Consider the following 144,179-nt stretch of genomic DNA (forward strand, 5'->3'; position numbering starts at 1 on the left):
CGTCTCCTGGACAGCGGTTGTTGATTCTTTGTTGGTTTAAGAATTAGGGTCACGGAGGTGATTGTGGCACACGTTGCCAATAGGCATGCGACTCTGCTTGTAAAAGGATTTGGGGGTAGGGCCGGAGAGCACCGGGTCCCGGGGTTTAATCCCCTTGAGTACCGCATACACACACATGTAAATCGAAGAGATGAGTGAGATCAAAAAAAAAAAGAAGTGAAAACCGTCGTTTTCTACCAAACAAAAGCCTGTGCTAGGAGGATTGGTCATTCCATTTTTTTCAATAACCTATTGATAACTTACCAATACTTTCATGAATTGTACTGACCCTTTTAGACGGTTTACAAATTAATATTTTTGCTAGGGATAATCGGTTCCCGATCTGGTCTGATTCCAGGGTGGAACCGAAAATCGGACCGGGAGGACCAGTTCCCAAGGCTAGGACCAGGAACTGATCACTTAGGATTTAGTTCACATTTTACTAATTTTTTTGAAGAAATAAAAAATTTTATAAAAAATTATATGTAATCGATCCAGTTTCCCCTTGAAATCAAGAACCGAACCACTCGGACACAGGTTCCACTTTTAAGAACCGGGAACCGGACCGGCACTCCTGGGAACCGGCCGGGCAATTCTCGATTTGGGCAGTCCATTTTGCACACCGATAATTTTTGCTGCTCGAACAATATTCATACCGTTGAAATACCCCCCGTGTTGACCAGAAACAAAACAGCTGTTGACCCTTTTTTTTTGTCTGTTTGTTTAGTGAACTTTTGTGGACGGATCGAGCGCTTTGAGTTTGAATTGACTCGCAAAGTCGCAATTGAACTTTTGAAACTCACAAATCCTGGTGACGAGTGATCGCAGAAAAGGAAAGAGAGAAAGTCAGAAGTGCCCAACATACATATCGGCGAAGCAAAAGAGTCAACGCCGACCATTAAACCCGAAAAGGCTTTCATACTGCGCAGGACAAGACCGCAGCAGCGCATGTTGTCTGTGCGCAGCACCGCATGCCGGGTCGATACACGAACTCTTCTGTTCCCACCACGTGCAACATTGCCAACAAGTTTTAGGAATCCCTTCTGGTCTGGACCTTGTCGTTCCGGTTCCTTTTAGGCTGAATATTAGACATGCTCCTGTATGTTGTGATTATTTAAAAGGCCGTTTGTTTAGGGGAAATCATCAACTCTGTCCTGAATCCATTGTACGGATGCCAGTCCAGTCCAAAATTTTTCGATCTTGTCAATTTAGTCCTAAACTTTTGCGCGAAATTCAACATGGTTTTGATTGGAATGACTGCATCGGAGTTTCACGCAAAAGTTTGGGATTAAATTGGCACAATCGAAAAGTGCATGGCTAAATCGGCATCCGTATAATGGGTTTAGAATTGATTGGATAATCGTCCCCGATCGTTTCTGTCGTGCGTAATTGGCACGTTCGTTCGAACGAGACTTTCGAACTCGAATTGGGATTCCACAATTTCTGCAAGTGTGTCCCTTTTCTGAGGTATAATAGTAAGACCATGTGTTTTGGAAAAAGCTTCGATGTGGTCGGCTTGCGACTTCGTTCCTCGGTACTTAGCTACCTTTGGTTGAACGAGAGACTAGACTTAGAATTGGTATTCCAGACCGTAGCTATATGCCCATCTTTGAGAAAGTCTAGCAATCGTTTTCTCTTGATATCACGACACATGACTTCTGCATTGCTGAAAGAGAAACAGGAGCTTCGCAACACGTGAAAACGAGCAACAGCGGCATCGCAGCACACGAATGCTCTTTCCCTGTTCGCCGTCGCCCGGGTCAAGATGTAAACTTCCGAAAGCGGTATCATTCAAACTGTAACCGGTGAAGTCAAATGCCGGTCTGGTTGTCCCATTACTGTGCCAGTCAAGAATTCAAAAACCCCCCAGGCCCCGTTCAACGATTGCGATCGAGAGAAGAAGAATCGAAGCAATTGCCGGCAGTTCGACAATGGCTCAGTATAAGTACGAGACATCCTCAGACGCATTCTCTTCATCGTACCCACAAAGAGGCTCACAGCTTGCAACAACCAGGGCAGGATAAGCTAGAGATATTCTTGGAAATCGGCCGAGGATGGAGAAGATCGCGACTTCAAAAGTAGCAGTCGTTACGATGATTTTGCTGTTTTTGATGGGAGCATCGATGCGACCGAGCGAGGCATGCCGGGTTCTAATTACCGGCCACCGAGGAGGGCGGGCTAATAGTGAGGAGCCTAGTCTGATCGTTCTCCAGACCCTAGCAAAGGGTTCGACTCCGTGTACTGGGAACTGTAGTGGCTACACTCCCGGAAGCAGCACCACCACCGCCAGCACCACCAGCACCAAAGCCTTCACGGGCCGATCAGCCGTGGGCGTGCCTCCGCGTGATTATTCCGATCGCGTTCCTCGATCTAGTGCCGCTGCCGGTCGTAAATAGTTGGTGCTCCATGCAAAGGACACTTGCAAAGGGAATTGAGTACTTACAAGTAATAAGATTGAATAGGAACCAATACACGGTTTACGTTTTTTTTTATTTTTCGGATGGATAATTTCCATCCATTGTAGAATGCATAACTTGGGAAGCATGTTTAATTTGTTCAATTTAATCCTTCAAGTCCAATAAATTTGTTAGCAATTTTTTATATGTGCAAAAGGCGGGAAGCAACTACCCGATTTTGTTAGCAATTTTGCTATTCATTGTTTTGTCAATCTGGGATTGATGAAAAGCCAGAGCGTTGTTGAAATGGTATCAAAGCGAATGTTGTGTCAAGTGACTTTCTACCGAGGATTAAGCTGGAGAAATTTGGTGGGAAGACAACTTTTGCCTGTCATAAATTGAGATATGCGCTTCCTAAGTAAACCGAGGATTTGGCACGAAGGATTAATTTGTTTTCGCATGTCATAACTAAATGTTATACTCGTGTCATTGAAACAAAATTAAATTTTTATCTATTATCCTAACTTACATGTATTAAATTTGTGTCAATGCACGTCACTATTAAATTTGTGTCTTAATTTGTGTCAAAAATTGCCAGACCCGAAACATAAGAAATTAATATTCTATACCAAAGCAAGGTATAAAATGCATAAGCTTCATCATAAGAATTAACCGGTATGTCCACGATCAAATATGCCCTCAATCCAACCGACACGCTTGCTTGGAACTTCTCTACCGGGGGAACTTTGGCGTTGCTCTCGGCTTCTCAAGTCGCACACGACCACTTTTTCCTTTTTCCTCCTCTCTTTCGCAGCTCGCATGCCCCACTCACGTCGTTGTACGTCCGTTTGTCTAAAGAAAGAAGCGTTCTTTGCCTCTTTGTAGCGAGTTCCCTCCAGGTGACCATTCAAGTGGAAATGGGTTGGGCTCGGGTCGAGCCTACCATGGGCAGCCCGAGCTCGAAAACCCAACAATGGATGACAACGATTTAGTAGACACGATTGGAGATCGTGTGATGCGAAACCTAGCTGTGAATCGAAGGACGCGCGCGATAGACCCATCTGTCTTCCTCTTCACAGTGCATGTAAGTATATACTCTTTCGCTTTTTGAGTTTGTAGGAGCTAACATCTTCCGTTATGTAAGGGAAGCTGTTGTAAGTCGAGGAGCAAGAGTTTTCCCACGGGTTGTCTTGAACTTAGCAGAGGTCTGGTGTTCAGACATTCTCGGAGTAACAAGATTGGTGTAGTATTTCGGGGATATATATGTAGAAACTTGCCCCATGTACATACATGTATATAACAACAGAAGATATGGGCTTGATCCGACATGCGAAGGAACACAACAGGACTGTATTATGCCTATTGATTTGCATTGGAGAAGGCGTGGCTGCATAAAGATTGGGAAGGATAACATAAGCTCTCGAGGATGTGGTCCTAGGTATTTGATAAAACCTTAGAATGAATCATTGCTGAGTTGTGTAACCTTTAATAATCGCAGTAGTCGTATAATTACCTATAGTGTATGCATGAGCATGGATAATATCACGTATACAACTTAGGTTTTGCATGGAATTTCTAAACTTGGGAACGCATGCACACCTGTTAGTACGTGATGTATGCTACCAGCTTGACAGAGTTTTTTTTTTATTTAAAATTTTAACTAATTTCAGATATATTCTTTGGTCAAGTCTATTTTATATTTGTATGCCGAAAGAGTTAATAGTGTTTTATATATATACTTTACAGTCATTATGTCCTGGATATGATTTATTAAATGGTAAGCAGTAGTAACAAAATTTTATTACTAGATACCAATATTTTTTCTCTTGGATTATTATTAGTCAAAGATAGTTGCGTATCCGAGCTATCTTTCAATATCACCCATTCAACTGAGGACGTATGAAAATTTCTCTACACTGACAGTGAATCTAATAATAAATTCTTTTTCATAGACTCATTTACTTATTCAGCCTACTGCTTTTTCAATTGCAATGTTTTATAGTAAACATAAGGAGAAATTTAACATATACATCATAATTGATGATGGCAAACAAACGGAGTTTATTGCTCTTTTGCACTAAATAGGTAGAGGGTGCGTGGTTTCGTTGTGATAACAGCTTTGAGAAGGGCTACGTTTCGATTTTGTGAGTCGTTCGACAAACGCTTTAGTACGGTTGTAGCATCTCGTAACAACCTCTAAAAAGTCGTTTCACCCAACTTCAATGTGTTGTAACCTGCAATTTGCAATTCCAGACAACATTATGATTAACTATCTTGTGTTCCTGATGAATCGATAGGAATGGAAGCGGGACGGGACGTCGTCCCAATGACATTTTATTACTTTTCAAACCCGCCCCAAAACTTGCTACAAATTTCAATATAATGTCTCAAACCCATCTCACTAAAGTTGTTGGTTCCCGTAGGGTACCTGCGGCCCTCTCAAGTATTTTGTAATAAATAATGGTTTTTTTGTTAATGTATAATAAACAATCTTAAATTTGCAAACTCCCTCTTTGGACAAAGTAGCGGATCTGGCTCCGTCATCGTCTGCAATACACGCCGAAACCCTAGGGCAGCTTGCAGCTCTCTCTCTCTCTCTCCTCTCTCCTTGAAGTGAAAAGAGATGAAGAGATTGTACTAGAGTAGTACTATTTGACTTTAGTTAACTCATTAAAGTTTGGGAAGTGGATGCACTTATCTTCGAAGTCAGGCGGGTTATGGGCCAGTTCAAAAACATTACTCTAGCTCACTACATTAGAAAGTCTAATAGAGTAGCGGACTGGATTAGTAAAGCTCATAAATTGAATATTCTACTTTCTAACTGGATAACCCAACCCCCTTAACCCTTTTGGAATTTACTCTGTTTTGATGCTCCGTTGCCTCCTTTTCTTCTTGTTTACTTAGGGCGCGTTTGGCAACCAGCCAAATAGTAACTATTTCTATTCTTTTATTTCCATAATCAATTTTGGAACAGAATTCCGTTTGGCAAATTTTTTGTTCCCAGAATCAGTTTTGGAACAAAATCGAGAAGCAAATGGGAACAAGAATAAAAAATGGAAAAGAAATTTTTTTTTTCTTCTTCTTCTTCTTCCTGGCCTGTGGCCGGTGTCGGCAAGGGCGTCGTGGCCCTCGCCAGCAAGGGCGAGGGCTGCCCTCGCCGAATCTAGCATGGACGACCCTCGTCGCCGCCCTTGCCAGATCCGGCGAGGGCGGTTCGCGGCCTGGGTGAGGACGACCCTCGCCCAGGCCGCTAGCCGCGACCCGTCCTCATCGGATCTTGCTAGGGCCGCGATGCCCTTGTTGGCCCTGGCCTGTGGCCAGTCGCCGGCTCTGACGACCTGGCCAAGGAAGGGAAAGAAGAAGAAAAATAGAAAGAAAGAAATATTAAAAAATTCAAAATATCCTTACCAAAAAAAAATCAAAATATTATTAAAATATTATTAATAAAAAGAAATTTTATGCAGTTACCAAACCCATTTCTGTTCTTTTTCTATTCCAAGAATAGAAATTTTGGGCAGTTACCAAACACCTTCAAATGCTTAGAAATTGTTCCTGAGCACGGAATAAAATAGAATCATTTCCGAACAGAAATTATTTTCGGGAACAGAATGGTTGCGAAACGCACCCTTAGTGAACCTGTGCGGACGGATCCAGCGCTTTAAGTTTGAATTGACTCGCAATTAAACTTTTAAAACTCACGAATCTTGCGAAGAGTGACCGAAGAAAAAGAAGAAAGAAAGCTGAAGTGCCACCAACATACCAGATTGGTGAAGCAGCGCTGCAGCAGAAGTCAACGCGGGCCATTAACCCGAAAAGCTTTCATACTGCACGCGTTGTCCGTGCCCAACACCGCATGCCGGGTCGATTCGTGAACTCTTTTGTTTCCACCATGAGCAACATTGTCAACAACTTTTAGGAAATCCCTTTTGGTTTGGACTTGTCGTTCTGGTTCTTTTCTGCTGAATATTAGGCAGGCATGTTCCTATATGTTGTGATTATTTAAATGAGCATTTGTTTCGGGAAAATTGTCCACTCGGTCATAACTCTATCTTTTCAATTTTGTCAATTTAGACCTAAACCTTTACGTGAAATTCCAACATGGTCCTTCCGGTCAATTTTGCTGAAAATCGTTGATCTGGCGGTGTGCCATGCAGGACAGGCCACGTCAGCGATTTTCTACATTGGAATTTGCGCAAAAGGTTTTTGATTAAATTGACAGAATCGAAAAGTGTGAGACTAAATCGGCATCCGTACAATAAGTTTAGGACCGATCGGGTAATCATTCCCGTTCGTTCCTGTCGCGCGCAATTGGTACGTTTGTTTGAATGAGACTTTCGAACTTGGATTGGAATTCCACACTTTCTGCAATGCCCCTTTTCTGAGGTATAATAGTAAGACCGTGTGTTTTGGAAAAGCTTCGATGTGGTCGGGTTGCGGCATCGTTCTTTGAAACTAGTTACCTTTGGTTGAACGAGAGACTAGACTTGAATTGGAATTCCAGACTGTAGCTATATGCTCATCTTTGATATCACGACGCATAACTTCTGCATTGCTGAAAAAGAAACGGGAGTTCCGCAACAAGCGAAGAGAGGAACAGCGGCATCGCAGCATACGAATACCCATTTTTTCTCTGAAGCATTCCTCGTAGGAATTACCTTTCTCTGTTCCCCCCATCGCCGGGGTCGAGATATAAACTTCCGCAAGCGATATCTTTCAAACTGTACATGCGCGCGCATGTTCGTTCATGACAAGAAAACCACTTGCGCCCAAAAAGAAACATTCTCCTTAGCCGGCGGGTATCGAGAAAGAGTCATTTCTCCGTCCTGATTGGATGGTATTTGTCTTTTGATTAGTGAGTTATGAGCTTTACCTATATACTTATTCCGTTAGATTTTATGTGAGTAGTGTCCTTAAACTTATAACCTACTAACCAGAGTTATGGTTAGGGGGAATTCGCTCCGACCAGAGAGGAAAGAAAATACAACCTATGCAAAATGAAAATCAAACCACGGACAAAATCCCGAGCGCTAGGACAACTCTGGGGGAGCGCACCACCGGTACGATACTCTAAGCAATGGACCGAGCTCTGAGCAATGCACATAACTCATAAGTTCGATTCATGTTATAAGTGAAATTCCGAATAACTCGTGCCGAGTTGCCTAACTGCGACATATCTCGTGTGAAGAGATTTCCTGATAGTTAACATTTTGGTAGGGCAACAGCGATAGGCTTGCCAACCTCGGGCCTTTGTGTCGCGGGCAGTGCGGAAAAATTATGACTCAAATCGAACATTTTGTAGTGAGGGTAAGACTCTTAAGAGAACGTCCAGAAAGATCGCTAGCACTATCTTTAATTTAGTGTTGAAACTATATGTAGGGTCGGTGGACGAGAAAGTTTCTACAAATGTGATCAAGACACGGTTTACAACTCTGTTGCCCAAGTTTTTCCCAATCCCACCTTATTCAACCGGACTCATCCTCTTTGTCTTGCCTTTGAATTTACAAAATCACTTCTTATTTGACCACCGTCGATCGTGACAAAATGTGTTCAACACCCACATTTCCCAATTCAAGTTTTACGTAACCGATAGGTCACTCATTTGTCTTACCTTTTTTTTTTACGCATACTCGTCTAATACGGTCATCCGCGCCTTATTACAAGTATTTTCTTAACATTTTCGTGCTCGTTCTTACGTGAACTATGCCTATTAACAGAAGTGCATCTCAATTAGTTATCCGACATAGACCCTTCACGCTTCGTAACCACGTGGCACTTTTAGATCGGTCGGTAGACTTTCTGGTCCCAACACCCGAGTCTTTTGTTTTTGAATTTGCAATCAAATGTATAGCCATGTCTGTGCCAATAACACGAAGCAATTTAAGTTATTTTCACGGTATGGATGGATGAACCGTGTAGTAATTACCTCATCGTTTCAGGTAGCTATCACGAATTATGTCGAATTTCAGAATGCTGTCGTTCGTTGTCGAAAATATTGGTCTCCTTGACGACCAATTCAAATTCTCCTTCTTCTTCTTCCCTCTCTATAACCAGTGAAGTCAAATTCCATTCTGGTTCTCCATTACTGTGGAAGTCAAAAATTCAAAAATCCCAAGCCCGTTCAACAATTTCGATCAAGAGGGGAAGAATCGAAGCAATTGCTGGCGGTTTCCAATGGCTCAATATAAGTACGAGACGTCCTCAGACGCATTCTCTTCATCGTACCCATCAAGAGACTCACAGCTTGCCACAACCAAAGCAGGATAAAGCTAGAGAGATTCTTGGAAATCGGCCGAGGATGGAGAAGATCCTAGCTTCAAAAGTAGCAGTCGTTGCGATGATTTTGCTGTTTTTGATGGGAGCATCGATGCGACCGAGCGAGGCGTGCCGGGTTCTAATTAACGGCCACGGAGGAGCGCGGGTCAATACTGAGGAGCCTAGTCTAATCGTTCTCCAGACCCTGAAAAAGGGTTCGGCTCCGTGTACTGGGAACTGCGCCGGCTACACTCCCGGGAGCAGCACCACTACCAGCACCACCGGCACCAAGGCCTTCGCGGGCCGATCAGCCATGGGCGTGCCTCAGCGTGATTATTCCGATCGCGTCCCTCGATTTGGTGTCGCTTCCGATCGTAAATAGTCGGTGCTCCATGCAACAGACACTCGCGAAGTGAATTGAGTAGTTATAAGCAAAAAGATTGAAAAGGAACCAATACACAGTTTACGAGCACAAACGAAAGTTCTTTCTTTCCTTTTTTTAATTTTTCGGATGGATGGTTTCCATCTGTTGTAGAATGCATAACTTGGGAAACATGTTTAATTTGTTAAATTTAATCCTTTAAGCCTAATAAATTTGTTAGCAAGTTTTTATAATTGCAAAAGGCGGGAAGCGACTACCCGATCTTGTTAGCAATTTTGCTATTCATTGTTTTGTCAATCTGGGATTGATGAAAAACCAGAGTGTTGTTGAAAAGTTACCAAAGCCAATAATGTGTCGAGTGAATTTCTACCGAGGATTAAGCTAGAGAAATTCGATGGGAAGACAACTTTTGCCCGTGATAAATTAAGACATGCGCTTCCTAAGTGAATCAATAATTTGGCAGATTAATTTGTTTTCACATGTCATAACTAGATCTTTGCTCGAGTCACTGAAAAATTAAATTTTTATTTCTTACGCTGACTTATATGTATTAAATTCGTGTTAATGCGTGTCACTATTGGAATTGCCATATAATCATTTTACACGTCCTAATTTGTGTCAAAAATTGCCAGACCCGAAACATAAGAAATTAATATTCTATACCTAAGGAAGGTATAAAATGCAAAAGCTTCATCATAAGAATCAAAACTCTATACCGGTATATCGACGATCAAATATGCCCTCAATCCAACCGACAAAGCTTGCTTGGAGCTTCTCTACCGGGGGAACTTCGGCGTTGCTCTCAGCTTCTCAAGTCGCACACGACCACTTTTTCTCCATCTCTTTTGCAGCTCGCGTGCCCCCACTCACGTTATTGTACGTCAGTCCATCTCTTTTGAAGTGTTCTTTGCCTCTTTGTAACGAGTTCCCTCCGGGGACCATTCAAATGGAAACGGATTGGGGCTCGGGTCGAGCCTACCGTGGGCGGCCCGAGCTCGAAACCCAACAATGGATGACAACGATTTAGCAGACACGATTGGAGATCGTGTGATGCGAAACCTAGCTGTGAATCAAAGGAAGCGCGCGATAGACACATCTGGCTTCCTCTTCACAGTGCATGTAAGTACAGACTCTTTTGCTTTTTGAGTTTGTAGGAGCTAACATCTTCCTTTATGTAAGGGAAGCTGTTGTAACGCGAGGAGCAAGAGTTTTCCCACGAGTTTTCTTGAACTTAGCAGAGGTCAGAGGTCTGGTGTTCAGACCTTCTCAGAGTAACAAGATTGGTGTAGTATTTCGGGGGTATATATGTTGAACTTGCCCCATGTACATACATGTATATAACAACAGAAGATATGGGCTCGATCCGACATACGAAGGAACACAGAACTGTAGTTTGCCTATAGATTTGCATTGGAGAAGGAGTGGCTGTATAAAGATTGTGAAGGATAACATAAGCTCTCGAAGATGTGGTCCTATCTATTTGATAAAACCTTAGAATGAATCATTGCTGAGTTGTGTGGGTTCATAATTGACTCCTATAATTACTTATAGTGTATGCATGAGCATGGGTAATATAACGTGTAGAACTTAGGTTTTGCATGGAATTTTTGAACTTGAGAATGCACGATAGCTTTGGCTATGAAAGTATTTACACACCTATAACTACGTGATGTATTCTACCAGCTTAACAGAGTTTTTTTTTATTTTAAATAATTTATATATGTTCTTTGGTCAAGTCTATTAATTTTATATTTGTATGCCGAAAGAGTTGATTGTGTTTCATATATATACTTTACAGTCATTATGTCCTAGATATGATTTATTAAATGGTAAGCAGTAGTAACGAAATCTTGTTACTAGATACCGATATTTTTCTCTCGGATTATTATCAGTCGAAGACAATTGTGGATTCGAACTGTCTTTGAACATCACCCATGCAACGGAGAATGTGTAAAAGTTCCTCTACGATTGACGCTGAATCTAGTAAAAATCCTTTTTTGTAGACTCATTTACTAATTCAGCCTATTGCATTTTCAATTGCAATGTTTTATAGTAAACATTAGAAGAAATTCAACGTATAGATCATAATGATGATGCAAATGAATGGTGTTTATTGCTCTATTGCACTGAATAGGTAAAGAGAGTGTGTGGTCTTGTAGAGATTACAATTTTGAAAAGGATCATATTACGATTTTGTGAGTGGTTCGACAAACGCTGTAGTATAGCCATGACATTTCGTAACAACTCCTAAAAAGTCATTTCACCTTACTTTAATGTGTTGCAAATTGCAATTCGAGACATGATTTTGCCCAAATTTACCAAACTACATATGAACCTTTCAAACATCTATAGACTAGAGTCAAGAAGCAGGTTCGAAGATTATCCCTTCTTGCCTTTTCCTTTTTTTTCATTATTTTCTTCCCTCTCAAGCAAGCCATGGAAAAGAAAGAAAAAAGAACGGTACGATGGACCATAAAGTATGATTGTCTCCATATGTTTTCTCCCCGAAATTATCAGTCTATGAACCCTAGTACCCTCAAAAGGGGTCAGGGACACAGAGTTGAAAGGAGACCTAATATGGACAAAACCCATTCCCATGCTCTGATCGCTGCGCAGAAACCCTCCTCTCTTTTTCCTTCACCCCCTCCTGGATCGATCAGAAAGAAAGAGCAGCATTATGATAATTGGCTGATCCACCTGCACGTAAAATCTTATCAGAACTTTCATCGATCTCTCAACATCACCCCTGCTTTGTTTTATGAAATTCAGCAACGAGCCCACGAGGAACGGGTCAAGAGCAGCTCCCAGCTTCGCTCCGACACACGCACGCAGGTGCCACACATGAAACTCCAGTTCGTGTAATGATAGGAACGGGCAGTCGTTCGCGTTGGGGTTTGGTAAACGCTCGACAGATCAACCACATCAAAGCCTCTACTTTATCATCAGAGAGTGAAAACTAAAGGAAAGCGAAGTTGCAGAAACGTGGGGTTGTACAAATTTAGCTCGAAAGAGAAAGGCGAAAGTGGGGGGGGGAAGAAATATTAATAATAATCAAGAACAAGAAAATAGGAATTTATCCCATTTGGGGACTCCATCTGGGCAAGAGAAGAAAAGGAAACAGCTGGAAAAGTTGAAAAGAAAAATATAATATTAAAAAAAAAAGGAAAACAGAGGAAGGGAACAAAAAAAAAGAAAAGAATTGGACCACGACCATAACTATCGCCATCATCAACAAGCTTCAAAACATCAACGTCGTGATACATATGTTAATATTTTATATGGAAAAGGACTGGGGGGGGGGGGGGGGGGGCGATGTGATCTCGACTCTTTTATCCATCTTTCTTCTTCTTCTTCTTCTTCTTCTTCGTGCGTTTCTTCATCTTGTGAAGTCGTGGACGAGACTGGGCCTGTCCGTGACGTTGAGGCGCCACGAGAGGAAGGAGATCCCGCCGTCGGAGGAGTCCCGCGCCGACGCGACGACGTCGTCCTCCATGAAGCGGAACTCGTGGTGGTGGTGGTGGTGGCCCGATATCGCCGCCGGCGAGAAGCAAGAGGGCACCTTCTGCGACGCCGCCTGCGCCTGATGGACCCACTGGTGGCCGTACACGTGCTGCGCTTCCGCGACTCCTCCTCCGCCGGAGGCCGCGGCAGCCGTCGCTCTCCTCTCCTCCTTCTTGAACCGGATTCCGCAGGCATTGCATAGCGACTGCACATTCAGAAAACGGTGATGTTATATACCGGAAAAGTTGGAGAGATGCAACATGTTAACGGACAGGTATCAAGAAATAATCATCGAACTATGATATATGTATGGTCAGCGGCAAAGATTACGACATTGCTTGACTTGGAGAAAAAGAACTGAAGAAGAGCTTCGATATATACACAGACACATACATTAACACTGCACTAGTGCAATCATTATGGATGTTCAGAAAACACTAGATGATGGTGATCTTCGTCACTCTCATGTGCGAATGCTACGTTATCAGTACGATGAACGGAGAATTCGAATCGTCGTAATTTTGATGAACAGATGAACCGACCAACCAAAAATAAAAAAAAACAAAACAAAACAAAAGGAACTCCATTAAACAAATTGCAGAAACCAGAACGATTTTCGAAACAACACACGTGAAACATTCTCGATCATATACAATGCACGGAAAAGGACAAAAAACTAAAATGCAAGAGCTTATGCAACAGTCGGACGTACACACGTATCGATGTTGCGATGCATAATTAATCCACAACGCACCTTTGGGCCACGCGGACCGTTGCGCCAAAGCGGAGTGGAGGTGGTGTCGCAGTTGGCGCAGCGGCGAGCGAGAAGGGGATCGCTCGCCGCCGCCGCCGCCGCCGACTGATTACCGCCGCCGTTTCCACCGCGGCTGGCCTTGCCGTGCGGGGCGTGCTTGGGCTGGAACACGTCCCAGCAGAAGTTGGACACGGTCGAGCGCCGGTGCTGCTCTGGGCGGGCGCCGCTCCCGCCGCCGCCGCCGCCGCCCCCGCCCCGTCTGTAGTGATCGTCGGGGGCGTCCTCGGGGACGACGAGGCGGGTGGAGGGGGTGCCGAGGGAGAGGGTGCAGTCGACGGAGGAGGAGGAGGAGGAAGGTGGGGAGGAGGACGACGAGTAGTAGAGGTCGTTCTCGTCGAAGGGCTTGGAGAAGAGCATGGAGAAGGAGGAAGCGCCCTGGTTCCCGAACGGGCCACACGGGCACGGCTCTCTGCTACACCTATGCATCATCTATCTCCAGCCTCTCCCTCTCTCCCTCTCTCTCTTTCTCAGTATCTCTATCTCTCTGTGCCCCGTGTGTCTGAGCTGATCTTCTCGTTCGAGATCACGTAAAATAGTGGGGAGGGAGTGAGAGAGGGAGAGGAGTGTGAATGATGAGAAGGATTGAATGGGTGGTGAGGGAGAGAGTATATAAGGTGAAGGAGAGGGAGAGAGAGGGAGTGGGAAGGGGTCGAAATAGGAGTCAGCAGCAGGTTGGGGCAGTGACCCTGTAGTGGTGGGGGTGCGATTGTCGTGGAATGGCCAGGAGGACTAGGAGGAGGAGGAGGAGGGATGCGCATACGAAATTATGGGAAAAGAGAAAAAGGACAGAACGCAGGGGGAGGGTCCCAGGTTCAGATTGCCATGTTGTAGAGAGAGAGAGAGTAGAGAGTAGTGAGGAGTACTTTGCGTTTAGCAGCCACAGGGACCGGTGGTGCTTGCGTTGCGTTGAGTGGGAAAGTGAGTGAGTGAAGTGCGTGTTTTCTGCTGATAGGCAGATGCAATGGGTGCGCGGTTGCTCTCTTTGGGAGTGTATTTATAGGCCCCATTTGGAGAGAGCGGTAGAGAGAGCGAGCGAGGGGGGTCAGGCCGTATTATGGTATAAAATAAACATCCAAGTCCATTGAAGCGATGTGCGTATCTTGATGAGCCCCCCCCCCCCCCTCCGGCATTCAAAGTTTAGCTCACGCGTGAGCCGAAAAAGCCGCCGCGCATGAGTAGGTTCGATCGGGTTCTCAAGGGGTCCTCGGCTCCTCGCTATTACTTGTTAGCAAGAAAGGAAGGGATTATCGTTCGAATTTGTTCTATAACATTGGGCTCGATTAATAAAGCGATCAAAAAGTCGCATGTTTCGACGTGATGTGTTATTATGCTACTGTCCTTAAAAAAAACAACGATTACGTCGTTTTATGAGTTGAATCCAAGTATCATGCCGACCCTGTTTACATCCATTCGGTCATATTTCTCTCTAGGACATACATACCCTCTTTCTAGAATCACTCGAACTTTCCAAATCTAGAGGCGTGGCTACTAGAACGTCATCACATCGACAACAGAGCATGATGTTACCATCGCCAGTCGCGCTTCTCTCGCGGGAATCTCCTGTTAGAGCCGGCCGAGTCCATACAGATACGACCGGTCGAATACTCAATCATGCGGGTTTCACATCGGTCCTACAAGCGCGCGCACGGAGCCTCGGCGCGATCAACCGTTGCGATCTCATCCGATCCACGGGGCCGCGCTTCTAGAGAGAGAGAGAGAGAGAGAGAGAGAGAAGGGGCACAGGGAACAAGGCTGAGAGTGGTGGTGGGTTCTGGTCAGAGGGGGGGGAGGGGGGATCGGGGCAGTCAAAAGAGGGCCACGTGAATACGGGGGAGGGAGGGAGGGAGGAGGAGGAACGGTCTTCCATGGATCTATCTAATCTGCACCACGCCCACCCCCCTTCTCCGATCACGAGGCTCTCTGTCTTTGTGACCTTATTCTCCTCATTTTTTGCCCAAAAAAAAAAACATTTCAATTAATTAATTATAAATTATAATATATATAAATGGAAATGGAAATGGAAATTCATCCCCCAGTCCCAGTCCTACTCCTAGTAATTACCTTTTACCTCTCACCCCGCCTCTTGTCACTTTGCCTGCCTCCCAAGGAAAATGGAATACACCCCCACGCGCCTTCCCCCCCTTCCCCCTTCCCCCACGCGCCGCCGTACGTGGCCATTTGCATCTAACACCACCGTACATCTATGATCTACGTACGGTGCGAATTGTATACACGTGAGGCCAATAGCAAATGTCCTCCCCTTTTGGGTGCTGTTTGATGTACGTGGTGATTCTTAAGGACGACGATTTTGGTCGATTCTCGATAGGAGTCGCTTGACAGGCGAGTGCGCGACCGCCGAATGTCGATGGAAGAGCCGAGCTGTAGGGAGGGAAAGGGACCCGATTTCAGATCTCGTCGAAACGTTCCGAGGGAAGAAAGGAGTCGTCCCAATGGTTCACATTGCCCCGAGCCCATGTCGCCGGAGCCGGTGCGCTGCTGCTCCTCCTTCCCCCCAGTCTCGGTCACCGGCTGACGGGGTATCTTCCCCGTACCCACATTAGTCCTCATGGTGATCATGCGCGAATGGTGCAAGAATCTAACATGATTGTCCTCTTGAAGGTGTTGTGTTGGGTGTCCAATCGTCGGTCAATCTACGTTGTCCCGTCCGTATGATGTGATAAAAACTTAACCCCCCCAACCCAATTTCTTATATAAAAAATTTTTTTATTTATATTTATATTTATATGTTTTGCTCCATTATTATTAACATGGGAGCACGAAATTCACAAACAATCAAAACGATCAGTGATCGTACCGTGGAATCACGTGAACTGCACACCAATGTCTTTCTCTCTTCTCTCTCCCTCTTTCCTCCCTCGTCATCCCCCATAATAATCACCTCAACAATCCCCGATTCCTCACACAAATCAGTCCCCACCATCAGTCACTGCCCCCACGCCACACTAAAAAAAAATAGATTATTAAGAAAAAAAGAAGCATTCAAAACCATTGCTAATTCCTTTATATTATATATATGTATAAATTCGATAGATCTGTTCTATCTCACGAGTAAAATCGATTTTTTTTTTTAAAATGGAGGGTAAATATAATACCGCAAAAAAATACCGTCAACCCTTTTTTTCATCACAAAAAAAATCCTAAACTTACTCACTATTACCGTTCATTTCAGGGTATATTTGTCTGGTACAAGTTCGAGATTTTTTCTACGACGCAAAAGAAAGTTTTAGTGTTTGGATCATAATGGGCAAGTAATTCGAGGCATTTTGTGTTACGGCATGTATGATCTGAAGTTTCTTTTGGTGGTATTTATTCTAAAATAAATAATGATATTACTTCGATAAGGGAAAAAGAGAAGGCAAAAAAAAAAAAAAAGGCGAAAGACGGAGAGAGACGCGAGGGGGAGGAAAGATGTCCATGTAATCATCTTGGCTTGCTGGGAGAGAAACCATCTTCCGGGTCAAAGATGGGAAAAACTCGAAAAAGGGAAAGCTCCCCATCAAAAGGGCCAAAAAAAAAAAACCTAATAAAAACCCCCCAAAAACCAAAAACCCAAAAAAAAAAAAGCAAAAAACAAAAAACAGAAACATCGTAGGGAAAAATGATAAAAAAAGAAAGAAAGAATAATCCATGGCAAGACCCGACCAATCTCCTCTGGAACATCGACCCTATTCAATCAAAAGATTCAAATGAATTTTTTTTTCTTCGAAAGAAAAAAAGATAAAATGACGATGGAGAGAATCAGATCTTCTTGAGATTGGTGAGTTTTGAAGGGATGGACAAGAGCGACGACCACCACTTTCCAAAAGATGCTCCTCTTCTTCTTCAAATTCGCGCTTGTTTGCATGCACCACCCCAAACAAAAAACACGCACAGCAGCAGCAGGAGGGAGGGAGGCCGCGAGCGATCACCCCAAGGCGCAATTGGGCACACATCAGCGTTGGTTGGTCCACTTACACGTGCAATTTCTTATCTATCTTTTTATAAACCCGAAGTTTTTTATGATTACTAACCGCGTCGATTAAGAAAAATTGATTCGTTATTATTGTTATTCCGATTAACGTCGCTCTTCCCAAAGAAAATCCAGCCATGTTGAGCATATGTTATGGTTTCAAAAAGATCGGCAGAGGGGATGTTTGGTTTTTCGTCTCGTTGTTTCCGACTAACGAGGTGCGTTGGTTTCGAAAAGGGGTTATAAAAAAATTGGGAAACAAAGTGACCATTCGCGAAGGATTCTTAGGGTGTGTTTGTTCAGTGAAGAACTCGAGATTTTTGGGTAACATTTTCCTGGAGTATGATTGGTTCTATCGTTTAGAAGAATTAGTCAACGGAAAATATTTTCATCATCGACGGCAAGTAATTCATACCTAACTTTTTATTCTTTTTATTTTTTTTGTGAAACAAGCGCGCCCTAAACTAAGGATAGGTCTTATTTGATTTTTGATTTTCATGTTTGTTGACGATGAAATCGGCGAAGGAGGATGGAAACCGAAATTGGGCGTGGACGGACGGATGTGTCAAAATCGTGAGATGAAGTGCGTAATTTCTACATGAGCTCCCAGAAGTTTTGCGAAATTGCTAACGTTGCTTCATAGAGCGGTAGCAGCCGCTTTGTTTTGGCACTAGATGTTCGTATTCGGATGTAAGTGTCTTTCCATCAAATTGGTCTTTGAATAAGGGATATGTACCGGGATGTTAAACAGTGTATCCCAATCGGAGTAAAAAATTTCAAACTATGCTTACTGCGACACATTTACTCAGTGGCATAAAAAACCAAAAACTTATACTTACGTGACACATTTACCCTAAATTTTATCATGTGACATAAAAAAACCCAAAACTTGTATTTATGTAACACATTTACCCTCCGTCAAAGTTCCGTCAGATGATTTTTCAGCTAGTCACGTGTGCGTCATGTTAACAATGTTTGCTTTCCGGCATCCCTGTAGGTAGATTTTTAACGGTGCTCAGTGACGGAACATTAACAGAGGATAAATATGTCACACACGTACAAATTTTTAAGGTAAATGTGTCACAGTTAATATAATTCAGGATTTTTTGTAATTTTTTTTTTTTTTGGTAACCCAGGGAACCCCCGCACGGCCGACAGCCGGGAGGTAAACCCTGGGGGCGACACGTGCTAGCCACCACACACGTGCACCGGTTAAGTCACCCTGCGGCGCCCGGGATTCGAACACTCAACCTTTTGCGAGAGAAAGATTGCCCTTTCCAGCAGCGCCACCCAGGCGGGTGGTGATTTTTTGTAATTTTTTCCTGTTACTAATTACAAAAATATCTATGTGGGCCAAATAAATATCTACTGTAATTACTATAGAATATGTCTAAATAATGGAAATGCGGGATATGCTCTATCATCCACCTCGCACGAACCTTTCATTCCCGTTCAATCATCATCATGTCTTTGGCCAAACCCACAATCCCCCCTCCCAAAACATAAAAATGAAAAATGGAAAAAAAAAAAGAAAAAAACAGAAAAGAAAGGGAGAAAAAATAAAAAAAAAATCAATCATGATGTAATGTGGCTCGTTGGATTCGGTGGGGCCCCCACCTCCGGTCGCGCTTTTCCCAGATCGCGCGGATCGTATCTCCTGCTCGCCCTAAGCCCGACGAAAAAAGCCCCCGCAAAATTAATAACAATAACAATAATTAAGATTGCTTAATTATTATTATTATAATAACAAAATCCAACCATCCAGTCGCCCGATCCAGGCGCCACGTCACCCCGATCCGCGCTGTGTGCCCGCAACTCCTATTGTATTCGGCCTAATATCCAGATTTTTTTTAAATAAATCGCGCTAAAATAAAAAAAGAAAAACACGATAATAATAATAATAATAGTAATAAATATCGAGAAATAGAAAGGAAAAGGAAGAAAAGGAAGGTGGATATTATGGCACAGTATCGAGCGCATAAACAACAACAACACATTCCTCAAAAGCCACGAGATACAACTGGAATGAATCTCCGACATCGCTCAAAAGCGTTTCCGCCACGGAATCTCTCTCCCCTCTCTCTTCGCGAAAACGCAGGTCGTTCAAACGTTGGACCAGACCAGATCGCAGGATGGGGGTCAAAGTGGGGCCCCCCCGCCCCCCGACAAAACGGAGTCCCAAACTGAATCCTAACAAGAACGAAGAAAAAGGGGGGGGGACGGGCCATGCTACAAATCTTAGATGTAGTAACTCTTTATGGACTAAAGTGCGATTATTAATTATTATAGTTCGGAAGAAGATCCGACTCGAAAAGTAGCAGCAGACCAGCTAGTCTCTCCGTCTCCCCCCCCCCCCTTTCTGTCTCTCCGGTCCGGCCCCGATCGAACCGAACACGTCGCCACGGCCGGGACCGGCTCGCCCGTCCTTCTTTTTCGACGTTCGATGGTGTCCCGTGCATCGCCTTCCGAGGTCCCTTCGATCGATCCCCATCGCCTCGATTCGACCCCCGGCTATTGGGGGGGGGGGGGGGGGTGGGCAACGGGCAAATCTTGTTCAACCAAAAGAAAGTGTGGAAAACCCATGTTTTCTCCGACAGTGCAGCCCCTTGAAAAGGGTCGTAAAGATATGCCTTCCCTACGCATCAAGTAAATTACCATGTCGTCATCTTTTATCCTTCACGTAGCAGCAACCAATGCGGATCAAGAACTGATTTTTACACCGACCCACTTCTTCGAAAAAACCAATGCATAAGCCACCAAATCCTTGTGATCGTATTCAAATTTGTGTCGAAAATGGTACTTCGATCGAAGCATATTCTTATCAAAACCACCCTTTGAGCTACAGAACTAGTTTATCCACACATGTCATCCCCCATTGGTCAAGTTGTTTTTTTTCCCCTTGGTGAGGTCATCGGTCAAGCTCATGATTCAATCTTTGAACATGTGCTCTTTGCTGTCTCTCCAAGTCGAAGGCAAATTTCTTTCTTTTGTTTTTCTTTTCCTTCTTTTCTTTTCTTTTCGTTTGGTTCCGGAACTGGTCCTAGTGTGTGCATCAAGAAGACAAGAACTTTTTCAGGTACCACTAAAGTTAAAAAGGGAAATGCGATTGAAGCAGTTCGAGGAAGTAAAGCAAAAGCGAGAGAGGAGAGATGGAGAGGGAGACAGACCCAGATTCAAGATTGGGACCAGCAAGATGGCATTCGGAAAGAAGTGGGGAGAGATTGCGTAGGAGGAGAACCCTCCCTGATAAGCCGTCCTACGAAAAGATAAAGGTCGAAAAAGAAAGGACTGTAACCCTCTGATTGTCCCCGCTCTATGCAGATCTACACCAAGGAAGGTACAGTGAGCCATGCACAGGCTTTCAATAATTAAGAAAAGTTGGTAAGCACCGAATCACTCTAATCATAAGAGTCCATACCGAGGAAATCGTCGTCGAAATACGCCATCTCGGGTACGACGAAAGGGGGGCAGACGGGTATGTAACAAAAGAAGAGTCTCTTGAGCGGGAGGGTTCCCTGAGCATCGGTGCGCACTTATCGAAAGGGAGAGTGTACCAATGTAGAAGTGCATAAGTACGTCTACTAATCTGGTTAATGCGATTTCGACGTAACCCGACAAGCTGATTCGGTCGAATGCAATCGAGAGCAGGTATTTTGTTAAGGAATACTTTTTAGAACATTGCGCTATCGAGATATTGTACCGAGAGAAAGTACATGTATCAATGTGTCGAAAATACGCCTTTAATAACGCACGCTGAGAAAATGCTATTCCTGTTGCACATAACATAATTCAATTGCATTGACAATTACCTTTCCAAATCACCTCTCTTGCCTTTTCAATACAGCTAATTAGAGCCCTCGAGGCATTTTCTACACTTAACCATCATATATCTAAAAAATTACGCTACGAATCGAAAGTCCGATGCCACGCGGCTTAATCACGAAATCGCGTGATTAGCAGTATATTTTCAATTTTGCAAGTTACAAATTGAAAGAACTGAGCAGAATACTTGCACGGATCTGTACTTCGTTTCTCGATAATCTAACCTGGCCTTAAAGATCGTCTTAGGTCGCCCAACAATGGCCGCACTCGGGTAAACCACCGTTCGTCACGGCGAGCTGATCGATGACGCGACGGCGACACGTGGAACGGGAGGGAGGAAGGGAAGGGAAGGGGGCTTGGAGCCTCGGAATGTCATCATCATGTCAATCTTTGTTCGGGGCTGTTCGGGGATCTTGTAGCAATTCCAGACGATCTTGCCACACATGGTTTTGGTCGCGTCTTTCCCAGGTGCTATTATTTCGCGAGGAACAATCGAGTCGTGGGAATCATTTGACTTTTTTTCCTCCTCTCCCTCGCGTCAATCTTCACCGCCATCATCAATTAGATTGCACGACCATATACGTGGATTGCCCATGGATTTTGCCTATGTTGTTTCCTAGGCGTTGTCATGATTCGTTTGGGTCTTCCAAGGACGCCAAGGAAATCAATCTTTTAGTTGATTTGAAGATAGGGATAGGGGGGGGCGAGCGATGATCATCATCGTCGAGCGGGCTCGGACCGGGTCGGAACTCGACTCGACGTCGAGCCTAACTTGATTTATAGGCTTGCCCATTGTAACAAATGAGGCGATCAGTAGAGAGCCCTAGCTCTAATTAGCCTTGCTGAGGCTGCCCGAAGATCTGGTCCTAGATGTAAGCACATTCGTATTCTCATAAAACTATCGAACCAAATTTTTCTAAATTTGCACGTAGCTCGTAGCCTTGCGTGACCGCATTGGAAAGGGATAACTACACAAATGGTCTCTAAACTTTGGCTAAATGTGTAATATGGTCCCTAAATTTTTAGCTCAATGTGAAATGCGATTCTTGAACTTTTGGTACATGTTCAATCTAGTCCCTCGACTATATGAAAATGTTCAATATTGTCCCTGAACTTGAATGAAATGAAGGACAAATATTGTACATTTTCATTTAGTTCAAGCACTATATTGAACATGTACCAAAAGTCCATGAACTACATCGAACAAATTAAAATTCCAGGGATCATATCGAATAAACGAAAAGTCTAGGGACGAAATTGCACATTGAGCTAAAATTCATGGACCGCATTAAACAAATTAAAAGTTCGTGGGCCATATTGCACATTGAATTCGCGTCCTTTTCTAAACGTGCACATATGAACGCATTGAAAACTTGTGAATTACGTGAGCAGGTCGCTGACCCCAAAAAAAAAGCAGGCATTGGGTGGACATACCTTCGGATGTTGAGATGCCCAAACCTAACTCCGCAAATTCACGGACGCAATTTAATTTCGAATTTAAATACGGGCATACGGTTTGAGAAGGCGAACAGAACTCTAGCAAACCCCCCCGGTCAACGTAACAGCTTATGTTGGCCCTTCCTTGGCAAAAATGGAAAACCCAACTCTCCATAGAAACGCGCCACGTGTCGCGAGAGCCCGATTGACAATTATTGACGGCTCGTATCCAATCTTAGGCATCGCATTGATCTAATCGCTAATGAGCGACTCTACCTAATTCCAAAGCCCGTGTCATCAATCTCTAAGCCAACTAATCGATCGAAACTTTTGGACAAGAAGTAGATCTCGATTCGAATCGGGATTTTTTCCTCAAATAGCTCGAGCAAAAAATTTTATCTAGCGATGCCGGATTTACTAAGATTTCGAAATCGATTTGTTAAATAATGTGTCGGACTTCGCCCCGTGAGTCGATATTAATAAGTTAAACTCTCGGCATTTCTTTTGTTACATTTGAATGTTGAGCAAGTGTTGCTAGGCCGTATGAGCCACCAAAGCTAACCAGGCCTGCCCACAATGGGGATTGAGCCCATAGTCAAATGGCTCGTCTGCTGACTGTGGTTTTTTTATTTGCCGGCAGGATTTTTTTTTTTTCCCTTCTCTTACATCACATTTGAACATGACATATAGTTTGCTGAGCAAGCATGTGAATATTTAACCATCGAAGCGTTTATCCAACAGCTTAAACCTTTAAATCAATTGACAGTATAATTCGACAGCACTCTGCATCGTATTGGAAATGGAGTAGGAGGTTCGTTGGAATATCTTGAGACTCCTAAATTTTCCTTCCTCATAGCTTGGTCCCTAATTGTAATTAGTTCCAATACTTAAATCTTTGGCGAAATCTCAAATTCATGCAAACTAAACCTCTTCAAATAAATGTTTTTTGACGTTTGACGTGAGAGTGAGTGAGGCACTCTGACTACGCACAAGGGTGTGAATATGACATTTTGTTCAATATTATCCCGTGCACTACCGAAATTTGCATCGACTCACCGTGTCTCTTAACGTGACAGGCAAATAAACCCTATTTGAATTTTACCTAACTCATGATCGAAATAGGGTAGATTGTTGATTAATTAAGATTGATTTTCCTTCACTTTCAATGACAAGACAAAAAAGCGACGCGTGATTTTATCCATGAATGTGAAAAACTAAGTTTGTTACTTGTAAGGTCATAATTCGGTCGACATACTAATGAAAAAGTACCTGTTCAATGAATATCCCATGTCTCTATGTAATAATGACTTTTGACATGACCAACAGACAGTTAACTTTATGCTCGATTGCCCAATATTATATGCATCATCACTCAAGAGAGAAAATTATCAAAAAAGTCCTAAATTTATTGTAATTATGTCAATTCAGTTTTAAATCTTATTTATTTATTTTTTTGTCAATTCAGTTCTAAATTTTTTTTTATTGGCCATTACACACGAACACGGTGTATGAACACCAACCTCTCGATCCAGGGCTTTGGGGGAGAGAGCCAAAGAACATTAGAACATCGCAAGTTAATCTCGTACAACCAACCCAAATCAATAGTGGGAAATGTGGGGCTAAAACAGGCAGCAATGGAGGTGGCTTTCAAGCTAATTAAATTGGGAGAGGGACGTAAAGAAGGCCCAACAGCATTTATAATGTCCTGGAAGTGCCAGAGGTTGCGGAGGACGTACGTTTATCCGCTCAACCGCTCACTTTATAACAAGACATGACAGGTGAACTTAACCATCACATAATCAGTGGGCGTTTGTATGATCGGAAACCCTAGATATCAAGTGTTGTTTGTGCATGTACATATCTCTTATTTAGCGTGTGAGTATGCGATGCGATGTGATAGAGTAAAATGACTACGGCTCCGGCGGGAGACTAGTCCATCGTCGATCCATGCTGCACTCCAAACGATGTAAAAGATAATTAAATGAATAAGCCAAGTTTTGTATTTATATTATAGGGGGGAACTTCCACTCATACAGATCTACAAGACCCGAATACTTGAAATCATCATCTAATAAGTGAGACTCGAATAGAAGTCTGGATGCGAAACTCAAACACGGACCGATATGTGGGGAGCCGCATGTGTGCTGTGCTCCTAACCACATATACTAGTATGTTCCTAAACCTTTCGGCATTGAACCGAACATTAGTAGTTTTCTTGATCCATTCATTCAATTGAATGCAAACTTTATCTTCAAAGGGTTAAATTGGCCGCTATACACACTTGCGTATCCCATCAGAGTCCTGTTTCTGAATCGATGCTATAAGTGTCGCCAAAATCTTCAATTTTACAATCCAGACTTGTGTCAATTCGCACCAAACCCAAACGCATTAAAACACCTCTAACAACATGTAGGTAGATTAAGTAAGGTTTTTGCCATCATTAGGACTCATCTTTAAGAATAATGTAATACCCCCGTGAATTTTCTTTTTAGTATTATAGCTTAAGTTCTTGGATTGGGTGTTATTTGTAATCACAAGAAAAATATATATAATTAAAAATGATACGATTGATCTCCGAACTTTTCTTAATGCTTAATATGGTCTTTGAACTGTTTTTTATTTAATGTAATCTCTGAAGTTTCAAAGATTCGCTTGATGTAATCCTTCGATTAGGTATATTGCCGTATTGCATGCATTTTTTTGTGGCGTAGACTGTCATATTGTTATTTTTTGGACCGAAATAATGATATGAATTGTCACGTCATTTTCCACATCAACAAATCTTTTTGCCTTTCCTCTTCCTTTTCCTTTCTTCTGGGGCCAAAATAATGGGAGAGAGAAAGGGATATACGATATGAAAGCTAGATAAGCCACATGGCACATCTAACGTCAAGTTAATAGAAATTATGGTTATGTCACCTAGCGCTCGTAGACTTTGCAATGAAACGACTATATTGAGTGAATCTTTGAAAGTTCGAAAACCATACTGAAACAAAGAAAAGGTTTGAAGATCACATTGAAAAGAAGTTCAGAACCATCAAAAGTTCTTCTTGCAAACCTGTTAAGATTCAAACATTTCTTCGGAGTTCTTCCGGGACAACCCACATCATTATCTATATACATAGCTTCGTGGCCTCTATCAGGGAAACTTGTTTGGACCCAAATCCAATGGATCGAACAAATCATAGTTATTGATATCGTGGATTCAACGCGAGCGCTGCTTAGCGGTCCCAAAAGATCAACAATTGTGATTCACTTGAAATCGGAGTCCGAGTATTTGCCCTATTCATCGTCAGATATCATAACAAATCTGACAAAGCCATGTGGTGGGGGGATTGTCCTGACCCTTTGAGTCACTCTAAGCGCTGGTCCAACAGACTTTCGTCCCAAAAAGAGTAGGCAGTGGCAGTTGATCCAAAACCAAACAACCTTTGGGCTTGTCCATTCAAACAGCAAACTTTCTTTTTTGTCTTTATGAGTAAACAAAATTTCTGGTAAACCGTTTCAATTTCTTGTTATTGTTCACAATCACAACCCACACCCACGATCTGAACGAATCGATACCGTGCAAGAAATCACATCCCCCATCAAATCTTTTAGCTTGCTGTCTCGTTTTGCTCGTGGCCCTGCCTCATTTATTTACAGTATCGAAGATCTTGGGAGAAAGCTTCCAAGATTGTGTAGTTTTGCATGCAAACTTCTTGATCCTATTTCGCGTTCGACCCCCAACAATCGATTAAACATTCGACAGCAACCCAACACCAAACCCCACCGTCTTCTCGGTTTAAAAATCTCTCTCTTCTTCATCCGTCTCGTTATTAGTACTCTCTCTCTCTCTCGCAAGAACAAGGGGAGACACACACATCCGCATCAGACACAGAGAGGGAGAGAGAGATGGTGAACTTCGTGGAGCTCCAGAAGCCACTCTTGCATGGCCTCATGAAGAGGGCAGGGATCCGGCCCTACACGGCGGAGATCGAGCCCGGCACCGTCATGAACTTCTGGGTGCCGCGCGAGACCATCAGGAAGCCCGACAAGAAGGCCAAGAGCAAGGACGAAACCGTTCTTGTCAACCCCACGAAGCCCGCCGTCGTCCTCATCCATGGCTTCGCCGCCGAGGGCATCGTGACGTGGCAGTTCCAGGTCGGCCCGTTGACGAAGAAGTACGCCGTTTACATCCCTGACCTCATATTCTTCGGCGAGTCGGTCACCGACAAGAGTGACCGGTCACCAGCGTTCCAGGTAGGGTTGAGCTAGCTCCAAGGAGGAGCAAGATTATGCATAGCCATCTGCACTTCAAATTGCACGCAGCTAAATATGGACATCATTCAGTTCAAGTGACTTGAGTGTGTGAAATTCCTGTTGTATCCAATATTATAGTTTTTGTTAAGAGATTAGTGTTTTCCTAAATACATAAAAATTTCGGTAGTTTACTTAGGCTTTTGAGGAGTCGGTCAAATTTAATGATTTCAACCTAAAGTAGACACTCATCTTAATGAAAAAAAGAAAATTCTTTCATACACAAGGTTTGTAATGCAGATATCATCTGGATTACATTATCAGCCTAGCAACTTTGGCGGTTCAGTTTCATTAACAAGTTCAAATCCGAGTCGACACATAAAATCTGACTTTAGTTTCCAAAATAATCTTTCTCTTTTCTTCTCCGACCAATTTTCAGGCCGAGTGTTTGGTGAAGGGGCTGAGGAAGCTCGGCGTTGAGACGTGCACGTTGGTGGGGTTTAGCTACGGTGGGATGGTGGCGTTCAAGATGGCGGAGATGTACCCGGAGATGGTCCGAGCCATGGTGATATCGGGGTCGACACCGGCCATGACGGATTCGATCAGCGGCGAGACGCTAAAGAGGCTCGGGTTCTCCTCTTCGTCGGAGCTCCTGATGCCGACGTCCGTGAAGGGCCTGAAGGCGCTTCAGTCGGTCGCTATGTACCGGAAGATTTGGTTCCCCGACCGGTTTCACAAGGACTACCTCGAGGTAACAATTGTGGTCATTACCCTTAGCCATTAAAAACCAAACCTACATTTGAATTTTCGGATATATTGTTCAATATAAAAACTCAGTATTTATGCAACCATATCTATTCACATTATATACCTCTCCCTCATTAGTTAATTAAGGTATGAATCCTGTGTAAAGCGAACGGATTCATCACTAAGTGTCGTTCTTTCAAGTACTTGCCCGAAGGAGAGAGTTCAATCTTTTTCTATATTTCGTACCATATTTTCATGCTATTCTCTATTTTATGATGTCGCTCCATTTACGACGCATCCAGGTAACATCGATGATTGCAATCGGGTTGCCCCGTTAATGTCCAACTTCCAACAGCTTGTGGACGATGTCGTGTGCACGCAGAACCGTTGAAAATTGATTGACACGACATCCTCCCACTTGAATGTTTCGAAAAGGACTTCCAACTACTACACCTATCTTGTTACCGTCAGTTGACAATCTTTTAGTACGATAACTTAGGCGTGCAAATGGTATTAGAACAAGTCATTGGGTAGCCACGATTTTCCTTTGTTGTCTTGACGAGACACTGCTCCCCTTTGCCTGAGCCCCTTAGACGAAAAATTAATGATAATGATAATGATAACAATAATGCCCCGAGATATTAAGACCGCTTTAGAAACTTGATCTATTAAATAATACGAGGAATCCCGATTTGGGTACTCCGTAATTATAATTTTTGCATCATGGGGTTCGTGTTTTCTAGCTCGTGACGAACCGTGCTGTCGGACCGGGTCGCACCGACAAGATGATCCCAAAACATCAAAATGCATGGGAGGCTTACTTGAACCTCTTAGAAAAGACTTTGAAATGATACTTAACTACATCTCTGAACAAGAACTGAAAGCCACTGTTTATTACCCAACTAGCTTTTTTCCAATGTACAAACAACAGGTGATGTTCACAAACAGGAAAGAGAGAGCTGAGCTATTGGAAGCTCTTGTCATCAGCAACAAGGATGCCTCCATCCCTAACTACACCCAGGTAATTATCATTTTGATCTTCACATGTCTCTGTTTTCATTGGATGAATCCATGAATCTCATTCATCCATAGAACTGAGACACTGACCATCTCCAGTTTTGCATAAATTTTGCAGAGGATACATCTCCTCTGGGGTGAAAAAGATCAGATCTTTAAACTGGAGCTGGCTCAGAACATGAAAGGGTATGTACCCTCGAATCATACTTCTACCGGGAAAAAGAAAACAAAGGAACAGTTGTCCATAACCCAAGTTCACTATACTGTCCTCCGATCTCAGCTCGAGAATTATGTGGCGCATGCGCAAGAAACCTAGAGAACGACGCTCAATGAGTTGAACATATCTAATGGTGTGACGAGCAATGTTTCATCATGTCGGTCATAGAATGATTCCACCTGATGATATTTAAGCATGAATCACCTTCAAATTGAATCGACTAAGTAATACAATGAGTGAAAAACATCATATGATCACTCCAGATCATTATATGCTGTCCCCGTTGGGTCAACCAAATGAACCTCACTGACAGTTTATTTTCGACAAAATTGCAGACAGCTAGGAGAGAATGCAACGGTGGAGGGCATCAAGAAGGCAGGACACTTGACTCACCTTGAGAGGCCCTGCGTGTACAACCGGTGCTTGAAGCGGTTCCTTGCTTCAGTCCATCAAAGTGAAGCCGACAAATGAGTTCGACTCCGCTTTTGTGCTTTCATTGTTTTTTCTGCTCTCTAGCCTCAGTGCAATGTTTGTGAACAAGATAAATGAAATGGAAGAGAAGAGGCGTAAAATATGTTACTTTTTCTCCGATTTCGATTTTCTTTATCACAAGTTTTCTTCCTCAGCAACTCCGAAAGGGAAAACCATAAAACTAAACGTACTACGAAAGGCATAGATGCCACGAGAAAGTGAAAAAGCTTTTGCAAAAGCGATCATCTAAACGAGGACTGAATCTCTTCCAGTGTTCTTCCCTTCGTCTCGGGAACAAGAAACGTCACGAAAGCAACCGTAAGAGCAGTTGTCAAGGTGAAGATACTGAAAGTCCCTGTTAAGAATGTGGGAACACAACTCAGAACTAAATACACACGAATACCCATTCATGTACGTACGATATGGAGCAATTGGATTATAATAGTTGAGACGTACCTCCCGTGCTCCAATTCAACAGCAAGTTCTCGCTCATCGTGATTGCCCAGGAAAAGAACCAATTTGCTAATGTTGCTACGCTCCCAGCGAGACCCTTAATTTCCACGGGAAGTATCTACAATATGCAATTTGGTCCAACAAAACAAGAGTCTGATTAGATTAGATTAAATTTATACTAAGAATTAATATATCCACTTTTGACATCCTCCAAGAGCACAAAGAAGTTTGGTCATTTCCTTCTTTGTCAATGTTTCTTTCGTCATTTCCTTCTTTATCTGTTCTTTTTTGCCCCCTCTCCCTGGCATATTTGCTATAAATTATCACACAAAACTTATGGGGATAGACCGACAAATTAGTGAAAAGATGAGAAGAGGATGGCAAAACATATTTTAGTGAAGTATCCAATTAATCCAGCAAGCCATAGCTTCTACCCCTGACACATAAAGGAAAAACCTTCGCTCGACATACCTCAGACATTATAAGCCAAGGAATTGCTCCCACCCCTAGAGAGTATGCAATCATAAGAACCTGGAAAAATCATAAGTGAATATTTTAAGACGTGCCAATTATACCAATAGAGCTGCAGAAAATCACAAAAAGAGCAAAGTCTTACCACAAGCCCAACCAGTGACATTATTCCCAACATGCTATACACACGGGAATCTTCTGATACAATATCCTGTAGATAGCAAAGAACAGAGAGAGTTCGTAGTGCCTTTAGTTTCCCAGAACATAACATCACATGAAAACTCTATTAGAAAGCATGACATGAGAGGACTGCAATTTTACAAACCTCTAGATAGAAGGCAACTGAAACGATAAGAAGGCTAATAGCCATCCCAGAAGACGAAATCTGTAAGAAATATACTTCAGATTAGGCTGCTTTGTAGCTAGACAAAACTTGACAGGAAAGTATTATCATACTTACAATAAGAAGCAGCCTGCGACCGGCTCTGTCCATCAGCCATACAGCTACTCCGGTGGCAACAACCTAAGTCATTTAAAGAGAGACGGTCAGAGAACAATACCACATCTTTCGCATGTCGTGCGAAGCTTCAAATCACATCAGTTCACATGATAGACAATCCGCATGAAAAGCCTGAGAGATGCGCTTCATATAATACCTGGATTGCCCCGAGGCCAACTGTTGCAGCATTGCTTGAAGAAACTCCTACCAAATTCACTGAGTGTCTTAGATTCTTGCAAAAAAGGATATTCTTTTTTTTTTCCTTTCTTTTTGGGCGGTAATGAGACCATTAACCTAGACCAGCAAGACTTGCGTTGAAAAATAAAAAAATGGAAATAAAATATTGATAATCGTTGCATCATCAAGGCCCTGTCTGGCTTAAATCCTGGAGCAGGATTTAAAGCTCATGACTACTCTTCTCATAGCATCAGTCAGTTTCTAGATTCAGCGTACTTGTTAGCCTCTGCAGCTTTATTATCTATAATGACCAGACCCCTCCCACGTATGTCAAGACCTGAAAAGGAGTACTCAGATGTGCCCACTAAAGTAGTAATTATTTGGGAATAGGTCTCAATTATAATTCACTTCACATAGACTTTTCCCAACCGCTATATTTCGTTTGCTATGAACTCTCCTACAAAGCATTGATGTCATGATCTGTAATAATCCTGTCTTGTGGGCCAAACCCTCAAAATGACTATTCGTATGTACCCCTCAAGGTGGTGGTTGTTTGGGATGGGTCATCCTTATGAATCACTTCACAGGTCCTCTCCTTTCAATATAAGACTTGGGGTGTTGCAACACCTATGCAAAAACAACTCTACCTGTTTTTTGTTAGATGCTTGGAAGAATGATTTTGGATCTACGTGTACATGAAGAAACAATTCAACCATTAGCCTTTTTGCTCTCTCTGTGCTTCATAACTGAGCTTTCACTGCGGATGAATGTGCCAATCATTATGCAACATGTTACAAACAATTAAGCTTAGAGGTTCCCAATTATCCATTGTCCTCTCCCATCAAGCTTCTGGAGAAAGATCTCTATGAAATATTTTTTGGTGCGAGGATCAAATTATCTAGCAAACATCTATTTTAGGTCTGTGACTGGCAAATCGAGATATCTAGAGAATAAGTTCCATACAAATCAACAAAATATCCCTTCTTCTTGGTCAAAGAAACTTTGTTTATTGCAAGTGCTCATACTGATTGGGCAGCATACCACTTATTCTACATGACCTAAACTATGTGAAGCTTGCTATCAACAATATATACTTTCTTTATTTTGTAGTTCTCATTCGCATTAACCACTCGATTAACTGCATCAGAGGGCACTCGGCCCAGGTCAAAGCTTTAAGTTCTACGATGGCATTCTGTGGTATGTTTTCTACTTCTTTTTCAAAAAAAAAAAAAAAAGCCAAAGTTGGGATATCAAAGAGTATCATATGTCAATTATATACAGGAATGGACATATTACGCCATTATTTTGTCTGAAGGGTATAATGAGATCTCCGTTTACTTAAAGGCAGTAGATTCAGATCTTTAAGCCAAGACAGGAGTGGTGAAATTTCAGAAGTCAAGAGTCAATGTCCTAACCAGCGCTCTCAAAAATCTTGGTGGAATAGAATAAGACGCCATTGATGCCAGTGAGTTGCTGAAGCACAAGCAATCCAATTCCAACCTGGAGCACAATGATCCAATATCTTATGAATAAAGCTTTAGAGATAGTACACAAGATCAATGCAGTTGATCAAAATCAGAGAGTAATGTACCATTAGAGGAAACCAATATCTCTTCATCTTGAGATTGGCAAACCTGATTGTGGTTCTTTTGGTTGACGATGCAACAGATTTCTGAAGAAAGTAATCATCAGAAGTCCTAACGCTATAAGTGGAAATTACAAATTAATAAATGATGCTTCCATCAAGAACATCTAATCCAAATGGCAGATGCAGTGGAATATTGGAATCACTAACAAGGAATTGACTATATCAGCATTATACAATACCTTAATTTCGTTCACTTCAGAGGAAATATCAGCATCGAAACCCCGTAAAACTTGTAAAGAGGCTTCAAATTCATCTGTCAACCCCATTTTGGCCTGCAAATTTTGCCACCATCAGCAAAGGCAGTGATTTAGAAAATTCCCAATATATAATAGGAAACTTTATGTCAGCTGAAAGACAATTCTGAACTTTGAGCACGTAAACAGATGCAATATCTGTACCAGCCACCTAGGAGACTCTGGTATGAAAAATAAGCCAGGGATCAACACCATGCAAGGCAAAGCTCCTGCAAAAAAAAAAAAAAAATCGCTCTGTTTCACATTGCTTGGAGTGTAATAAATTGTTAATTGACTTCGCAGGGAAAAAAAAATTGTTCCGTTATTTGATTAGTGACAGACTGAGAGGATTCATCTGTCTTGAAAGCAGTTATATAGACAGTTAGATCATTGGTGATGGTAACCACTCAGAAGGTATTCTTAGCAAACTTAATCAATGGAGTGTCTTTAACTGAAAGTAATTCTAATCTGATAAGAACAATACTAAGTATATTGAGATTTCCCTCCTAATGCTATTCAAGTTGATCAGCATACAGTCTTGCTACTTATTAAACAAGTTAGTTATCGATGCTTGCTCTTTCCTTCCTTTAGATATGCTTACCTAAAATTGCTAGCACTCTCCAGTTGACAAACATTCCCAACACATAAGCCAGCAGAATTCCGATAGTGACTGAGAGCTGCACAACTCGAAATCTTAAAGAAATTAACATACTCGTCATATTACCATTGGGGTAATTTATGCACAACTGACTGGATAAGGAATAGAGACGAGAGGAAAGATCTGTCTAGTTTCTTCTCCTACATCTATGTATGATCTGTGGCACTTGTACTGATGTCCACCGGTAGATCTAAAGTAAAGATACATGAACATGTGAAAGAAGAAACAGTGGACACTGGAGAAAGAAGCATTTGGCCAAGATAACTGAAAGCACTGCCGCGCTAAAATCACAGAATTTATAGTATGACTTCTAATGAAGACATTCAAGAAACAGCAAGATAAGCTGACTATTAACCTGATTCACAGATCCAAGACTTCCTCTCATGTCTTGAGGTGATATCTCCGCAATATATACAGGCACCTAAAAGCGACAAATCTTGGTTCAGGGATAAAGTTCACAGGAAATCCATTGGAATCATTAAGAGCCTTATCAAGGTTACCGTATAGGATATGACGCCCACGCCAAATCCCTCCAACAACCTTCCCAGGTATAAAAATGAAACATCCTACTAAAAGAAAACCTTAGAATGTGACAAATCTGTAGTACTAAAGCACAACTACATGTGTTGGTGGGCGAAAAAGCTCACTTTGGAAAAAGAGATGATGAACCATCCAATTACATTGGGGATTGCAGCAATCATCAGCGACTGCAATTCAACACAGAAGCAGTCTTCAGGAACAAACATATTTAGCCACTAGCCGCCAACGATGCAATACCAGCAAATGAAACAAAAGTAAGGTAACTTTTAGTTTGCACTTTTACCATTTGCTGTCCTGACATTTTCCTTTGTGGATAAGGCAATAACAACATTTAAAAGTAAATACCCAAATCTTTTTCAACTTGATAATCTATGAAAGCACTAACTAAAAGTCTATGATCACATCCACAGCAGCTCCTATGGTTAAACTATTAACTGAACTCTGCTTGCCAATGAATTTAACCATATCAAACACCCTTATTTACCCCTTTTCGGCCAATATACTCTGCAATCTGGCCGCTCGCAATGGCCCCGACCATAGCACCAACGTTAGCCAAGGAGCCAAACACGGAGAACTGTTGCAAAGAAAGACGCCCAATCAGTAGAGTCAAAGAGCAAAAGTCACCGCAGCCGCGAACACGACATGGTCAAGAGTCCAAAAGTTGACGAAGAACAAGTGACACCTCCGAAAGCGAGAGACTTAGGTCGCTGATAATGTCCTCCTGCGTCGGGGACGAATACCCACACTGAGAATAAACAGAGAAACGAATGTCACTCACAGTCGTTGGCAGCTAATTATGCAAGCGACACGCGCGTGCGCGCTTGCGCACCCACTTCGCCAACTTTCGAAAAGTTGATATTTTTGTTTCCTGCGATCTCATCGCGCATACTTCTAAGAGCTGGCCCAGTTAATAAACCCGTTTAAACAGTGCAATGAACGACATTGATCCGGCCACCAACGCCCGCGATTCCGCGAAGAAGAAGGGCGCTCACCGTGAACCCAAACTGGATAGGGCCCAGCGCGACGATGAGGACGCAGAGGATGACGGAGACGGAGCCGTCGCGGATGATCTGCGCCGACGAGCCCAAGTTCGCCGTCGTGGACTGCCGCGAGCTCATCCTGTACCAGTTCCCGGTGTTGAGCAGCGGCTTCCGGAGGTCCCTCTCGCTGCCGCCATCGTCGCTATCTTCCCTGTAACTCATCTCTTCAGACGACCGAGACCCGCAATTCCCAAGAAAAGAAGGCGAGCGTTTCTTTAATGGGTTCGGAGCGAAGGTTCCGTCCTTGAGAAGTAGGTACAAGAATTCCCAAGCGGGAAAGAGGCTTCGCTCCACCGGCTGTTTCGAGGGGCGGTGCCACCAAATCTTCCGGTGAGGACCAGCGATTTGAAGAGAAGGTGAAGAAGGCAGGGAGGAGGGGGACAGTCAAAGTCAACGGGGGGGGGTGCTTCGCTTCGTTGGGACAGCTGAACGTCGAGAAAGTAGGTTCGGAGAATGAAAAGCGAAAACCTCACGTGTCATGTGCACTGTTTTCCCCACCTGCGAGATGGACTGATCTTGACTAGCTACTCTATGCAATGCAGGGGAAGATGCCCGCCGTTTGCGTTTGAAAGGTCGGTCGGAAACGGGGAGCTTTGTCCCTGCCCGCCGTGACATTGACGGCGGGGACATGGGTTCGGATTTCTTGCCGGAAATGGACTGCCCTTCTGGGCTAGGGTAATAAATTTGCCAGACGAGATAATGACACAAACGGTTCATGAACTTTAGCTTCATGTGTAATTTGGTCAATGAATTTTTAATTTGTTCAATGTAATCCCTCAACTTTAGCCTAATGTTCAATATGATCTCTCAACTTTTAATTTGTTCGATGTGGTGCCTGAACTTTCGATACATGTTCAATTTAGTCTCTCAATGATATGAAAATGTTCAACGTAATTCTTCTATTAATTCAAGTTTATAGACTACGTTGAACATTTTCATATAGTTCAGGGACTAAATTGAACAGGTACCAAAAGTTCGAGGATCATATCGAACAAATTAAAAATTCAGGGATCACATTTAATATTAGGCTAAAGTTCAGGGATTATATTGAACAAATTAAAAGTTCATAGACCAAATTGTACATTAGGCCAAAGTTCAGGGACTGTTTATGTCATTTTCCCGAAAATAAATTATAGACTCGTCCTCCGATTCCAAACGATCAATGGCCTCATTTGTTTCGGCTTTGCAAATGGTTTTTCGAAAAATGCAAATGCCTTTAACTTAAAGCCCATTGGGAAAATACAATTTGGATTTAGTAAAAAATTATTTGTAAAGTTACTATGCCCAAGTAATGTTTGGTATTTTTTTTTTGGCAAAGGGCTTTTAACATGATTTCAAAGTGAGATTTCCACCCCCAACTTGATCTCGCACGTGCGGCCCTTGTTCGTAGAAGACACATGTAGTATAGCTCAAACTTTTTGGTTGAACATTCTGACCTGGTATTTAAGTTAGGTTCTGCCCCAAGTTTATTTCGCCCAGCGGCCTGTCGCGACCTCCTCGAACCGGCCCCGCCGCCTAAGGTGGATTGGCTAATGGATTACTAAGTTAAACCTAGCTCGAGCTCTCCCAAGCTCATACCAGTTCGCGACTTAAGTTGAAGTTATTAACATGGAAATCAATTTCACCTAGGAGTCGCCACTAATCAGTTTTTGGTGGGTCGATTAGACACCCAAGTGAAACACGGGAGAGATGCTTCACTTCTACGAACCAGAGATTCAATGGGTACGAGAACTTGATTACACTAGCGATCTACTAGTGCCCTTTCGGTACCTAAACTTGATTACTTGCGAATTAACGTACCAGGCAGCCTATCGAAAAAGCTAAGATTCCGTCTAACCATGCTAAAAATAGAAAATAACAACCAATAAATTAAAAGTGCGCAACCAAATAATCACAAAGAAAACAAGCAACCAGCGACCTAGCATCGTCTCTAAAAAAGAAAAGGCAATCAAAAGCCCTAAAGTAAAGCCCTCATGGCTTATCCGATTTTTGAGAAATTTTCAGAGGGTTTTTTTCTCATTTTTTCATTTTTTTGAGTTTTTTTTAACCTAAAATCTAGTGAAATTAAACCCAAAACTGATTTCTGAACATCTCCTAATTTTCTGATTTCTTTTTTTGGAATTTTTTTTGAATTTTTTAATATTTTTCAAATTTTCTGAATTTTTAAATGTTTTTTTAATGTTTTTTAGACTTTTTAACATTTTTTGGATTTTTAAACATTTTCGAGTTTTTTTGGAATTTTTAATATTTTTTAATATTTTAATATTCTTTTTGAATTTTTAATTTTTTTAATGTTTTAATATTTTTAATAATATAATAATTCCGGACCAGGTCCCCTGACCCGATCCGCCCGACACAAGACCCGGGATCCCCCCGCTCCTTTTCTATTTTTTTATTCCATTCTTTTGATTTTCCTTTTTTCTTTTGTCTTTTTCTTTTGTTTCTTTTTTCCTTTTTTATTATTCTTCTTTCTTCTTCATCCCCTCCTGCGCGTGACCTTCCTGCCCAGAAAGTTTCCCTACTTCCTACTGTTCTTCACCGAGAACTCCTATTCTTCAATCGAGACCTCACCAAGAACGCTTTTGGGCCTCCGACCGACGACGCGGGCCGCCAACGCCGACTACCTACACTGGGCTCACGCTCTCACCATCGACCCCCCCATCCGCCGAACCTTCGGCTAACTCCGGCCGCCGAACGACACCGGCAACCAAGATTCATTCTCCGATCCCCAAACTTTCGGCCACAAGAAAACATAAAACCCAAACAACCAAGCATACACGACATGGAAAAGAGCGAACTGACAGTGGCGGCTTCGAGCCACAGGTGTCACTGGGCAAAGGAGAATGGAGCTCTGGCGAAGGTCACGTCCATGGCCGACTCGAACGATGCAAGATATGCCACAAAACCGAAAGAAACCACAGAGAAAACACGAAGGCAGACACCATTCGACCAATATGGGAACCAATCAAGCATAAAAATCGAGTTTCAAGCACTGATTCGCAAAAAATAACTCGGACCTCCATTTAGGCATTTCGTCGAACATGTGATGTGCGAGTTCATAAAAATGTTCTAGAGTGAGATTTGATGCGGTTTTCAACTCAAACATGAAGTGAGAAGACCCATACAACTGTTTTTTGCCACAATAAGGTCTCAGTTTGCACAAAAACGACCCGAAAACGCAAGATCAAACTCGGGGTCATAAACTCAAAGAACTTCGTTGAAGCATTTTGGCAAACAGGTGTTAGGCAACTTGAAAAGGGAGCTAAATGCCTAATCTCGACACGATTCGTAGTCTTTTTTTTGACACGTGATGTTTGGAAAAGGTTCATTGAGTGTCAAAAACGAGTTAGCTTCCTTCGACGGGGCCGGGCGACCACCGAATAGGCTCGGTGCGCCCGGCACCCCAGAGGCAGGGGAAGGGGGACAAAAACAGGGGAAGAAAAGGATGCAAAACCCACCTGGTTCGGGGTTGACCGAAGAGAGGCGCGACAACTGGGGCCTCGGCGGTGGCTCAGACGACGTTCCGGCGAGTGGGTGAGAGTCGGATCTCTCCGATTCCCCTTAACTCTCAGTCGGTCTCCGTTTTTTTCTTCTTCTTCTAACTTTCTCTGCGTTCTTGGCTCCCTCGATTCTCTCTCGGTTTTGGCTCCCCCTCCAGTTTATTCTCCCCGGAAGCTCTTCAAGTTCTCTTCTCCTTTCCCCTCTCGTTCTCTCCGCTTTGCTCTCTCGTTCTCTCCGCTTTTTCTCTCTCGGATCTCTCCCTCCCCGATCTCTCTCCGGACCCCCCTGGCTTTAAGGACAGCCAGCTGCGCGAAGCCGACCAGCAGGCGCGCATGGCCCTGCCACCGCCAGCCTGCCGCGGCCGGCCGTCTCCCGACCCGAAGATCGCGCCGGCGGCCCCCGCGCCCTCTCGGTCTCTCGTTCTCTCGTGGCGTTCACATCGTTCCTCCCCGTACACTCAAACGTTGACCGGGGAGGGGAGCTGAACAAAGTTGCGCGGCCGGGCCGTGGGAAATGGGCCGGCCCGCGAAAATGGAAAGGGGAACACGGGCCGCGCGCAGTAAAAGAAAAACAAGGAAAAAGAATGGGCCGACGAACCCGGCCCGAAAATCTTTTTTTTTTTTAATGAATATGTCCTAATAGGCCATATTAATGCAAATGTGCCTAATGTCTATATGCCATGGAATTTAATAAAAGTATTTTTGGCTTAGGGGTTAAAAATTAAACCCTAATTTTTATGCGATAAAACCTTAAATGATTTGAGCAAAATTTAGGTGTCAACAGCTTCCCTTCTTTGAAGGGGAGCTCGAAGAGGTTCCTTTCAAAGATAAGGGACGCCTAAATTTTGTTGACAGAGGACATGGGATGATGCAATGCAAGGAAGAAGAGAAAATAAAATAAGATCTAAATAAACGAAAAGCATAGTTTAAAGAAAAATGTGGTTTAAGGTTGGACCACAAACCTTTTGGAAAAACGTGGTTTAAGGTTGGACCACAAACCTTTTGAAAGAGTGGTTTAAGGTTGGACCACAAACCTTTGGAAGCGTGGTTTAAGGTTGGACCACAAACCTTTTGGAAAAACGTCGTTTAAGGTTGGGCCACAAACCTTTGAAAAACGTGGTTTAAGGTTGGACCACAAACCTTTGGAAGCGTGGTTTAAGGTTGGACCACAAACCTCTTGGAAAGCGTGGTTTAAGGTTGGACCACAAACCTTTGGAAGCGTGGTTTAAGGTTGGACCACAAACCTTTTGGAAAAACGTGATTTAAGGTTGGACCACAAACCTTTGAAAAACGTGGTTTAAGGTTGGACCACAAACCTTTGGAAGCGTGGTTTAAGGTTGGACCACAAACCTTTTGGAAAAACGTGGTTTAAGGTTGGACCACAAATCTTTGAAAAACGTACCTAGGTGTACATACCTGTAGATCAGATCGGATTGCCTAAAGGTTCTCTGTCAGCGGGGCTTGAAAAGACTCAGAGAATGAGCACCTAGGGTTCCTTGTCCGAGGACTTGATGGATTGCCGGGTGGATCCTCACCAATAGTGCTTGAAAAGACTCAATGAATGAACACTCGGGACTCTTCACCCGAGGATTTGATGGATTGTCAGGTGGGTTTCGCTAGTAGGGTTTGAAAAGACTCAAAGAATGAGCATACGGGGTTCCTCACCCGAGGATTTGATAGATTGCGCCTAAGTTTCTCACGAAGGACTTGAGGTGCCTAAGTTTCTCACAAAGGATTTGACATAAGGAGCATGGCTCAGAGGCATACCTGTGAAGGCCTCATTTTTCTTTTTTTTTTTCTTAATTTTTAAAGAGGGTAAAAATACTTACCTGATGTTTACAAGAGAAATAAAGGAAACTTCGGGCTGCAAAAGCTCACCGTGTAAGGAGAAGACTCTGGGTTGCGAAAGCCCGCCAGGTCGAAGGGGTGCTCCGGGCTGCAGAAACTCACCGTGCAAAGAAAAAGACTCTGGACTGCGAAAGCTCGCCAGGTCAATAGGGTGCTCCGGGCTGCAAAAGCTCACCGTGCAAAGAAAAAGACTCTGGACTGCGAAAGCTCGCCAGGTCAATAGGGTGCTCCGGGCTGCAAAAGCTCAACGTGCAATTCTGAGGCTGTAAACCTATCAATCAAGAAGATTCCGAAATGGCCACTGCACATCTAACGGAATATGTTATAACAGATGCCTTGGTAGGGAAAGCATACCAGGCGAGATTGATATCATTCAGACGCCATGAAGGACACGATCAAAGGAATAATATCACTGACAAAGTGTTGATTGCATGAGCACATCGAACTAGTTTCAAACATTTAGCATCATTCAATATCACAAAATTGCCGGCAAAAGGACACTATAAGTGCCATAACTTGTGTACGGAGATCACTTTGGTGCCATAACTTTTTTTTGGATCACTGTGGTGCCAAGTCGGAGGAAAAATGATCACGTAAGTGTCATAAGTTTTTTTTGGATCACTTCAGTGCTAAAATTTTTGAAAAACGATCACTTAAGTGCTAAAATTTTTTAAAAACGATTATTTAAGTGCTAAAATTTTTGAAAAACGATCACTTAAGTGCCAATTTCCGGCGAGCCACGTCAGCTTCAGAAATTAATAAAAAAAAATGACACGTCGGATTTCCGGCGAAAAATTGTGTACGACACCGGAGTTGGCACTTAAGTGATCGTTTTTCAAAAATTTTAGCACTTAAGTGATCGTTTTTAAAAAATTTTAGCACTAAAGTGATCCAAAAAAAACTTATGGCACCAAAGTGAGCGCCGTACACAAGTTATGGCACTTGTAGTGTTCTTTTGCCCAAAATTGCCATTGGGTTTGGGAAATGTCATTAATCATCAAATTCTCTTAGGAGATAAACCTTTGTCAGAAAAACCTTGGCTTATGGAAAGGGTTAGTTAAATATACCAAACAAGAGTTCCTTAGTCAGAAAGGGCTTCTTGCAAGCTCTCAGAGAAGGTTGTTTATTCCCATCCATTGATGCGGGAAATAGGCATGTTCTCTCTATATACCTCACACTATCAGTGTCAAAGGCTTCGAGAATCATTCGCAATAAGTATGTACTGAGCAATCCAAGAGGTCTTTTAAGGACTGTAATGCAGGTTTGGTCATGATTTCAACAAAGGATAAGCATTATCGGCTAAGAAATGAAATAATTGTGGATCAGCATCTCCGCCAGGTTTACAAGTCAAGAAACCTTAAGATGAGATAAGATAACATTGCCCCCACTTCTTCAAGCGACAGCTTCTTTATAAAGTCCTTATTTTCACTTGAATCATCCAAATTAGAAGAGACTTTGGGAAATGGTTGTAATATTGGTTCAGTGAAAGTCTCGAAAGGCTCAGAAATTCTCAAATGGGATTTAGGAGTTGGTGATTACCATGGCATCATTACCATCATCCAATCTTTTTGAAGGCACTCGACTTTTGAAATCCAACTTGTCTCGAAAGTCCATTGACTAATCATTTTAATGTAAGAGCTTTATTCTTTTCTCTAATGACGTTTGCATTTGCAATGATTTTTTCTTTGCAAGCATTTTGCTTTTGACATTCTCCCCCCCCCCCCCCCTTTTTTTTTTTTGAGAATTTTTCTCTTGATGCAACTTTTTTTCTCTTTTTTTTAATGGGCATTGGCCTTGCTTTTACTAGGCACACTGCTTTTTCATGCCCCCTAGTTTTCATTTGACTTTTGCTCTTTTGATTTTTTTTTTTTAACTTTTAGGACTTTCGAGATGTTTTTCACATTGTCTCACGAGTATCCATTGTCTTGATAAATCACATGCTTTGTCCCAATATAGGGAGATAATCACCACTTGGGCTTTAGAAATGAATATTTAGGCTCAACTTGGTTGAACAAAGGGTATGAGTGTTTGGGTAGAGAAATGAATGCTCTTCTTCATTTTGGGATGTTTCGAGCTTCCACAAGAATTCACCTGAAGTTACCACAAAAAGATTGATACCAGTGAGAGCAAAGAAATCTTTCTCATCTTTTCACCAAATGATGTTAACCAAAATCTCCAAATTTGCCTCAATTGTGGGGTGGTTCTTGACAGGGGTATTTTGAGAATTCTTCACATTTAAAGGCTCAAATGGGCTTAACTATGATCACCTGTAGTGTATAGGATATAAGAAGGAAATGCCTCTTTTCATTTCGATCTGTATACTATTCGCGAATGAATCTCTCGTCCTTAAACAACACGAGTTTCTCTTTTTCGCTCCTCTCAAAGTGTTTACAGGACGTGTTTGGGAATGGTTTGTCTTTCCTCATCTTAAGTGTTTCTCACTTGGCATAATTAACATTTCCTTTCACTTCGTTGAGATCATCATGAATTGATCAATCTCCACAGGGAATTTTGATTCAAAATGAATGATCCGCCAAGCATCAAGGCAATTTTTGGATAAAGATGATATTCAAAATTTTCGTGAAAAGTTTGCTTTCACAATTCTACTTTTGTGCTCTTTTCTCAAATACATCAGAAACTCCCCCATTTTTTCGTGAAGAAAATTTTCATTTGATTTTCATTTAAATTTTGGAGGAAGGGTACTTACCTGCGGTATGGCGACTTGGTAACCCTGTAAAGAATAAGAAAGAATGTGTTAGTTAAAGACCCTTTAGGGATTGGAAAATTGGGAACGATACAACATTACCCCTCGTTTGCATTTGTCCTTCAGGTCTTTAATGCTTCCTATCAAAGGAAAAGAGAATCATGTCAAGAATTGTATTAAAATGGACAGTTGAAAACGATACAATTTACCCTTCATTTGAATTCGCCTTCTTGGGTATTTGACAACGCCCCTTCATGCGCTTTTGTTAACATTTCCTAAATGAATGATTTGGCCTCATCGTGTTTCTTTTGTTGGAGATGTTGCTCATGTGGTCAATGTACGCCTCTTTTGTGCTGAATCGAATGACTCCGCTTTATCATGCATCATGGATGAGGGTTACTGCCCTTTCAGTGACCTGCCCTATTTATCACCCTGCAAAAAAGAAATGGAATATGTTATCTCCATTCTCGGTTGAACTTAATTTAGGAACAATACATCCTTTTATGCTAAGTTGGATGGTTTTGTCACGATTTGTTGACGGGAGGCGTTGCCCCTATGATCAGATACACTCCCCTTCAATGTGTGTTGCCTCATCATGCTTTCTTGGAAGAAGTTGCTGTCGCCGTGGTCAAACACATTATTTCATTTGCACAATGAGAGATGGCACAAGTCATTTCCATTTTCAGTTGGAATAATTTGGGAACGATATACACCCTTTTCTTTTGGGATGGCGCAATTATGAACTAAGTTGTCCTCCTCATGCAATCTTGTCGATTCCCGGGAATTTGCCTTACATCAACTCTTTTTTGTCCTCACGAATTCTGCACAAGGGGAGGAACAAGTCATTCTTTAAATAAATCGAATTTAATTTGGAACGATTACAACCTTTTACTCGGGGGCACCATTTGATGGTTGATTCTTGCTCGTGTACATCCATGCCTTGAAGGATCATTTCGCGAACCACCAATAATCATCTCCACGCTGGATTAAATGCCGAGAGGCTATTTGAAGGTGCAAAAATTGCAGCTACTAATGCTCAGCAATTCCAAATGGATCATAGCTCATTCCTCTTCTTGTCTTTTGACATTATCGTTTGGATAGTCCGCATCCATATATGTGGACCCGTCAAAGAGCTTCCCATGAGTTATAGATGTCACTAACCCAGGAAGTAGCCTTGGTGCCGAGGAATCTTTGCACATTTCTTCTTTTGAGAAGGTTGTCAAATTGATGTGAGATTCTCCAAGATGAGAAATTTCTGTGGACTCTGCTCTGAGAACAATAGGGATTACTTGAAGCACAAATTTTAAGAGCATTTCTTCATCCACATTGACGATTGAAGAAAGAAGTGGATTCACAAATGTGACCCTAAGGTCAAATTTCAAATTTAGGAATGTTCAGATGTCATCCCTCCTCGGTCTCATTTCCTGAAAATGGTGAAGCGTAAAGGTTAGTGGATTCTTGAAATGGAGCTCTTTATGAACACTAGGGTATCATCGTCTATGCCAAGAGCCGCAAGTCCTTTCATCCTTCATCAGTGGGAGACTAGCCTTTTCCATATTGCTTCAAGGCAAGCATGAGAGATCGTGATGATCTCCTACCCTCGAATTCTGGAAATATAATCAAGTAAAGCTGGTCTTCACTTGTGTCGGGGATCCCTATCAGGCACAATGTCGTGGTGCATATCAGGCCTTCATGCCTGAGAAGCCTTCTTCTAATGTCCACGATTGCTAGTAGCGGAAAGTTTCCCCGGTTTACAATGTCCAGAGAGACCTCAACAATGAAAATTATTCCTCCAATCTCGTGGTTCTTTGCAACAAAATGAGAAACTTTCTAATGAAACCATCGTGGAATCTCACTCCCAGCGATATTCAAGCAAGCAAGCTCGCGAGAAGTGGAGGCAGATACAATGAGATAAATTGACTTTTTTTTTTTTTAGAAGTACAAGGCTCCCTCAGACTAGATGAAAGCTGGAAAAATCATTACGACCCAAATCCAAATCCTGCAAGGAGGCAGTCCTTTCAAAATTATCGGGGATTCTTCCCAAAAATCCCCAAGCATGAGCACCCATTTCCTAAAGCCTTAGTTGCTTTGAATCCAGAAGCTGCCTCTATTCCAGTTTAAAATCTCAAGGATACGAGCAGACTTCATCATGCAAATGTATGCATGAATCAAACGCCAATCCAATGTGTGTTCCAAGAGATTACTTATGGAGTTTGAGAAGACGGGCAGTATACTTTGAAACTTCAAGAAATTATGTCTTCTAGACCTGCCAATTTGTACTCTCTATGACGCAATTCCTTCGACGCTCATGCCTTGCTGCATGTGCCTCGAGTTCAAAGGGCCCACACTTTGGTTTTGTAGGGAAAGTGAACGCCAATCTCGAACAACCTTTTCATTTTACCTGTTTTCATGAAGAAAATGGAAAACAAGTCAATTGATGCATGAGAAGTTCTTATTGGAATGACCACATTTTACCATCCCAGAATGTTTCTCCCGAGTCTCCGTGGAAACTCAATCCATATGGGTGGATTGCAGCATCTCCAATTGGACCCAAGGCAAAAGTTACTTATGACCTTGAATTTGAGTTGCATGATTTACAAAAACATTCAATTGGGTTCACAATCAATGCCCAAAACGCGAAACATGATTCCTACTAAGAATAAAGACGATGACAAAGTACAAAAAACTCTTGCATAGAAGAGTGCAAATCTCGTCCTAGCTTCTAAGTCCACTTCTTGGCGTGATCGAGCGAGAAGATTCCAAAGAAGAGCCGTTGCGTATAACCTTCAAAAGGAAGACAATGTTAGTACGTGAACGAAAAAAGTGATCTCTCAATGAAGCCGCCTCTTATAACGAAAGCAAGGCGACGATACGTGCCCCATGATCCCTATTTGCGAGGATTTGGTATTTCGCCAAGGTTTCGTAGTAAGAGGAGACATCATTAAAAGATCAAATCGTGGCTATCAATCGAATGCCCATTTTATTCCAAAAGTTTAATATGCAAGATGTGGCATCAATTGTGAAAAACTGATTTGTGATTTCGGATTTTTGGAAAAACGGGACAATTCATAAAATGTGATTTGAATTCAAATTCCGGAATGTGAACAAGAAATAATTTTGTTGAAAATGTGATTTCAATTTTATGCCCCAAAATACAATCTTGACTTGAAAGGATTTCTATACAAAATGTGATTTTAAGCCCATAATTGAAAATTTAGACAAAACCATATGTTTTGTAAGGCCAAATTAGAGGTGTTTGAGTTTTATGCCCAAGGCTCACTGTCAAGAGTGATTGCCCGAAATTTTCAATTATAAGCTTAGATCACCTAGGGCATTCGATTGATTTCCACGAATTTCAAAAATAACAATTTGAACCAAAAGTGAACAAGTAAAGAGAGAAACCATACTTACATTGGATGACAAACTTTTAATCACGTAAACATGCGAATGTAACGTGCAGCTCGACTTCTACTCTAGATGGCTCAACAAATTGGAGTTACGAGGGTGGGATGACTAGTCGTGGCCTCGCGTACTAAGCCAAGTCCTCGTAACTCCGGCTCAGTCAAGAATGATACCCCAATGCGACGCGGCCTCGCGGGCAAAGGTAAGCATCCTCGACACCAAGAAAGAAGTTTTCGGGATTGAGTTGGGCAACCTCTACTACGCGGCCTCGCGGTGGAAGTCGTATCCAACTCAATACCATCCTAAACATTCCTAGTGCAGCCCAGGTCCGGCAGCATGATTGTGTGTGCAACAGTGTAGTGCTAAAACATTTATGCATGCACAACAGTTTATACACAAAGCACTTCAAGAGTTCGAAAGAGAAAAACATTCATTCCCAAACTCCAAACCTACAAAACAAAGGGTCAACAATTACTCCACCCCTTATAACTCCCAACCTACAAGACCATTTAACACTTTGTTAGCGGGCTTACCTTAGCCTTCACGATGCGCTGCCACAAGACCACGTTAGTTAAAAAACAATCAAGATATACTAGGCCTAAGTCTTCAAGTCCCCAGCGGAGTCGCCAAACTGTCGCGACCTCCCCGAACCAGGCCCCGCCGCCTAAGGTGGTTTGGCTAATGGATTACTAAGTTAAACCTAGCTCGAGCTCTCCCAAGCTCATACCAGTTCGCGACTTAAGTTGAAGTTATTAACATGGAAATCAATTTCACCTAGGAGTCGCCACTAATCAGTTTTTGGTGGGTCGATTAGACACCCAAGTGAAACACGGGAGAGATGCTTCACTTCTACGAACCAGAGATTCAATGGGTACGGGGACTTGATTACACTAGCGATCTACTAGTGCCCTTTCGGTACCTAAACTTGATTACTTGCGAATTAACGTACCAGGCAGCCTATCGAAAAAGCTAAGATTCCGTCTAACCATGCTAAAAATAGAAAATAACAACCAATAAATTAAAGGTGCGCAACCAAATAATCACAAAGAAAACAAGCAACCAGCGACCTAGCATCGTCTCTAAAAAAGAAAAGGCAATCAAAAGCCCTAAAGTAAAGCCCTCATGGCTTATCCGATTTTTGAGATATTTTTAGAGGGTTTTTTCTCATTTTTTCATTTTTTTTGAGTTTTTTTAACCTAAAATCTAGTGAAATTAAACCAAAAACTGATTTCTGAACATCTCCTAATTTTCTGATTTCTTTTTTTGGAATTTTTTAATATTTTTGAATTTTCTGAATTTTTAAATGTTTTTTTAATGTTTTTTAGACTTTTTAATATTTTTTGGATTTTTAAACATTTTCGAGTTTTTTTGGAATTTTTAATATTTTTTAATATTTTAATATTCTTTTTGAATTTTTAATTTTTTTTAATGTTTTAATATTTTTAATAATATAATAATTCCGGACCGGGTCCCCTGACCCGATCCGCCCGACACAAGACCCAGGATCCCCCCGCTCCTTTTCTATTTTTTTATTCCATTCTTTTGATTTTCCTTTTTTCTTTTGTCTTTTTCTTTTGTTTCTTTTTTCCTTTTTTATTATTCTTCTTTCTTCTTCATCCCCTCCTGCGCGTGACCTTCCTGCCCAGAAAGCTTCCCTGCTTCCTACTGTTCTTCACCGAGAACTCCTATTCTTCAACCGAGACCTCACCAAGAACGCTTTTGGGCCTCCGACAGACGACGCGGGCCGCCAACGCTGACTACCTACACTGGGCTCACGCTCTCACCATCGACCCCCCCATCCGCCGAACCTTCGGCTAACTCCGGCCGCCGAACGACACCGGCAACCAAGATTCATTCTCCGATCCCCAAACTTTCGGCCACAAGAAAACGTAAAACCCAAACAACCAAGCATACACGACATGGAAAAGAGCGAACTGACAGTGGCGGCTTCGAGCCACAGGTGTCACTGGGCAAAGGAGAATGGAGCTCCGGCGAAGGTCACGTCCATGGCCGACTCGAACGATGCAAGATATGCCACAAAACCGAAAGAAACCACAGAGAAAACACGAAGGCAAACACCATTCGACCAATATGGGAACCAATCAAGCATAAAAATCGAGTTTCAAGCACTGATTCGCAAAAAATAACTCGGACCTCCATTTAGGCATTTCGTCGAACATGTGATGTGCGAGTTCATAAAAATGTTCTAGAGTGGGATTTGATGCGGTTTTCAACTCAAACATGAAGTGAGAAGACCCATACAACTGTTTTTTGCCATAATAAGGTCTCAGTTTGCACAAAAACGATCCGAAAATGCAAGATCAAACTCGGGGTCATAAACTCAAAGAACTTCGTTGAAGCATTTTGGCAAACAGGTGTTAGGCACCTTGAAAAGGGAGCTAAATGCCTAATCTCGACACGATTCGTAGTCTTTTTTTTGACACGTGATGTTTGGAAAAGGTTCATTGAGTGTCAAAAACGAGTTAGCTTCCTTCGACGGGGCCGGGCGACCACCGAATAGGCTCGGTGCGCCCGGCACCCCAGGAAGCGAGGGAAGGGGGACAAAAACGGGGAAGAAAAGGATGCAAAACCCACCTGGTTCGGGGTTGACCGAAGAGAGGCGCGACAACCGGGGCCTCGGCGGTGGCTCGAGCGACGTTCCGGCGAGTGGGTGAGAGTCGGATCTCTCCGATTCCCCTCAACTCTCAGTCGGTCTCCGTTTTTTTCTTCTTCTTCTAATTCTCTCTGCGTTCTTGGCTCCCTCGATTCTCTCTCGGTTTTGGCTCCCCCTCCAGTCTATTCTCCCCGGAAGCTCTTCAAGTTCTCTTCTCCTTTCCCCTCTCGTTCTCTCCGCTTTGCTCTCTCGTTCTCTCCGCTTTTTCTCTCTCGGATCTCTCCCTCCCCGATCTCTCTCCGGACCCCCGGCTTTAAGGACGGCCAGTGCGCTTGAAGCCAGACCCGACGAGCGCGCATGGCCCCGCCACCGCCGGCTGCCCGCGGCCGGCCGTCTCCCGACCCGAAGATCGCGCCGGCGTCCCCCGCGCCCCTCTGGTCTCTGTGGCGTTCTGCCATTGTTCCTCCCCCGTACACTTCAGAAACGTTGACTGGGGAGGGGGAGCTGAACAGTGCGCGGGCCGGGCCGTGGGAAATGGGCCGGCCCGCGCGAAAATGGAAAGGGGAACACGGGCCGCGCGCAGTAAAAGAAAAACAAGGAAAAAGAATGGGCCGACGAATCCGGCCCGGAAATCTTTTTTTTTTTAATGAATATGTCCTAATAGGCCATATTAATGCAAATGTGCCTAATGTCTATATGCCATGGAATTTAATAAAAGTATTTTTGGCTTAGGGGTTAAAAATTAAACCATAATTTTTATGCGATAAAATCTTAAATGATTTGGGCAAAATTTAGGTGTCAACACGGTCTTTACTCATCAATTTTACATGTTGTACCTAGCCCGTTCGCACCTTAGAGAGGACCTCACATTACTTGTCTGTGGCATATTAATATGTTGGGAAAAGTGCCAAAAAAGTCCTAAACTTTTTGCATTGGTGCCAATTTAGTCATAAACATTTTTTTAGTGCCAATTCAGTCATAAACCTTTTACATTGGTGCCAATTTAGTCCTAAACCTTTTTTTGGTGCCAATTAAGTCCTAAACCTTTTAAATTGGTACCAATTCAATCCTAAACCTTTTTGTTTTTGTGTCAATTTTGACCGGAATTTGTCGACGTGGACGCCTGCCGGCCAGCCGCCGGTCACCGGCGCCGACGTGGCGCTGACGTGGACAACTTTAATAATATTTTAATATTTTTTTGAATTTTTTTATATTTTTTCCTTTTTTTCTTTTTTTTCCACTTTTTTTTTGGGTCCCCCCTCCTTCCTCTGGCCGGTCGCCGGACCATATAAAAAAATTCAAAAAATATTAAAATATTATTAAAGTTGTTCACGTCAGCGCCGGTGACCGGCCGTCGGCCGGCAGGTGTCCACGTCGGCAAATTCCGATCAAAATTGACCGGAAGGACTAAATTGACAAAAAAACAAAAGGTTTAGGACTGAATTGGCACCAATTAAAAAGGTTTAGGACTTAATTGGCACCAAAAAAAGGTTTAGGACTAAATTGGCACCAATGCAAAAGGTTTAGGACTGAATTGGCACCAAAAAAAGGTTTATAACTAAATTGGCACCAATGCAAAAGGTTTAGGACTGAATTGGCACCAAAAAAAGGTTTAGGACTAAATTGGCACTAATGCAAAAGGTTCAGGACTTTTTTGGCACTTTTCCCTTAATATGTTCTATGTACTTGTGATATTCCTTCGTTTAAGAGCTTAAACTTTTGGGACGACTAATTTATTGCACACGATATAAGAGAACGAGTTAATGCTTCAAATCCCGGCACTCCCTCTCATTTTCTCTCTCTTTCTCCTTTGTCGAACTGCCTCGCATCCTCACCGATCATCTTAGCTCCGATCATCAGCACGATGGCAAAGGAAGCAATTGAGCCAAGCCGCCCAATGATCACCACTAGTGTCCAACCACCCATGGCCACCAGCATGTGGGCTTGGATCTTCTTCAACTCCAATGGGCTTTTTAGCCCTCAAATTGGGCTTATTTTGCTCTGTATCTTGCTGGCCCTTTGGGCCTCTCACTTCTCCGTCTTCAGGCTTAATCTTAAGTTAGAAAAAAAGCTTATTATTCTCAATGAACTGTTTCTCTTATATTAAGTGTATTTTATTTATTGGTAAAAAAAAAATTGTGTGTAAGCCTACAACAATAACAAAATCTAATTTAGTACAAAGCTGGAAATGTGACTCAGCACTCGATATCTCATTTAAACAATCAAATTTAGCACACCCTAACATTAATAACACAAGAAAAAGAGAAAACTTGCACTTTCGTGATAGCGTCGCCATTGTTGGGCCACCATGCGACATGCCGTGGTTACACGATGATGAACTCATCGGGGCGGCTTTGTCTTGCCCGGACGGACTCATCTGCCGGGGGCCGCCACCGGTATATCCCGAGGTGTTTGTCAAACATTCGATTATAAAAATTCATGACTTTCGCAGGTATATCTTAAGTCTTAATTGAGCCTTCCCTCCTTCCATTTCCTTGGACAGCAAGCGAGTTCACCTAAACCACAGCGACAAGCGAAGAAAGCTCCAATTTTTTTCCGATTGCTGATCTCATGAGAAAATCCATCAGGATCCCACCTCAACCCCGATCTTCCCCACCACCATCCGCCGCCGCCGCCTCCGCCGCCGCCTCCAAGATCCCGTTACGGCCCCGCAAGATCCGGAAGCTCACAAGCCAACCGCTGGACCCCCCAAAACCGCCGCCGCCTTCCCCGCCGGTTATTGCTCCCCAAATCCCCAAACCCCTGTCCTCCGACGGCGAGATCGAGCTCGCCCTCCGCCACCTCCGCCGCTCCGACCCTTTGCTCTCCGCCCTCATCGACACCCTCCAGCCTCCCGCCTTCCCCTCCTCGGCCCGCCCTTTCCTCGCCCTCGCCAGAAGCATCGTCTACCAGCAGCTAGCCACCAAGGCCGCCCAGACCATCCACGCGCGCTTCCTCGCGCTCTTCGTCGACGGTGACGGCGGCGGCGGCGACGACGGCGTCTCGCCCGACTCGCTCCTCGCGCTCACGCCCCAGCAGTTGCGGCAGGCCGGGGTCTCCGGCCGCAAAGCCGGGTACCTCCGCGACCTCGCCGAGCATTACAGGAGCGGGGCGCTGTCGGACGCATCGATTCTTGAAATGGAAGATGAGGCTCTCCTGAGCGCGTTGACAAGGGTCAAGGGAATCGGGGTCTGGTCTGTTCACATGTTCATGATGTTCTCGCTTCACAGGCCTGACGTTTTGCCCGTGGGTGATCTTGGAGTGAGGAAGGGCTTGCAGGCAATGCACGAGCTCAACGAGTTGCCTAAGCCATTGGAGATGGAGGAGCTCTGTGAGAAGTGGAGGCCTTATAGGTCTGTTGGGTCCTGGTACATGTGGAGGCTCATGGAGTCTAAGGCCGCAGCCGCGAAGGCAAAGCCAGCTTCGACTTCAGCTTCGGTCGAGAGTCGGTGAAATTGTTAACATTGTTCAGCGTTGGTACGTCTCCGCATTTGTTGCAGCTTTCTGCTTGCTTCTTGCTGTGGTATGTTGTGCATTTGCTTCAATTGGCTCTGGTGTATGTCTAAATCAGATACCTTTGGCATGGTGGATTCTTTATCAGCCTTTTCGGTGGTCTTAATCTATGAAGCTGCGAAGATGCAGAGTTTTACCTGAGAAAAGTTGATATCTTTGTCGCGTGGGTCCTTGGTTTTGAGAAGTTTAGATGTTTCCTGAACTAGGAATGTATCAGATAGTTGATTTGGTTTCCCAGTAATTATAAGCAGGCAGGAGGGGTAATCAAACTTAGCTCGGCTTCTTATTAGTTTAGGAATTGTTTCCATATTTGGATGCTTCCTTGGAGAGATGAACCAGGATTGACCTTCCTCTTGTGCTAAGGGGATTTAATCAATATCCCAGATCCATTCTTCGGGTCAAACGCTTAAAATTTATGGCTTGTGTGTTTGGCTGAACTTCGAACCGACTCATCTCAATCCATGCCCAGCTTACTGTCGAGGTGCGTGTGCTTATGTTTGGTATGCTATCAAACTGAGTCGCTCGATTTTCTTGCCTGGAAGACTTGTATCTGAATCACAACATTGTCGCCATTGGTTTAATATGTAACTATCATTGTGCATCTTGAAGCATTTATATTTGTGATAACATGATGAGACTCCTACCTAGCAAAATTAGCCATTTCGACATATTCGGTTGAGGTTATGCACAGTTATGTATTTTACTCCAGGCAAGGAATTGAATGTGCAAGTTCGGTGCTAAACTCTCCATGAGAGTTTGAGACATAGAGGCTTAAACTGTGATAGTTCAGTTCAGCATATTGTTGCATGCTCTTGTTATCAAGCTTTCCTGTCATTGACCCGTCGGCCTTACTCGGCATTAGTGTTACAAGAAGGCTCTTGTCTTTAGCGCGGCTAATCAAGGCTATTGTTTACTTCTGAATCTTCCTCATTATTGCTAGAACGAAACTATTTTACTTCAGCTGCTTCTCTCTATAAGTTTCTGATACGTTTGTGCCAAATGGGATCAGAATAGATTCATGCGCCCTGCACTGCCGTAAGTATTTCTGAATCGACTAGCAGATTCTCGAACACAAAATATAGCTGAGGCGTGAAGACCCTGTTTTCCCAATTGGTTCTGTCTTTTGGGCAATTTCTGCAACTAGAATTCAAGTTGTAATGTAATCTCAAACTGGCCCGGCTCAATCACACCTTTGTCCTTAGGATCAATCACTCTGTGTTACAGTTGTCTTCATGACTGTCTCGTTGCTCATTGTGGGATCTACTGTGTATCCCAATTAGGAGGGCACAACTTTCCCTTGACACACCGCCTCCTTCCTGGTTTGCCATGTAAACCGGCAGTTGTACAATCAATCTGCTTCTTCATCATGTTCTTATCTGCTTTAATCGAATGCTTTCTCCTCCTAAGTGTGTTGCAAGGTGCGATCGATCAAATGATCACATAGCCAACCTGGTCGCAGAGATTGTATTTAGGAGAGGTTCCATTGTTCCTTCGGGATATCAAAAAATAAATTATAGACTCGTTTATCTGGCTCTGGACGATCGTAAAGTGATTGAAACGTTTCACGAAACTAAGTTTTTCGATGATGTTGTGTATGTTAAGGGCGTGTAAAGGAATCGCGAAACCGCTCGGAACCGGACCGAACCGGCCCATAAAATGCAGTTCCCAGAGAGACCAGTCCGGTTCCCGATTTCAATTTACTGGATCTGATGGGTACCGGTCCGGTTTCAGGTTGCGCATATGGACCGGACCATTATGAGCCTTATAACGCTTGTAGTAGAGGTTCCTTGTAACACTCTGTTCAAAGTGTATTATACAGATTTTGGTGGTTTGTAGTGAAGACGGAAAGACAATAGATTCGAGACCATCCATAGAACTGTAGTAGTCATCCATGTCATATAAATTTTATGTTCAATTTTTTTATGTGTAAAGACCGGTCTCAATATATGGACGGAGACTTTGTTCCGAGTGTCTATAAGTGATTGTTGTAATATATTACCGTTCCCACTGTTTGTCGTCGATTCAAACAGGTTGAACTTCTCTTATCCCGAGTTTTAATTGGTCGAGTGACTTTCTGCATACACTAGGCTGCACGACTTGTCTCGACTCTCCTCTACCTCGACTTGTCTGGTTAGTTTGGAAAAATGGTATAAATGATCCCTAAACTTTGTCCGATGTACAATGTGGCCCATGAATTTTTAATTTTCTCATCTCGAGTTTTTTTGGTTGATTAATTTTTTTTTTAATTTTTTAACGGTTGACTTTTGTATTTGTGGGCAAGTCTACCTTCAAAAAACAACTACATTTTTAAATCCTTTGGACAATCAAGAATGTAATTTGGATATTTATGAAGTATCGTACCTGAACTTTTAATTTGTTTAATGTGATCTTTGAACTTTGTCTAATGGGCAATATCGTCCCTGAATTTTTAAACTGTTCAATGTAGTTCCTGGACTTTTGGTACATGTTCGATTTAATCTCCAGATTATCTGAAAATGTTCGATATTGTCATTGAACTTGAATTAATGAAATGACAACATTGAACATTTTCATATAGTTCAGGAACTAAATTGAACATGTAGCACAAGTTCAGGGACTACATTGCACGTTGGGGTAAAGTTCAAAGACCACATTAAATAAATTAAAAGTTAAGGGATCACATTGCACATTCGTCCCAAATTCAGGTACTATTTATATCAATTTTCCCATTAGTTTTATTCTCTAGATTCGGTTCAACCTCGCATTTGGGTTGCCATTTTATTCTTCTAACAGCCCCTTAAAAAAGGCGCTAGAACCTGATTTTGGCCGGAAAGAAAAGGAAAGGTAAAAGGAAAGAGACTATAAAGCCCTAGGGATTAGATAGAGGGATCACAAATAAATGTACCTTTCCTATTGATAAGAAAAAGGTAAATTTTTTTTAGTGCATGCGTATTTGCGGTATTTTGTGTTGAAATTACGAAAAAAAAATACATTATAATAGTGTTAATGCTATAAGTGCATCGTAGGACAGTTCTTAATAGCTTAATTTTTTGGGTTAAATATTCTAACTAGTTAGATTTAACCCCAACCTTATTTCGCGCATGTGACCTTTGTTCGTAGATTACACATGTAGTATAGTTCAAGTTTTTTGGTTGACCATTCTGACCTTGTATCCAAGTTAGGTTTTGCCCCAAGTTTATTTCGCCCGGTGGCGTTTGCTCTTCAATTTTACATGTAGTACTCAGCCCATTTGCACCTTAGAGAGGACCTCACATTACTTGTCTATGGCATATCAATATGATTTTATATACTTGTGATATCCCTTCATCTAAAAGCTTGAATTTTTGTGACGAGTAATTTATTTCATATGATATCATGGTACAAGTTAATGCTTCAAATCCTGGCACTCCCTCTCGTTTTCTCTTGCCTCTCCCTCTCCTTTGTCGAACCGCCTCGCATCCTCACGGATCATTTTAGCTCCAATCATCAGCACGATTGTCTTGGATGCAATTGAGGTTGGCTAGGTACCGTTCACTAGACCTGATCGGGCCCAAGCCACAAGTGCCCAGAGACTTTTTGGACAGCTTGCAGTAGGGCATTTAGTGAGAAAACCCGGGCTGACTCGGTTGGGCCTGAGCCACAAGCAGCCTGGCCCGAATATTTGTATATAAGATTATTGGCAAAATTGTTTAAAAAGTCCTAAACTTATTATAATTTTGCCAATTCAGTCCTAAACATTTTAATTGTGTTGATTAAGTTCTAAACATTTTCACGTTTCGCAAAATTAAGTCCATCCGGCCAATTTTAGTTGAAAATCGTTGATGTAGACGCCAGCTGTCCTACGTGGTAGGATCACAATCTATGGCTGGAGGGGCCAAAGAAGAGGATTTTCATCTATGTAGAGAATCTTTGCCATCCTTCCCTCCCCCTCCATTCCCTCCGGCATCAAGAGAGGCCAGCCAAAGTATCCATTCGACCACGAGGCATAATTGGCCTCATATTTCTCACCGTTTACTCACCAAAGTGAAGAGCAAAGCAATCCGCGTGATACGTCTTCGTCTTGTCCCTCGCGTGTGAGCTCACACATGAGGAAAAGCGCGGAGAAATATGCCGCAAATACATTATTGGTCCGTTTCCTAACGGTATGAACTTTTATAAGATTCGTTGAGACAGTGATCGGTGACTCAATAGACCACACAAGCGACTCAGGAAAGCCAGTAAATGACTTTACATTACAAATATAAAGAAACAACAAAGAAAAAAATGCATAATAAGAGTAATACTAAGTATTTATCGATTTATAAAATTTAGAAATATTAAATGACGTTGTAAGTTGCAAATGGATAAATAAATGAGCATTAACACCTGGTGAAAAGCTAGAAACGTGACTTAAGTACTTGATATCTTATTTCAATAATCAAATTTAGCAAACCTAACATTTATAAAAACAAAATAACAAAAACTACATTTTCCATAAGAGCGCCACCATTGTCGGACCACTATGGGACGGTGGCTAGAAGATGATGAACTCATTGGGGTGCCACAATTATAACCCGAGGTGTTTATTAAACATTCAATTATAAGAATTCATTATTTTCAATACACTATCTCTATTGTATTATATGTAATACTATATTGAATATTAATATTTTTTTTTATCGAGTATGACTCCTTCTTTATAACATCCTCATCATTATATATAACTACTACTTCGGTATTTCTCGTCTTAAATAATCTTCTTGCCTCCGTCCTTCCCTCTCTCCATTTCCTTGGACATCAAGAAAGTCTAGTCGAACAATGCTAGCATAACAGTCACCGTTATTATTGAAAGTAACGGTGGCATGTGAAGTTGTAATCGAGAGAGAGGCAATTGCTCATTACAGATTGTGGAATTTGACTAATTTCAATTCTTCATGTCAAAATGTTTGTTTTTTTGTTGTGGTTTCCTTTTTGTATACAAAGATTGTTTCTAAAGTCTCGGTTTTTATTGGACAGTGTGTGATAGTTTCATGAACATATTTTATGTATTGGAAGCACTCACGTGATGGTGACTTACAGAGAAACAAATCAATCATAAATTGAGAATTTTCAGATTTTAAATACAAAAATTTGTTATAATGCATACCATGCAAATAAATGTGATTATGTGATTAGTTTGTTTCACCACGACATTAATTGTGCAACACGTGTATATAACTTCTTCTTTTTTATGTCGATTTCGATTTAAAGGTCTGTTCCCAAACAATGCGATCGATACATGTAATATATTAACGTTGACATGCTTCCCAAAATAGTTTTGTGTTGGTGAAACTTTCGCATATTGTCCAACAAAATTCGAGACTTTAGACATAATATTTGTATAAATAAAGATAGCACAAAAAAAAATATAAACATTTTAACATGAAGAATTGAAATTAGTTAAATCATGCAATCTGTAACTAAACCGAAAAGCGAAGAAAGCTCCAAATTTTTTTTTCGTTTCACCTATCGAATTGTTGCTCTCATTAGAAAATCCATCAAGATCCCACCTCAACCCCAATCTTCCCCACCACCCGCCGCCGCCGCAGCCGCCGCCGCTTCCAAGATCCCGTTCCGGCCCCGCAAGATCCGGAAGCTCACAAGCCAACCGCTGGACGCCCCAAAACCACCACCACCACCTTCACCTTCGCCAGCTGGGCGAGGGCCGCGAAGCCCTCTCCTCCACCCGCCTCGTCGGACGATCACTACGGGCGGAACGGCACCGTCGCGCCGCCCCGAACGGCACCGGCGCTCGTCCGTGTCCTACTTCTGCTGGGACGTGTTCCAGCCCAAGCACGCCCCGCACGGCAAGACCAGCCGCCGCGGAAACGGCGGCGGCGGCGAGCGATCCCCTTCTTGCTCGCCGCTGCGCCAACTGCGACACCACCTCCACTCCGCTTTGCAATGCCTGCGGAATCCGGTTCAAGAAGGAGGAGAGGAGAGCAACGGCCGCCGCGGCCTCTGGGGGCGGGGGAGCCGCGGAAGCGCAGCACGTGTACGGCCACCAGTGAGTCCACCAGGCGCAGCCGGCGTCGCAGAAGGTGCCCTCTTGCTTCTCGCCGGCGGCGATAGTGGGCCACCACCACCACCACCACGAGTTCCGCTTCATGGAGGACGACGTGGTCGCGTCGGCGCGGGATTCCTCCGACGGCGGGATCTCCTTCCTCTCGTGGCGCCTCAACATCACGGACAGGCCCAGTCTCGTCCACGACTTCACAAGATGAAGAAACGCACGAAGAAGAAGAAGAAGAAAGATGGATAAAAGAGTCGAGATCACATCGCCCTACCCAGTCCTTTTCCATATAACATATTAACATATGTATCACGACGTTGATGTTTTGAAGCTTGTTGATGATGGCGATAGTTATGGTCGTGGTCCAATTCTTTTCTTTTTTTCGTTCCCTTCCTCTGTTTTCCTTTTTTTTGAATAATATATTTTTCTTTTCAACTTTTCCAGCTGTTTCCTTTTCTTCTCTTGCCCAGATGGAGTCTCCAAATGGTATAAATTCCTATTTTCTTGTTCTTGATTATTATTAATATTTCTTTCCCCCCCCCCCCCTTCTTTCTTTCGCCTTTCTCTTTCGAGCTAAATATGTACAACCCCACGTTTCTGCAACTTCGCTTTCCTTTAGTTTTCACTCTCTGATGATAAAGTAGAAGCTTTGATGTGGTTGATCTGTCGAGCGTTTACCAAACCCCACCGCGAACGACTGCCCGTTCCTATCATTACACGAACTGGAGTTTCATGTGTGGCACCTGCGTGCGTGTGTCGGAGCGAAGCTGGGAGCTGCTCTTGACCCGTTCCTCGTGGGGCTCGTTGCTGAATTTCATAAAACAAGGCAGGGGTGATGTTGAGAGATCGATGAAAGTTCTGATAAGATTTTACGTGCAGGTGGATCAGCCAATTATCATAATGCTGTTCTTTCTTTCTGATCGATCCAGTAGGGGTGAAGGAAAAAGAGAGGAGGGTTTCTGCGCAGCGATCAGAGCATGGGAATGGGGTTTCGTCCATATTAGGTCTCCTTTTGACTCTGTTGCCCTGACCCCTTTTGAGGGTAGTAGGGTTTATAGACTGATAATTCCGGGGAGAAAACATATGGACACAATCATACTTTATGGTCCATTGTACCGTTCTGTTTTTCTTTCTTTTCCATGGCTTGCTTGAGAGGGAAGAAAATAATGTAGAAAGGAAGACGCGCTTCCTTTGCATCACAACTAGGTTTCGCATTACACGACACGATCTCCAATCGGATCTGCTAAATCGTCATCATCCATTATTGGGTTTCGAGCTCGAGCCGACCGCGGTAGGCAGGCTTGACCCAAATTGCATTTGAATGGTCCCTGGTGGGAACTCGCTCCAAAGAGGCGAAGTACGCTTCCTTCTTTGGACAACTGAAGCACAACAACGTGAGTGCGTGGGGCATGCGAGTTGAAAAAGAGAGGAGAAAAAAGTGGGTCGTGTGCGACTCGAGAAGCCGAGAGCATCGCCAAAGTTCCCCGATAGAGAAGTTCCAAGCAAGCGTGTCGGCTGGATTGAGGGCATATTTGATCGTGGACATACCGGTGTTAGTCGGAGCGCCCGATTACACTTCCGATTGCCGCAGAGAGATAAACACGAGCATAAAGTGAAGTAGTCTCGTGTTTGTATCAGCTAAATGTCGTGTTGGACGCACTTCGTGTCTGACACATTGGAGGATAATAATGGTATTTTCCAAAGGTGATATTGTTTTTGCATGATTTTCATATATGTTGTAGCTCATGTGTCCTTGATCCATCCTGGCCGGACGATTTGTGAGAGAATTGGATCCAAACTTGAAAAAGCCGAACCTTTTGTGGCCTATATCTTTGGTAGAAATACTTTCGTGCGATAAACTTTATACCACAAGAAAGTGCACCAAACAATAAATCCGACGACATTATTTGTAATTTTTGGAAATATGTAAAATAGTTTCTGAATCTTTGTAGTTTGCATTAGAAAAAAAGGGCCCGGCTGGCGTAATTGATTTGGTTTCTATACTAAGGGGGTTCGATCAATATCCCAGATTCATTTATGGGGTCAAATGTTTAAATTCATGGCTTGCGTGTTCGGCTGAACTTCGAAGCGACTCATCTCAATATATGCCCGGCTTATTCTCGAGGTGCATGTCCTTATGTGGACGGAGAAGGTTGTGTGAAGTGTCATGGAGTCAATCGCAGACTCGGCCTTATCTATGCCTGCACAAAAATGGCAAAGAGAAAAAAGCAAATGACAACTATCTTACGCCTCTCCACGTTTCGTGCCATTTCTTGCTAGGAACTCAAGCTTTGTTGACAGAGAGAGTCAATGTCAATTAATGAAATCAATACATTTTAAGTATAGTAACAAGCTGTTGTTAAGACTTGGGAGTGCCGCATGACGGATGATAATTCCACGATGAGGCTTGTTTACAATACTACTGTGCATTAATAAAACGAAGAGAAGTTCTCTCGCATTAGCGTCTTCTCTCCCTCCCTTCCTCCGCTTTGCGTTTAGGCTCTCTCTCTCTCTGCAACCCGTCCCCACTCTCTTTCTCGATTCTGTCCAAAGAAGATCAGAGATAACCAAAAGAAAATGGCGAGTGCAGATTTCATCCCGTTCTTGGCGATAATCATTGTGCAGTTGGGTTACGCCGGCATGAACATCACATCGAAGCTGGCAATGGAGAGTGGGATGAGCCCATTCGTCCTAGTCACCTACCGCCAAGTCTTTGCCACCCTTGCCACCGCCCCGATTGCTCTTCTCCGAGAGAGGTAACTCCATTAACTCTATCAAGAAACTCCTATTTTTTTTTTTTTTATCTATGTGGCTTCGCTGAAATTAGGAAGAAAATTGGTGATGGGCCAAAGTTGTAACTATTGGGCCTAACTGGGCCTGAGACGGCCCAACTGACTCACTCAAGCCCATCATTGGACCTTTTCTCTAGACCTAGCGCTGGCCCCAGGACCACAGTGGCCGGCGATCATTGGGCCTTTTCTCTAGACCTAGCAGTGGCCCCAGCACCACAGTGGCCGGCGAGGCTCCGGCGAGGCTCGCCGGCCACTCGGCGAGGGTCGCGAAGCCCTCGCCTGGCCTCGCCGGCCGCGGGCGAAGGCGACCTCACCCGGCCTCGCCCGCGGACGGCGAGGCCATGGCTCCAGGCCTCGAGCCTAGATCGCGAGGCGCGGCCGCGAAGCCCTCGCCCGGCCTCGCCGGCCGCGGGTGAGGCCGCCTTCGCCCGCGGCCGGGGAGGGCTTCGCGGTCCTCGCCGGAGCCTCGCCGGCCGCGGGTGAGGCCGTCTTCGACCGCGGCCGCGCCTTGCGATCTGGGCTCGAGGTCGTGAAGCCCTCGCCTGGCCTCGCCGGCCGAGGGCGAAGGCGGCCGCACCCGGCCTCGACCGCGGCCGGCGAGGCCATGGCTCCAGGCCTCGCGATCTGGCGGCCGAGGGCGAAGACGGCCTCTCCCGCGGCCGGCAAGGGTCGCGAAGCCCTCGCCCGGCCTCGCCGGCCGCGGGTGAGGCCGCCTTCGCCCTCGGCCGGCGAGGCCGGGCGAGGGCTTCGCGGTCCTCGTCGGAGCCTCGCCGGCCGAGGGTGAGGCCGTCTTCGCCCGCGGCCGCCAGATCGCGAGGCCAGGCGAGGGCTTCGCGGCCCTCGCCCAGTGGCCGAGGGCTTCACGGCCTCGAGCCCAGATCCAGAGGTGCGGGCCGCGGGCGAAGGCGGGCTCAGCCCTCGCCTGGCCGCGCTGGCCGCGGGTAAAGGTGGCCTCACCTGCGGCCGGCGAGGCCATGCCTCCAGGCCTCGCCAGCGGTGGCACCTCGCAATCTGGGTGAAAGGCCTGGGGGCCGCGTGCGAGGCCAGCCTCACCATGGCCTCGCTGGCCGCCGGCAAAGGCGGCCATAGCCTGCTAGCTCGGCAAGGCGCCAATTATTTGACTTTAATTCAAATTGATTGAATGATACAAGAGTGTTTACATTCCTGTGGTCAATTACAGGAACACAAGGCCCCCGATTACATTTCCGATCCTGCTCCACGTCTTTGCGTGTTCTATCACCGGGTGAGTGTCTCTTGAATTTGATACTTATTTGGAATTAGATGTGGTTGCGTTGCCATATTATTCAAACAAGAAGCCACTCTATGCCAATATCTGTCCTAATAGTTCCACTGAAAATTTGCAGAGCGTTCTTGAACCAGGTCTTCTATTTCGTTGGCCTAAAAAATTCGACTCCCACGATCGCGTGCGCAGTGAGCAATATACTCCCAGCCCTTACGTTCCTATTCGCACTGATCTTCCGGTGAGTCAACTTCGTCCCATCCATTATTGTTAGTGTACTTTTCCTGAACGTGTCGATCCGACTGCTGCATTTGGAATTCTTAAACAATCTACTCACATTTTCTATGTTCTGTCTATAGACAAGAAACGCTCAAAATCAAGTCGAATGCAGGAAAGGCGAAAGTGATTGGGACACTCATTTGCGTGGGTGGAGCAATGGTACTTTCTTTTTACCACGGACCCAACTTAGGAATCGGTCACTCGCACACCCATTGGATGTATGCTTTGAAAATGACGGACAGACATTCCGCCAGCAAAAGCAACTTCTTGTTGGGATCAGTCCTCCTCTTCGCCAGCACCACTTCCTGGGCATTGTGGTTCATCCTCCAGGTGACTGAAGCATTCATTTCTATCACCAATTCATTTTCTGCATTCGTTCTTTTCATCAGTTCATAAAAGGAACTAATTTATGTTGTGTTTCATGGTGCATTCAGGCGAAACTGATTGCCAAGTTTCCGGCCCCTTATACCACCACGACATTAGTTTGTCTCATGGCTAGCATCGAGTGTGCAGCCGTTAGTGCAGCCGTTGAGCACCATGTCGCTGCGTGGTCCCTGGGATCAGGAATCCGCCTTATCTCGGCTCTTTATGCGGTAGGTGAATTTTAGCGAATGATTTATTAGGGAAGTTTGTGCATAAAAGTAATGTTAATTGGGATTTAAATTCAGGGTTGCATATGTTCGGCGGGGTTTTGTGTTACGTCTTGGTGCATCGAGGTAAAGGGTCCTCTGTACACTGCGGTCTTAACCCCTTTGTTGCTGGTCATCACAGCCCCCATGAGCTGGACACTTCTTCATGAGGAATTATTTGTCGGAACGTAAGTTCAACGGTGCTCCAGTCTTGACTTTCGCAATTATTTGATGTTAGAACTGTTTACAAATTGCAATATTCACTGAGAGTTCTTCATTCTTCGTGTCTTTTGATTTCAGATTGGTGGGGTCTACGTTGATCATTGCCGGCCTCTACTCTGTCCTATGGGGAAAGAATAAGGAGGCAAAACTAGCAGAGATGGCAGCAGCAGCGAACAGAGAGAGAAGACTTGGAGTTGCAGCTTCAGGCACACAGAAACTAGCAATGCCCATCATATCGAAAAACATAGGTAGCAAATGAGAAGACTGTAACCGATCTCAAAATAAAAGAGCAAAATGCTTATGAATACTTTCTTCAGCCAGAAAGAGAGAAAAAATATGGATCACTTTCCGCCGTTTGGATGGTTTTTGCTAGACTGTCAAATTTTCTGATATACTGAAGGCAAAACCAGCGAAACATCAATGAGGAATAATTATGCTTGAAAAGTTTCCAGGATGTCTGTGTTTGACTACTGTCTGAGTACTCTGTTTTAGCTGAAGAGGTTAACTTTCTTCACCAGCAATGGTAGAGTGCAACCTTCCACCAGCCCAACCGTTATTCAAAGGCCGTGCAGCAGTGGGAGCCCGATCACCGGTGACCCGGCTTCCATCGATTTGCTGTTCGTACTCAGGGAGATCTTTTGCCTTCCTCTCTTTCATTCTCTGCTGTTCCTAACCTCTTTCGCTCCTCAGCCAACTCTCAACCGTCCTCTGCAAAGATAGTTGTCCTGATATAAAAGATCAAACATCTATGTTAACCAAGTGAAGTTAAACTAACACGACGCCGGTTTAAAGGGAAAAGTTACCATCAGCGACAGTTGGCTAATTTCCTTGATCTTACCAATCGGCATTTCTAACTGCAACTTTCCATGAGCCACATACACGTGCAGCAAAAGGAGCGATAAATTTGCTTTGATGCGGAACATGCCATACAAGCTTTTATAGTTTATCCCAGCACTGAGACATAGAGAGCGAAAAGATGAACTTAAGTAAAGAAGTACATAAGCACATACAACATGAGTAGGCCAATCATCTAGGCCATAAAAAATATGGGTGGCATAGATTATTGTGGAACCTCTCTGTTCACATTCCTCTCCGAGAAACTTCGACTGTTATCTCATCAAGAAGAAGCACCTATTTTTTGAAGGATGTAATCCATAAGTACCCAAAAGGCCAAAACTTGCAAAAGTAAACAACAAGAACTTCCAAAATCCAAAACTGTAATAACGGGGCATCATCCGTAAACATAAAGAACTATAAGGGCTCCACACTTGCATAAATCTAAAGGTGCAGGCACCTTGAATGGCTTGAGGAGTCCCATACAGATTTGCACTTGCCTTCTCTGACCATCAGAAACCTTATGCATTCTCCAGGATAAATCGATGTCTAGCACCTATACAATCAAATGACCAAGTCACCTACTTTCTCTTAAATAATAAGAATCATAGCAGATTTACTTTTTTGGATAAGCCCTATTGATGTCCATTGTCGAGCATATACATTTGGTATATACTTTAAGAAACAGCAGAGTTTTTTTTTTTTTAAGTAAAATCTGTCTTTGAATCATTCTCTGTCCTGAAAGTTATTGTTTCCCCTTCATTAGCTCAACTCTTCTCAGTGGATCTATACCTGCCACCCCAAATATCATTTTGTCTGCAGAGACATCCATCTGTATAGGAACTTCAAAGCCCACATCGTTGCTAATTTAAGGCAAAGATGGTTGTGTTTTTTTTTGCCCAATATCAACAGCAGCATTGTACGCATCAATCCTACCGATACAAATCACCCCTGCTCGTTCAGAATTACCAATTACGCAAAGCAAACTCGAGATCAACCGGAAAAGAACGCAATGCACATAAGTACGCGGAAGCAACTTTCATGAGATCTTAAGAAGTACTTAGATGAACCTCACTTAATGTCCCACGGGTGCGGACTCGATCGCAGCATATTTTTCATTACTGACAAGAAGCACACGCAAAATTGCAAATTTAACAAGACCCCTCAAAAAAACAATCATTGCCATCCACAAGATCGTTATGAATTTAACTTCAAGCACACATTCTTAGGTGGCATGTATTCCTATGTTATCGTTCCACTTCCTAACAATATCTCCATTATACCTATTTACCAGCTACAAGCTTCCTCTTGAGAATCAAGTCAACTGTACTTCAGCAGGCACAACATTACAGGGCGCACGCTGCAAGCCTAAATGGGCATCAGAATAACGGTTTGCATAAATTCCCAGTCGATTTAATGAACGGAAGCCAGAGCGATCTGCAACTCTTTTAAGCTTACCGCTATCTCTTTTAACCTTTCCTTTTGGTAATCTCACCCGTGAAGTTTATCAGAAAAATTAAGGCACCACAAACGCCACGAACTCCATTTATGCAGAGTCAGAGAATTAGCGAGCTAAAATCGAGCTTCTTCGAGTGAGTCCCGAATCGAGCAAATCCAAAAAGGGAGAAAATAGAGCTTCAGCAACGAGTCAGACCAACAATTGGAGCTTCGGGCAGCGAGAGAGAGGGGGCATCGACTGCTGGAGAGCATGGAGGTAGCCATGGAGAGAGCGAATCGAGATTTTAAGAGCTAAATGAGCAAACCGACGAAGAGGATATGCTACCATTTTTGAAAGAGAGATGGCGTGAGCAAACCCTAAAATTTGGGGCAAAATGTGTTTCGCAATTCAACGAGGGAGGGGCCGCGCACGTGAGAGAGAGAGAGAGAGAGAGAGCGAGCGCGCGCGCGCAGAGCCCAAGCAAACGAACGGCTCATTCGTGTGGAACCATGGAGTTTTGAACGGAAGCAACTGAGAGAGAGCGACGACGACGTCGTTTGTATAATCTTCAGCCTTGTCACGTGTAAAACGGCGTCGTTTTGCAGCCCCGAACCCTCAAGGGACCACGTAGAATTTTCAACGGTGTTTCCTGATGAAACCCTAACGGAAGGGGGGGTAAATGTGTCGTGCACATATAAGTTTGGGGTTAGGATAAATGTGTCACAATGATCATAGTTTGAGATTTTTAATGTCTTTTTTTTTCCTTTATCGAAATTTGTTAGGCCTTTTCCTCTATTTCTTGGGCGAGTTATGTTGATGGGTTTGATTTGAATCTGGGTAGGGTTGAGTATGGATTATTTAAATTGCTTAGCAAATAAGTAGGCAGATCTAAGTTAAATGAGTGGATTTGGGTGGAATACATTGATAACCTACCCAAATTCAACTCAAACCACTCATTTTCCCCCGCTAATCGGGGGGTGTTGCTGACTTGGGTGAGTTGGAGCAGCGGCTGACGTGGCACAGGGTTGGTCGCTAATCAGAAAATTAGAAAATTTTGGCAGCTTACTTGTCTAGCTTGACTTTTTTGGGGACCCAAGAAGTGTTAGACGTTGGCATCTTATAGATTGCCGGAGTTCAAGACAGATGCCATAGGTTTTTCGAGTGAATAGAAATGAATGGCCGGAGTCTACCTTATCGTGACTTTATACAGGTCATAGGACGCCTTCATCGGCCATTTTAGTTTTGGCAACGTGAAGAGTACAAGAGCTCCTGAATTTTGTGAATGTGGATCTACCAGAGGTTTTGTGAATTGTGAATTCTGAATGTCTCGTTCATAATTGGTGCTCTATTCATAGGCTTATTGGGTGGGGCTTTTCTTATATTGCGCGCGTTGGTCAATGGCTAGAAAATGTGGATGTTCATGAATGAAAATGAGCGCATATAAATTTGCCCTAATAATGATTAAAAAGAAATTACACCCAAGAAAATATTTAATTCATTAGGTGTCTTCATTGCGTCCCTCCTCATGATGCGGATGATAAACCGTCGTGGTTGTCCACATTCAGCTGGAGTTAATTCTTACAATAACCGAATTTTTGCGGCCAAGTTGTACCTATTGCCTTCCATAACCAATTGGTAATATCATAGACATTAATGGGATTAATAAGTCACGAGTCATGCTTTGAAGAACTGAAAAATGCGAAACCTTATTTTTTCCACCACTTTAAAATGTTGGCGACATTATCTTCGCCAACTTTTTCATTGTATTTGGAATAGTATATTTCAAATACGGCTCGACCTCATTTGTAGATAACAATGAAGAGCTAGCGGAAGTTCATGGTGTATTCTTCTTTTCACGAAGCAAAAGATTGTACAATTTCTTACGCGCTACTCGGTGAGGATGTCATCTCCATCCATGGGCAGATTTCGTCGGATTGTACAATTTCTTAGGCGCTACTCGGTGAGGGTATCATCTCCATCCATGGGCAGATTTCGTCGGATTGTACAATTTCTTAGGCGCTACTCGGTGAGGGTGTCATCTCCATCCATGGGCAGATTTCGTCGGATTGTACAATTCCTCACCATCGCCAATACTTGCTCCACTTGGACCTCCTCACATCGTCCCAAAGTTTCGTAATATTGAATAAGTAGAGTTCCGAGCCACTCCAACTTACATCTCAGACCACGACGATGGACACCAAACGAGAGGAGGAATGTCATTGTTATCTTCAAACAATTACAAGCAATTTTTCCATCAAGTCCTGAAAAACCAAGGGTCTATCATGGCAACACAGATGGCAGAGATTGTTTTCGGAGAAATCGCTCAGGAAGAGCATCGTGCAAAATCTGGAATTTTTCGTCTTGTCACAAATTTCAAGTATTTCATAAGGAGAAATTACAATGGAAGTAGGTATTAAGAAGAACATGAAGAGTGCTGATTTAAGAACAATCACAGGAGGTGGAAATGAAGACGCGGCAATTTTGGTTGAAAAAAACAAGGCTTACGCTTTTTTCAGTCCAAATATGATTGTAGACATTCTATTACTTTCAATTTACCACGTTATTCCTTGCATGACTCACTATAGCATGCTTTTGGAAGATATAAATTTTCAATTATAAATCTACCCATGAAATGAAGACTAAGGTAAAACGTGGAGCTCATTCTTGATTTAAGCTTATTTCTTGCCTTTCTTTTTCTTCTTTTCGTCTAGGTTCTTTTTTTTTTTTTTTTTTCCATTTGGGATAATACTGGTCACTCTCTTTTCCAAAAACAATATTTGTTTGACTGATAGCCAATTAGTTACTGTGTTAATGAGTTTTGTGTGTGTATAAGTAAATGGTGTACTAGGAATCAATTATTCCAAAAATAACCTAAGCACAAGTAAGAGTGAAGAAAATCATCTACAAATTTAATGAATGCATTTGGTTTAATTAAAACTATAATGTGTCATTACGTTATAATTCGTTGCTTAACTCTCAATTTATTGGATGAATCTAACGGTCTTTTTTTTTTCTTGTCATCACTACACGATATTTTAATAGATATTTTAAAAAACATAATAATATGACAGAGTTAAGTAAATTGAAAATTCTAAACAGGTGAACTCTTGGACAATGGAGGATAAGTTCCGAAGAATAGAAACACATATAAAAAAGAGTTGTGTGCAATTTTTGGCTTTTTCTTATTTTGACCCCAATTGTCAAGCCCCGAACCCTACGACGCGCGAGCATCCCTGCCGTGGTCGATTCAAGTGCGGCGTCCCCGGAAGCGTCGCCGACCAACACCCAAACAGAGTACAAGGCACATGCGGAAGCAACGTAAACACCCATACAAATCAAATACGAGACCAAGGATAGAACAATAAACATGATTACAAATATACACTTGCATTAACATCGGAAAACTTATACAATATTCATATACTGCATGAACATCAAAATCAAAAGCGGGTTAACAGCCACTACTAACAAAAAGGGGTAAGTGGCCCGGGCGGTTAGGGGTACTAGAACTAGGTGGGGCTCCGGTCAAAAAGGTACTGGCCCAACCTAACTAGGGTCTAAGGTCTACTCTAGGGCTCCCAGTCTGGGTCAGAACTTGACGAGTCGGAAGAACTCTCGGACGACTCCATGGACTCCAACTCGGTATCGATCTCGGATGACTCTTCGTCTAAACCGTCCTCCTCATGTGCTGCCTCCAGCTCGAGGTCCTGCTCCATCGGCTCTGGCTCATCCTCCGAATCCATCGGCTCCGGGTCTGAGTCCCCATCCTCCGGCTCCTCCTCCATCTGCTCTGGTTCGTCCATCTCCCAAACATCCGGCCCGTGCCCTAAGTCAGCACTAGAGCTCTCCTCGGACGCACGGTCAGGGCTCGCTAAGTCCCCATCGGGACACTGAGGGTCAACATCCCCTGACTCGCTAAACGGGACCTCAAAAAATCGAAGGGGTCCGTAAGTCCCTGTAAGATCCTTGATACACCACCCTATGTACATATGAGGCTGGTCAAGCTGCTCGCCCGCATCGACCCAAACTGTAGTCAAGTATCTAACATATGTATCCCCGTTCCCTGTGGGGTACTCCGTCTCCTCCCGGTCTATCCAGTAAGGGATTCCAAAACGAATAGGTATTGCGGACATCTCAAGGCCGGGGGTCTGAAAAGTTGGGTTTATACAACAGTGAGAATAAATCTCAGCTAGTAGGCCCCCTAAACCTAAACTAGGCTAACATGCACCTCCTAATGAGCACTAAACAACACACAATCCAGAATATAAATGACTTAGGCCCTCGGGCCCAAATCCAAAACTCAATTGGCCCTGCAGGTTAGGCACTATATAAATTCACAATAATAACACAGAACTAAATCGTGGCACATACATAACATCACTTGGTCACAACGCATGTCATGCATATGCTCATGCTCATGCTCATACTCGTGCTCATGTCTCATTAATGCACTTTCGCACACTTGAACTCTTGCACACTTGCGATTTACCAATTTTCCTCCGACCCTCGTAAAACGTATCAGGTCTATCACTTCGAGATCGATCTCTGGCTCGCATAAAACGCATTAGGCCCATGACACAAACCCGCGTAAAACGCATCAGGTTGGTCATCTTCCGGTAATCCGGACATCATCCCGCGTAACACGCCTCAGGACGGGTTCAATACCCCGCGTAAAACGCATCAGGGCTTTATGTGATTACACGTTCAGAATCACCAATTATTATCTGAACCCCGCGTAAAACGCATCATGGCATTTTAGGTGATCACATCCTCATGTCATTCGTGCACACTTGCATATGCACATGTCATGCCAATGTTCGAGATGCACACTCATGGCCATAACGTTGACACTCGGACATCCATGAAGTTCACGACGAGCATTCAATTTCACAACACCACTTGTTCAATTCACAACGCAATATGCTCAATTCAATATATCACAAGCCCAACTAATCAAATCATTCAAATAACACCATAACCTGCTCAATTCACATTTCAATATGCCCAATAAACTAATTAGTCCAAATCAATCACAACATGAAATTTGGCACCCAATTTCACGCAATTAAAACACCAAAACTACTCATGCCGTTCGTCTACCAAGCGTCTCATGAATTGGCCACGCCAAGCACATCAAAGGGCATTACACAATCACACTCAATTCATGCTTAATTTAGCCCCCTCATTGGCCGATCATCATTCCCTAAGCAATTCACCCTAAAACCTCGATTAACCAATTATGGCCCGAATCAACCCTATACCAAATCAGCCATGAACAGTCTACCCTAGGCCATTAAATCACCTCCAAATCGTCACATTAGACCACAAGAATCACCATGAAAACAGCCACCACTCGGCCCACAAATTACATCCGCCAAATTCCCATTTTTGCCCGAATCAAGGCGCCTATGCTCAGCCACCACACAGCACACTATAGGCCATTAAACCTCATTTAAATCATCACGCTAAGTCACTAAATTAACCACAAAGTCAGCCCCTAACATCCTCCACAATTTAACCACTAAATTACCCTAATTAACCCCTAAAACTCATCTAGAAATGTACATTAGCCTAACTAGGGTTTAGGGTTGTACTCACCTGGATTCCTAAGCTCCCAACTAAGCTGGACAGGTGGGGAAAATGGGTTGGCTGAGCTGGAGCACGGCGGGGCAAGCGGCGGCGACGGGCAACCTTCACGGTGTCGCGAGCGGTGGCGGCTTGCGGACGGCGGTCCACTTCGGAGGGGGCGCTGGTCGGTGGCGGATGAGGAGAGGAGAGGGAGAATGGGACGGTCGGAATGGTGGTGATGGAAGGCGAGGTGGTGGTGGTGGCGGACCAGCTCCGGCGGTGGCAGCGCAGCTCCGGCGACGGCGGCAGAGCTCCTCCGGCGAGGGCCTCTCACGGCCAAGCAAAGAGGAAAATGGAAGAAAGGAAGTTGGCGTGGGAGGGGGAGATGGCTGGCTGAGGTGAGGGTGGAAATGAGGGAGAGAGAGAGACATGTGAGTGTATAGGCTTGGTTTAGCTTAGTGGGGGTTGGTGAACAACTATCCCCAAAATGACCATCAAGTCCTCATCCCAATGACCATGATCAAGACTTGCTAAGTATCTTGGGGGCATTATGGTCCTCAATTTTCAGCATTATTGGGCTGAGATAAACCAATATAAAACTCTAAAATAATATCCAAATAGTCTCAAAATTCGGAATATAAGGCTTAGGGCCTAGGGGCAAAACGGTAATTTTTCGGTCCCGGGTCAAATTTTCAATTTTTGACTTTACCGATCCCAAATATGATTGGCCACACTTTTACGACGTTGTCCTTGCAAAAGTAGTCGCGCACGCCCACGAAATTCGACACGGAAGTTCGGACTCAATTCCACGATCGATTTTGCTCAATTTGCGATTTTAGCGTCTTTCACTAACGGGCGGCTATTTAGGGGTTACGCGTATCGACCTAGGGTTACTCGAGTCGTGACGGTCTCGATTTCCCAGAGAGTACGAGATTTAATCACTAGTCCCGGGGTCGCGATCGTTTAGAATAAGCTCGGGACCGTTCGCCACGTGTACTCTCGGTCGTGCGGAATCACCTGCTATCCGATCGTACGTCGTCGGTCAAACCAAATCCGTCACTCTCCTTGGACCGGACCACATTGGCACAAAATATTCTCTCGTTGTATCTCGGAATCGGACTCAATTCACGGTCGAGTTCTTGGGTCCACGTACTGCTTTCCTAGTTAGCCTTTCTCTATTGGTCAGTATCCCGAGAATAATCAGTTCCGGGTGAGACTTACTAAAACGAAATGAGAAATAAATCAATTTCATTGATTACGAAAGTGGGTCGAATTCGGGACGTTACAACTCTTCCCCCTTACAAAAATTTCGTCATCGAAATTTACAATCTAACCCGACTACTCAAATAAATGGGGGTGTTGACGTCGCATTACTTCCTCGCTTTCCCAGGTGGCGCCTTCTGTCCCGTGATGCTCCCAAATAACCTTGACCAATGGGATCGTCTTGTTCCTCAAAACTTGCTCCTTCCTGTCCTCGATTCGCACCGGTCTCTCCACGTACGACGCCCTGTCGTCCACGTCTATTACCTCATGATTCAGCACGTGGGTCGGATCCGGTTCGTACTTCCTTAACATTGACACGTGGAAGACATTATGAACTTGCGACAAATTCGGCGGCAAGGCGAGACGATAGGCCAACGTCCCAATCCTTTTCAAAATCTCGAACGGGCCTATATACCTTGGACTCAGCTTTCCTTTCTTGCTAAATCAAGATAATCTTCTCATCGGCAAGATCTTAAGGAATACATGGTCGCCAACCTGAAACTCTAACGGTCTACGCCTTCGGTCCGCATAACTTTTCTCGACGGCTCGAGTACATTTCTTAACCTTTCCGGATAATCCTTACCGTTTCCACCGATCGTGAACCAACTCGAACCCGTTATACTTCTTTCCCCACTTCGTCCCAAAGACAACGGTGTTCTGCACGCCCGCCATAAAGTGCTTCAAATGGTGCCATTTCGATACTCTATTGAAAGCCGTTATTGTAGGCGAACTCAACCAAATGCAACTGCTCTTCCCACTTGCCCTGAAAATCTAACACACAAGCCCTCAACATATCCTCTAAAGTCTGAATGGTCCTCTCAGATTGGCCATCCGTCTGCGGATGATAGGCCGTGCTGAATTGCAACTTTGTTCCCATGGCCGATTGCAGACTCTTCCAAAAATTCGCGGTAAACCGGGGATCACGGTTCGAAGTAATTGATACTGGTACTCCATGGAGACGAACTATTTGCCGCACATATAACTCTGCGTACCTTTCTAGCTCGAAGTCCTTTCGCACTATCAGGAAGTGCGCTGACTTGGTCAGTCTGTCCACTATCACCCAAATAGAGTCGTGTCCCCTCTGGCTTCTCGGTAATCCCGTTACAAAATCCATCGTAATATGCTCCCATTTCCATTTCGGGATTTCCAACGGCCGCAACATTCCACCAAAGCTTACAATATCGTGCCTTCACTTGTTGGCATGTCAAACACTTGGCCACATACTTGGCTACATCCACCTTCATTCCGTTCCACCAATAATGCTGCCTAAGGTTCTGATATATTTCGTGCTGCCCGGGTGAATACTATAATTGCTCCTATGAGCCTCCGACAAAATCTCTTCCTTAAGCTCCGAATCATTGGGCACACACAAACGTCCTTGAAACTTAAGAATTCTGTCCTCGGCCACTTGGAAGTCCGGTTTCCTCTTAGTGTCATCCATCTCCAGAATCTTCTGAATCTCAGGGTCCGTAGACTGCAACGCCTTAATCTTGGTTTGCACTTCCGGTTCAATCCTTAACGTCGCCATTAGACTGGAGAGGTGTCTTACCTCAAACTTAAACTCTGAGTCTCGCGCTCCCTCCAATAAAATCCACTCTTTGACCATTAATTGCGCGATGCTCGATTTCCGGCTTAAGGCATCCGCTACCCGATTGGCTTTTTCGGGGTGATATAAAATGTCACAGTCATAGTCCTTCAGCAACTCCATCCAACGCCTCTGCCTCATATTCAATTCCTTCTGCGAAAACAGATACTTGAGGCTTTGATGATCCGTGTAGATCTGGAACCTTTCTCCACACAAGTAGTGCCTCCAAATCTTGAGCGCGAAAATGATTGCTGCCAGCTCCAAGTCGTGAGTCGGGTAGTTCATCTCATGAGGCCTTAACTGACGCGATGCATAAGCAACCACCCTTCCATGTTGCATTAGCACGCATCCCAATCCCTTAAGCGAAGCATCGCTATAAAATCTCATATCCTCCCGGTCCTAAAGGGATCGTTAGCACCGGCGCAATCGTCAATCTCTGCTTCAATTCCTGAAAACTCTCTTTGCACTTTTCCGTCCATTCAAACTTCGTTTCCTTCTTAAGCAATCTTGTCAATGGAGTGGCTATTGCTGAGAATCTTTCTAAAAATCGTCAATAATAACCTACCAGTCCTAAGAAGCTCCGAGTCTTAGTAACCGTCGTCGGTCTCGGCCAATCCATTACTGCCTCAATTTTTGCTGGATCCACGGAGATTCCTTCTCCGGAAATTATGTGCCCAAGAAACGCTGCACGGTTTAGCCAAAACTCGCACTTGCTAAACTTAGCATACAGTGCATGTTCTCTTAACGTCCGTAGAACCTTCTCCAAGTGTACTTCATGCTCTTCGGGACTCTTTGAATACACTAGAATATCACCTATGAAGACGATGACGAACTGATCCAAGAATTCCTTGAATACCCGATTCATTAAATCCATGAAAGCAGCATGGGCATTAGTCAGCCCAAACGGCATTACCGTGAATTCATAGTGTCCATACCTTGTCCTGAATGTCGTCTTTGGGATATCCTCCTTTTGGATCCTTAGCTGATGATACCCTGTCCTCAGGTCAATCTTAGAAAACACCGAGGCTCCTTGCAACTGATCGAACATGTCGTCAATCCTTGGGAGGGGATACTTATTCTTGATTGTCACTTGATTCAGCTGACGGTAGTCGATACACAGCCTTAACGAATAATACCGACGCTCCCCATGGAGACGCACTCGGTCGGATAAAACCTGTGTCTAGCAGTTTCTGCATCTGCACCTTTAGTTCTTTCAACTCTGACAATGACATTCTATAACGCGGCTTCGAGATTGGCTCAGTCCTAGGGGCCAACTCGATAACAAATTCCACTTCTCGCTCTGGTGGCAATCCCGGCAATTCCTAAGGAAAGACATCGGGAAAGTTGCACACTGCTGCTATATCTTCTAGCCGCACTTCTCTTGTCGTCGAATCAACCACACTTGCTAAATAACCTTGACATCCCTCATGTAACAACTTGGTTGCTTCTACTGATGAGACCCAAGGGATCGAGGTTCCTCCTCGACTCCCTACAAACTTAAATCTAGGGTGTCTAGCCGAACTAAACTGAATCACCCTACTACTGCAATCCATTAAGGCATTCTGCTTGACTAACCAATCCATGCCCACAATCAAATCAAAATCATACATGGGCAAAACAGCTAAATCTATCTTGCTTTCTACGCCACCAATTACTATCTCACAGTCCGGGCATCCTAACGATATGCATATCTTATCCTTTAATGGGGTAGTCACACATAAACGCACTTCTAACAAAACAGGATTTAATCCAGCCAATTCAACAAACTGAGCAGACACAAATGAGTGCGACGCCCCCAGATCAAACAAAGCATATGCTACATGATTGCACAGAGAAACTATACATGTGACCACGCCTGGCGCATTCTCTACTTCTCTTCGCGCCATGGCGTACACCCGTCCTTGTGCCGGTGGCCTATTCAGATTAGCCGGCAGGGGATTCCCAGCCTGATTCGCAACTCGAGGTTGTTGTAGTTGCATCGGGGGACCTGCTGGGCGTTGCTGGGGGCAATTCTTAATCTGATGGTCCATACTCCCGCATTTGAAGCAGGCCCCAAATCTGTTCTGCTGGTGTCTCGGCTTTCCGATGTTCTTCCTGATCGGTGGGACAAATCGCCTATTTCCCGTCATCGGCTTCTTCTTGAGATGACGATTGTCCCTGCTCTGGGCAAACCGCGACCCAGAAGCGACTGCCCTATTAGTCTGATCTCGCTCTATAGCCTGCGCCCGCTCGTACATCTCACTATAGTCCTTGATGTTCAGCGATATCATCTGACTTCGCAGATCTGGTTTTAGCCCATCCCGGAATCTCCTAACCTTATCCTGTGGGTCCTCAACCATTCTAGGGGTAAATCTCGATAATCTGGCAACTCCGCTTCGTACTGATCCACGGTCATCTGTCCTTGGCGGAGTTGCATAAATTCAGCCAGTTTTCTTTCCTGGGCACTCTTTGAGAAATACTTTCCATAGAAATTTTCGGTAAACACGGCCCAAGTTTGGGCGGTACCCTCGGGAAATACTATGGCCTTAGTGGCCTTCCACCAGTCGTTCGCATTGTCCTGCAGCTAATATACCGCCGTTGTCACCCTTTCAAGATATCGGTGCACCCTAGAACATCGAAAGCTTTCTCCAGGTTCTTCTATCCCGGCGCGGTGCGTCTCGAGGTCACATTTCCCATTGAACTTTGGAGGTTTTAATTTCAAGAACTGCTCGACCAACTTAGACATCGGCCTGATCACATTTGCCAGTCCTGGAATAGGATTCTCCTGATTTCCCTGATTCCCATTATTTCCGTTGTTCCCATTGGCCCCATTGGCAGCAGCAATGGCGGCCTCAACAGCAGCGACGATAGTGGCATTTCTCTCCTGGGCTAGCCTACCTCCCAGAATTCCAGCTTCCTCGAGAGCCCTTAAAATTCCATCTACCCTTGGATCCTCGGCAACCCTCACTTGCGGTTCTACGCGATCTTGCTCACGACCTCGACCTCTACCTCTATCACGGCCTCGACCTTTACCTCTTCCTTGGCTACTCATCTTCCCAACTCACACGCTCACTTATCTGCTATAATTCCCACACAGGAATTAGAGATCTAAACCAAGCTAATCCAGTCTAAGGTCTTAGGCAGGAAACTCAACACAATAGCAGTCCATCACTCAGCATGCGACTAAGCATAAATAGCACAAGACCTCAACCAAGGGGATACACGTACTTACCTCGGGTCCCGCCACACCTGCACCCTTCTTGGTCAATTCATATAAGCACTCAATCAAAACACGGACAGGTCGGGAGGTACACGTAGCACACGAGGTCACCCTCCGGCTACCTAAGGTCATCGCTCCTTATCACTCCGGACTTCGACCCGGTTTGGACCGAGCTAACCTTGCTCGATACCAAATCAACGGGGATGTCACGCCTCGAACCCTACGGCGCGCGAGCATCCCCCGCCGTGGTCGATTCAAGTGCGGCGTCCCGGGACGTGCCGCCGACCCAACACCCAAACGAGTCAAAGCACATGCGAAAACAACGTAAACACTGTACAAATCAAATACGAGACCAAGGATAGAACAATCAACATGATTACACATATACACTTGCATTAACATCGGGAAACTTATACAATATTCATATATTGCATGAACATCAAAATCAAAAAGCGGGTCAAAGGCCACTACCGACAAAAAGGGGTAAGTGGCCAAGGGCGGTCGAGGGTACTTTGGAACTAGGTGGGGCTCCCAGTAAAAAGATCGGCCCAACCTAACTAGGATCTAAGGTCTACTCTACTGGCTCCCAGTGCAGGTCGAACTCGACGAGTCGGAAGAACTCCTCGGACGACTCGGCTCGGACTCCATGGACTCCAACTCGATATCGATCCCGGATGACTCTTTGTCTGAACCGTCCTTCTCATGTGCTGACTCCAACTCGAGGTCCTGCTCCATCGACTCTGGCTCATCCTCCGAATCCATCGGCTTCGGGTTTGAGTCCCCATCCTTCGGCTCCTCCTCCATCTGTTCTGGTTCGTCCATCTCCCAAACATTCGGCCCGTGCCCTAAGTCAGCACTAGAGCTCTCCTCGGACGCACGGTCAGGGCTCGCCAAGTCCCCATCGGGACACTGAGGGTCAACATCCCTTGACTCGCTAAACGGGACCTCAAAAGATCGAACGGGTCCGTAAGTCCCTGTAAGATCCCTGATACACCACCCTATGTACATATGGGCCTGGTCAAGCTGCTCACCTGCATCGACCCAAACTGTAGTCAGGTATCTAACATATGTATCCCCGTTCCCTGCGGGGTACTCCGTCTCCCCCCGGTCTATCCGGTAAGGGATCCCAAAACGAATAGGTATTGCGGACATCTCAAGGCTGGGGGTCTGAAAAGTTGGGTTTATACAACAGTGAGAATAAATCTCAGCGAGAAGGTCCCCTAAATCTAAACTAGGCTAACATGCACCTCCTGACGAGCACTAAACAACACACAATCCAGAATATAAATGACTTAGGCCCTCGGACCCAAATCCAAAACTCAATTGACCCTGCAGGTTAGGCACTATATAAATTCACAATAATAACACAGAACCAAATCGTGGCACATACATAACATCACTTGGTCACAACGCATGTCATGCATATGTTCATGCTCATGCTTATATTCGTGCTCATGTCTCATTAATGCACTTTCGCACACTTGCACTTTTGCACACTTGCGATTTACCAATTCTCCTCCGACCCGCGTAAAACGCATTAGGTCCGACCCGCGTAAAACGCAGACGGGTCTATCACTTCGAGATCGATCTCGGCTCGCATAAAAGCATCGGCCCATGAAACAAACCCGCGTAAAACGCATCGGGTTGGTCATCTTCCGGTAATCCGGACATCGTCCCGCGTAACACGCCTCAGGACGGGTTCAATACCCCGCGTAAAACGCATCAGCGCTTTATGTGATCACACGTTCACAATCATCAATTATTATCTGAACCCCGCGTAAAACGCATCATGGCATTTTAGGTAATCACATCCTCATGTCATTCGTGCACACTCGCATATGCACATGTCCTGCCAATGTTCGAGATGCACACTCATGGCCATAACGTTCACACTCGGACATCCATGAAATTCCCGACGAGCATTCAATTTCACAACACCACTTGTTCAATTCACAATGCAATATGCTCAATTCAATATATCACAAGCCCAACTAATCAAATCATTCAAATAACACCACAACCTGCTCAATTCACATTTCATTATGCCCAATAAACTAATTAGTCCAAATCAATCACAACATGAAATTTGGCACCCAATTTCACGCAATTAAAACACCAAAACTACTCATGCCGTTCGTCTACCAAGCGTCTCATGAATTGGCCACGCCAAGCACATCACAGGGCATTACACAATCACACTCAATTCATGCTTAATTTAGCCCCCTCATTGGCCGATCACCATTCCCTAAGCAATTCACCATAAAACCTCGATTAACCAATTATGGCCAAAATCAACCCGATACCAAATCAGCCATGAACAGTCCACCATAGGCCATTAAATCACCTCCAAATCGTCACATTAGACCACAAGAATCACCATGAAAACAGCCACCACTCGGCCCACAAATTACATCCGCCAAATTCCCATTTTTGCCCGAATCAAGGCGCCTATGCTCAACCACCACACAGCACACTATATGCCATTGAACCTCATTTAAATCATCACTCTAAGTCACTAAATTAACCACAAAGTCAGCCCCTAACATCCTCCGCAATTTAACCCCTAAATTACCCTAATTAACCTCTAAAACTCATCTAGAATTGTACATTAGCCTAACTAGGGTTTAGGGTTGTACTTACCTGGATTCCTAAGCTCCCAACTAAGCTGGACAGGTGGGGAAAATGGGCTGGCCGAGGCTGGAGCATGGCGGGGCAAGCGCGCGGCGACGGGCGGCCTTCACGGCGTCGTCGCAGCGGCGGCGGCTTGCGGATGGCGGTCCACAGCGGAGGACGGGCTAGTCGGTGGCAGATGAGGAGAGGAGAGGGAGAATGGGACGGTCGGAATGGTGGTGATGGAAGGCGAGATGGTGGTGGTGGCGGATCGGCTCCGGCGGCGGCGGCGGAGCTCCTCCGGCGAGGGCCTCTCACGGCCAAGCAAAGAGGAAAATGGAAGAGAGGAAGTTGGCGTGGGAGGGGGAGGTGGAAATTAGGGAGAGAGAGAGACATATGAGTGTATAGGCTTGGTTTAGCTTAGTGGGGGTTGGTGAACAACTATCCCCAAAATGACCATCAAGTCTTCATCCCAATGACCATGATCAAGACTTGCTAAGTATCTTGGAGGCATTATGGTCCTCAATTTTCAGTATTATTGAGCTGAGATAAACCAATATAAAACTCTAAAATAATCTCCAAATAGTCTCAAAATTCGGAATATAAGGCTTAGGGCCTAGGGGCAAAACGGTAATTTTCCGGTCCCGGGTCAAATTTTCAATTTTCGACTCTACCGATCCCAAATTTGATTGGCCACACTTTTACGACATTGTCCTTGCAAAAGTAGTTGCGCACGCCCACGAAATTCGACACGGAAGTCCGGACTCAATTCCACGATCGATTTTGCTCAATTTGTGATTTTAGCGTCTCTCACTAACGGGCAGCTGTTTAGGGGTTACGCGTATTGACCTAGGGTTACTCGAGTGGTGACGGTCTCGATTTCCCAAAGAGTACGAGATTTAATCACTTATCCCGGGGTCGCGATCGTTCGGAATAAGCTCGGGACCGTTCGCCACGTGTACTCTTGGTCGTGCGGAATCACCCGCTATCCGATCGTACGTCGTTGGTCAAACCAAATCCGTCACTCTCCTTGGACCGGCCCACATTGGCACAAAATATTCTCTCGTCGTATCTTGAAATCGGACTCAATTCACGGACGAGTTCTTGGGTCCACGTACCGCTTTCCTAGTTAGCCTTTCCCTATTGGTCAGTATCCCGAGAATGATCAGTTCCGGGCGAGACTTACTAAAACGAAATGAGAAATAAATCAATTTTATTGATTACGAAAGTGGGTCGAATTCGGGACGTTACACCAATAGTGAATAAAATTGGGAGTGGTTAAATTTTAGCAATTAAAGAAGCATGTAAAGTATATCAAAGCCGAGGAAATGGTGTTGGAATGAATCTCGAAGATACAGTCATATCACTGCACAATTATTGCATTTTCAAAAAAAAAAAAGAAGAAACTTTAAGAAGGAAGAAAAGCATTTATTTTGACTTCTAATTACCAGATTTCACTCTATAAGTTCACAAAATATGGGCTTGCCACGGATGTCACGACCTTCAGGAGGTGAACTAAGCTAATGGATTACTAGGCATGGTGCTTAGCTCTTCCAAGATCTACCAATCGCTACTTAATGCTCGATTCAATCATGATATTTATTTTATTTTTTGGAGCCACTACTAATCAATTACGAGTCCCTTAGACATCCAAGTAAATTTGGAAATACATTTTGCTTCTTGGAATCAGAGATTTATGGATTCGGAGACTTGATCATTTTAGATTTTACCTAATGCCCTTTCGAAACCTTTTCTATTTAGTTCGAGAATTTTTTGGCACGCAATTTTTGTCAAATTTATTTCTATGCCACTAATATGCGAATGATGGACATGCGAAAGCACAAACAAAATGAAACATTCACTAATCGAAACAGTAAATAAATTACTGAAAAGATTAAATAATTTGAAATGCACGATCAAGCAAAAATGGATACCTATTCAAACATGCAATGACAAATGCATTTTATTAATGAACATGTTGATTACTATGACTAATGCATGACCTAAGCTATTTGCGATAACTACGATGCACTGTCAATTGGTTTTTGTTTTTGTTTTTTTGTGTTTTCTTGTATATGAAATGACTCCCTAAATGCAATTTGGATGTGACTCGATTAATGCTATGATTATATGCACTAATCTAACATGCATTGATGAACTACCATAAAGTCCCAAATGTCATGCATGCTATGCTATAATGAGTTAACTATACATAATGCTACCAAATTAATGCCTAAAGATAACGTTATGACATGACAATCAAACATAGATTAATCCTAAACATAGATTAATCCTATGATGCAAACTATATAAAATGCTACTTTTTATATTTTATTTTATAAAAAAAAGCAAATAATAATCACCGGGCTCTACATGCGACCTTACGAGCTTAACACTAAATTACCATATGCCTAATGACCTAATGATGCAATAACTAACTTATTTCTATTTTTTTTCTTTTCATGCTATATGAGTTATATGCAGAGTAAATAATGCACGCAGTGCAATTAATAGCTAAAGTTATCTACATGACGTGATTATTAAAATTCAACCCTAGGAATGTATGATTTTCTAGATGACTCTAGATGACGCGCTACACTATACAAGACTAATGAATCCTAAGTCTACATGCAATCTATATGATTATAATCACATCTTTTAATTGGTTTTTCTTATTTAATGAAAATTATGAATTATCGTAAATCTATATGCATTCCAAAAAACAACATGCGTTATTCCAAATGTGAATTATGAATGCACTCTAAGTTCTAAACATGTGTATGATATGCAACATGAACATGATGGTAAAAGAATTTTAACACATGGAAAAATTATTCAATCAATCACGCATAGAAATACATATATTAAAATTCCGAATAGTGCAATGAGGCGCACTTGACCTTTTAGGCCAAATTTCTGGCACCCTAATACGCCAGTATGTGATAGATAAGGATCTATCTTGACAAGATCGATTCTTTGAGATCATTCCTTTCATCGTTGGTTGGTTGATAGGTCACATTTTTCTTGTCATTAAAATATGATTAGATAACCTAAGGCTTCGCTACGTAATTAAAACTATATATTAAAACCGAAATATCAAATGGGATTGCACAAACCTTAACGTACCTAAGATATCGGGCAAACTAAAGCAACGGTGAACTGCAGCAGAGCTAGTCCGGATGTGCTGGAGGACCTTGAGAGCACTCAGTTGTGCCGGCTAGTGGCCACCGGAGGAGAGGCACTGGAGGGAAGAGACAACCCTAGGAGAGGGCTTCGCCGAGAAGAGTTTCGCCGTTTTGAGGGAGCTTCGCGTCGTGACCTCTTCTGAGTGTGTTCTGTGTGTGTTGAGTGTTTGTGCAAAACCCCTATTTATAGGTGTTAACCATGAGCATGAAAGGCAAGAAGCGAGAATATTCTCCATCAATCCATCTTCAGCCGATTCATTTAATTTCTTATTTTTCTCTACTCCCCAATCTTGATTGATCTTCCATTTATTGCAAGCCAATTTTAAGAGTTTGAGGTCGAAATAGGTCGGCCAACATTCAAGCGCACGTTTAGGGCGCGCATGAAATCATTTCTGTTCATCTATTTTTCTATTTTTCTGTTCTAAGGAACATGTTTGGAATAGAAATCCGTTTGGTAATTCAATTTCATTTTTCTATTTCTGAAACAAATTTCTATTCCAGAAGTAGGTTTGGAACAGAAATGAGAAGTAAAAAAAAATTACTTTTCTATTTTTGGAACAGAAATGAGAAATAAAAACTCTTTTTATCGCTCGCCCTCGCTACTAACCGGTCACCTTCTTGCCGCTCGCTATTGTCGCCGGTCGCCTCCCACCACCGCCGGCCGCCTCTTGTCGCCGGCCGCCACCCGCCATCGGCTGCCTACCGCCGGCGTCCTTCGCCGACCGCCTCCTCCCATCGCCACCTTCCGCGGTTCGCCGCCGCCCAACGCCGGCCACAACTTGCCCACCGTCGCCTCTCGCGTCTTTCGTCGCCACTTGCCGGTTGGCTCCCGCCGCCTCTCGCCTTCTGGTCGCCGTCCACCGTCCTCCACCGGCCGCCTTCCTCCGCCGCCGGCTACCGTGCTCCATCGCCCGACGCTGGCCGCCTCCAGCCGCCCTCCGCCGTCGGCCGCCTCTTGCCGCTGGCAGCCACCCACCACCAACCGCCGTCCTTCGCTGCCAACCGTCGTGCTACATCACCCGATGCCGGACGCCTTCGGCCGCCGCCGCCGTTATCTGCTGTCGGCCACCGTGCTCCGCCGTTGGCCTCCGTGCTCCACCACCCGACATTGGCTGCTGCCCGGTGCTGAACGCCTCCCGCCGCTGGCCGCCGTCATCTGTCGTCGCCTGCTGACCACCTCCCACCGCCGGCCACTGTCCTCTGCCCCCCGCCGCCACCCGCTGTCCTCCGGCGGCCACCCGGAAGGGAGAAATTTTGTGTCGTTATCAAACGAATTTCTATTTCGGAAATAGAAATTTTGTGTCGTTATCAAACACGCATTTTTGCTCAGAGACTCGTCCACGGAATAGGAATAGAAAAATCTATTTCTGGCGAGAAATTGATTTCTGGAACAGAAATATTACCTTGCGCGCCCTTAGGAACCCGATTGATCCTTCACGAATAGAGTGAATTAGCATTTTTCAAATCCGATTAGGCCATGTTAATTTAATTCAATATCAGTTTTGGAAAAATCAGGATGATTTGGGGACTCGAGCGAAAAACGTCGAATCGGGACCGACATGGTCGGGCTGTCCAGGTAATCGAAGCCCTATTCGTCTCATTGGGCCGAATCAATTCTAATGACCAAGCCCATAACGAAATTCAGAGAGAAATAAGACGATCGAGAGGCCTCGGGTCAACTTTGATCAAATCAAGTTGACCCGACCCAATTCATCCGGCCCCATTAATACCGAAATAATCCCGGTCCACTCAGCCCATTAGCATGGCCGACCTCCCTCCTCGAGCTCCACCTCCGGCCACAATCTCCACCGGTAGCCACCGCCGGTTCCACAATCGCCATACCTCCGATTGCTATCGCCTCCGCCTCCGCCCTCATTATCGTCGTCGCGACTTAGCCACTCGGTCGCGATTCCGGAGATGTTCGGTTGCAACTCCGTTCCGTTCTGACGACCATAACCACTCTTGCTCCGCTTTTCGATCGTTGCGAAAGACTAAAGAGCCTAAGTCTTCTCTCTCTCTCTCTCTGGTTTTCATATTCGATTCAGCTAGCAGAGCTGATTCTCGGTATCTTTGCTTATATTATCAGCGTTCGCGCTTCAATCCCAGCAGCACACGCTCAGAATCTCATCTTCCTCAGCTAAGGAACGCTCGAACGAGCTCCCGATCTTCGAATTTCAAGCCGATCGTTTCTAGCGAGGTTCCGACAGCCACAAGTCTCCTCCGCACAGGACCAGCTCTATTCCAGTTTACACTCTTCAACTCCGTTCGGCTCTCCTCAAACGATCGAAGCTCAGTTCTTCGTTGTTTGATCGCTGCAAAGCTAAGTTCTCTCCCTTTCTTTAATTTTGATTTCATGTATTTCTGATCTTAACTCTCTGTTTTTGCGTTCTTAGCAGCTCTGTTGATTTTTCATTCCAGCGTCATTGTCTCTGACGACTTCTTCCTCCAATTCGATCGTCATTCAAGGTCTGTTGTTGCTGTTCTTCATGGTGTTGCTTGTGCTTTGTTTCTGTTACTTTGTACGCGAGACTGAGGCCAACAACTCTAGTTGTGGTTTATGTGGAAGTAGTCTCTGATTGAGGATCTATTATCGATTTGAGCCTGCTTTGATGATGTTGTGGTCATATGGCTTTAAATCGCTGCTTAGTTCTTGCGTTTTGATAATTAAACCGAGATGCCTGCCATATGTTTGTCGAAATGCTTGAATGAAATTCGCGTGCAAATCTGACAAGTATTCTTATACTTAGCGTCTGGATTGATTATTGTCCAGTATAGACGTTGAGACTTCTCATTGCAACTTCGAATGATGATATTGTAGACTATGGCTAAGACCTCCACTTGTCCATTTTCATTTGCTTGATCTATTTTCCTGTGCACGTTCTATTCTCGTCAATCTCCGTCATAAATAAACATATGTTGACTGATGTAATTAAAACTGGTAAGAAGTTGAAATGATCATGAAGTACATTTTGCCAAGTTCGTGTAAAATGAATTAGTTTCGAGTTTACATGGCTATTCTAGAATTTATCAATTTCGGCTATGTTTAGAGTAATCATAATGTCCTGAATCTATTCGCTGTGAGCAAAGCTAATGGTGTTTTTTGGAATGCAATTTGCAATGTGAATATTTATCGTGTAATGAGCGAATTCTGAGAATATGCATGAAAGAAGTGGCTGTGGTTTCCATTAGTAACATTGTTGTAGGTGAAGCTGCTGCAGTTCATGTTAAGCATAGCTTTTTGATGATGATAAATGCTTCTAAGTCTACGAGATTAAAACAGCAACAAATTTGTTAATTGTGAATGTGTGGTCTGGCTGTGAATAAAAGGAGATGAAGTTTGGTCTGACTGTGGGCAAGGTAGGGAAGAAGTTGATTCACTTTGACATCTAACTTGAATTTGTGTCTGGACATGAAACAAAGATATGGAAAAGGTTAAAAAAGAAAGTATAAAAGAGATGCAGAATTGGTGTAGTTTTCTGAAGAAGCTTATCAATATGCAAATTGCATTTCCATGTACATTTTCGTGTGATGAGGTAATGAGTTTGAGTTGTGGATGTTAATCATTCATTTGCTTTATAAATAATTACCTCAATGAAATTGTTAACCATGTGTTTGACGAAATGTCCCAGAGAAGTACATAAGAGATAATGCCTATTTTCATTCAATCCGAAGACAATTCAGTGCTCTTTGATGTTACTGTTCCATTCATTAGTCATCAAACATGATTCTGTGGAATTTTACCTATCGATTGCGAGTGATGCAAAATTTTTCATTTCCTGATTTGCTTGCCGCTGTGGTTATTCTCAATATGCACATAAACTATTCGACGTTATGTCTCTAAGGAAAAGTTGTGAAATGGCTTTTGGAGTTACTCAATCCGAATATATTTTGATATGGTTTGCATAATGGATGTTGATTCGCAAAGCTATCAGGCTAGTCTTATTGTATAATCAATTGATTCCATTTTTCCTGTTTGACCTATGTTTCTCTATTCTCTGTGTTATGTCCCTATGGTGACGAATGGCAATTTCCGGCAAGAAACGTCCGAGAGGCAATGCCGTATGTACTGGTTCTCGGCGATTGTCCACGTTCCTTCAATGCTATGCTTCTATTTTCATCAACGGTCTGCTTGCTAAAACTTTACTCATGTGTAAAATATACTCCTCGAAGGAGGATGGCGTTCTGACGTTTAAGTGTTAGAGTTGTTAGCGTGTTAAATCTAGTTTGCAGAATAAATTTAAGGGTTAATATTACGAAAAATCCTAAATCGGTACATTTATGATAAATTTACCCAAAATTAATTTTTTGACCATGAAAAATCCCAAACTGCTATATCTGTAATAAATTTAGTTCAAACTAGTTTTTTGACCTTCAAAAATCTCAAATCGGTATATTTGCGACAAATTTACCTTTTGTTATTTTTCGTTAAATTGGATTAATATTACGAAAAACTATAAACAACCTTAAATTGGCACATTTGTCAATTGCTATCTATTATCGAATTCGACAATTTGATTGTAAAATTTAATAGAAACTAATGAAGGATAAATTTATCACAGGTGTATAAGTTTAGGTTTTTTGTTGTCAAAAAATTAATTTGGGATAATTTTTCAAAAGTGTAAAAGTTTGGGGTTTTTCGTGGTATTAACCCTAAATTTAACAAGTAAAATTGGTGCGTTTTTTTGTTTTTTGTTTTTGATGAGGTTTCTAGTTTGTGAAAAAATAGCGGAATAGGGCGTCTCTGGAAAAGAACGGGAAAAAAAGATGAAAATGGGCTGTGTGTCTTTTTGATGAAATTGGACTCAGACTTGTTATATTTGCTGATGGGCTTGGTGAGTCAGCCCAAAAGTGGACTTTTATAATTTCTAATTGGAATGGGTTTGATACAAAAGCCCGATGGTATGCTAAGTCCAAATTCTGGACTCACACGTACAGCCAAAATTCGGATCGGGCCCAAGGGCCAGGCCGGTGTCCCTATTTCCAGAAACTAATAAAAAATAAAAAAATCCGAAATGTAAAAAAATAAAATATTGGTTAGAAAAATTCTATTCCTTGATTTTTAGTGTAATACTTGCCTTTACTTGATTGATTGATTGATGATCTGTGTGTTCATGTTGGTTTAGATTGTGGATTCTTAGTTTAGTTTAGGATCACTTAAGATTAGTTGAGCTAATTAGCCTCAATGTGTGCCTGTTTGATATTTGTTTGTGATGGAATTGATGTTGATTGCTTTCAATTGCGCTTAGTGATGCATGATCTTTCAGCGGGTAGTTTAGGAATGGGGATTAGATTTTAGTTCGGTGCTTAGTGACTTAGTCCACCGTTTGATGAATGTTCAAGTGGGGGTTCATAATCACTTAGCTATAATTAATTAACTCCCAGCTTTACGAGGTGGATAGATAATCAAATCGTGTGATCGACATCAAACTCTCGAACCAAACTCGATTCTCTTGATTGGTAGTTAATTGGGTGAACTTGCTAATGCTTGGATTAATTGATTGCATGGTTGGATATTGGAATTGATTGTCGAAGACTAGTAGCCAGCGATCGAGAGCTCAAGGAGGAGGTCTGAGGTGGCGATTAGATTTAGGTTTGTTAGTTAGCTTAGTATCGATTAGGCCAGTCTAGTTGATAGACATGAGAATTAATAATCAAAATAGCTTACTTAGACTTTAGTTGACATAGTCTAGCTAAAAAAATAAAAACGATTAGACTCAGGATCATTATACTAATAAAATGGTTAGTTCGGCCTATATTAGTCTTGTCATCTAATAAAATGAGTAGAATTTATGCTCGCCCTAATCTAGCTCAATTTTAGGGATTAAGATTAGTCTCTAACCTCAAGCTTGTGGTTGGTTCATGTTCGGAGGCTTGTAACATGGCAATGTAATATTTTTTGCCCGACTTAGTATCGGGTCAAGCTTATAGGGTTCATGTTCCAAGGCTTAGAACATGGCAATGTATATTCTTTGCCGGATTAGTATTTGGTTTTCATTTCCACACATTTACTTCGAGGTTTCAATAATTTTGTGTTTAATTTTTGCAATTTCAATAAATTAGTTGTACTTTTCCTTTCCAAAATGGTTAAGGCAACCCTTAGGACCATAAACCCCTGAAGACCATTGCACGAACACGTACCGACATCGACTGACCTTTAGGAAAGTAATTGGTAAAAATATTATTTCATCACTTAAATAAACAATTTAACCAAGTTAGCGGTAGTGAAAGGTCGCTAATTAGACTATTAGGTACTTAATTTCTCGAGCTTAGTTAATCTCTGGTTGCGTTGGAAGCGAGACAAACTTCGAAGTCTCGTTTGTTTTTCAGCCAACTCCAATGGGGTAGTGATGAGTCCTGTCTCATGTAGAATCCTTTAGGCTAAATCGAATTTTAAAATGAAATCAAACGTCGCGCAAAGTAAGAACTTGGGAGAGCGCGTGCCTATGGAGGGCCATAGGCCTGACTTTTAGTTTTAGGCAATACCGCCAAACTCTCTTCCTCTTTCCCGTCCACCAGTGGAAACTCGAGGAGGGTCGCAAAACATCTGATTTGTTTCACTCGTCTATTTCCTGTCAAATCGCTTATCCATAATTCAGCTCTCCCCTTTTCCCTCATTATGGGCAACATTCCTAGCTCTCTCTTAGGAATGGTTCGCTGAATATGCGATTTCCGTATGAAGCGATCTTGCCTTGTCAATCAATCATAAAAGTTCCCATTTACTCCTCTTGTGGTCGAATTTTCAAGATTTCTATGTGATATTGCTTTCCAGACTTATGAATGAGATGAACAACAAGCGTGGAATAGTCAAAATTTAGGTGTCAATAATGAAAAATAGATTAATTTTAGAAATACCATTATATATACAGTGCAAATTTTAATTGAACCTTTTCCATCACTCAACATTTAATCGAACTTCTCTATTTATGATAAACACATTTGAGAAATGCGGGAGTAATTAATATTAGTTGAGAAAATTGTTTACTAAATGATGTGTCAAACTCATTTTTAGAACCAATTTTGTATATCAATCTTAGTAAACACTACAGAGGAAAAACTGTACGGAAAAACAAAGTTTTGAGTCTATTTTGGTTGAAAAATAAAGGTTCGCGCTTTTTCCACTGCAAATATGATTGTAGACATCCTACCGCTTTGAATTTACCACATTATCCCTTGTAAGACCCACTTTAGCATGCTATTGGAAGATATAAATTTTCAATTATAATTCTATTCATGCAATGAAGACTAAGGTCAAATGTGAAGCCCATTCTTGATTTAAGCTTATCTTTTGCGTTTTTTTTTCTTCTTTTTGTTCAGTTTTTTTTTTCCCATTTGGGATAAAACCGGTGACCCTCTTTTCCAAAAAACAATATTCATTTGATGATAGCCAACTAGTTACTGTGTTAATGAGTTGTGTATGTGTATATAAGTATATTTGTACTTTGAAACAATTATTACAAAATAACCTAAGCACAAGTAAGAGCGAAGAGAATCATCTACTAGTTTAATGAATGCATTTGGTTTAATTAAAACTTTAATGTGTCATTACATTTTAATCCGTGTGTTTTAACTGCTTAACTCTCATTGTATTCGGTGAATCTAACAGTCTAATATTTATTTATTTTTCATGTCATCATCAAGAAACATATTTTTAGTATATATATTTTCAAAAAAATAACAATATGACAGAGTTAAGTAAATCGAAAACTCTAAATAGGTGAACTCTTGCACAACGGAGGATAAGTTCAGAAGAACAGAAACATAAATAAATAGATAAATAAAGAGTCGTTTTAGAGGGTGTGGAAGAAGTGCTAGGGTGACATAGTCTTTTGAGAGGAGTAATGGCAGTTTCGTTTTTTTGGTAAAATTGAAAAGCAATCCATTAGTTTGTTAATAAGAAAAGTTCTTTTAGGCTGCGCATGGCAACTTGCCAAATAGTATTTGATTCTGTTCTTTTGTTTCCAGAATCAGTTTGGGAATAGAAATCCGTTTGTTTAATTTTTTGATTCTGTGCACAAATTCTTGCAAATTTGTGCCCAGAATCTGTTTTGGAGCAGAATCAAGAATAAAAAAAAAGGAGCTTCTTGATTCTGGGAACAAAAATGAGAATCAATTTTTTCTTCTTCTTCTTTTTCTTGATTTTTAATATAGCTTCTAATGTCCAGCGCGAGGGCCACCCTCGCCGTATCTGGCGAGATTAAAATATTTTAATAAAAAAATATTATTAATAAAAAAATTTTCCGAGCCATGGCCAGCGACCAGGCCATGGCGAAAAAAATAAAAAAAATATTATTAATAAAAAAAATTATACCGGCCATGGCCAGCAACCAGGCCATGGCGAAAAAAATATTATTAATAAAAAAAATTTTACCGGTCATGGCCAGCGACCAGGCCATGACGAAAAAAATAAAAAAATTATTTTCAATAAAAATTTTTTTTTGTTAAAATATTATTAATAAAAAATATTATCAATAAAAAATTTATTTATAAAAAAATATTTTACCGGCCATGGCCAGCGACCAGGCCATGGCAAAAAAAAATAAAAAAAATAATTTCAATAAAAATGTTTTTTATTAAAATATTATTAATAAAAAAATATTTATAAAAAAATATTTTACCGGCCATGGCGAAAAAAAAAGAAAAAAATATTTTTAAAAAAATTATTAATAAAAAAATTATTTATAAGAAAATTTTTTACCGGCCATGGCCAAAAAAATAAAAAAAATAATTTTAATAAAAGTATTATTACTTAAAAAATATTTTACGGGCCATGGCCAAGAAGGAGGAGAAGAAAAAAAGAAAAGAAAGAAATATTAATATATTTAAAATGTTATTAAAATATTATTAATAAAAAGAAATTTTATGCCGTTACCAAACGCATTTATGTTCTTTTACTATTTTAGGAATAGAAATTTTGGGCCGTTACCAAACGCCTTCAAATGCTCAGAATCAGTTCCCGGGCACAGAATAAAAAATAATCATTTGTGACCAGAATCTGTTCCCGGGCACAGAATGGTTGCCATGCTCAGCCTTACTAATCTCGATGGTAGTTTTTAGGTTAATGTCGTCCATTCAAAGTGGCAGGGATGTTTACAAACATGTTATAAATGGAAAAAGAACGAACCTCAAGAAGTTACATTGAGACATGTCTTGGCCAAAAAGGAAAACAATTTGAAAAAATCATCGAGAGATAAATATGCCGCAATTGGTACATTCCACTTGTGCAATTTTTGGCTTTTTCCTATTTTGACCCCAATAGTGAATAAAATTGGGAGTTGTATTAAAGTACAGCTAAGCCAAGAAAATGGTGTTGGAATGAATATCGAAGATACAGCCGTATCTTTGCAAAATTATTGCATTTTCATAATAAAAAAAATTAAAGAAGGAAGGAATGGATTTATTTTGACTACTACTTGCTAGATTAAGTTAATAAAATCTGCGCTTGCCATGGAAAATGGATTAATTCTAGAAATACCCTTATATATAAAGTGCAAATCTAAATTGAACCTTTTCCATCATTCAAACATTTAATTGAACTTCTCGATTTAGGATAAACACATTTGAGAAATGCGGGAGTTATTAAAAACAGATACAAAAATTGTTTACAAAATGATGTGTCAAACTCATTCTTAGAACCAATTTTATATAGGGAAATGCTTGGCCAACGGCACCGTTACATTTGAAAAAGGGACGGTGCCTTCCCAGCCTTTCAATTTGTCGAGGAAACCGGTTAAATTGTTCACCCGGTTTCCTACAAAAAATTGGAAGGAAATTATCTCTTAATGGGATGACCGTGAGATTCCTTATATGATAAAAATAAAATAAGGAAAGTGATTAACGTGAAGAAAATCATTGAAATACCTATGACAATACAAAAATTATGATTCGTAACTATTAGCATGATCACCAATTGAGTGACCATGATCAAGAGCTCAAATCGAGCAACCATGGCCACGAGCTTCGTGGCTCGAAAGGATCTATAGGACATGATCGTTGTGCACTTCGTGACTTGAGTCCATGACTGTTGCAAGCTCCTACGAGCTCGAGTGGCTATGCAGTTCATAAACTTGAGCTTGAACATTTATGGTTGACAGAAGCTGGAGCTTGAGCCCGCGCTATGACAGTTGTGATGGAAGCCCTCTCTCTATCTCTTAATTTTGTTTTCATTTATGTTGTTTAATGTGGTGTTTATCTTAATATTCCATGACAACCATATCAGGGTAATGAAGTGATGTTGGTGGAAAATTAGGTCTATGGCTAACCGTTCGGTAAAAAGAATAAACTTTTAAAAAATTGAAAGTCCAATATATCTATATTATGTGCGTATTGGGTATTTAGTATTCTTCATTTATGAATTCTTAAATATCATTGATTTTATTTCGGAGCAATATTCCACCATCTAAAATTTGTAGTCAATTATTTCCTTTTCTTGAATAATGTCATTAGATTTGTTTCCTTAAATAATTACACAAATGCAAGACCCTGATTTTCTATTCGGGTTGCCCATAGTAGACAAGGTAAAACGAATGGCTCAAGTTGCATCGTTACTTATCAAATGTAACAGTGCCGTTAGCCAAGCATTTCGCTTTTATATATTAGTCTTAGTAAACACAACAAAAGAAAAAAACTAAGGCAATTTTTTTAAGTTACCCAAAGGAAACAAAAAATAGTAAGTGTCGCATTAGGGTCAATCAAATGCGACAAACTTCGGGTCGCCCAAAAGATACAAAATGTTATGTTTGTCTACAGTAGGCCGCCAAAGGATGACAAATTATATGGTTGTCGCCTTTGGTCATATCCTAAGGAGACAAATCAGAGTTTCGTCTCCTTAAGTTGTAAAGCTACAACAACAAACACGAAATTTCGTGCCTTGGGTAAGACCTAAAGTGACAAAGTCAATTTTGTATACCAATCTTAGTGACCATACTACTTCGACAATTTTTTTGATGACAAAAAATCATCAAAAAATGGCGATCCGGTTTGTCAAGATCATTCCGGTAGCTCCAATCTATGAAAAGCAATAATTAAATTAAATTTGGATATATGGGGGGGGGGGGGGGACCAAATTGCATCACTGTAAGCAAAACAAAACTTGACAGTTAAAGGATTAATCTTGGGCTTCAAACATGACTTTGATTTGACAGTTAGTCCTAAAAGGGGACTTCAATCAAGTAAAATAATGAATACTTTTTAGGAAGGGTTAAATCCCAAACCGCTAATCCAGAATATATTTATTCCAAATTCGTCTTACAAAAAATTTAAAATCGATATCCCTTACCCGAACCTACCCTTGATTAGCATCCGTTGAACATAAAGAGGATTAAGATTCTTTATTTGGTAAGATGACTAAAACATGTATGATGAGTATATACCAGCCATTCAAGCGCCAAGATGAGAAATGTAAAGGCCACATACTATGGCAATGCAGAAATGCATGGACAAAAAAAAATCTATATTTAGAGCTCGTTTATTTCGTGAAAAACGTTTTTGGAAAAAGGTTTTCCTCAAAGAGGCTAGGCCCGAGACTTCGGTGTCCAGGATCAGGTCCCCAATGCCTGGGCTTGAGTCTATTTAGTCTTATCAAACAACGGAAAATATTTCTCAGTTCTTCTTCAGGCTTAGCCAAACACCAAAACATATTGTCATTTTCCCAGAAATGACTTTATGGAAAACATATTCCAGAAATGTCACATTTTCCGCGAAACAAACGAAGTCTAGATCTTGTTTTACATATATTGATATTGGGCATCCTATTTAGGAAATCTTGATGTCACTACGGAAAATTCATTTGTACCTTGCAATTATGAATTTCTGTCGGTAAATTTATATCGATATTGGGCATTCTATTTAGGGAATCTTGATGTCAGCAAATTCATTATAACTTCCAATAATGAATTTATGTTGGTGTATTTGAATGTGTGATTAATAACAAATGTTGAAGAAAACAAATTAATCCCACATTCCAATTAACCGACATACATTTATAATTGCAAGTTACAAATGAATTTCTTTGTAGTGACATCAAGATTTCCTAAATAGGATGCCAAGTATTATCCATACATTACTATATTGCCATTGTAATTTCCCTTCACATTGATTCATCTTACAGCTTACATAGCAAAAATCTAATCCTCATACATTACTATATTGCCATTGTAATTTCCCTTCACATTGATTCATCTTAGAGCTTACATAGCAAAAATCTAATCCTCATACGTGATTTAGCCAGATTACCAAATAAAGCCACCTTATTCCTCTTTAAATCGATTGGTCCATCGTGCCTCTATATGCATATTTCAAAAAAAAAAAAAAAACAAAGGTTACAAATATGAAGTCGTCCCTTATACCTTTTGTGGTATTCATGATCATTGCTGCCCTCCTGCAAGCTTGCTTCGGAGATATATATATAAGTGAAAAAGTCTCTGTCCAAATCTTCAACAATTTACCTGGAGGAATAACTCTAACTGTTCATTGCAAATCGAAGGACGACGATCTTGGCTTTCACCCGATCCCTCCTAATGGCATGTGGGAATTTCATTTCAGGGGCAACTTTTGGGGAACCACCCTCTTCTTTTGTAGCTTCCAATGGCCTGGTCAATTTCACTATTATGATATATATGTTGAGAAAAGAGATTTTGAGCGTTGTTTTGATTTGTGTCAGTGGTATGTACAGCCTGATGGCCCGTGTCTTAAGAAGACAGCCTGTGACAAATGGAACTCCTAAAATTTCCCATCATATTGGAATAGTATGATGTTTGGCTTTGAATAAAATGCTACAAGCTCCTCCTTTGGATGAAATTAAAATATTTGGTGGATATCTTTCCATAGTATTGAGTGTAAAGATTTCCTTTTGTGCCTTCACTTTTTAGTTTTTAACACTTAACAAGCATATATGCACAATTGATCACAATGACTGTATACTTAAGCCGATGATAAGAAAATAGATTAAAGTTGGTAAAAAATAGGAAAAATGATACAAATGGTCCCTCAATTTTGGTCGAATATGCAATGTCGTCCTTAAATTTTAATTTGTTCAATGTGGTCTCTAAACTTTGGTCCAATTTTCAATATTGTCCCTGAACTTTTAATTTGTTTAATGTAGTCCATGAACTTTGATCCAATGTTTAATGTGGTCCTTCAACTTTTAAATATTTTTATATATTTTAGGAATTACATTAAATATTTATCAATGGTTCAAGGACCACATTGAACAAATAAAAAATTCAGGGACGACATTGAACATTAGACCAAATTTTAAGGATCATATTGAACAAATTAAAATTTCAGTAATAATATTGCTCATTGGACCAAAGTTCCGGAACTATTTGCTATTATCCCTAGAAAATAAGAGAATTCTTTTTTCGTAAGAGATAAGAGAAGTTGATAATGTTTTTTGGTCAACAAGAGGTTGATAATTTAAAGAAAAACAAATAAACATTGGTAACTAACTAAAAATGAGAGTTGGTAATTCCAAAGTAGTTAGAAACTTAACTGATAAAAAGTTCATAGTCACTCTAATTGAGATTGGTAATTTCTAAGAAGGGTTGGTAAATTTAACAATTGGCAAATAATACAAATAAAAGTAGGAACTCCATAGAAAAGTTAAATATTCGGTAAGCAACTCAAATAAGAATGGGAAAATTTCAAAAAGGGACATGAAGTGCTCTTCTTTTCTAAAAAAAAAGACCCGAAGTAGAGTTTGTCTCAAATAAGGATCCGAAGTAATCATTTAGTCTCAAATAAGGACCTGACTTTCCGACCGGCGAACTGATGCGTATTCCGGCAACTTAGGCAGGGGTATTTTCGTCCAAAAGTATTAAATTTTTTTTTTCACTCTTCTTCCCTGTTCATCTTCTTCTTCATTTGACCCAAGACGGAGGTGAGCTCAAGAACAGCCGAAGATGCCGTCAATCTGGGAGCGATGGTGGGAGGGCTGGCCAAGGTCGCCCTCGCCGGCCACCGTTGAGGGACGGCCTCTTTTGGGCGAGCTGGCGAGGGACGGACTCGCCAGCGGCCGGCGAGGGACGGACTCGCCAGCGGCCGGCGAGGTCGACCTTCACCAGATCTCGGCGAGGGTCGCCTTGCCAGCGGCCAGCGAGGATGGCCTCACAGCCATCGGCGAGGACGGCCCTCGCCGCAAGGGCGGTGATTCGAAAGAAGAAGGCAGAGAGAAAAGAGTAAGGACGAGAAGAGGAGGCGGAGGAACCCATCAAACCCACCACCTAAAACCGAAGCCAAAAGGCCGTGAGCATCACTGGTGATGCTTGCATAGAGAGAGAGAGAGAGAGAGAGAGAGAGAGAGAGAGAGAGAGAGAGAGAGAGAGAGAGAGAGATGGTGGTGATGGTGGTGGTTGTCGTGGGACGAGGAGGGAGAGAAGAGATTGACGGCATCCCTGGAGCTCACCTCCCTCTTGGTTGTGGTGGGATGAGGAGTCAAACGAAGAAGATGAACAGGGAAGAAGAGTGAAAAAAAATAAATAAAATGCTTTTAGACGAAAATACCGTGATTAGGCTGCCGGAATACGCACATATGATGCATCAGTTCGCCGGCCGGCAAGTCAGGTCCTTATTTGAGACTGAATAACTACTTTGGGTCCTTATTTGAGACTAAATGATTACTTCAGGTCCTCTTTTGAGACAAGCTCCACTTCGGGTCCTCTTTTGAAAAAAGGAGAGCACTTTGGGTCCCTTTTTGAAATTTTCCGAATAAGAATTGGTTACCCAAAACTATAGTTGGTATCTTAATTGGAGAAAAGTTGATAAGTTACACAAAAAAAAATTTGTTATAAAAAAGTAAATAAAATGTGGTATGTGACATCCTTGGATTAACTCACTCGACGTATTGTCCGCTTTGGCTCGTCTCGTACTGAGTCTCATGGTTTTGTCCTTGGGTGGACAGGCATGCACTTTCCCAGGAGGTCACCATCTTGGTAGTGCTCTAGCCTGGGCTCGCTTAACTTTGGACTTCCAAAACAAAGCTTGCCGGTATGTCAAGCAAACGAACGGCTCATTCGTGTGGAACCATGGAGTTTTGAACGGAAGCAACTGAGAGAGAGCGACGACGACATCGTTTGTATAATCTTCAGCCATGCCACGTGTAAAACGGCGTCGTTTTGCAACCCCGGACCCTCAAGCGACCACGTAAAATTTTCAACGGTGTTTCCTGATGGAACCCTAACGGAAGGGGGGGTAAATGTGTCAGTGCACATATAAGTTTGGGGTTAAGATAAATGTGTCACAATGATTATAGTTTGAGATTTTTAATGTCTTTTTTTTTTTCCTTTATCGAAATTTGTTAGGCCTTTTCCTATATTTCTTGGGCGAGTTATGTTGGTGGGTTTGATTTGAATCTGGGTAGGGTTGAGTATAGATTATTTAAATTGCTTAGCAAATAAGTAGGCAGATCTAAGTTAAATGAGTGGATTTGGGTCGAATACATTAATAACCTACCCAAATTCAACTCAAACCACTCATTTTCCCTCACTAATCGGGGGGTGTTGCTGAGTTGGAGCAGCGGCTGACGTGGCACAGGGTCAGTCGCTAATCAGAAAATTTTGGCGGCTTACGTGTCTAGCTTGACTTTTTTGGGGACCCAAGAAGTGTTAGACGTTGGCATCTTATAGATTGCTGGAGTTCAAGACTGATGCCACAGGTTTTTCGAGTGTATAGAAATGAATGGCCGGAGTCTACCTTATCGTGACTTTATACAGTTCATAGGACGCCTTCATCGGCCATTTTAGTTTTGTCAATATCGGCAATTGGATCCTATGTCATATTAGCCGTCCGATCAAAAGCTTGTCTCGTGTAAACTATAGAGATTGCGAGTTCCACCGAAAGCAGATTACAGTCGTTGGTACAACGAACTATAGCTAGAGAGATCAGGGTTATAGATCGATTTTGATTCACATACTCCGAAGACCGAGTTATAGTATGTGATTGCACACTTGAGTGAAAAAGCATATTTAAAACCCTCAAGAATTAAATCCATTAATGATCGACTCATTAGAAGTTGCTTTTTCCTTTCTTTGGGTGCACACGAAAGTTTTTCTTTTTACCTAAGCGATCTCTTTGTATATATAGCTTTGTAGTCTAAGCTCCTTCTCCATTTTTCGCTTAGCCTGAGCTTCCTGCGTTGTCCGGAAACATAGAATAGTTAGGCTCCATCTCCTATTGACATTTCGATTTGCACATAAGTTCTTATGATGTTCTGAAATTGAGATGACGTTTCAAATTTCTACATCAATGTAGAAAAGTTGATTGGCGTATAAGAGCCAATATTGAATTGACTATCTCAAAAGAAAATGATACTTTTTTATTTCCCAACAATATACTAAACATTACTTGAATTTTAAAACATCATGGAAAGAATTTCTATGTCAAAATTTGTAAGTTGTGAAAAATTTATAAGTTTCGAATAAAGGAGTAAAATATAATCTATATAGATTTGTCCTATTCCAAATCTCATTTCTCAAACTTCTTCTCTGCCTCTTTGCAGAGTGCGAGTCAAACATCACATCTTAAGTTAAGCGTCCCCACTCCCACCCAATTTCCTTGCCAGTGGGCCGAGTATAATGAGACGCAAGATTTTTAGAAAAGGCAAAAGGTGAAAGTCGTGAATTGCTTTAGTCTTATTGTTATTATTCTTACTACTATTATGATAACTTCAAAAGGGGGTCAGATGATGTTTTGGGTGACGGGAAAAGAAGGTTAGGATATTTTTTTTAAGACCATCAAAGGCGCCTATTTTCAGAATACAATCGCAGTGAAATTGCGGAATGGTGTGATTATACGACAATAAATGCATTTGGACGATTGTCTGTGGATTGGCAACGTGAAGAGTATGAGAGCTCCTGAATTTTGTGAATGTGGATCTACTAGAGGTTTTGTGAATTGTGAATTCTGAATGTCTCGTTCATAATTGGTGCTTTATTCATATGCTTATTGGGTGGGGCTTTTCTTATATTGCGCGCGTTGGTCAATGGTAGACCTGTCAAATGGGTGGGTCGGGTCGGGTTTGGGTCGGGTCATAAATGGTCCAACCCAAATTGACCCATTAACCCGTTTATAACCCATTTATGCGCAATGCAATTTTCTTGACCCATACCCGACCCGACTCATACCCAACCCATACCCGATCAGACCCATATTGCTAAAACACTTCCATATTTAATTAAATCTATGAAAATTCATACCCAAACTGAGATGAGAGTGCGAAGTGAGTGACCGCAAGATTGAGTAAGGGCGAGAGAGACGAGCTGAGTTTAGATCAGTTGTAAACTCATTTATGACCCATTTACAACCCATTTATGATCCATTTAACACTAATATTAAACTTTTACCAATTTATGACCCATTTACTAAATATAACTAACTCATTTATGATCAATCTACTAATATATGGATTAAGTAATGGGTTTATGACCCATTTTGACAGTTCTAGTCAATGGCTAGAAAATGTGGATGTTCATGAATGAAAATGAGCGCATATAAATTTGCCCTAATAATGATTAAAAAGAAATTACACCCAAGAAAATATTTAATTCATTAGGTGTCTTCATTGCGTCCCTCCTCATGATGCGGATGATAAACCGTCGTGATTGTCCACATTCAGCTGGAGTTAATTCTTACAATAACCGAATTTTTGCGGCCAAGTTGTACCTATTGCCTTCCATAATCAATTGGTAATATCATAGACGTTAATGGGATTAATAAGTCACGAGTCATGCTTTAAAGAATTGAAAAATGCGAAACCTTATTTTTTCCACCACTTTAAAATGTTGGCGACATTATCTTTGCCAACTCTTTCATTGTATTTGGAATAGTATATTTCAAATACGTCTCGACCTCATTTGTAGATAACAATGAAGAGCTAGCGGAAGTTCATGGTGTATTCTTCTTTTCACGAAGCAAAAGATTGTACAATTTATTACGCGCTACTCGGTGAGGGTGTCATCTCCATCCATGGGCAGATTTCGTCGGATTGTACAATTCCTCACCATCGCCAATACTTGCTCCACTTGGACCTCCTCACATCATCCCAAAGTTTCGTAATATTGAATAAGTAGAGTTCCGAGCCCCTCCAACTTACATCTCAGACCACGACGATGGACACCAAAACGACAGGAGGAATGTCATTGTTATCTTCAAACAATTACAAGCGATTTTTCCATCAAGTCTTGAAAAACCAAGGGTCTATCATGGCAACACAGATGGCAGAGATTGTTTTCGGAGAAATCGCTCAGGAAGAGCATCGTGCAAAATCTGGAATTTTTCGTCTTGTCACAAATTTCAAGTATTTCATAAGGAGAAATTACAATGGAAGTAGGTATTAAGAAGAACATGAAGAGTGCTGATTTAAGAACAATCACAGGAGGTGGAAATGAAGACGCGACAATTTTGGTTGAAAAAAACAAGGCTTACGCTTTTTTCAGTCCAAATATGATTGTAGACATTCTATTACTTTCAATTTACCACGTTATTCCTTGCATGACTCACTATAGCATGCTTTTGGAAGATATAAATTTTCAATTATAAATCTACCCATGAAATGAAGACTAAGGTAAAACGTGGAGCTCATTCTTGATTTAAGCTTATTTCTTGCCTTTCTTTTTCTTCTTTTCGTCTAGGTTCTTTTTTCTTTTTTTTCCATTTGGGATAATACTTGTCACTCTCTTTTCCAAAAACAATATTTGTTTGACTGATAGCCAATTAGTTACTGTGTTAATGAGTTTTGTGTGTGTATAAGTAAATGGTGTACTAGGAATCAATTATTCCAAAAATAACCTAAGCACAAGTAAGAGTGAAGAAAATCATCTACAAATTTAATGAATGCATTTGGTTTAATTAAAACTATAATGTGTCATTACGTTATAATTCGTTGCTTAACTCTCAATTTATTGGATGAATCTAACGGTCTTTTTTTTTTCTTGTCATCACTACACGATATTTTAATAGATATTTTAAAAAACATAATAATATGACAGAGTTAAGTAAATTGAAAATTCTAAACAGGTGAACTCTTGGACAATGGAGGATAAGTTCCGAAGAATAGAAACACATATAAAAAAGAGTTGTGTGCAATTTTTGGCTTTTTCTTATTTTGACCCCAATTGTCAAGCCCCGAAACCTACGACGCGCGAGCATCCCTGCCGTGGTCGATTCAAGTGCGGCGTCCCCGGAAGCGTCGCCGACCCAACACCCAAACAGAGTACAAGGCACATGCGGAAGCAACGTAAACACCCATACAAATCAAATACGAGACCAAGGATAGAACAATAAACATGATTACAAATATACACTTGCATTAACATCGGAAAACTTATACAATATTCATATACTGCATGAACATCAAAATCAAAAACGGGTTAACAGCCACTACTAACAAAAAGGGGTAAGTGGCCCGGGCGGTTAGGGGTACTAGAACTAGGTGGGGCTCCGGTCAAAAAGGTACTGGCCCAACCTAACTAGGGTCTAAGGTCTACTCTAGGGCTCCCAGTCTGGGTCAGAACTTGACGAGTCGGAAGAACTCTCGGACGACTCCATGGACTCCAACTCGGTATCGATCTCGGATGACTCTTCGTCTAAACCGTCCTCCTCATGTGCTGCCTCCAGCTCGAGGTCCTGCTCCATCGGCTCTGGCTCATCCTCCGAATCCATCGGCTCCGGGTCTGAGTCCCCATCCTCCAGCTCCTCCTCCATCTGCTTTGGTTCGTCCATCTCCCAAACATCCGGCCCGTGCCCTAAGTCAGCACTAGAGCTCTCCTCGGACGCACGGTCAGGGCTTGCTAAGTCCCCATCGGGACACTGAGGGTCAACATCCCCTGACTCGCTAAACGGGACCTCAAAAGATCGAAGGGGTCCGTAAGTCCCTGTAAGATCCTTGATACACCACCCTATGTACATATGAGGCTGGTCAAGCTGCTCGCCCGCATCGACCCAAACTGTAGTCAAGTATCTAACATATGTATCCCCGTTCCCTGCGGGGTACTCCGTCTCCTCCCGGTCTATCCGGTAAGGGATCCCAAAACGAATAGGTATTGCGGACATCTCAAGGCCGGAGGTCTGAAAAGTTGGGTTTATACAACAGTGAGAATAAATCTCAGCTAGTAGGCCCCCTAAACCTAAACTAGGCTAACATGCACCTCCTGATGAGCACTAAACAACACACAATCCAGAATATAAATGACTTAGGCCCTCGGGCCCAAATCCAAAACTCAATTGGCCCTGCAGGTTAGGCACTATATAAATTCACAATAATAACACAGAACTAAATCGTGGCACATACATAACATCACTTGTTCACAACGCATGTCATGCATATGCTCATGCTCATGCTCATACTCGTGCTCATGTCTCATTAATGCACTTTCGCACACTTGAACTCTTGCACACTTGCGATTTACCAATTTTCCTCCGACCCTCGTAAAACGCATCAGGTCTATCACTTCGAGATCGATCTCTGGCTCGCATAAAACGCATCAGGCCCATGACACAAACCCGCGTAAAACGCATCAGGTTGGTCATCTTCCGGTAATCCGGACATCATCCCGCGTAACACGCCTCAGGACGGGTTCAATACCCCGCGTAAAACGCATCAGGGCTTTATGTGATTACACGTTCACAATCACCAATTATTATCTGAACCCCGCGTAAAACGCATCATGGCATTTTAGGTGATCACATCCTCATGTCATTCGTGCACACTTGCATATGCACATGTCATGCCAATGTTCGAGATGCACACTCATGGCCATAACGTTGACACTCGGACATCCATGAAGTTCACGACGAGCATTCAATTTCACAACACCACTTGTTCAATTCACAACGCAATATGTTCAATTCAATATATCACAAGCCCAACTAATCAAATCATTCAAATAACACCACAACCTGCTCAATTCACATTTCAATATGCCCAATAAACTAATTAGTCCAAATCAATCACAACATGAAATTTGGCACCCAATTTCACGCAATTAAAACACCAAAACTACTCATGCCGTTCGTCTACCAAGCGTCTCATGAATTGGCCACGCCAAGCACATCACAGGGCATTACACAATCACACTCAATTCATGCTTAATTTAGCCCTCTCATTGGCCGATCACCATTCCCTAAGCAATTCACCCTAAAACCTCGATTAACCAATTATGGCCTGAATCAACCCTATACCAAATCAGCCATGAAAAGTCCACCCTAGGCCATTAAATCACCTCCAAATCGTCACATTAGACCACAAGAATCACCATGAAAACAGCCACCACTCGGCCCACAAATTACATCCGCCAAATTCCCATTTTTGCCCGAATCAAGGCGCCTATGCTCAGCCACCACACAACACACTATAGGCCATTAAACCTCATTTAAATCATCACGCTAAGTCACTAAATTAACCACAAAGTCAGCCCCTAACATCCTCCACAATTTAACCACTAAATTACCCTAATTAACCCCTAAAACTCATCTAGAAATGTACATTAGCCTAACTAGGGTTTAGGGTTGTACTCACCTGGATTCCTAAGCTCCCAACTAAGCTGGACAGGTGGGGAAAATGGGCTGGCTGAGCTGGAGCACAGCGGGGCAAGCGGCGGCGACGGGCGGCCTTCACGGTGTCGCGAGCGGCGGCGGCTTGCGGACGGCGGTCCACTTCGGAGGGGGCGCTGGTCGGTGGCGGATGAGGAGAGGAGAGGGAGAATGGGACGGTCGGAATGGTGGTGATGGAAGGCGAGGTGGTGGTGGTGGCGGACCGGCTCCGGCGGCGGCAGCGCAGCTCCGGCGACGGCGGCGGAGCTCCTCCGGCGAGGGCCTCTCACGGCCAAGCAAAGAGGAAAATGGAAGAAAGGAAGTTGGCGTGGGAGGGGGAGATGGCTGGCTGAGGTGAGGGTGGAAATGAGGGAGAGAGAGAGACATGTGAGTGTATAGGCTTGGTTTAGCTTAGTGGGGGTTGGTGAACAACTATCCCCAAAATGACCATCAAGTCCTCATCCCAATGACCATGATCAAGACTTGCTAAGTATCTTGGGGGCATTATGGTCCTCAATTTTCAGCATTATTGGGCTGAGATAAACCAATATAAAACTCTAAAATAATATCCAAATAGTCTCAAAATTCGGAATATAAGGCTTAGGGCCTAGGGGCAAAACGGTAATTTTTCGGTCCCGGGTCAAATTTTCAATTTTTGACTTTACCGATCCCAAATATGATTGGCTACACTTTTACGACGTTGTCCTTGCAAAAGTAGTCGCGCACGCCCACGAAATTCGACACGGAAGTCCGGACTCAATTCCACGATCGATTTTGCTCAATTTGCGATTTTAGCGTCTTTCACTAACGGGCGGCTGTTTAGGGGTTACGCGTATCGACCTAGGGTTACTCGAGTCGTGACCGTCTCGATTTCCCAGAGAGTACGAGATTTAATCACTAGTCCCGGGGTCGCGATCGTTTAGAATAAGCTCGGGACCGTTCGCCACGTGTACTCTCGGTCGTGCGGAATCACCTGCTATCCGATCGTACGTCGTCGGTCAAACCAAATCCGTCACTCTCCTTGGACCGGACTACATTGGCACAAAATATTCTCTCGTTGTATCTCAGAATCGGACTCAATTCACGGTCGAGTTCTTGGGTCCACGTACCGCTTTCCTAGTTAGCCTTTCTCTATTGGTCAGTATCCCGAGAATGATCAGTTCCGGGTGAGACTTACTAAAACGAAATGAGAAATAAATCAATTTCATTGATTACAAAAGTGGGTCGAATTCGGGACGTTACAACTCTTCCCCCTTACAAAAATTTCGTCATCGAAATTTACAATCTAACCCGACTACTCAAATAAATGGGGGTGTTGACGTCGCATTACTTCCTCGCTTTCCCAGGTGGCGCCTTCTGTCCCGTGATGCTCCCAAATAACCTTGACCAATGGGATCGTCTTGTTCCTCAAAACTTGCTCCTTCCTGTCCTCGATTCGCACCGGTCTCTCCACGTACGACGCCCTGTCGTCCACGTCTATTACCTCATGATTCAGCACGTGGGTCGGATCCGGTTCGTACTTCCTTAACATTGACACGTGGAAGACATTATGAACTTCCGACAAATTCGGCGGCAAGGCGAGACGATAGGCCAACGTCCCAATCCTTTTCAAAATCTCGAACGGGCCTATATACCTTGGACTCAGCTTTCCTTTCTTGCTAAATCGAGACAATCCTCTCATCGGCAAGATCTTAAGGAATACATGGTCGCCAACCCGAAACTCTAACGGTCTACGCCTTCGGTCCGCATAACTTTTCTGACGGCTCTGAGCTGTTCTTAACCTTTCCCGGATAATCCTTACCGTTTCCACCGACTGCTGAACCAACTCTGAACCCGTTATACTTCTTTCCCCTACTTCGTCCCAACACAACGGTGTTCTGCACGCTCTGCCATAAAGTGCTTCAAATGGTGCCATTTCGATACTCTACTGAAAGCTGTTATTGTAGGCGAACTCAACCAAATGCAACTGCTCTTCCCACTTGCCCTGAAAATCTAACACACAAGCCCTCAACATATCCTCTAAAGTCTGAATGGTCCTCTCAGATTGGCCATCCGTCTGCGGATGATAGGCCGTGCTGAATTGCAACTTTGTTCCCATGGCCGATTGCAGACTCTTCCAAAAATTCGCGGTAAACCGGGGATCACGGTTCGAAGTAATTGATACCGGTACTCCATGGAGACGAACTATTTGCCGCACATATAACTCTGCGTACCTTTCTAGCTCGAAATCCTTTCGCATTGTCAGGAAGTGCGCTGACTTGGTCAGTCTGTCCACTATCACCCAAATAGAGTCGTGTCCCCTCTGGCTTCTCGGTAATCCCGTTACAAAATCCATCGTAATATGCTCCCATTTCCATTCTGGGATTTCCAACGGCTGCAACATTCCACCAGGCTTACAATGCTGTGCCTTCACTTGTTGGCATGTCAAACACTTGGCCACATACTTGGCTACATCCACCTTCATTCCGTTCCACCAATAATGCTGCCTAAGGTTCTGATATATTTCGTGCTGCCCGGGTGAATACTATAATTGCTCCTATGAGCCTCCGACAAAATCTCTTCCTTAAGCTCCGAATCATTGGGCACACACAAACGTCCTTGAAACTTAAGAATTCTGTCCTCGGCCACTTGGAAGTCCGGTTTCCTCTTAGTGTCATCCATCTCCAGAATCTTCTGAATCTCAGGGTCCGTAGACTGCAACGCCTTAATCTTGGTTTGCACTTCCGGTTCAATCCTTAACGTCGCCATCAGACTGGAGAGGTGTCTTACCTCAAACTTAAACTCTGAGTCTCGCGCTCCCTCCAATAAAATCCACTCTTTGACCATTAATTGCGCGATGCTCGATTTTCGGCTTAAGGCATCCGCTACCCGGTTGGCTTTTTCGGGGTGATACAAAATGTCACAGTCATAGTCCTTCAGCAACTCCATCCAACGCCTCTGCCTCATATTCAATTCCTTCTGCGAAAACAGATACTTGAGGCTTTGATAATCCGTGTAGATCTGGAACCTTTCTCCACACAAGTAGTGCCTCCAAATCTTGAGCGCGAAAATGATTGCTGCCAGCTCCAAGTCGTGAGTCGGGTAGTTCATCTCATGAGGCCTTAACTGACGCGATGCATAAGCAACCACCCTTCCATGTTGCATTAGCACGCATCCCAATCCCTTAAGCGAAGCATCGCTATAAAATCTCATATCCTCCCGGTCCTAAAGGGATCGTTAGCACCGGCGCAATCGTCAATCTCTGCTTCAATTCCTGAAAACTCTCTTCGCACTTTTCCGTCCATTCAAACTTCGTTTCCTTCTTAAGCAATCTTGTCAATGGAGTGGCTATTGCTGAGAATCTTTCTACAAATCGTCAATAATAACCTACCAGTCCTAAGAAGCTCCGAGTCTCAGTAACCGTCGTCGGTCTCGGCCAATCCATTACTGCCTCAATTTTTGCCGGATCCACGGAGATTCCTTCTCCGGAAATTATGTGCCCAAGAAACGCTGCACGGTTTAGCCAAAACTCGCACTTGCTAAACTTAGCATACAGTGCATGTTCTCTTAACGTCCGTAGAACCTTCTCCAAGTGTACTTCATGCTCTTCGGGACTCTTTGAATACACTAGAATATTACCTATGAAGACGATGACGAACTGATCCAAGAATTCCTTGAATACCCGATTCATTAAATCCATGAAAGCAGCATGGGCATTAGTCAGCCCAAACGGCATTACCGTGAATTCATAGTGTCCATACCTTGTCCTGAATGTCGTCTTTGGGATATCCTCCTTTTGGATCCTTAGCTGATGATACCCTGTCCTCAGGTCAATCTTAGAAAACACCGAGGCTCCTTGCAACTGATCGAACATGTCGTCAATCCTTGGGAGGGGATACTTATTCTTGATTGTCACTTGATTCAGCTGACGGTAGTCGATACACAGCCTTAACGAATAATACCGACGCTCCCCATGGAGACGCACTTGGTCGGATAAAACCTGTGTCTAGCAGTTTCTGCATCTGCACCTTTAGTTCTTTCAACTCTGACAATGACATTCTATAACGCGGCTTCGAGATTGGCTCAGTCCTAGGGGCCAACTCGATAACAAATTCCACTTCTCGCTCTGGTGGCAATCCCGGCAATTCCTAAGGAAAGACATCGGGAAAGTTGCACACTGCTGCTATATCTTCTAGCCGCACTTCTCTTGTCGTCGAATCAACCACACTTGCTAAATAACCTTGACATCCCTCATGTAACAACTTGGTTGCTTCTACTGATGAGACCCAAGGGATCGAGGTTCCTCCTCGACTCCCTACAAACTTAAATCTAGGGTGTCTAGCCGAACTAAACTGAATCACCCTACTACTGCAATCCATTAAGGCATTCTGCTTGACTAACCAATCCATGCCCACAATCAAATCAAAATCATACATGGGCAAAACAGCTAAATCTATCTTGCTTTCTACGCCACCAATTACTATCTCACAGTCCGGGCATCCTAACGATATGCATATCTTATCCTTTAATGGCGTAGTCACACATAAACGCACTTCTAACAAAACAGGATTTAATCCAGCCAATTCAACAAACTGAGCATACACAAATGAGTGCGACGCCCCCAGATCAAACAAAGCATATGCTACATTATTGCACAGAGAAACTATACATGTGACCACGCCTGGCGCATTCTCTACTTCTCTTTGCGCCATGGCGTACACCCGTCCTTGTGCCGGTGGCCTATTCAGATTAGCCGGCAGGGGATTCCCAGCCTGATTCGCAACTCGAGGTTGTTGTAGTTGCATCGGGGGACCTGCTGGGCGTTGCTGGGGGCAATTCCTAATCTGATGGTCCATACTCCCGCATTTGAAGCAGGCCCCAAATCTGTTCTGCTGGTGTCTCGGCTTTCCGATATTCTTCCTGATCGGTGGGACAAATCGCCTATTTCCCGTCATCGGCTTCTTCTTGAGATGACGGTTGTCCCTGCTCTGGGCAAACCGCGACCCAGAAGCGACTGCCCTATTAGTCTGATCTCGCTCTATAGCCTGCGCCCGCTCGTACATCTCACTATAGTCCTTGATGTTCAGCGATATCATCTGACTTCACAGATCTGGTTTTAGCCCATCCCGGAATCTCCTAACCTTATCCTGTGGGTCCTCAACCATTCTAGGGGCAAATCTCGATAATCTGGCAACTCCGCTTCGTACTGATCCACGGTCATCTGTCCTTGGCGGAGTTGCATAAATTCAGCCAGTTTTCTTTCCTGGGCACTCTCTGAGAAATACTTTCCATAGAAATTTTCGGTAAACACGGCCCAAGTTTGGGCGGTACCCTCGGGAAATACTATGGCCTTAGTGGCCTTCCACCAGTCGTTCGCATTGTCCTGCAGCTAATATACCGCCAGTGTCACCCTTTCAGTATCGGTGCACCCTAGAACATCGAAAGCTTTCTCCAGTTCTTCTATCCAACGCGGTGCAGTCTCGAGGTCACATTTCCCATTGAACTTTGGAGGTTTTAATTTCAAGAACTGCTCGACCAACTTAGACATCGGCCTGATCACATTTGCCGGTCCTGGAATAGGATTCTCCTGATTTCCCTGATTCCCATTATTTCCGTTGTTCCCATTGACCCCATTGGCAGCAGCAATGGCGGCCTCAACAGCAGCGACGATAGTGGCATTTCTCTCCTGGGCTAGCCTACCTCCCAGAATTCCAGCTTCCTCGAGAGCCCTTAAAATTCCATCTACCCTTGGATCCTCGGCAACCCTCACTTGCGGTTCTACGCGGTCTTGCTCACGACCTCGACCTCTACCTCTATCACAGCCTCGACCTCTACCTCTTCCTTGGCTACTCATCTTCCCAACTCACACGCTCACTTATCTGCTATAATTCCCACACAGGAATTAGAGATCTAAACCAAGCTAATCCAGTCTAAGGTCTTAGGCAGGAAACTCAACACAATAGCAGTCCATCACTCAGCATGCGACTAAGCATAAATAGCACAAGACCTCAACCAAGGGGATACACGTACTTACCTCGGGTCCTGCCACACCTGCACCTTACTGGTCAATTCATATAAGCACTCAATCAAAACACAGACAGTCAGGAGGTACACGTAGCACACGAGGTCACCCTACTGGCTACCCAAGGTCATCGCTCCTTATCACTCCAGACTTCGACCAGTTTGGACCGAGCTAACCTTGCTCTGATACCAAATCAACGGGGGATGTCACGCCTCGAACCCTACGGCGCGCGAGCATCCCTGCCGTGGTCGATTCAAGTGCGACGTCCCAGGACGTGCCGCCGACCCAACACCCAAACAGAGTCAAAGCACATGCGAAAACAACGTAAACACCTGTACAAATCAAATACGAGACCAAGGATAGAACAATCAACATGATTACACATATACACTTGCATTAACATCGGGAAACTTATACAATATTCATATATTGCATGAACATCAAAATCAAAAGCGGGTCAAAGGCCACTACTGACAAAAAAGGGTAAGTGGCCCGAGCGGTCAGGGGTACTGGAATTAGGTGGGGCTCCGGTAAAAAAGGTACTGGCCCAACCTAACTAGGGTCTAAGGTCTACTCTACGGCTCCCAGTCTGGGTCAGAACTCGACGAGTCGGAAGAACTCTCGGACGACTCCGGCTCGGACTCCATGGACTCCAACTCGATATCGATCCCGGATGACTCTTTGTCTGAACCGTCCTTCTCATGTGCTGACTCCAACTCGAGGTCCTGCTCCATCGACTCTGGCTCATCCTCCGAATCCATCGGCTCCGGGTTTGAGTCCCCATCCTTCGGCTCCTCCTCCATTTGTTCTGGTTCGTCCATCTCCCAAACATTCGGCCCGTGCCCTAAGTCAGCACTAGAGCTCTCCTCGGACGCACGGTCAGGGCTCGCCAAGTCCCCATCGGGACACTGAGGGTCAACATCCCCTGACTCGCTAAACGGGACCTCAAAAGATCGAAGGGGTCCGTAAGTCCCTGTAAGATCCCTGATACACCACCCTATGTACATATGGGCCTGGTCAAGCTGCTCACCTGCATCGACCCAAACTGTAGTCAGGTATCTAACATATGTATCCCCGTTCCCTGCGGGGTACTCCGTCTCCCCCCGGTCTATCCGGTAAGGGATCCCAAAACGAATAGGTATTGCGGACATCTCAAGGCCGGGGGTCTGAAAAGTTGGGTTTATACAACAGTGAGAATAAATCTCAGCGAGAAGGTCCCCTAAATCTAAACTAGGCTAACATGCACCTCCTGACGAGCACTAAACAACACACAATCCAGAATATAAATGACTTAGGCCCTCGGACCCAAATCCAAAACTCAATTGGCCCTGCAGGTTAGGCACTATATAAATTCACAATAATAACACAGAACCAAATCGTGGCACATACATAATATCACTTGGTCACAACGCATGTCATGCATATGTTCATACTCATGCTCATACTCGTGCTCATGTCTCATTAATGCACTTTCGCACACTTGCACTCTTGCACACTTGCGATTTACCAATTCTCCTCCGACCCGCGTAAAACGCATCATGTCCGACCCGCGTAAAACGCATCAGGTCTATCACTTCGAGATCGATCTCTGGCCTGCATAAAAAGCATCAGGCCCATGAAACAAACCCGTGTAAAACGCATCGGGTTGGTCATCTTCCGGTAATCCGGACATCGTCCCGCGTAACACGCCTCAAGACGGGTTCAATACCCCGCGTAAAACGCATCAGCGCTTTATGTGATCATACGTTCACAATCATCAATTATTATCTGAACCCCGCGTAAAACGCATCATGGCATTTTAGGTGATCACATCCTCATGTCATTCGTGCACACTCGCATATGCACATGTCCTGCCAATGTTCGAGATGCACACTCATGGCTATAACGTTCACACTCGGACATCCATGAAATTCCCGACGAGAATTCAATTTCACAACACCACTTGTTCAATTCACAACGCAATATGCTCAATTCAATATATCACAAGCCCAACTAATCAAATCATTCAAATAACACCACAACCTGCTCAATTCACATTTCATTATGCCCAATAAACTAATTAGTCCAAATCAATCACAACATGAAATTTGGCACCCAATTTCACGCAATTAAAACACTAAAACTACTCATGCCGTTCGTCTACCAAGCGTCTCATGAATTGGCCACGCCAAGCACATCACAGGGAATTACATAATTACACTCAATTCATGCTTAATTTAGCCCCCTCATTGGCCGATCACCATTCCCTAAGCAATTCACCATAAAACCTCGATTAACCAATTATGGCCCGAATCAACCCGATACCAAATCAGCCATGAACAGTCCACCATAGGCCATTAAATCACCTCCAAATCGTCACATTAGACCATAAGAATCACCATGAAAATAGCCACCACTCGGCCCACAAATTACATCCGCCAAATTCCCATTTTTGCCCGAATCAAGGCGCCTATGCTCAACCACCACACAGCACACTATATGCCATTGAACCTCATTTAAATCATCACTCTAAGTCACTAAATTAACCACAAAGTCAGCCCCTAACATCCTCCGCAATTTAACCCCTAAATTACCCTAATTAACCTCTAAAACTCATCTAGAATTGTACATTAGCCTAACTAGGGTTTAGGGTTGTACTTACCTGGATTCCTAAGCTCCCAACTAAGCTGGACAGGTGGGGAAAATGGGCTGGCTGAGCTGGAGCATGGCGGGGCAAGCGGCGGCGACGGGCGGCCTTCACGGCGTCGCGAGCGGCGGAGGCTTGCGGACGGCGGTCCACAGCGGAGGACGGGCTAGTCGGTGGCAGATGAGGAGAGGAGAGGGAGAATGGGACGGTCGGAATGGTGGTGATGGAAGGCGAGATGGTGGTGGTGGCGGACCGGCTCCGGCGGCGGCGGCGGAGCTCCTCCGGTGAGGGCCTCTCACGGCCAAGCAAAGAGGAAAATGGAAGAGAGGAAGTTGGCGTGGGAGGGGGAGGTGGAAATGAGGGAGAGAGAGACATATGAGTGTATAGGCTTGGTTTAGCTTAGTGGGGGTTGGTGAACAACTATCCCCAAAATGACCATCAAGTCCTCATCCCAATGACCATGATCAAGACTTGCTAAGTATCTTGGGGGCATTATGGTCCTCAATTTTCAGCATTATTGGGCTGAGATAAACCAATATAAAACTCTAAAATAATCTCCAAATAGTCTCAAAATTCGGAATATAAGGCTTAGGGCCTAGGGGCAAAACGGTAATTTTCCGGTCCCGGGTCAAATTTTCAATTTTTGACTCTACCGATCCCAAATTTGATTGGCCACACTTTTACGACGTTGTCCTTGCAAAAGTAGTTGCGCACGCCCACGAAATTCGACACGGAAGTCCAGACTCAATTCCACGATCGATTTTGCTTAATTTGTGATTTTAGCGTCTCTCACTAACGGGCAGCTGTTTAGGGGTTACGCGTATTGACCTAGGGTTACTCGAGTGGTGACGGTCTCGATTTCCCAAAGAGTACGAGATTTAATCACTTATCCCGGGGTCGCGATCGTTCGGAATAAGCTCGGGACCATTCGCCACGTGTACTCTTGGTCGTGCGGAATCACCCGCTATCCGATCGTACGTCGTTGGTCAAACCAAATCCGTCACTCTCCTTGGATCGGCCCACATTGGCACAAAATATTCTCTCGTCGTATCTTGAAATCGGACTCAATTCACGGACGAGTTCTTGGGTCCACGTACCGCTTTCCTAGTTAGCCTTTCCCTATTGGTCAGTATCCCGAGAATGATCAGTTCCGGGCGAGACTTACTAAAACGAAATGAGAAATAAATCAATTTTATTGATTACGAAAGTGGGTCGAATTCGGGACGTTACACCAATAGTGAATAAAATTGGGAGTGGTTAAATTTTAGCAATTAAAGAAGCATGTAAAGTATATCAAAGCCGAGGAAATGGTGTTGGAATGAATTTCGAAGATACAGTCATATCACTGCACAATTATTGCATTTTCAAAAAAAAAAAAAGAAGAAACTTTAAGAAGGAAGAAAAGCATTTATTTTGACTTCTAATTACCAGATTTCACTCTATAAGTTCACAAAATATGGGCTTGCCACGGATGTCACGACCTTCAGGAGGTGAACTAAGCTAATGGATTACTAGGCATGGTGCTTAGCTCTTCCAAGATCTACCAATCGCTACTTAACGCTCGATTCAATCATGATATTTATTTTATTTTTTGGAGCCACTACTAATCAATTACGAGTCCCTTAGACATCCAAGTAAATTTGGAAATACATTTTGCTTCTTGGAATAAGAGATTTATGGATTCAGAGACTTGATCATTTTAGATTTTACCTAATGCCCTTTCGAAACCTTTTCTATTTAGTTCGAGAATTTTTTGGCACGCAATTTTTGTCAAATTTATTTCTATGCCACTAATATGCGAATGATGGACATGCGAAAGCACAAACAAAATGAAACATTCACTAATCGAAACAGTAAATAAATTACTGAAAAGATTAAATAATTTGAAATGCACGATCAAGCAAAAATGGATCCCTATTCAAACATGCAATGACAAATGCATTTTATTAATGAACATGTTGATTACTATGACTAATGCATGACCTAAGCTATTTGCGATAACTACGATGCACTGTCAATTGGTTTTTGTTTTTGTTTTTTTTTTTTTGTGTGTTTTCTTGTATATGAAATGACTCCCTAAATGCAATTTAGATGTGACTCGATTAATGCTATGATTATATGCACTAATCTAACATGCATTGATGAACTACCATAAAGTCCCAAATGTCATGCATGCTATGCTATAATGAGTTAACTATACATAATGCTACCAAATTAATGCCTAAAGATAACGTTATGACATGACAATCAAACATAGATTAATCCTATGATGCAAACTATATAAAATGATACTTTTTATATTTTATTTTATAAAAACAGCAAATAATAATCACCGGGCTCTACATGCGACCTTACGAGCTTAACACTAAATTACCATATGCCTAATGACCTAATGATGCAATAACTAACTCATTTCTATTTTTTTTCTTTTCATGCTATATGAGTTATATGCAGAGTAAATAATGCACGCAGTGCAATTAATAGCTAAAGTTATCTACATGACGTGATTATTAAAATTCAACCCTAGGAATATATGATTTTCTAGATGGCGCGCTACACGATATAAGACTAATGAATCCTAAGTCTACATGCAATCTATATGATTATAATCACATCTTTTAATTGGTTTTTCTTATTTAATGAAAATTATGAATTATCCTAAATCTATATGCATTCCAAAAAACAACATGCGTTATTCCAAATGTGAATTATGAATGCACTCTAAGTTCTAAACATGTGTATGATATGCAACATGAACATGATGGTAAAAGAATTTTAACACATGCAAAAATTATTCAATCAATCACGCATAGAAATACATATATTAAAATTCCGAATAGTGCAATGAGGCGCACTCGACCTTTTAGGCCAAATTTCTGGCACCCTAATACGCCAGTATGTGATAGATAAGGATCTATCTTGACAAGATCGATTCTTTGAGATCCTTCCTTTCATCGTTGGTTGGTTGATAGGTCACATTTTTCTTGTCATTAAAATATGATTAGATAACCTAAGGCTTCGCTACGTAATTAAAACTATATATTAAAACCGAAATATCAAATGGGATTGCACAAACCTTAACGTACCTAAGATATTAGGCAAACTAAAGCAACGGTGAACTGCAGTAGAGCTAGTCCAGATGTGCTGGAGGACCTTGAGAGCACTCAGTTGTGCCGGCTTGTGGCCACCGGAGGAGAGGCACTAGAGGGAAGAGACAACCGTCGGAGAGGGCTTCGCCGAGAAGAGTTTCGCCGTTTTGAGGGAGCTTCGCGTCGTGAACTCTTCTGAGTGTGTTCTGTGTGTGTTGAGTGTTTGTGGAAAACCCCTATTTATAGGTGTTAACCATGAGCATGAAAGGCAAGAAGCGAGAATATTCTCCATCAATCCGTCTTCAGTCGATTCAGTTAATTTCTTATTTTTCTCTACTCATCAATCTTGATTGATCTTCCATTTATTGCAAGCCAATTTGAAGAGTTTGAGCTCGAAATAGGTCGGCCAACATTCAAGCGCACGTTTAGGGCGCGCATGAAATCATTTATGTTTCTCTATTTTTTTGTTTACAGGAACATGTTTGGAATAGAAATCCATTTGGTAATGCAATTTCATTTTTCTATTTTTGGAACAAATTTCTATTCCAGAAGTAGGTTTGGAACAGAAATGAGAAGTAAAAAAAAATTACTTTTCTATTTCTGGAACAGAAATGAGAAATAAAAACTCTTTTTATCGCTCGCCCTCACTACTAGCCGGCCACCTTCTTGCAACTCGCTATTGTCGTCGGTCGCCTCCCACCACCGCCGGCCGCCTCTTGCCACCGACCGCCACCCGCCATCGGCCGCCTACCGCCGGCGTCCTTCGCCGACCGCCTCCTCCCATCGCCACCTTCCGCGGTTCGCCGCCGCCCAACGCCGGCCACAACCCGCCCACCGTCGCCTCTCGCGTCTTTCGTCGCCACTTGCCGGCTGGCTCCCGCCGCCTCCCGCCCTTTGGTTGCCGTCCACCGCCCTCCACCGGCCGCCTTCCTCCGCCGCCGGTTACCGTGCTCCATCGCCCGACGCTGGCCGCCTCCAGCCGCCCTCCGCCGTCGGCTGCCTCTTGCTGCTGGCAGCCACCCACCACCAACCGCCGTCCTTCGCTGCCAACCGTCGTGCTCCATCACCTGATGCCGACCGCCTTCGGCCGCCGCCGCCGTTATTTGCTGTCGGCCACCGTGCTCCGCCGTTGGCCTTCGTGCTCCACCACTCGACATTGGCTGCCGCCCGGTGCTGAACACCTCCTGCCGCTGGCTGCCGTCATCTGTCGTCGCCTGCCGACCACCTCCCACCGTCGGCCACTGTCCTCTGCCCCCCGCCGTCTTCCGGCGGCCGCCCGGAAGGGAGAAAATTTTGTGTCGTTATCAAATGAATTTCTATTTCGGAAATAGAAATTTTGTGTCGTTATCAAACACCCATTTTTGCTCAGAGACTCGTCCACGGAATAGGAATAGAAAAATCTATTTCTGGCGAGAAATTGATTTCTAGAACAGAAATGTTACCTTGCGCGCCCTTAGGAGCCCGATTGATCCTTCACGAATAGAGTGAATTAGCATTTTTCAAATCCGATTAGGCCATGTTAATTTAATTCAATATCAGTTTTGGAAAAATCAGGATGATTTGGGGACTCGAGCGAAAAACGTCGAATCGGGACCGACATGGTCGGGCTGTCCAGGTAATCGAAGCCCTATTCGTCTCATTGGGCCGAATCAATTCTAATGACCAAGCCCATAATGAAATTCAGAGAGAAATAAGACGATCGAGAGGCCTCGGGTCAACTTTGATCAAATCAAGTTGACCCGACCCAATTCATCCGGCCCCATTAATACCGAAATAATCCCGGTCCACTCAGCCCATTAGCATGGCCGACCTCCCTCCTCGAGCTCCACCTCCGGCCACAATCTCCACCGGTAGCCACCGCCGGTTCCACAATCGCCATACCTCCGATTGCTATCGCCTCCGCCTCCGCCCTCATTATCGTCGTCGCGACTTAGCCACTCGGTCGCGATTCCGGAGATGTTCGGTTGCAACTCCGTTCCGTTCTGACGACCATAACCACTCTTGCTCCGCTTTTCGATCGTTGCGAAAGACTAAAGAGCCTAAGTCTTCTCTCTCTCTCTCTCTGGTTTTCATATTCGATTCAGCTAGCAGAGCTGATTCTCGGTATCTTTGCTTATATTATCAGCGTTCGCGCTTCAATCCCAGCAGCACACGCTCAGAATCTCATCTTCCTCAGCTAAGGAACGCTCGAACGAGCTCCCGATCTTCGAATTTCAAGCCGATCGTTTCTAGCGAGGTTCCGACAGCCACAAGTCTCCTCCGCACAGGACCAGCTCTATTCCAGTTTACACTCTTCAACTCCGTTCGGCTCTCCTCAAACGATCGAAGCTCAGTTCTTCGTTGTTTGATCGCTGCAAAGCTAAGTTCTCTCCCTTTCTTTAATTTTGATTTCATGTATTTCTGATCTTAACTCTCTGTTTTTGCGTTCTTAGCAGCTCTGTTGATTTTTCATTCCAGCGTCATTGTCTCTGACGACTTCTTCCTCCAATTCGATCGTCATTCAAGGTCTGTTGTTGCTGTTCTTCATGGTGTTGCTTGTGCTTTGTTTCTGTTACTTTGTACGGGAGACTGAGGCCAACAACTCTAGTTGTGGTTTATGTGAAAATAGTCTCTGATTGAGGATCTATTATCGATTTGAGCCTGCTTTGATGATGATGTGGTCATATGGCTTTAAATCGCTGCTTCGTTCTTGCGTTTTGATAATTAAACCGAGATGCGTGCCATATGTTTGTCGAAATGCTTGAATGAAATTCGCGTGCAAATCTGACAAGTATTCTTATACTTAGCGTCTCTGGATTGATTGTTGTCCAGTATAGACGTTGAGACATCTCATTGCAACTTCGAATGATGATATTGTAGACTATGTCTAAGACCTCCACTTGTCCATTTTCATTTGCTCGATCTATTTTCCTGTGCACGTTCTATTCTCGTCAATCTCCGTCATAAATAAACATATGTTGACTGATGTAATTAAAACTGGTAAGAAGTTGAAATGATCATGAAGTACATTTTGCCAAGTTCGTGTAAAATGAATTAGTTTCGAGTTTACATGGCTATTCTAGAATTTATCAATTTCGGCTATGTTTAGAATAATCATAATGTCCTGAATCTATTCGCTGTGAGCAAAGCTAATGGTGTTTTTTGGAATGCAATTTGCAATGTGAATATTTATCGTGTAATGAGCGAATTCTGAGAATATGCATGAAAGAAATGGCTGTGGTTTCCATTAGTAACATTGTTGTAGGTGAAGCTGCTGCAGTTCACGTTAAGCATAGCTTTTTGATGATGATAAATGCTTCTAAGTCTACGAGATTAAAACAGCAACAAATTTGTTAATTGTGAATGTGTGGTCTGGCTGTGAATAAAAGGAGATGAAGTTTGGTCTGACTGTGGGCAAGGTAGGGAAGAAGTTGATTCACTTTGACAACTAACTTGAATTTGTGTCTGGACATGAAACAAAGATATGGAAAAGGTTAAAAAAGAAAGTATAAAAGAGATGCAGAATTGGTGTAGTTTTCTGAAGAAGCTTATCAATATGCAAATTGCATTTCCATGTACGTTTTCTTGTGATGAGGTAATGAGTTTGAGTTCTGGATGTTAATCATTCATTTGCTTTAGAAATAATTACCTCAATGAAATTGTTAACCATGCGTTTGACGAAATGTCCCAGAGAAGTACATAAGAGATAATGCCTATTTTCATTCAATCCGAAGACAATTCAGTGTTCTTTGATGTTACTGTTTCATTCATCAGTCATCAAACATGATTCTGTGGAATTTTACCTATCGATTGCAAGTGATGCAAAATTTTTCATTTCCTGATTTGCTTGCCGCTGTGGTTATTCTCAATATGCACATAAACTATTCGACGTTATGTCTCTAAGGAAAAGTTGTGAAATGGCTTTTGGAGTTACTCAATCCGAATATATTTTGATATGGTTTGCATAATGGATGTTGATTCGCAAAGCTATCAGGCTTAGTCTTATTGTATAATCAATTGATTCCATTTTTCCTGTTTGACCTATGTTTCTCTATTCTCTGTGTTATGTCCCTATGGTGACGAATGGCAATTTCCGGCAAGAAACGTCCGAGAGGCAATGCCGTATGTACTGGTTCTTGGCGATTGTCCACGTTCCTTCAATGCTATGCTTCTATTTTCATCAACGGTCTGCTTCCTAAAACTTTGCTCATGTGTAAAATATACTCCTCGAAGGACGATGGCGTTCTGACCTTTAAGTGTTAGAGTTGTTAGCGTGTTAAATCTAGTTTGCAGAATAAATTTAAGGGTTAATATTACGAAAAATCCTAAATCGGTACATTTATGATAAATTTACCCAAAATTAATTTTTTGACCACGAAAAATCCCAAACTGGTATATCTGTAACAAATTTAGTTCAAACTAGTTTTTTGACCTTCAAAAATCTCAAACCGGTATATTTGCGACAAATTTACCTTTTGTTATTTTTCGTTAAATTGGATTAATATTACGAAAAACTATAAACAACCTTAAATTGGCACATTTGTCAATTGCTATCTATTATCGAATTCGACAATTTGATTGTAAAATTTAATAGAAATTAATGAAGGATAAATTTATCACAGGTGTATAAGTTTAGGTTTTTTGTTGTCAAAAAATTAATTTGGGATAATTTTTCAAAAGTGTAAAAGTTTGGGGTTTTTCGTGGTATTAACCCTAAATTTAACAAGTAAAATTGGTGCGTTTTTTTGTTTTTTGTTTTTGATGAGGTTTCTAGTTTGTGAAAAAATAGCGGAATAGGGCGTCTCTGGAAAAGAACGGGAAAAAAAGATGAAAATGGGCTGTGTGTCTTTTTGATGAAATTGGACTCAGACTTGTTATATTTGCTGATGGGCTTGGTGAGTCAGCCCAAAAGTGGACTTTTATAATTTCTAATTGGAATGGGTTTGATACAAAAGCCCGATGGTATGCTAAGTCCAAATTCTGGACTCACACGTACAGCCAAAATTCGGATCGGGCCCAAGGGCCAGGCCGGTGTCCCTATTTCCAGAAACTAATAAAAAATAAAAAAATCCGAAATGTAAAAAAATAAAATATTGGTTAGAAAAATTCTATTCCTTGATTTTTAGTGTAATACTTGCCTTTACTTGATTGATTGATTGATGATCTGTGTGTTCATGTTGGCTTAGATTGTGGATTCTTAGTTTAGTTTAGGATCACTTAAGATTAGTTGAGCTAATTAGCCTCAATGTGTGCCTGTTTGATATTTGTTTGTGATGGAATTGATGTTGATTGCTTTCAATTGCGCTTAGTGATGCATGATCTTTCAGCGGGTAGTTTAGGAATGGGGATTAGATTTTAGTTCGGTGCTTAGTGACTTAGTCCACCGTTTGATGAATGTTCAAGTGGGGGTTCATAATCACTCAGCTATAATTAATTAACTCCCAGCTTTACGAGGTGGATAGATAATCAAATCGTGTGATCGACATCAAACTCTCGAACCAAACTCGATTCTCTTGATTGGTAGTTAATTGGGTGAACTTGCTAATGCTTGGATTAATTGATTGCATGGTTGGATATTGGAATTGATTGTCGAAGACTAGTAGCCAGCGATCGAGAGCTCAAGGAGGAGGTCTGAGGTGGCGATTAGATTTAGGTTTATTAGTTTAGCTTAGTGTCGATTAGGCCAGTCTAGTTGATAGACATGAGAATTAATAATCAAAATAGCTTACTTAGACTTTAGTTGACATAGTCTAGCTAAAAAAATAAAAACGATTATACTCAGGATCATTATACTAATAAATGGTTAGTTCAGCCTATATTAGTCTTGTCACCTAATAAAATGAGTAGAATTTATGCTCGCCCTAATCTAGCTCAATTTTAGGGATTAAGATTAGTCTCTAACCTCAAGCTTGTGGTTGGTTCATGTTCGGAGGCTTGTAACAAGGCAATGTAATATTTTTTGCCCGACTTAGTATCGGGTCAAGCTTATAGGGTTCATGTTCCAAGGCTTAGAACATGGCGATGTATATTCTTTGCCGGATTAGTATTTGGTTTTCATTTCCACGCATTTACTTCGAGGTTTCAATAATTTTGTGTTTAATTTTTGCAATTTCAATAAATTAGTTGTACTTTTCCTTTCCAAAATGGTTAAGGCAACCCTTAGGACCATAAACCCCTGAAGACCATTGCACGAACACGTACCGACATTGACTGACCTTTAGGAAAGTAATTGGTAAAAATATTATTTCATCACTTAAATAAACAATTTAACCAAGTTAGCAGTAGTGAAAGGTCGCTAATTAGACTATTAGGTACTTAAGTCCTCGAGCTTAGTTAATCTCTGGTTGCGTTGGAAGCGAGACAAACTTCGAAGTCTCGTTTGTTTTTCAGCCAACTCCAATAGGGTAGTGATGAGTCCCGTCTCATGTAGAATCCTTTAGGCTAAATCGAATTTTAAAATGAAATCAAACGTCGCGCAAAGTAAGAACTTGGGAGAGCGCGTGCCTGATGGAGGGCCATAGGCTTGACTTTTAGTTTTAGGCAATACCGCCAAACTCTCTTCCTCTTTCCCGTCCACCAGTGGAAACTTGAGGAGGGTCGCAAAACATCTGATTTGTTTCACTCGTCTATTTCCTGTCAAATCGCTTATCCATAATTCAGCTCTCCCCTTTTCCCTCATTATGGGCAACATTCCTAGCTCTCTCTTAGGAATGGTTCGCTGAATATGCGATTTCCGTATGAAGCGATCTTGCCTTGTCAATCAATCATAAAAGTTCCCATTTACTCCTCTTGTGGTCGAATTTTCAAGATTTCTATGTGATATTGCTTTCCAGACTTATGAATGAGATGAACAACAAGCGTGGAATAGTCAAAATTTAGGTGTCAATAATGAAAAATAGATTAATTTTAGAAATACCATTATATATACAGTGCAAATTTTAATTGAACCTTTTCCATCACTCAACATTTAATCGAACTTCTCTATTTATGATAAACACATTTGAGAAATGCGGGAGTAATTAATATTAGTTGAGAAAATTGTTTACTAAATGATGTGTCAAACTCATTTTTAGAACCAATTTTGTATATCAATCTTAGTAAACACTACAGAGGAAAAACTGTACGGAAAAACAAAGTTTTGAGTCTATTTTGGTTGAAAAATAAAGGTTCGCGCTTTTTCCACTGCAAATATGATTGTAGACATCCTACCGCTTTGAATTTACCACATTATCCCTTGTAAGACCCACTTTAGCATGCTCTTGGAAGATATAAATTTTCAATTATAATTCTATTCATGCAATGAAGACTAAGGTCAAATGTGAAGCCCATTCTTGATTTAAGCTTATCTTTTGCGTTTTTTTTTCTTCTTTTTGTTCAGTTTTTTTTTTCCCATTTGGGATAAAACCGGTGACCCTCTTTTCCAAAAAACAATATTCATTTGATGATAGCCAACTAGTTACTGTGTTAATGAGTTGTGTATGTGTATATAAGTATATTTGTACTTTGAAACAATTATTACAAAATAACCTAAGCACAAGTAAGAGCGAAGAGAATCATCTACTAGTTTAATGAATGCATTTGGTTTAATTAAAACTTTAATGTGTCATTACATTTTAATCCGTGTGTTTTAACTGCTTAACTCTCATTGTATTCGGTGAATCTAACAGTCTAATATTTATTTATTTTTCATGTCATCATCAAGAAACATATTTTTAGTATATATATTTTCAAAAAAATAACAATATGACAGAGTTAAGTAAATCGAAAACTCTAAATAGGTGAACTCTTGCACAACGGAGGATAAGTTCAGAAGAACAGAAACATAAATAAATAGATAAATAAAGAGTCGTTTTAGAGGGTGTGGAAGAAGTGCTAGGGTGACATAGTCTTTTGAGAGGAGTAATGGCAGTTTCGTCTTTTTGGTAAAATTGAAAAGCAATCCATTAGTTTGTGGGAAAATTCCAATTAAGGACCCCAAGTCGGGTCAAATTCTCAAAAAAGGGTCCAAAGTGAACACTGTGTCAAATAAGGGCCGAAGTCTTTCAATCGGTCTCAAATAAGGACCGAAGTGCCCAAAAGTCTCAAATAAGGACCTCGGTCCCCGGCCGACAAAATACACTGTCTGGCGAGAAAGTTCTTGTTAGACGCTTAGGACAGTAACTTTTTAATTTTTTTATTATTTTCTTTCTGTTTTTCCTTTTCTGTTTTTTTTTTCTTTTCGTTTTCATTTTCTTTTTTTTTCTTTTCTTCCTCCGTCGGCCATAGCCGGGGCCGGCGGAGGTCGCCGGCCTCGAGGCGAGGCCGCCTTGCTCCAGGTGAGGCCGGCCTCGCCCGGTTGCGGGGAGAGGTCGAGCCTCCCCAATTCGGGCGAGGGCTCGGCCCCGCCGGCCGCTGGTGAGGCTCGACCTCGCCGGCGTCGGGCGAGGCTGGCGAGGCTCGACCTCACCTGATATGGCGAGGCCGAGCCCTCTCTCTCTCCAGCCTCGAAGTTCGTCCGGTCGAAGCCGTAGGAGGAGGAGCAGGGCCTCCTCCAAGGACCCACGGCCTACAACGCCACCTTGAGCGCATCGAGAGGAAGCGATTCCGGACGATCTTCGACTTTGCTTCGACCAGGACGAACTTCGGCGTCGTGCGAGGCCGGCGAGGTCGAGCCTCGCCAGCGGCCGGCGGGGCCGAGCCCTCGCCAAATCCGGCGAGGCTCGACCTCGCCCGCTCGGCGAGGCCGGCCTCGCCGGCGCAGAAGGTCGAGCCTCGCGGATATGGCGAGGCTCGACTCGCCGGCTGAACCGGGAGGCCGGGCTCACTCGAGGCCGGCGAGGTCGAGCCTCGCGATCTAGCGAGGCTCGACCTCGCCGGCATCGGCAAGGCCGGCTCGCCCGGCCCGGGGAGGGTGGCCTCCCGAGGTCGGCGACCTCACGGCCCGGCTATGGCCGGCGGAGGAAGAAAAAGAAAAAAAGAAAAGGAAAAGGAAAAGGAAAAGAAAAAAACAGAAAGAAAATAATAAAAAATTAAAAAAGTCTCTTCGGTCTTGAACAAGAACTTTCACGGCCAGCAGGTATTTTGGTGGCCGGGACCTGAGTCCTTATTTGAGACATTTTAGGCACTTCGGGTCCTTATTTGAGACTGATTGAGCACTTCAGGCCCTTATTTGACACAATGTTCACTTTAGACCATTTTTTGAGAATTTAACCCCACTTGGGGTCCTTAATTGGAATTTTCCCTTAGTTTGTTAATAAGAAAAGTTCTTTTACTAATCTCGATGGTAGTTTTTAGGTTAATGTCGTCCATTCAAAGTGGCAGGGATGTTTACAAACATATTATAATGGAAAAAGCGCGAGCCTCGAGAAGTTACATTGAGACATGTCTTGGCCAAAAAGGAAAAAAATTTGAAAAAATCATCGAGAGATAAATATGCCGCAATTGGTACATTCCACTTGTGCAATTTTTGGCTTTTTCCTATTTTGACCCCAGTAGTGAATAAAATTGGGAGTAGTATTAAAGTACAGCTAAGCCAAGAAAATGGTGTTGGAATGAATATCGAAGATACAGCCGTATCTTTGCAAAATTATTGCATTTTTTTTTTGATAACCCAGGAACCCCCCGCAAGGCCGACAGCCGGAGGGGTAAACCTGGGGTGACGCTAGCGCAGGACCCACCACCACGGCGCCACACTTAAGAATCCCTAACGACTATCTTTGGGGTTCGAACTCTGATCCCTTCGTGGGGGACTAGAGCGCAAGTCAACGCAGCCGCTGCGGGTTTCATAATAAAAAAATTAAAGAAGGAAGGAATGGATTTATTTTGACTACTACTTGCTAGATTAAGTTAATAAAATCTGGGCTTGCCATGGAAAATGGATTAATTCTAGAAATACCCTTATATATAAAGTGCAAATCTAAATTGAACCTTTTCCATCATTCAAACATTTAATTGAACTTCTCGATTTAGGATAAACACATTTGAGAAATGCGGGAGTTATTAAAAATAGCTAAAAAATTGTTTACTAAATGATGTGTCAAACTCATTCTTAGAACCAATTTTATATAGAGAAATGCTTGGCTAACGGCACTGTTACATTTGAAAAAGGGACGGTGCCTTCCCAGCCTTTCAATTTCTTGAGCAAACCGGTTAAATTGTTCACCCGGTTTCCTACAAAAATTTGGAAGGAAATTATCTCTTAATGGGATGACCGTGAGATTCCTTATATGATAAAAATAAAATAAGGAAAGTGATTAATGTGAAGAAAATCATTGAAATACCTATGACGATACAAAAATTATGATTCGTAACTATTAGCATGATCACCAATTGAGTGACCATGATCAAGAGCTCAAATCGAGCAACCATGGCCACGAGCTTCGTGGCTCGAAAGGATCTATAGGACATGATCGCTGTGAACTTCGTGACTTGAGTCCATGACCGTTGCAAGCTCCTACGAGCTCGAGCGGCTATGGAGTTCATAAACTTGAGCTTGAACATTTATGGTTGACAGAAGCTGGAGCTTGAGCCCGCGCTATGGCAGTTGTGATGGAAGCCCTCTCTCCATCTCTTAAATTTGTTTTCATTTATGTTGTTTAATGTGGTGTTTATCTTAATATTCTATGACAACCATATCAGGGTAATGAAGTGATGCTGGTGGAAAATCAGGTCTATGGCTAACCGTTCGGTAAAAAGAATAAACTTTTAAAAAATTGAAAGTCCAATATATCTATATTATGTGCACATTGGGTATTTAGTATTCTTCATTTATGAATTCTTAAATATCATTGATTTTAATTTCGGAGAAATATTCCACCATCTAAAATTTGTAGTCAATTATTTCCTTTTCTTGAATAATGTCATTAGATTTGTTTCCTTAAATATTTACACAAATGCAAGACCCTGATTTTCTATTCCGGTTGCCCATAGTAGACAAGGTAAAACGAATGGCTCAAGTTGCAACGTTACTTATCAAATGTAACAGTGCCGTTAGCCAAGCATTTCCCTTTTATATATTAGTCTTAGTAAACACAACAAAAGAAATTTTTTTTTTTAAGTCACCCAAAGGAAACAAAAAATAGTAAGTGTCGCATTAGGGTCAATCAAATGCGACAAACTTCGGGTCGCCCAAAAGATACAAAATGTTATGTTTGTCTACAGTAGGCCGCCAAAGGATGACAAATTATATGGTTGTCGCCTTTGGTCATATCCTAAGGAGACAAATCAGAGTTTCGTCTCCTTAAGTTGTAAAGCTACAACAACAAACACGAAATTTCGTGCCTTGGGTAAGACCTAAAGTGACAAAGTCAATTTTGTATACCAATCTTAGTGACCATACTACTTCGACAATTTTTTTGATGACAAAAATCATCAAAAAATGGCGATCCGGTTTGTCAAGATCATTCCGGTAGCTCCAATCTATGAAAAGCAATAATTAAATTAAATTTGGATATATGGGGGGGGACCAAATTGCATCACTGTAAGCAAAACAAAACTTGACAGTTAAAGGATTAATCTTGGGCTTCAAACATGACTTTGATTTGACAGTTAGTCCTAAAAGGGGACTTCAATCAAGTAAAATAATGAATACTTTTTAGGAAGGGTTAAATCCCAAACCGCTAATCCAGAATATATTTATTCCAAATTCGTCTTACAAAAAATTTAAAATCGATATCCCTTACCCAAACCTACCCTTGATTAGCATCCGTTGAACATAAAGAGGATTAAGATTCTTTATTTGATAAGATGACTAAAACATGTATGATGAGTATATACCAGCCATTCAAGCGCCAAGATGAGAAATGTAAAGGCCACATACTATGGCAATGCAGAAATGCATGGACAAAAAAAAATCTATATTTAGAGCTCGTTTATTTCGTGAAAAACGTTTTTGGAAAAAGGTTTTCCTCAAAGAGGCTAGGCCCGAGACTTCGGTGTCCAGGATCAGGTCCCCAATGCCTGGGCTTGAGTCTATTTAGTCTTATCAAACAACGGAAAATATTTCTCAGTTCTTCTTCAGGCTTAGCCAAACACCAAAACATATTGTCATTTTCCCAGAAATGACTTTATGGAAAACATATTCCAGAAATGTCACATTTTCCGCGAAACAAACGAAGTCTAGATCTTGTTTTACATATATTGATATTGGGCATCCTATTTAGGAAATCTTGATGTCACTACGGAAAATTCATTTGTACCTTGCAATTATGAATTTCTGTCGGTAAATTTATATCGATATTGGGCATCCTATTTAGGGAATCTTGATGTCAGCAAATTCATTATAACTTCCAATAATGAATTTATGTTGGTGTATTTGAATGTGTGATTAATAACAAATGTTGAAGAAAACAAATTAATCCCACATTCCAATTAACCGACATACATTTATAATTGCAAGTTACAAATGAATTTGCTGTAGTGACATCAAGATTTCCTAAATAGGATGCCAAGTATTATCCATACATTACTATATTGCCATTGTAATTTCCCTTCACATTGATTCATCTTACAGCTTACATAGCAAAAATCTAATCCTCATACATTACTATATTGCCATTGTAATTTCCCTTCACATTGATTCATCTTAGAGCTTACATAGCAAAAATCTAATCCTCATACGTGATTTAGCCAGATTACCAAGTAAAGCCACCTTATTCCTCTTTAAATCGATTGGTCCATCGTGCCTCTATATGCATATTTCAAAAAAAAAAAAAAAACAAAGGTTACAAATATGAAGTCGTCCCTTATACCTTTTGTGGTATTCATGATCATTGCCCCCGCAAGCTTGCTCGGAGATATATATATAAGTGAAAAAGTCTCTGTCCAAATCTTCAACAATTTACCCGGAGGAATAACTCTAACTGTTCATTGCAAATCCAAGGACGACGATCTTGGCTTTCACCCGATCCCTCCTAATGGCATGTGGGAATTTCATTTCAGGGGCAACTTTTGGGGAACCACCCTCTTCTTTTGTAGCTTCCAATGGCCTGGTCAATTTCACTATTATGATATATATGTTGAGAAAAGAGATTTTGAGCGTTGTTTTGATTTGTGTCAGTGGTATGTACAGCCTGATGGCCCGTGTCTTAAGAAGACAGCCTGTGACAAATGGAACTCCTAAAATTTCCCATCATATTGGAATAGTATGATGTTTGGCTTTGAATAAAATGCTACAAGCTCCTCCTTTGGATGAAATTAAAATATTTGGTGGATATCTTTCCATAGTATTGAGTGTAAAGATTTCCTTTTGTGCCTTCACTTTTTAGTTTTTAACACTTAACAAGCATATATGCACAATTGATCACAATGACTGTATACTTAAGCCGATGATAAGAAAATAGATTAAAGTTGGTAAAAAATAGGAAAAATGATACAAATGGTCCCTCAATTTTGGTCGAATATGCAATGTCGTCCTTAAATTTTAATTTGTTCAATGTGGTCTCTAAACTTTGGTCCAATTTTCAATATTGTCCCTGAACTTTTAATTTGTTTAATGTAGTCCATGAACTTTGATCTAATGTTTAATGTGGTCCTTGAACTTTTAAATATTTTTATATATTTTAGGAATTACATTAAATATTTATCAATGGTTCAAGGACCACATTGAACAAATAAAAAATTCAGGGACGACATTGAACATTAGACCAAATTTTAAGGATCATATTGAACAAATTAAAATTTCAGTAATAATATTGCTCATTGGACCAAAGTTCCGGAACTATTTGCTATTATCCCTAGAAAATAAGAGAATTCTTTTTTCGTAAGAGATAAGAGAAGTTGATAATGTTTTTTGGTCAACAAGAGGTTGATAATTTAAAGAAAAACAAATAAACATTGGTAACTAACTAAAAATGAGAGTTGGTAATTCCAAAGTAGTTAGAAACTTAACTGATAAAAAGTTCATAGTCACTCTAATTGAGATTGGTAATTTCTAAGAAGGGTTGGTAAATTTAACAATTGGCAAATAATACAAATAAAAGTAGGAACTCCATAGAAAAGTTAAATATTCGGTAAGCAACTCAAATAAGAATGGGAAAATTTCAAAAAGGGACATGAAGTGCTCTTCTTTTCTAAAAAAAAAGACCCGAAGTAGAGTTTGTCTCAAATAAGGATCCGAAGTAATCATTTAGTCTCAAATAAGGACCTGACTTTCCGACCGGCGAACTGATGCGTATTCCTAAGCAACTTAGGCAGGGGTATTTTCGTCCAAAAGTATTAAATTTTTTTTTTCACTCTTCTTCCCTGTTCATCTTCTTCTTCATTTGACCCAAGACGGAGGTGAGCTCAAGAACAGCCGAAGATGCCGTCAATCTGGGAGCGATGGTGGGAGGGCTGGCCAAGGTCGCCTCGCCGGCCACCGTTGAGGACGGCCTCTTTTGGGCGAGGCGGCGAGGACGGACTCGCCCGGCGGCCGGCGAGGGACGGACTCGCCCGGCGGCGGCGAGGTCGACCTTCACCAGATCTCGGCGAGGGTCGCCTCGCCAGCGGCCAGCGAGGGATGGCCTCACAGCCATCGGCGAGGACGGCCCTCGCCGCAAGGGCGGTGATTCGAAAGAAGAAGGCAGAGAGAAAAGAGTAAGGACGAGAAGAGGAGGCGGAGGAACCCATCAAACCCACCACCTAAAACCGAAGCCAAAAGGCCGCGAGCATCACTGGTGATGCTTGCACAGAGAGAGAGAGAGATGGTGGTGATGGTGGTGGTTGTCGTGGGACGAGGAGGGAGAGAAGAGATTGACGGCATCCCTGGAGCTCACCTCCCTCTTGGTTGTGGTGGGATGAGGAGTCAAACGAAGAAGATGAACAGGGAAGAAGAGTGAAAAAAAATAAATAAAATGCTTTTAGACGAAAATACCGTGATTAGGCTGCCGGAATACGCACATATGATGCATCAGTTCGCCGGCCGGCAAGTCAGGTCCTTATTTGAGACTGAATAACTACTTTGGGTCTTTATTTGAGACTAAATGATTACTTCGGGTCCTCTTTTGAGACAAGCTCCACTTCGGGTCCTCTTTTGAAAAAAGGAGAGCACTTTGGGTCCCTTTTTGAAATTTTCCGAATAAGAATTGGTTACCCAAAACTATAGTTGGTATCTTAATTGGAGAAAAGTTGATAAGTTACACAAAAAAAAATTTGTTATAAAAAAGTAAATAAAATGTGGTATGTGACATCCTTGGATTAACTCACTCGACGTATTGTCCGCTTTGGCTCGTCTCGTACTGAGTCTCATGGTTTTGTCCTTGGGTGGACAGGCATGCACTTTCCCAGGAGGTCACCATCTTGGTGGTGCTCTAGCCTGGGCTCGCTTAACTTTGGACTTCCAAAACAAAGCTTGCCGGTATGTCAAGCAAACGAACGGCTCATTCGTGTGGAACCATGGAGTTTTGAACGGAAGCAACTGAGAGAGAGCGACGACGACATCGTTTGTATAATCTTCAGCCATGCCACGTGTAAAACGGCGTCGTTTTGCAACCCCGGACCCTCAAGCGACCACGTAAAATTTTCAACGGTGTTTCCTGATGGAACCCTAACGGAAGGGGGGGTAAATGTGTCAGTGCACATATAAGTTTGGGGTTAAGATAAATGTGTCACAATGATTATAGTTTGAGATTTTTAATGTCTTTTTTTTTTTCCTTTATCGAAATTTGTTAGGCCTTTTCCTATATTTCTTGGGCGAGTTATGTTGGTGGGTTTGATTTGAATCTGGGTAGGGTTGAGTATAGATTATTTAAATTGCTTAGCAAATAAGTAGGCAGATCTAAGTTAAATGAGTGGATTTGGGTCGAATACATTAATAACCTACCCAAATTCAACTCAAACCACTCATTTTCCCTCACTAATCGGGGGGGTGTTGCTGAGTTGGAGCAGCGGCTGACGTGGCACAGGGTCAGTCGCTAATCAGAAAATTAGAAAATTTTGGCGGCTTACGTGTCTAGCTTGACTTTTTTGGGGACCCAAGAAGTGTTAGACGTTGGCATCTTATAGATTGCTGGAGTTCAAGACTGATGCCACAGGTTTTTCGAGTGTATAGAAATGAATGGCCGGAGTCTACCTTATCGTGACTTTATACAGTTCATAGGACGCCTTCATCGGCCATTTTAGTTTTGTCAATATCGGCAATTGGATCCTATGTCATATTAGCCGTCCGATCAAAAGCTTGTCTCGTGTAAACTATAGAGATTGCGAGTTCCACCGAAAGTAGATTACAGTCGTTGGTACAACGAACTATAGCTAGAGAGATCAGGGTTATAGATCGATTTTGATTCACATACTCTGAAGACCGAGTTATAGTATGTGATTGCACACTTGAGTGAAAAAGCATATTTAAAACCCTCAAGAATTAAATCCATTAATGATCGACTCATTAGAAGTTGCTTTTTCCTTTCTTTGGGTGCACACGAAAGTTTTTCTTTTTACCTAAGCGATCTCTTTGTATATATAGCTTTGTAGTCTAAGCTCCTTCTCCATTTTTCGCTTAGCCTGAGCTTCCTGCGTTGTCCGGAAACATAGAATAGTTAGGCTCCATCTCCTATTGACATTTCGATTTGCACATAAGTTCTTATGATGTTCTGAAATTGAGATGACGTTTCAAATTTCTACATCAATGTAGAAAAGTTGATTGGCGTATAAGAGCCAATATTGAATTGACTATCTCAAAAGAAAATGATACTTTTTTATTTCCCAACAATATACTAAACATTACTTGAATTTTAAAACATCATGGAAAGAATTTCTATGTCAAAATTTGTAAGTTGTGAAAAATTTATAAGTTTCGAATAAAAGGAGTCAAATATAATTTATATAGATTTGTCCTATTCCAAATTTCATTTCTCAAACTTCTTCTCTGCCTCTTTGCACAGCGCGAGTCGAACATCACATCTTAAGTTAAGCGTCCCCACTCCCACCCAATTTCCTTGCCAGTGGGCCGAGTATAATGAGACGCAAGATTTTTAGAAAAGGCAAAAGGTGAAAGTCGTGAATTGCTTTAGTCTTATTGTTATTATTCTTACTACTATTATGATAACTTCAAAAGGGGGTCAGATGACGTTTTGGGTGACGGGAAAAGAAGGTTAGGATATTTTTTTTTAAGACCATCAAAGGCGCCTATTTTCAGAATACAATCGCAGTGAAATTGCGGAATGGTGTGATTATACGACAATAAATGCATTTGGACGATTGTCTGTGGATTGGCAACGTGAAGAGTACGAGAGCTCCTGAATTTTGTGAATGTGGATCTACTAGAGGTTTTGTGAATTGTGAATTCTGAATGTCTCGTTCATAATTGGTGCTTTATTCATAGGCTTATTGGGTGGGGCTTTTCTTATATTGCGCGCGTTGGTCAATGGTAGACCTGTCAAATGGGTGGGTCGGGTCGGGTTTGGGTCGGGTCATAAATGGTCCAACCCAAATTGACCCATTAACCCGTTTATAACCCATTTATGCGCAATGCAATTTTCTTGACCCATACCCGACCCGACTCATACCCAACCCATACCCGATCAGACCCATATTGCTAAAACACTTCCATATTTAATTAAATCTATGAAAATTCATACCCAAACTGAGATGAGAGTGCGAAGTGAGTGACCGCAAGATTGAGTAAGGGCGAGAGAGACGAGCTGAGTTTAGATCAGTTGTAAACTCATTTATGACCCATTTACAACCCATTTATGATCCATTTAACACTAATATTAAACTTTTACCAATTTATGACCCATTTACTAAATATAACTAACTCATTTATGATCAATCTACTAATATATGGATTAAGTAATGGGTTTATGACCCATTTTGACAGTTCTAGTCAATGGCTAGAAAATGTGGATGTTCATGAATGAAAATGAGCGCATATAAATTTGCCCTAATAATGATTAAAAAGAAATTACACCCAAGAAAATATTTAATTCATTAGGTGTCTTCATTGCGTCCCTCCTCATGATGCGGATGATAAACCGTCGTGATTGTCCACATTCAGCTGGAGTTAATTCTTACAATAACCGAATTTTTGCGGCCAAGTTGTACCTATTGCCTTCCATAATCAATTGGTAATATCATAGACGTTAATGGGATTAATAAGTCACGAGTCATGCTTTAAAGAATTGAAAAATGCGAAACCTTATTTTTTCCACCACTTTAAAATGTTGGCGACATTATCTTTGCCAACTCTTTCATTGTATTTGGAATAGTATATTTCAAATACGTCTCGACCTCATTTGTAGATAACAATGAAGAGCTAGCGGAAGTTCATGGTGTATTCTTCTTTTCACGAAGCAAAAGATTGTACAATTTATTACGCGCTACTCGGTGAGGGTGTCATCTCCATCCATGGGCAGATTTCGTCGGATTGTACAATTCCTCACCATCGCCAATACTTGCTCCACTTGGACCTCCTCACATCATCCCAAAGTTTCGTAATATTGAATAAGTAGAGTTCCGAGCCCCTCCAACTTACATCTCAGACCACGACGATGGACACCAAAACGACAGGAGGAATGTCATTGTTATCTTCAAACAATTACAAGCGATTTTTCCATCAAGTCCTGAAAAACCAAGGGTCTATCACGGCAACACAGATGGCAGAGATTGTTTTCGGAGAAATCGCTCAGGAAGAGCATCGTGCAAAATCTGGAATTTTTCGTCTTGTCACAAATTTCAAGTATTTCATAAGGAGAAATTACAATGGAAGTAGGTATTAAGAAGAACATGAAGAGTGCTGATTTAAGAACAATCACAGGAGGTGGAAATGAAGACGCGGCAATTTTGGTTGAAAAAAACAAGGCTTATGCTTTTTTCATTCCAAATATGATTGTAGACATTCTATTACTTTGAATTTACCACGTTATTCCTTGCATGACTCACTATAGCATGCTTTTGGAAGATATAAATTTTCAATTATAAATCTACCCATGAAATGAAGACTAAGGTCAAATGTGGAGCTCGTTCTTGATTTAAGCTTATTTCTTGCCTTTCTTTTTCTTCTTTTCGTCTAGGTTTTTTTTTTTTTTTTTCCATTTGGGATAATACTGGTCACTCTCTTTTCCAAAAACAATATTTGTTTGACTGATAGCCAACTAGTTACTGTGTTAATGAGTTTTGTGTGTGTATAAGTAAATGGTGTACTAGGAATCAATTATTCCAAAAATAACCTAAGCACAAGTAAGAGTGAAGAAAATCATCTACAAATTTAATGAATGCATTTGGTTTAATTAAAACTATAATGTGTCATTACGTTATAATTCGTTGCTTAACTCTCAATTTATTGGATGAATCTAACGGTCTATTTTTTTTCTCTTGTCATCACTACACGATATTTTAATAGATATTTTAAAAAACATAATAATATGACAGAGTTAAGTAAATTGAAAATTCTAAACAGGTGAACTCTTGGACAATGGAGGATAAGTTCCGAAGAATAGAAACACATATGTAAAAAAGAGTTGTGTGCAATTTTTGGCTTTTTCTTTATTTGACCCCAATAGTGAATAAAATTGGGAGTGGTTAAATTTTAGCAAGTAAAGAAGCATGTAAATTATATCAAAGCCGAGGAAATGGTGTTGGAATGAATCTCGAAGATACAGTCATATCATTGCACAATTATTGCATTTTCAAAAAAAAAAAAAAGAAGAAACTTTAAGAAGGAAGAAAAGCATTTATTTGACTTCTAATTACCAGATTTCACTCTATAAGTTCACAAAATATGGGCTTGCCACCTTCAGGAGGTGAACTAAGCTAATGGATTACTAGACATGGTGCTTAGCTCTTCCAAGATCTACCAATCGATACTTAACGCTCGATTCAATCATGATATTTATTTTATTTTTTGGAGCCACTACTAATCAATTACGAGTCCCTTAGACATCCAAGTAAATTTGAAAATACATTTTGCTTCTTGAAAAAAGAGATTTATGAATTCAGAGACTTGATCATTTTAGATTTTACCTAATGCCCTTTCGAAACCTTTTCTATTTAGTTCGAGAATTTTTTGGCACGCAATTTTTGTCAAATTTATTTCTATGCCACTAATATGTGAATGATGGACATGCGAAAGCACAAACAAAATGAAACATTCACTAATCGAAACAGTAAATAAATTACTGAAAAGATTAAATAATTTGAAATGCACGATCAAGCAAAAATGGATCCCTATTCAAACATGCAATGACAAATGCATTTTATTAATGAAAATGTTGATTAATATGACTAATGCATGACCTAAGCTATTTGCGATAACTACGATGCACTGTCAATTGGTTTATGTTTATGTTTTTTTTTTTGTGTTTTCTTGTATATGAAATGACTCCCTAAATGCAATTTGGATGTGACTCAATTAATGCTATGATTATATGCACTAATCTAACATGCATTGATGAACTACCATAAAGTCCCAAATGTCATGCATGCTATGCTATAATGAGTTAACTATACATAATGCCACCAAATTAATGCCTAAAGATAACGTTATGACATGACAATCAAACATAGTTTAATCCTATGATGCAAACTATATAAAATGCTACTTTTTATATTTTATTTTATAAAAACAGCAAATAATAATCACCGGGCTCTACATGCTACCTTACGAGCTTAACACTAAATTACCATATGCCTAATGACCTAATGATGCAATAACTAACTCATTTCTATTTTTTTCTTTTCATGCTATATGAGTTATATCCAGAGTAAATAATGCACACAGTGCAATTAATAGCTAAAGTTATCTACATGACGTGATTATTAAAATTCAACCCTAGGAATATATGATTTTCTAGATGACGCGCTACACTATGGGGGTGTTTGGTTGGGCTTTGCCAAGGAGCTTTGAGCCTCTAAAGCCCTTTGGGGGAATTATTTTGTGTTTGGCAAATCATTTTTGGAGTTCTTTGGCCAAATGTTGGCCTTCTCAAGGCTGAAAGCTCAAGGCACCCCCTAGTGTACCTTGAGCTTTCAGCATTCTCGGAATGCTAGTACCCATTTAATGAAAATATGTTAGTTGCCTTTTTTGCCCTCAAAATTTGTCCAAAAATCCACTTTTGCCCCTCGTGTGTACTGTTCACTTCTTCTTTGTGAGGTGGCCGACGAGCGAGGCCGGCGAGGCGGCCGGCGCCGGATCAGGGAGGCTAGGAAGAAGAGGCCAGCGGCCGTTGCCGAGGCCGAGCGACCCTTAGCGAGGGTCGCGGGATCCAGGTGGCGTCGCGCGACCTCGGGCGACACAGCTGGGTCGCGCGACCCAAAGGCAGCCGGTCGCTGGGTCGCGCGACACTCGAGCGACACCGCTTGGGTCGCGCGACCCGAGCGTAGCCGCCTGGGTCGCACGACTCGAGGGCGGCTGCCACGGTTCTCGCGACCCTCGCCGAGGGTCGCCGGCCTCGAGCGGCCGCCGGCTGGCCCAGACCGGCCGCCTGGCGGCGAGTGCGCCTCGACTCAGCGGCACTTGCCGCCGCGGCTTGCCATATATCTGGTTCGGGCCGGCGGCCGGTGCCGGCGCCGGCTCCGGCGAAGGGTAAGTAAGGTTTTTCTTCCCAAAGTCCATTTGCAAAAAAAATTCACCAAACACTATATTTTGGCCAAAGTAGCTTTACAAAATATTTTTACCAAACACAATTTGCATTTCCCCAATGGGCTTTCACCCAAAGGTATTTCTATTCTCCCAAGTAGCATTTTCAAAGTTGAACCAAACAGGCCCTATACAAGACTAATGAATCCTAAGTCTACATGCAATCTATATGATTATAATCACATCTTTTAATTGGTTTTTCTTATTTAACCGTCATCTGTCGTTGCCTGCCGGCCACCTCCCACCGCCGGCCACTATCCTCTGCCCCCCGCCGCCACTCGCCGTCGTCCGCCGGCCGCCCGGAAGGGAGAAATTTTGTGTCGTTATCAAACGAATTTCTATTTCGGAAATAGAAATTTTGTGTCGTTATCAAACACGCATTTTTGCTCAGAGACTCGTCCACGGAATAGGAATAGAAAAATCTATTTCTGGCGAGAAATTGATTTCTGGAACAGAAATATTACCTTGCGCGCCCTTAGGAACCCGATTGATCCTTCACGAATAGAGTGAATTAGCATTTTTCAAATCCGATTAGGCCATGTTAATTTAATTCAATATCAGTTTTGGAAAAATCAGGATGATTTGGGGACTCGAGCGAAAAACGTCGAATCGGGACCGACATGGTCGGGCTGTCCAGGTAATCGAAGCCCTATTCGTCTCATTGGGCCGAATCAATTCTAATGACCAAGCCCATAACGAAATTCAGAGAGAAATAAGACGATCGAGAGGCCTCGGGTCAACTTTGATCAAATCAAGTTGACCCGACCATCCGGCCCCATTAATACCGAAATAATCCCGGTCCACTCAGCCCATTAGCATGGCCGACCTCCCTCCTCGAGCTCCACCTCCGGCCACAATCTCCACCGGTAGCCACCGCCGGTTCCACAATCGCCATACCTCCGATTGCTATCGCCTCCGCCTCCGCCCTCATTATCGTCGTCGCGACTTAGCCACTCGGTCGCGATTCCGGAGATGTTCGGTTGCAACTCCGTTCCGTTCTGACGACCATAACCACTCTTGCTCCACTTTTCGATCGTTGCGAAAGACTAAAGAGCCTAAGTCTTCTCTCTCTCTCTCTCTGGTTTTCATATTCGATTCAGCTAGCAGAGCTGATTCTCGGTATCTTTGCTTATATTATCAGCGTTCGCGCTTCAATCCCAGCAGCACACGCTCAGAATCTCATCTTCCTCAGCTAAGGAACGCTCGAACGAGCTCCCGATCTTCGAATTTCAAGCCGATCGTTTCTAGCGAGGTTCCGACAGCCACAAGTCTCCTCCGCACAGGACCAGCTCTATTCCAGTTTACACTCTTCAACTCCGTTCGGCTCTCCTCAAACGATCGAAGCTCAGTTCTTCGTTGTTTGATCGCTGCAAAGCTAAGTTCTCTCCCTTTCTTTAATTTTGATTTCATGTATTTCTGATCTTAACTCTCTGTTTTTGCGTTCTTAGCAGCTCTGTTGATTTTTCATTCCAGCGTCATTGTCTCTGACGACTTCTTCCTCCAATTCGATCGTCATTCAAGGTCTGTTGTTGCTGTTCTTCATGGTGTTGCTTGTGCTTTGTTTCTGTTACTTTGTACGGGAGACTGAGGCCAACAACTCTAGTTGTGGTTTATGTGAAAATAGTCTCTGATTGAGGATCTATTATCGATTTGAGCCTGCTTTGATGATGATGTGGTCATATGGCTTTAAATCGCTGCTTCGTTCTTGCGTTTTGATAATTAAACCGAGATGCGTGCCATATGTTTGTCAAAATGCTTGAATGAAATTCGCGTGCAAATCTGACAAGTATTCTTATACTTAGCGTCTCTGGATTGATTGTTGTCCAGTATAGACGTTGAGACATCTCATTGCAACTTCGAATGATGATATTGTAGACTATGGCTAAGACCTCCACTTGTCCATTTTCATTTGCTCGATCTATTTTCCTGTGCACGTTCTATTCTCGTCAATCTCCGTCATAAATAAACATATGTTGACTGATGTAATTAAAACTGGTAAGAAGTTGAAATGATCATGAAGTACATTTTGCCAAGTTCGTGTAAAATGAATTAGTTTCGAGTTTACATGGCTATTCTAGAATTTATCAATTTCGGCTATGTTTAGAATAATCATAATGTCCTGAATCTATTCGCTGTGAGCAAAGCTAATGGTGTTTTTTGGAATGCAATTTGCAATGTGAATATTTATCGTGTAATGAGCGAATTCTGAGAATATGCATGAAAGAAATGGCTGTGGTTTCCATTAGTAACATTGTTGTAGGTGAAGCTGCTGCAGTTCACGTTAAGCATAGCTTTTTGATGATGATAAATGCTTCTAAGTCTACGAGATTAAAACAGCAACAAATTTGTTAATTGTGAATGTGTGGTCTGGCTGTGAATAAAAGGAGATGAAGTTTGGTCTGACTGTGGGCAAGGTAGGGAAGAAGTTGATTCACTTTGACAACTAACTTGAATTTGTGTCTGGACATGAAACAAAGATATGGAAAAGGTTAAAAAAGAAAGTATAAAAGAGATGCAGAATTGGTGTAGTTTCCGAAGAAGCTTATCAATATGCAAATTGCATTTCCATGTACGTTTTCTTGTGATGAGGTAATGAGTTTGAGTTCTGGATGTTAATCATTCATTTGCTTTAGAAATAATTACCTCAATGAAATTGTTAACCATGCGTTTGACGAAATGTCCCAGAGAAGTACATAAGAGATAATGCCTATTTTCATTCAATCCGAAGACAATTCAGTGTTCTTTGATGTTACTGTTTCATTCATCAGTCATCAAACATGATTCTGTGGAATTTTACCTATCGATTGCAAGTGATGCAAAATTTTTCATTTCCTGATTTGCTTGCCGCTGTGGTTATTCTCAATATGCACATAAACTATTCGACGTTATGTCTCTAAGGAAAAGTTGTGAAATGGCTTTTGGAGTTACTCAATCCGAATATATTTTGATATGGTTTGCATAATGGATGTTGATTCGCAAAGCTATCAGGCTTAGTCTTATTGTATAATCAATTGATTCCATTTTTCCTGTTTGACCTATGTTTCTCTATTCTCTGTGTTATGTCCCTATGGTGACGAATGGCAATTTCCGGCAAGAAACGTCCGAGAGGCAATGCCGTATGTACTGGTTCTTGGCGATTGTCCACGTTCCTTCAATGCTATGCTTCTATTTTCATCAACGGTCTGCTTCCTAAAACTTTGCTCATGTGTAAAATATACTCCTCGAAGGACGATGGCGTTCTGACCTTTAAGTGTTAGAGTTGTTAGCGTGTTAAATCTAGTTTGCAGAATAAATTTAAGGGTTAATATTACGAAAATCCTAAATCGGTACATTTATGATAAATTTACCCAAAATTAATTTTTGACCACGAAAAATCCCAACCGGTATATCTCAGAATAAATTTAGTTCAAACTAGTTTTTGACCTTCAAAATCTCAAACCAGGTATATTTGCGACAAATTTACCTTTTGTTATTTTTTCGTTAAATTGGATTAATATTACGAAAACTATAAACAACCTTAAATTGGCACATTTGTCAATTGCTATCTATTATCGAATTCGACAATTTGATTGTAAAATTTAATAGAAATTAATGAAGGATAAATTTATCATGTGGTGTATAAGTTTAGGTTTTTGTTGTCAAAAAATTAATTTGGGATAATTTTTCAAAAGTGTAAAAGTTTGGGGTTTTTCGTGGTATTAACCCTAAATTTAACAAGTAAAATTGGTGCGTTTTTTTGTTTTTTGTTTTTGATGAGGTTTCTAGTTTGTGAAAAAATAGCGGAATAGGGCGTCTCTGGAAAAGAACGGGAAAAAAAGATGAAAATGGGCTGTGTGTCTTTTTGATGAAATTGGACTCAGACTTGTTATATTTGCTGATGGGCTTGGTGAGTCAGCCCAAAAGTGGACTTTTATAATTTCTAATTGGAATGGGTTTGATACAAAAGCCCGATGGTATGCTAAGTCCAAATTCTGGACTCACACGTACAGCCAAAATTCGGATCGGGCCCAAGGGCCAGGCCGGTGTCCCTATTTCCAGAAACTAATAAAAAATAAAAAATCCGAAATGTAAAAAATAAAATATTGGTTAGAAAAATTCTATTCCTTGATTTTTAGTGTAATACTTGCCTTTACTTGATTGATTGATTGATGATCTGTGTGTTCATGTTGGCTTAGATTGTGGATTCTTAGTTTAGTTTAGGATCACTTAAGATTAGTTGAGCTAATTAGCCTCAATGTGTGCCTGTTTGATATTTGTTTGTGATGGAATTGATGTTGATTGCTTTCAATTGCGCTTAGTGATGCATGATCTTTCAGCGGGTAGTTTAGGAATGGGGATTAGATTTTAGTTCGGTGCTTAGTGACTTAGTCCACCGTTTGATGAATGTTCAAGTGGGGGTTCATAATCACTTAGCTATAATTAATTAACTCCCGACTTTACGAGGTGGATAGATAATCAAATCGTGTGATCGACATCAAACTCTCGAACCAAACTCGATTCTCTTGATTGGTAGTTAATTGGGTGAACTTGCTAATGCTTGGATTAATTGATTGCATGGTTGGATATTGGAATTGATTGTCGAAGACTAGTAGCCAGCGATCGAGAGCTCAAGGAGGAGGTCTGAGGTGGCGATTAGATTTAGGTTTATTAGTTTAGCTTAGTGTCGATTAGGCCAGTCTAGTTGATAGACATGAGAATTAATAATCAAAATAGCTTACTTAGACTTTAGTTGACATAGTCTAGCTAAAAAAATAAAAACGATTATACTCAGGATCATTATACTAATAAATGGTTAGTTCAGCCTATATTAGTCTTGTCACCTAATAAAATGAGTAGAATTTATGCTCGCCCTAATCTAGCTCAATTTTAGGGATTAAGATTAGTCTCTAACCTCAAGCTTGTGGTTGGTTCATGTTCGGAGGCTTGTAACATGGCAATGTAATATTTTTTGCCCGACTTAGTATCGGGTCAAGCTTATAGGGTTCATGTTCCAAGGCTTAGAACATGGCGATGTATATTCTTTGCCGGATTAGTATTTGGTTTTCATTTCCACGCATTTACTTCGAGGTTTCAATAATTTTGTGTTTATTTTTTGCAATTTCAATAAATTAGTTGTACTTTTCCTTTCCAAAATGGTTAAGGCAACCCTTAGGACCATAAACCCCTGAAGACCATTGCACGAACACGTACCGACATTGACTGACCTTTAGGAAAGTAATTGGTAAAAATATTATTTCATCACTTAAATAAACAATTTAACCAAGTTAGCGGTAGTGAAAGGACGCTAATTAGACTATTAGGTACTTAAGTCCTCAAGCTTAGTTAATCTCTGGTTGCGTTGGAAGCGAGACAAACTTCGAAGTCTCGTTTGTTTTTCAGCCAACTCCAATAGGGTAGTGATGAGTCCCGTCTCATGTAGAATCCTTTAGGCTAAATCGAATTTTAAAATGAAATCAAACGTCGCGCAAAGTAAGAACTTGGGAGAGCGCGTGCCTGATGGAGGGCCATAGGCTTGACTTTTAGTTTTAGGCAATACCGCCAAACTCTCTTCCTCTTTCCCGTCCACCAGTGGAAACTTGAGGAGGGTCGCAAAACATCTGATTTGTTTCACTCGTCTATTTCCTGTCAAATCGCTTATCCATAATTCAGCTCTCCCCTTTTCCCTCATTATGGGCAACATTCCTAGCTCTCTCTTAGGAATGGTTCGCTGAATATGCGATTTCCGTATGAAGCGATCTTGCCTTGTCAATCAATCATAAAAGTTCCCATTTACTCCTCTTGTGGTCGAATTTTCAAGATTTCTATGTGATATTGCTTTCCAGACTTATGAATGAGATGAACAACAAGCGTGGAATAGTCAAAATTTAGGTGTCAATAATGAAAAATAGATTAATTTTAGAAATACCATTATATATACGATTGCAAATTTTAATTGAACCTTTTCCATCACTCAACATTTAATCGAACTTCTCTAT

The 144,179-nt window shown here is 42.4% G+C and overlaps 5 protein-coding genes, 1 long non-coding RNA gene and 2 pseudogenes across 6 annotated transcripts; 4 read left to right on the forward strand and 4 right to left on the reverse strand.

Moving 5' to 3' along the window:
- Window positions 1–12,117: 12,117 nt before the first annotated feature.
- LOC115682539 (GATA transcription factor 19-like) lies at window positions 12,118–13,884 on the reverse strand. The gene is made up of 2 exons (XM_030606776.2): window positions 13,325–13,884; window positions 12,118–12,775 (listed from the first exon to the last, which is right to left on the reverse strand). Exons 1-2 carry the CDS (start codon window positions 13,811–13,813, stop codon window positions 12,446–12,448), a joined length of 819 nt encoding a protein of 272 aa, XP_030462636.2. The 5' UTR covers window positions 13,814–13,884; the 3' UTR covers window positions 12,118–12,445.
- Window positions 13,885–26,049: 12,165 nt separating this feature from the next.
- Window positions 26,050–29,304, forward strand: LOC115682541 (uncharacterized). The gene is made up of 5 exons (XM_030606778.2): window positions 26,050–26,855; window positions 27,292–27,603; window positions 28,531–28,620; window positions 28,735–28,802; window positions 29,169–29,304. The coding sequence occupies exons 1-5, from the start codon at window positions 26,508–26,510 to the stop codon at window positions 29,302–29,304; spliced, it is 954 nt and encodes a 317-aa protein (XP_030462638.1). The 5' UTR covers window positions 26,050–26,507.
- On the reverse strand, window positions 28,469–29,365 carry LOC130138274 (uncharacterized). The gene is made up of 2 exons (XR_008816674.1): window positions 29,227–29,365; window positions 28,469–28,928 (listed from the first exon to the last, which is right to left on the reverse strand). It is a non-coding gene; the product is annotated as an uncharacterized LOC130138274 (long non-coding RNA).
- A 35-nt stretch (window positions 29,366–29,400) lies between these two features.
- On the reverse strand, window positions 29,401–35,377 carry LOC115682540 (sugar transporter ERD6-like 6). The gene is made up of 18 exons (XM_030606777.2): window positions 34,976–35,377; window positions 34,666–34,728; window positions 34,468–34,557; window positions 34,091–34,150; window positions 33,944–34,009; window positions 33,799–33,864; window positions 33,387–33,462; window positions 32,951–33,015; window positions 32,732–32,824; window positions 32,496–32,576; window positions 32,320–32,404; window positions 30,885–30,931; window positions 30,689–30,751; window positions 30,554–30,613; window positions 30,374–30,439; window positions 30,229–30,288; window positions 29,761–29,875; window positions 29,401–29,659 (listed from the first exon to the last, which is right to left on the reverse strand). Exons 1-18 carry the CDS (start codon window positions 35,183–35,185, stop codon window positions 29,547–29,549), a joined length of 1,479 nt encoding a protein of 492 aa, XP_030462637.1. The 5' UTR covers window positions 35,186–35,377; the 3' UTR covers window positions 29,401–29,546.
- A 16,160-nt stretch (window positions 35,378–51,537) lies between these two features.
- LOC115682592 (DNA-3-methyladenine glycosylase 1) lies at window positions 51,538–53,205 on the forward strand. Its single transcript, XM_030606855.2, has one exon. It carries the CDS (start codon window positions 51,663–51,665, stop codon window positions 52,542–52,544), a length of 882 nt encoding a protein of 293 aa, XP_030462715.1. The 5' UTR covers window positions 51,538–51,662; the 3' UTR covers window positions 52,545–53,205.
- Window positions 53,206–61,191: 7,986 nt separating this feature from the next.
- LOC115667142 (WAT1-related protein At1g09380-like) lies at window positions 61,192–63,997 on the forward strand (annotated as a pseudogene).
- Window positions 63,998–64,243: 246 nt separating this feature from the next.
- On the reverse strand, window positions 64,244–76,803 carry LOC115667141 (ABC transporter I family member 20-like; annotated as a pseudogene).
- Window positions 76,804–113,685: 36,882 nt separating this feature from the next.
- On the forward strand, window positions 113,686–117,873 carry LOC130137520 (actin-binding protein wsp1-like). The gene is made up of 2 exons (XM_056309008.1): window positions 113,686–113,837; window positions 117,351–117,873. Exons 1-2 carry the CDS (start codon window positions 113,686–113,688, stop codon window positions 117,871–117,873), a joined length of 675 nt encoding a protein of 224 aa, XP_056164983.1.
- Window positions 117,874–144,179: the final 26,306 nt, after the last annotated feature.

The sequence above is a fragment of the Syzygium oleosum genome, unplaced genomic scaffold (genome assembly GCF_021117445.2).
Source record: "Syzygium oleosum isolate NSW1041296 unplaced genomic scaffold, Sole_v2.1 Sole_v2.01, whole genome shotgun sequence".
In the NCBI taxonomy this organism is placed as follows: Eukaryota; Viridiplantae; Streptophyta; class Magnoliopsida; order Myrtales; family Myrtaceae; genus Syzygium; species Syzygium oleosum.

Bases quoted from the DNA above. Each gene is read 5' to 3' on its own strand.
- LOC115682539 (XM_030606776.2), bottom strand. From the start codon at position 13,813: ATGATGCATAGGTGTAGCAGAGAGCCGTGCCCGTGTGGCCCGTTCGGG. The intron at 12,776-13,324 runs GTGCGTTGTGGA...CTGAATGTGCAG, and splicing joins ACGGTCCGCGTGGCCCAAAG to TCGCTATGCAATGCCTGCGG.
- LOC115682541 (XM_030606778.2), top strand. From the start codon at position 26,508: ATGGTGAACTTCGTGGAGCTCCAGAAGCCACTCTTGCATGGCCTCATG. The intron at 28,621-28,734 runs GTAATTATCATT...TAAATTTTGCAG, and splicing joins CCATCCCTAACTACACCCAG to AGGATACATCTCCTCTGGGG. The intron at 28,803-29,168 runs GTATGTACCCTC...ACAAAATTGCAG, and splicing joins CTGGCTCAGAACATGAAAGG to ACAGCTAGGAGAGAATGCAA.
- LOC115682540 (XM_030606777.2), bottom strand. From the start codon at position 35,185: ATGAGTTACAGGGAAGATAGCGACGATGGCGGCAGCGAGAGGGACCTC. The intron at 34,151-34,467 runs GTAAATAAGGGT...GTTGAATTGCAG, and splicing joins AGTATATTGGCCGAAAAGGG to TCGCTGATGATTGCTGCAAT. The intron at 33,463-33,798 runs GTTAATAGTCAG...CGAGTTGTGCAG, and splicing joins GTCTTGGATCTGTGAATCAG to CTCTCAGTCACTATCGGAAT.
- LOC115682592 (XM_030606855.2), top strand. From the start codon at position 51,663: ATGAGAAAATCCATCAGGATCCCACCTCAACCCCGATCTTCCCCACCA.
- LOC130137520 (XM_056309008.1), top strand. From the start codon at position 113,686: ATGGCGGGGCAAGCGGCGGCGACGGGCGGCCTTCACGGCGTCGCGAGC. The intron at 113,838-117,350 runs GCGAGATGGTGG...CCTCACTACTAG, and splicing joins CGGAATGGTGGTGATGGAAG to CCGGCCACCTTCTTGCAACT.